Raw genomic sequence first — 144,179 nt, forward strand, 5'->3', positions numbered from 1 at the left:
AGCCTCAGCTTCTCTTCAGTCAGTCGAACTCCTCTCACCATGTTCCTGACATCTCAGAGTCCCCTGCCTCTCTCTCCCTCTCTCTCTCTCCCTCTATCTCTCTCCCTCTCTCTCTCTCTCCCCCTCCCTCTGTTCTCATACAAAAGCCTGAACCATCTCCCTTTACACAGAGTGAATTTTTTAGTTATCACTCTTGCCTTCCCTCCTACATTTTATTATCACTCCCCAGAGAAGTTATTATCACAAGATATACTCAGTAGTCTGTGGTAGAGAAGGAGTGTACATATATATACATATATATATATATATATGTATATTCTATGGACATGTGGCGATCAGAGGTCGGGTTGACTGAAGAGCAGCTCCATGGTGATTCACTGTCTCGCTCCATGACACAACAATCCATCCGTCTGTCAGCAGCGAGCTGCCAGCACCACCACGTCTACATCACATTGTCTTCACTACCTATACTGTACACAAACAAACACCCCCACACACACTCAGGCGCTGTAACACCCACAAGTACACACACACACACACACACACACACTCCCATTGATTGCACTTCTAAATAACAAGAAGCACCGGTTCTTTGTCTTCCGGGCCAATTACCGCTGTCCTCGCTCTCAAGTGGAGTGTAACGCTGTTGAGCACAATCACACCCACTCACACCTGACACTTCAGTAACGCATAGGTTAACTAGAATGGGCACTCGGTAGAGCGCATACCTTCGCATATCACAAGATTGGGCATTGAATTATGAACATTTTGGCATTAGTTGCATGCCAATTGGACAAAAATGTATCGTGCTATGGTAAAAAAAAAAGATGTTGACTTTTCCATGACCTTGACCTTGACCTTTGACCCGATTGATCCCAAAATCTAATCAAATGGTCCCCGGATAATAACCAATCATCCCACCAAATTTCATGCGATTCAAGAAGATTTTGACCTGTTCATGACCTTTGACCTTGACCTTTGACCCGATCGATCCCAAAATCTAATCAACTGGTCCCCGGATAATAAACAATCATCCCACCAAATTTCATGCGATTCGGTTCAATACTTTTTGAGTTTTGCGAATAACACGCATACAAATAAATAAATAAATACACGGCGATCAAAAAATAACCTTCTGCATTTTCAATGCGAAGGTAATAAAATCTCTACACTTAGCCGTGAAATGTTATTCTGATCCACCTGAGAGTCGTTCGTGTGAGACTTTTTCAAACCAACATCAGCAGACTCTGCTCAGCAACATGAAGCAACGTGTTGCTGAGCAGCGGTGCTCTTGTGTCCCTCAGAGCGTTATGTAGCCGAGCCAAAGAGTCACAATGAAGTAATTGGGGAGAAGCAACAGCATCATCTCAGTCTGGAGAGCACATTCATTTGAAGAACCTTTCCTCAGCAGCTTCTTAATGATTTTCTCCAATGCACCTACGTCCAAAAAGGTGGAGTAGAACTTGTCTTGAAGCCCCATGAAGCTCCTTTCTGAGGAAGACCCACTGACAGGGGCTCGGGGTACCGGGGCAGCATCCTTTGGATCTCAGTGAAGAAGCAAAAGGTAAAAGGACATCTGATGACATTCAATATTTTCAAATTGAAAAGCGGATTTCAGAAGGGAGGTGTCATTGTTAACATGTGAAATGAATAGTAGTTCAGACTTTGGTTTTATAGATCGGATAAAAACATAAATAGATGATTAGTTTCACGGAGAGAGGGGCGTGTGGTCAACAAGCTTGTTGTGAGGAATACCTGCAGATGGTATTCATATATTGCTGCGTTCTGAGCAACATGTTGAACCCCTCCCCCTCCGGGCTCATCATGCATGTAAGAGGTGAACACAATAATCCTTCAGCGAGTGTAAACGAGTACATAACTGTGTTATAGCTTTGTGCCACAGATCAGGGCAAACAGAAGTGATGGGAACACAATGTCACTCTGAAGGCATCCGATTGGATCGTCTGTCATCCGTCCTCCTCTCACGTTGTTATCAAGTCAGCACCATCTTGTGTTTCCCTTTATTCCCACACCGTTCTGGCTCCGACACGCCGGACCAAATCAAAATAGATGGTCTTTGTACAAAAACTATTGGATTGGACTAGTAACTATTTTGATGTCACACTTCATCATTTTTTTCCCAGTAAATCTTAGAATAATGTAGTTCAATATAAATATGGGACAAGAATGAACACTCCCCTGCAATCAGACACGTTTGAAATAATTCATTCTTTGCACACTCTCTAATGTTGGTTGAATAATTAAAATAAGTGTGTAGTTTTGTAGTCATATATATATATATATATGTATATATATATATGTATATCAGATGTTCAGCACACATTAATACAACATAACATGATAGAGTCAATACTGCATTTGATTTTGAGCTGACTGAATTGAAGCACTTTTCTGACATGTCAGCTTTTTATAGTTTTATATTTTTTATTACACCCCACAGCCTGATGTCCACATGTGTACAATATTCCACATCTTCCTACTAGCAGCTGATAGCCCAGTGCACAGCACATCACAGTTCAAAGAAAATCACCAACAAATCTTTACATGAGCAGAGAATACACATTTGGTGTCATGACCCTCACCAAATACAGTAAGCGGGCTTTTCTTCCCCACCTGGATTTGAGCAGAGTCTCAGCGGCTACTCGTACCACGAGGTGTTTAGCTTGAATCAGGTCGTGGCATCGTGGCGGTTGACCCCGACTGAGCCATCCGGTCACTGTACTGCTCTCTCTCGGCGATCCTCTTCCCCATCGTCAGGATCCCCGCCGCTTGGTTCCGGGAGCCTAGCAGCAGCCGGTCGAGGCGGCTCTGCAGGCTGCGCTCGTCTTCGTTGCGTTTGCCCAGCGCGAGGATGCCGGCGGAGGCGTCTCCACCAACGTTCGGCCTGTGAGAGCGGCACAGAACCACGGAGAGGCGACAGGAGCGAGCCGGCCGCCTGCAGCACTCAGACACGCCGTGAGCGTCACAGGCCAGTTGAGACAGCAGCAGCATCAGGACCAGCACCAGGACTTTCTGCTGGGCAACAGAGTCCAGTTACAAAGACATATTATACATGATCGAAAAATAAAAAAAGGCTGAGAAAGAATTCTTTAAGAATTCTTCATCCTTCGTTATGAGTTGTCTTTATGATCCAACAAGTTGCTGTTAGATATTATTGGATGGATAGACACACTTCTATGTATAATGAATGGGAATCACTGAATCTCCAATAAGATGATGCTGACATTTATTAAGAAATATACAAATAAAACCGGAACCTCCAGTCTAAAGACATATTGTAAATTATTATAATAAAATCCTGTGCACAATTATTCATCTCAGCATAAAGGATATGAATCAGTGAACCTCCAATAATATCATACTGACATGTATTCCACATATGCATGCTAAAGCCTTCATCTCTAGTCAAAAGGGATATCACATTAATTAAATCACAGCAATATAACATAATGTTGTGTTTCTTGTTAAGTTCATATCATCAATACTGATTAACCCTCATAATTATATGAGCTTAGTGCCTGAGGAATTTACAAATGTGTCTAGTTTTATAGAAACAGACTCAGAAGAACAATAAGGACCACGTAGCCGAGGCTCATAAAATAAATAACTTAGATTTGAAACAAAGCACAAACAATAGAGACAATAGATATTACTGCTGCAGACTGTTCTGCTTTTTAACTGTATTACAATGGAGGTGAAACTATAACACTGATGACATTACTATATGCACCTATATCACCTCGTCAACGTGTAGCTTCACACGACACCAGTGAATATGATAAGTAAGATTTTTAACAAATGCAACAACTGAATAATTTAATTTAAGTTATTTATTTATTTTGCACAATTAAACAATAAAACCAAATAAAAATCACAACAGAGATAAATAAATATCTCAGTGCAGGAAGAGACAAAAAGCCAACTAGGCTTATTCGTAGCCTCCACCTATATAATATTTAACATTTTACAAAATTACAAACATAAAATGAAAAGAAATGGAATACGCCAAATTGATATAGTCAGCTGCTTATGTCATGGTGAGGATATAAAAACAAATGAATGACCAAAAACAAGAAGCCCACCGTGCATGGCAACTTTAAACACCATGCATTTATGATCTCACTCATCTTTGTCATCATATTCATATCATAAAAACGAGGAGGCTGTTTTACCCGGTTCGACGTGTCCATCCCAGCAGCCTTCTGGAAGTTGGCGGGGAGCCACGGCATCTTCTGGCTTGTGTGAAGGGGAGTCATCTGATCCTCACACCGCCCCGGGGGAAAGATGGTGTCTTTTATATTGTTTGGTGGTGCCCACACCGATGGACGTCATTGGTCAAACGACGTGACCCGATGCCACTAATTCTGCCATTAATTAGCCTCCTGTGGCAGATCATCTCCAAGGCTCTGCTCTGGACCTTTGTTGAACTACAGGTATGTCTTTGTGGCCGCATGCCAAGGGTTTACGAAAACATACCATTATGAAGACGGCTGACGGACGGAAGTCAATTAGCTAATGTGTCCAACCAGGTCGAAAATATCAATATGGAAAAAGCCCTGGCCTTTTCTTCGTGCTAATGCGAGGCTTATTCAAAAGATATGCTAATTAGGTTCTGTCGAACAAAAGGTGCCATACTCACACATCAGGGGCAGTTACGGCTCGCTCCTTCGCTGAGGTATTACTCGTGGTTGATGAATCTGAGCTAAAAATGTTTGAATGGAAAAAAGAGCACACACCGCTGGTCCCAAATGATGCCTTATGGAGCATAAGTAACCATAACAGAATAACAAAATCACTTGAGAAGTATTATCTACTTTCAGATTGTTTTCCTTCTCGCGTCCTCATCTAATTGATATCTGTTGCCATCTCATGGACAACAGGAAGCCTTAAGCTCTAAATAGATAAACTCATTTGCGATGAAATAGTTGGCTTCCATCTCGTTTATTGATAAGAGCGTTTAAGAGAATTAAGATTGCATCATAGTGCATCAAGAGCGATCGATAAAGCTTTCTGAAAGCATTATCGATCGCTGTAGATTTTCTGCGAACGCCGCTTTTAAAACGCTCTAAAGCGTTAATGACGTGAGTCCGAACACGCACTCTCAGTCATCCTCAGAAATCATGTTCAGTAAAATATCCATCAAGGCCGGGATTGACACGTTGATGACAAGGAAGTCAGATGACACATTTAAAATTCTGGTAAATTCCATTTTCATGTATCGCTGTTTGAAAGTCGTGACAGAGAAATGACCACGAGGAGGCGGGATGAACAATGAAGCCGGTTTTAATGGACCACTTAAAGGAGCTCTTACAGAATCCACACTTCACTGGGCAGCGAGACACCTGTTGGGTTGTGGCCTGACCCTCGTGGTGCGGCGCTCACCAGGGATCCCTCGTCCCAGTCCCACATGCACTGGTTGATCTGCACCACGGTTCAACAGGTGCCAAATATCACTGTGTGTGTGGAAGTAATGCTAAAAAAAAAATCAAAATATCAATAGAACTAACAACAATGACTATAATATCAATCATTAATCTGTGTCTGAAGAATTATTATATCAATATATGTTCCCTTCGTACATTTTACATACACTTTACATCTATATTCACTTGAATGTGTGTTTTCGTTGACACGAGTACCGTGTTCCTGTTGACCTTTGACCTCTCAACAGGCAGGGCTGAATATTTGCAGTTGTGATTGGGTGGTGAGCTCCGTCACTAACTGACGTGGGCCAGCTCCACCCTGGGGACCAAAACACCGATTCACGTAACATCACACACACACACACACACACAGCCCCTCGGGGCGGGGGGGACAAGGAGACCCTGTGGGGAGAGTCCATGAACGCTGAAGAATTTAAATCCCGTGGAATGACACTGAAGATGTGTGAGGCTCCTAGTCCAGCTCAGCCTAATCCAGCTCAGCCTAGTCCAGCTCAGCCTAGTTGTGCTCATCCTAGTCCAGCTCAGCCTAGTTGTGCTCAGCCTAGTCCAGCTCAGCCTAATCCAGCTCAGCCTAGTCCAGCTCAGCCTAGTTGTGCTCATCCTAGTCCAGCTCAGCCTAGTCCAGCTCAGCCTAGTTGTGCTCATCCTAGTCGTGCTCAGCCTAGTCGTGCTCAGCCTAGTCCAGCTCAGCCTAGTTGTGCTCAGCCTAGTCGTGCTCAGCCTAGTCCAGCTCAGCCTAGTTGTGCTCAGCCTAGTCGTGCTCAGCCTAGTCCAGCCCAGCCTAGTCCAGCTCAGCCTAGTCGTGCTCAGCCTAGTCCAGCTCAGCCTAGTCCAGCTCAGCCTAGTCCAGCTCAGCCTAGTCCAGCTCAGCCTAGTTGTGCTCATCCTAGTTGTGCTCATCCTAGTCCAGCTCAGCCTAGTTGTGCTCATCCTAGTCCAGCTCAGCCTAGTTGTGCTCATCCTAGTCCAGCTCAGCCTAGTCCAGCTCAGCCTAGTTGTGCTCAGCCTAGTCCAGCTCAGCCTAGTTGTGCTCATCCTAGTCCAGCTCAGCCTAGTCCAGCTCAGCCTAGTTGTGCTCATCCTAGTCGTGCTCAGCCTAGTCCAGCTCAGCCTAGTTGTGCTCAGCCTAGTCGTGCTCAGCCTAGTCCAGCTCAGCCTAGTCCAGCTCAGCCTAGTCGTGCTCAGCCTAGTCCAGCTCAGCCTAGTCCAGCTCAGCCTAGTCCAGCTCAGCCTAGTTGTGCTCATCCTAGTCCAGCTCAGCCTAGTTGTGCTCATCCTAGTCCAGCTCAGCCTAGTTGTGCTCATCCTAGTCCAGCTCAGCCTAGTCCAGCTCAGCCTAGTTGTGCTCAGCCTAGTCCAGCTCAGCCTAATCCAGCTCAGCCTAGTCCAGCTCAGCCTAGTTGTGCTCATCCTAGTCCAGCTCAGCCTAGTTGTCCCTCAGCCTAGTCCAGCTCAGCCTAGTCCAGCTCAGCCTAGCTGTGCTCAGCCTAGTCCAGCTCAGCCTAGTTGTGCTCAGCCTAGTCCAGCTCAGCCTAGTCCAGCTCAGCCTAGTCCAGCTCAGCCTAGTCCAGCTGCTCTACGTTGTGCACTCAAAGTGAAAATGGCCGCCTCTTCGTCAAAAGGAGTGAGTGTTTGCGCTTTGCTTTTCATGGAAGATGGACGAAATGAAGAAGAACTTAAAAATCAAAGACATGCTGAGGAGTGTCTGGAAATGAAAAAGGCAAATTTGTGGCAGAAAATGCCGACGTGAGGTAAAGCCTGTACCCACAGAGCTAGAGTACATCATGGAGGGGCGTGTAACTAGCTCCTCCCAGAGAGAAACAGGGAGATCTAACGAGACACACCAGAGGGTTGTGACCAGCTGTTACCCGTGAGGCTTTTCACAGGAGAGAAGACAGAAGAGACCGACACTTCCCGGCTCAGGTGGAAGATTATCTTTAAAATGCACCGTGGAGCAAAGTAAACTCGCCTTTCCAGTTTTTCATCCCGTTTGGAAATGTGTGATTGAAGTGTGAGGCCTCTCTCTCTTCTCTCTCTCTTCTCCTTCAGCCCTGTGGCCAACTCAAACCTCTCGTCTCAGACTTGTGTCTCGCTTCTAACGCGGCGGGTCTTCCTCGACATCATCATTTCTCTAATCCTCTCAGCCAGTTCCTCCAACTGCTTTCCTTCGACACCTTTCTCCGTCTCTCCGTCTCTCTCTGGGTAGGTTTCTCTGTGGGCACAGGCTGTGGGTCAGCAGGATCCGGCGGGGTCGCCACCGACCGGCCCTTTCTCGGGGACGGCGTCCGGAGCTCCCGCCGCCCTCTGCTGCTGGCTCTGGAACTGGAGCTGGAGCTGGGTTAGGGCCGGGGGTTGGGTGTAGGCCGGGGGTTTTGAAACAGTTTGGACCAGAGGGAGAGCTGGTGGCTGAGGATGCTGCTGGGGAAGCGGATGGAGATAGGCCTGAGGTGCTGCCTGTGGGTGGGGCTGGGTTTGTGGCGGAGGCTGTGTGGCGGAGGCTGTGGGTGGGGCTTGGCCTGAGGCTGCTGCTGGATCTGGACCTGCTGCTGCGGCTGGTGATGAGGGTGGAGCGGTGGGGAAGCTGCTCCATTCTTACTGAGGCCAGAGGACTGAGCTGCACAGTGGATCTGACGCACGGTGTCCAGAGCCTCGCTCTTAGCGCGCTTCAGCAGGTCTGCCTGGCCCTGAGGTAGAGAGAGAGAGAGACAGAGCGAGAGAGAGAGAGACAGAGAGACAGAGAGAGAGAGACAGAGACAGGGAGAGAGAGAGAGGCAGAGAGCGAGAGAGACAGAGAGAGAGAGAGAGAGAGAGAGACAGAGAGACAGAGAGAGACAGAGAGAGAGAGAGAGGTCGCTTCGTTAACGCTGGGTGACAAAAACAGGAGGGCGCGTCTTTGATATCCTTTCCCTTAGGGCGGCTTCATCGTACTGTCTACCTGAGTTACATCTAGACCTGTGATACATTTTCTTTCTGGGTCTCTTTAGAAAAAGATATTTAAATATTTTAATTAAAATCCAATTAAAAAAGGGAGTACAGTTAGGTCAAAGTTGTATAGGAATACCTTTTCCTTCGTGCACTGACATAAAACATGCGCAGGGGGGCAGTATAGAGCCGTCAGCTGGTCGCCAGTCACACTGTTTCTCTCAGATGGTGAATCGTGCTGACATGTGGTAATAATGCTACATTGCATGTCTGCTCTTTATTTGAGAGCACCCCAGAGACAAATCCCTGCCATGTGTGGAGGAAGTGGTCAGGCCGGCTGCTTTACAGCACTGTCAAGCCAATCCGGGGCCACCGCCGCCGCCGGGGAAATGTGGTCCAGGCGGTTGTATGTGTGCGAGAGACAGAGGGGCTTCTTGTGAACTGGCACAAAAAAACAACACAGGACATCAGACCACATGTTTTTTTAAGAACTCGCTCCACATCTAGAGTATTTAAATCCTTGTCTCGTCCCCTCAGGCCTTGCAGCCTTGCCCCCCCCCCCGTCTCTTTGTTTACTCCACCTTCCCGCCAACATCTGTTTGCAAACAGGTTGAAAGCAGTTCTCACGGGTGATCGGTCTGTTTTCCTTCCCGCTGAACTTGTGTCTGACCCGATGTGACAGCTCGTTAACTTAACGTCCCTTTTAAGACGCACAGAATGACCCCTCTCTGCAGCGGTCTGCAGAGCACTGTAAATAGCAAAGGGCTCCTGTTCTGAAGGCATGCGGTCACCAACGCTTTACAGGTGATGATGATAGGCTGCAAGTGGGTTTTTACCTGAGCCGCTCCGGCACGCACAACGCGGGCATGAATAAGTCATATTTAAAAAAAAAAGGGGAAATGAAGAAAAACAATCTGGAGATTATGTAAATCGTGACTCACCATGCATAAAATATGACAGTGAGAAGACTGCTGTGTGCTGCCAGAGCTAAATCACGACGCCACTCGTATTCGGGTACATTCACCAGCTGGCCTGAAGCTGTCCACGGGGGGGCTGAGCCCGGACAAGGGCCGCCACCAAATCCCACCATTACACCCTCATTAGATTCTCTCCTAATCTCCGACTTGTTTTTCAAAATCAGTCCAAAGCCTTAATATACATTGGACACTCAATAACAGCATTTATTGTGTATCCTCTAATCCTGTATATGTATGCATGAATGCATGCATGTATGGATGTATGCATGTATGGATGTATGTATGCATGTATGCATGCATGCATGCATGTATGTATGAATGTGTGTATGCATGTATGCATGTATGGGTGTTTGCATGTATGTATGCATGTATGTGTGCATGTATGTATGTATGGATGGATGTATGTATGTATGCATGTATGGATGTATGCATGTATGGATGTATGCATGTATGGATGTATGTATGCATGTATGTATGCATGTATGGATCTATGCATGTATGTATGCATGTATGGATGTATGTATGCATGTATGGGTGTTTGCATGTATGTATGCATGTATGTATGCATGTGTGCATGTATGCATGTATGGATGTATGTATGCATGTATGCATGTATGCATGTATGGATGTATGCATGTATGCATGTATGGGTGGATGTATGCATGTATGGATGTATGCATGTCTGGATGTATGTATGCATGTGTGCATGCATGTACGTATGTATGCATGTATTTATGTATGTATGCATGTATATATGTATGCATGTATGTATGCAGTCATGTATGTATGCAGTCATGTATAAATGCATACATGCATGTATGCATTTATGTATGTATTTATGCATGCATGTATGTATTTTAAATACATGTTGTTACTGTTATTCTCTCTGGCATGTTTATCGTGTCTTTGAGTAACTTTTACATTGCTATACAAATTAAATGCATTACTATTGTTATTATTATTATTATAATATTGTCATAGGGTTGTTGACCTAGCTCGAGATAGCTATCTGACAGCGGAGCACAAGCAGGATTGAGAGCATCTCCACGTCATCTCTGGACTCTGAGTTCCCACTGGAACCATCGTGTATAGGACAAAACAAATCTGCGAGCCCAAGAGTGTAACCACATAAAACGAGTTCTGGCGAGACAAAAGGGGGCCGGAGCTTTGATGGAAGAGCTACTTTAGCAGGGAGTTGATTAGTTACGTAATACAATACCTCAAACAACAGTTAATTACATTAGAAACTACAATGGGGAGAGATTTGGTAGGCAACAAGAATCCACATGTTTTTGGAGCATGTGCCTTTCTTCTTCTTCTAAAAAAAATGTCTCTCTGGCTTTGCTTTGCTCGTGGCGTTGAGGTACGCCGAGTGACAGGGCGGTCTCCCTCGTCGGAAAAGGCAAATAGACTCATTCGCCGTGACACCTCTGATCTGAAAATCAAAGTCATGTTGAGCACGACTTCTTCCTCTCACAGCTTCCAGGCCAGCTGAGCATCAGCGTGTTTGCATAAGGGGCCCGTGGGGCTCGGCGCCACCAGAGGGCGCTGTTGTACAGGAGAAAGTTAGAGGCAACGCTATCGGCTAACTCAACGTTGTCAACTTCATACCATTTTTGCAATTCTTCATCATATTGTGAATTAAATGTTTGCGTAACTACAGTAGTGATGACTCGTGTGGATTATTTAACTATAATACGAACTGAAAATTAAAGGTTTAGGACCATATTGACCAGATAATTTAATCATATCTCAATAAAACAATTACAAGACAAATGTGGTTACCATTGCCACGCTGAACCCGATTTTAAGGGCATTCAGCAACTATTTAAAACTATCTTTCGGATCTCATGTTCAATGTTTACGAGGATGAGTTTGCTCAACAGATGACAAATGCACCGTCCGTTGCTGGTCGCGAGTCGGCTATTCGTTGTCCTTTGTTGGTCCTATATGTTGTCACGGTAACGCGTGTCATCAGATATTCATTGTGTGATTTTTAGAAGACACTTTTGGCTGGAATTATGTCATCACTGCTGTTGGTGATGCATTGGTCACAGCAATCGCAGCGTCTTCCCTTTCTCACTCGCACACATGCTGTGAGAGTATGGTTCCACGTGATGTGTCCGTGGAATATTTGGATTGCGTTATCGAAATTTGCTCGTGTGAATATTGTGTGGCCCCGATGAAAATGTCCATACCAACGCTGCTGAGGATCTGGAGAGGATGGCAGGTGAAAGAACTGGAATGGCTGCCAGCCTTGGCAAACATGCACCAGGCTCTCACCAAATGTTCAGTATGAGACACAGCTTACAACTGAAGAATAGGAGGAGGAGGAGGAGGAGGAGGAGGAGGAGGAGGAGGAGGAAGTGAGCACGCCAAGATGCTTTCACATTGAGAATGGGGCTCATGAAAGAAATGAGAGGACTGGGGAAGGACGGCGGAGGGAAGTGTGTGTTGGGAGAGACGAGAGGAGTTCAGGGTGTGCGGGAAAGAAATGGATAATGTTTGGCTGTCAACCTGTTCTGCTATTTAAGCACAAGAGTTTCCAAATTCCATGTGCCACGAAGCTTAATTCAGATTAATCTAGCTGTTGTACACACGGCTGCTGCATTCGAAAAATAACACAAATACGTTGAGCCCGGTGTATTACTGCTGCAGCGTTATTAAACGCTTTGTCGGATAAGCAATGAGTCAAAGCAGGAACAGTGTTGATAAAGAATTGATCATTGAGGTTATTTTACAACCCGGTTGTTTTCAGTGCTCTAAATGGGAGGTGTTGCTGCTTTTAATATTAACCATTTTATACCAGAGTACATTAAATCTGTTAAGAAAACAAATAATCTAAAGCTGTGGCATTCACTCCCGAGTACTCTTAATTCTTCCGTTTTCTCCCGTTTTTTAAACAAAACTATGAATAAGTTAATTGCTAAACTATTCATCGTTAGTGAAACTAATACTTAGTTACAATGTTACATTGCTATCTTCCGATCTGAGAAGGAAAAGAAGGAAAAGGAAAAGAAGAATCACGCAATCAAACATCGACCTAACCTGACACTCAGGCAAAAGGCTCAGCGGAGGGAGCTGCTTCACTCAATACTAAATGATTTCAGGGTGACGAGATGAGATAAAAATATCCCGGCTGCTCTGTCCTTTCCTTTGCTCAGCAGGCCCACTGTGCGGAGCGGCATGTGAGCAGCATGTGGTGCTTTATCAGCTCTGGAGTTATCATCACAGCCTCAAATAGAAGCCGTGAGACGAGGCCGCTGGGCCAGCGGATCTCCCGGGACACGAGGCCGGTGGAGACAAGAAGGCATCATCTTCAGGGCATGGCCAAGGGAGCCGATGCGCCCTTATGAGGAACACTTGTGTGTTGTGTGTGTGTGTGTGTGTCTACACACAAGTGTGAACAATCCTATCACGTCTTATCAAGATAGTTGCGTAAGCAAATACATAAAACGGTGTTTGGAATCAACCGCAGTTCATTAAGAGATGAGACGGGATTAGAGATTATCCCATTATCCCGGCAGCAGAATCTGGGATTGCCTTTCCAGCTAATTAAAGCCTCCTCGATAATCTCCCGTGTTGACATCGATCAAAGGTGTTGACTTGACTCAAACTGGAGGTGTGTATGAGTATTAGCACTATAAGGGTATTTGCTGTGCTCCGTCCATCTCACCTTGAGGACCGTGATGTTCCAGGCGTAGCTCTCCATGGCCTTCTGGAGTTTGCGGCCTTTCAGACCTTCCTTTGCTCCAATGCGGTGCAGATCCTCATGGAAGTCCAGACCTGCACACACACACACACACACACACACACACACACACACACACACATGACACGTGGATTAGAATATCAAATGAAAGTGTAAATCAATTTATATCATTAAAAGCCCAAAACAGAACTGCAATGCAAAAATGACTACTCAGAAAGTATCGTCTGTCTAAAGTCAGGACACTAAACACAAAACTTCAACCTAATTAAAGAATTTGGCTGAATTCGTCTCGCTCCGTTGAGAGTTGTTGACAGCTGCTGTGTGTTGTGTATCATATTTGTATGCAGGGACACACTGGGACTGAAAATTGGGACGAAGAGGCCTCTCATGCGACTGACCAGAGGGCGCTGGCCGGACACCTTCTGGCAGTACGCTTCAAACTCACTGTTATTGTGGTATGGAAAATATTCTGATGATGCTTCGGTTCAAATACATGCCGTATCTCCCAATGAATTATTGAAATTATTGCATAGGCCAAGTCAGGCAAGCTGAAAATAAGAAAACGTATGTCCGGTTCAGCCTGGCGAGGATGAGCCTAACTGTACCCGACTGTATGTACGCTGAAGTGTTCATGTGCACAATATGAACATGGATATCTCTACATGTACCTATATATACAGGAAGGGATGCGTCGATATGCATTTGCACATCTACTGTGTAACATGAGGAGGTAACCAGAGCACAACACTATTTAATGAGTATTGGAGCTACAGACGCATACGTCCGACAGAAGTGGCCATTCTCCAGATATTTATTAGATTTGAACATCAAAGTAACTTTTTGTACTTGTTCTTTTATTCACGTTTTCACGGTGAAAAAGCCTGCGGATCAAAAGTCAGCACATTAATGTCTGTACGGCCGTCGGCCAGACGCAGCGCTCCTGATCAGGGTCAAATGGAGGGATTCAGCCCACGCAGACCATCTCTAATCCTCTGGGCTTTAGGAACAAACTCCTCCCGAAGCTCAGCCGACGGACTCATGCCACTCCAGCTTTGATTAACTGATCAAAAGAAGCCCATCATCCCTCCTCCTTCATTCTTTAGTTCTCTGCCTCTGCAGTGGCGAGGAGCCAGAGACAACACCTCGACTGTTGGCAAGAGAAGTCTTGAACTAAAATGACTTTTTGTTGAAAGGCGGGGGAAATGACCTCAGCCCCCGTGGCAGCCTTACTGTTTGATGAAAAAAAGGTCTAGACATCGTGTCACCGAGGGAAAAGATAAACATAGCCATTGCATTTAGAATAAAAGAAGCTCAAGTGGAAGTTCAGTCAGAAAGACGCTCTCTACACTCCAGTTCATTTATAATAATAATCTCAGTCTCTAATTTTCCTTTTGATTACTCCATCAGTTGATTGGGGGCGTGTATTCTAAATGAACCAATCAGTTTCCTTAAGATAATCACATCGTTGTTGTCAAACACACAAGTGTCTCCTGATGTAATTGGTTTCATTAACACATGCTCCACTACAATATGCACGAGAAAAGTATCCAGTCATGAAGTTAAATTATCCTGATTTATGCATCAAGGCTAGAAATACACAAATATATCCCCGCCTCCTCGTCTGAGTCAACGCACCAAGGTCAGTTTGGAAAAAACATTTAAATATTTAACTGTACGACAAATCCCTGTCTTACAAACTCGTCTTTTAGGTTACGACTTTACTCGCGTCATCTGAACTAAATACTAAGTATTTATGTTTTTTCACCACACCAAACATATGCAAATGTAAATCCAGCATTTACATAATTGTATGTTTGACACAAAATAATCTGCAGCACCCTTAAAACAGATCAAGAGGTCAAGAGGTACAAGCAGACCACATGATCTCTGGCCTTCAGTGCACATCAGCTCTGGAGCCCTGTTGATCTTTAACTTCCATATAATTGGAGATGTAGAGCCTTTCCAGAATATCTCTTTCAAAGCCTGAGAGTTGTGTGAACAGGGTTTAGGGCTGATTGGATCTTCTAATCTGGTGTCGTTAACGGGCTGCTGCTGGTGCCGAGCCGAGCCGAGGAGATCGCAGGACTCGGGGAGAGACGCAGACAGGAAGCCCAATAAGAGACGCAATTAGCTGCAGGCGGCCCGTCGCAACACAGCCTCTTCGAGCATTTAATATCCCAATTATTAAGCATTTCCTTCCCCCAACAGTCACACAGAGGATGCTCCTTATTGTCACTTGAACTAATCACAATAAAGGAAATGTGGCCCCGTGGCGCACTCTGACGAGACGGGGATCTTCTGCTTCGCTTCTCGACTGGAAAGAGAAAGAGGGAAATCGGCGCTCCGCTCGACAGGAGGACCGAGGGGACGTATACACGTCTTCTCTGAGTCGACGAAGACACGCGGCTCGGCGAAGGCTTCCAGTCTCCGCAGGGAACAGAAAGTCTTGTTTTTGTTGCCTTTGTAATGGGGTACTGCAGCAGCAGCTCTTAATACACATGCACAGAGAGGGAGACAGCCTGAACAGAGAGAATACAATCACACAGAATGATAGAAAAAGGGGGTTATTGGGAGAAAAATAAAGACCGGTCCGGTTATTATAAATGTATCAAGTCACACTAACTGCAGAGGCCTGGCAGAATATCGTCATTGCAAATAGGGCAGGGGGAAACAATGACAGAACAAAGACAGGGGTGATGAAGGGAAGGAGGTGTCTTTATCCCTCGGATTTCTATGGCTATGGAGTCCACATGGAGTGAAACCATGCCAACACAATTGCAGCGGTCAGAGAGGAAAAAGTCTAAAAATAAAAATGCACGGTCAGCTTAAAAACTCACACTGCGAGTTTGCACCCGCTCAAGGCGGGATGTCGGGCTGCACTCATCGATTTACATATGTTATCGTGTTCTGGGCGACTCATAGAAAGGTACTCTAGCTTTAACCGATCGAATTGTGTTGAAATCAAATCCAAAAGTGATATAAAATATTCAGGCGTCTTGCTCTTGCTGCGAGACTGCATACGGTCGACATATCTGTCTCTGCTCTCTCGGAGTGCTGCGCTCTCAAACTGCTAGTCATCCAAACTGATCGAATCATATGGGCGGAGAATCCGGGAGAGCGGCTCGACCCATCGTGAGGAATAAAATGATCCTCTTATCAATCGTGCTGTTTCCTTGAGTTTGAACATTTCTCGGCGAGCTTGAAACGTGGTGATAATGTCCTTCCGGAAGCTGTGGAGCAGTGGCCATAGGAGAGTGTGAGTTGTTCCCGCCATACACAAACAGATTAGACATGCGTGCAGGCACATAAACCAGTAAACACACACACACACACACACACACACACACATACACACACAGGGGAGGTGGCAGAGTGTGCGTCCCAGCTGTCTATCTGGTACCCCATTAGCTGGGTGTGTGAGATGGCGAGCCATCAATAATGCCCTGGGGGGGCATCGTCCAGCGCCTCTCCATCCTCATCAACACGTCAGTTTCACAGCCCAAATTAAACTGATTATCTGCAATAATGACTGGGCATAAACTGAACGCAGGAAGGAGAGAGGAGAGGAGGGGAGGAGCGAAGGAGCGAAGGAAGAGCCATCGTAACCCAAGACTCAACGTTTCTCATCGCTTACTGGATGAGTGGGAAACGGCCGGCGTGAGACTCATTCCACGGTGCTTTAATATAAATTAAAAAAGCCAATTTAGGAGGTTAGAGGTTAGTTGAGGTCGCTCACTTCAGGCCGCAGCCTTGTGACTGAGGCTTTGTCGGGAAGCAATTTGCTGATGAGCAGAGCACACTTTTAATGGCCCGAGGGCAAACGTGTCAGATCCAATTAAAAGCCTTTCATTATTTTTAGGCACAGCCCGCACGCACACACACACACACACACACACACACACACACACACACACACACACACACACACACACACACACACACACACACACACACACACACACACACACACACACACACACACACACACACACACAGACCCACACACCCTAACCCAAATGATCTCCTCGATGCTCACGGCCTGTCCTGTTTTTCCACTCGGCACACAGCCGTGACGCCAACGTTGTGCCTCGGGGCTTCCGGATCGATCAAAAGGGACAAAAAAACACATCAACTCCAGGCTCATCCACCATTTGAAGCTCTTGGTATTCTCTGTTTTCAAGCTGCTGCTATTGTGGCGCTCAGTCGCTACCCGATCACATGGCTTGTGAGGCGGCTCCTGAAGGGACATCCAGTGGTGTGAGGCTATCAAAAGAGGTAGAGTCATGCTTTGCCAGTTATTACTATGCAGATGACGCATTTTGTTGGATTCATGAGTTCATCCAAATGTCCTCCGTGGTTCTTCTTTTGCTCTCTCTCTCTCTCTCTTTTTCTCTCTCTATAAAATGCTTATAATATATATATATATAACTGCGACACATGATAAACAAGAGAAAGATGACAGAAAGAGGGAGAACGTCCATTAATGGAGAATGTGTAGTACCAGGTGAGTCTAGGTGAGTCTAGGTGAGTACAGGTGAGTACATACAGGTGAGTACAGGTGAGTACATACAGGTTAGTACAGGTGAGTACATACAGGTTAGTACAGGTGAGTCTAGGTGAGTACAGGTGAGTACATACAGGTTAGTACAGATGAGTACATACAGGTTATTACAGGTGAGTCTAGGTGAGTACAGGTGAGTACATAGAGGTTAGTACAGATGAGTACATACAGGTTATTACAGGTGAGTCTAGGTGAGTACAGGTGAGTACATAGAGGTTAGTACAGATGAGTACATACAGGTTAGTACAGGTGAGTCTAGGTGAGTACAGGTGAGTACATAGAGGTTAGTACAGGTGAGTCTAGGTGAGTACAGGTGAGTACAGCATTTCATGAGATCCCCTGAAGATCAGAGAGAAGTCGCTCAGCCCTCTCAATGTGTCACATATTCAACACGATGAACGTTCAAACACATTTTAAAGCTGAAGCTCCTGCGTTATGTCGACGCAGTTAATTTACCGTTTGCACTAAACCGTAAACACAGTAGAATTGTCAGTGTCACTTTAACACTAAAAGAGGACATTTCAACACTCAGCCAGTGAACATATGGTCCCTTATCTTTAGAGTGTTAAAGTAAAACTGAACATAGTGTTAACATCTGGTGAGAGTTATTATTTTACTCTACACTGAGAAGTGTTTTTGATTCACACGAGTTACATTTCATTTAGCCGACACTTAAATCCAAATCGACTTACAATCATGTTACATTCATACACCGTAGACACAGTGATTCAGGGTTAAGTGTCTTGCTCAAGGACACATGGACTAGGGCAGGGATTGAACAGGCATGTGATGAAACTCAATTTGAAAGGAGAAGGAGGGGGCGGAGCTTTCCAGAGTAACAGTGAACGATGTCATCCTCACTGGGGGTTTTACTCTGGCTCTAGTTGTGATGGCTCTGACAGTAAATTCACTTTAACCCTCCTGTGACCTTCACATTTACTAACATATTTTACCCTCGGGGTCAATTTGATCCCAGCAATTAAAACCTCCAGAAAATTATTAGAATTAATATTGTTTCCCAAGTTTAAGTGTGAGGTACTTTATGTTTGTTTGTTGACTACCTAAATAGCCCTTTAAATATATAAAAAAGTTGATATTTCTTATATGTTTGACACAGTGAAAAACAGCCTGGGGTCAAATTGACCCCAAGGAACACCGACATTAAACATTGAATGGGGTCAAATTGACCCGAAAGGTAATAGGAGGGTTAACCCACTATATTTTACACAGACATATTTAATCTGAATATGTACACCAACGCTGTGCACTATTTATTCTTGCTAGTGTTGTAATAACTCTGAAACAGTCATTATACTCTAACACTGAATTTTTTACATTGGGGAATTTACCGTGAACCAGATTTCAAACTCGATGAACCATTATGAAAGAATTCTGCATATTCGTGACCAAAAGCAGCCGACAGACAGCCGACAGCGACCTGATGAGACAGGAAGCAGATTGAGGGGATAACGAGCTGAGGCTGCATTAATATCAGAGAGCAATTACTTTATTAACGAGCAGGGAGATTATTAAAGCAGATCTGAAAATGGTGACTTTAGTCGACAGTATCAAAAGTCATAATTTCCCCATCATGAATTTCTCTTATCTTGAATCTATTCAGTTCATTGCCAACACAGATCCCCATTGATATTTGCTTCTGTAATTATGAATGTACAACATGGTTCTGAATGACCTTACTGAACATTCCCGTAGGAAAACAAGGTTTGATTTTCATTAAAAGTTTAGAATAGTTATTCCTAACTTTTAATTAATAAAAAAAAGATATTATATATATATTTGTTTTCATTTTTTCATTTATTTTTTTAACACAAGAAGCTCAGTAATTGGATTCTTGGAAACCGTGCTGGTGCATCTTTTTCTCTGGCGGTCTGTTGGAGAACCACGGCATGCTAGAGAAAGAGCTGCTACATCGTGACACTCAGCCTCGCACATCGAAGCAGCAACTACGCCGCTCCTCTGTAAACAGGGACGAGCAGAAAGGGCCGTTACGAACATTTAAGATTGGTGGCGGTTTGGATTGAGGCGTGTGTGTGTGTGTGTGTGTGTGTGCGCGCTGGGGGCAGGGGAGTGGGCGATAGGGAAAGTGCTATGTTTAGCATGCAGCTGAGGCCCCTCCAACCCTCCGCCTCATTGTGTCGTTCTTGCATAATGCTGCACTTGCATTTAACAACCTTGTCACTCCAAATTTAAGAATTGCCCCATTTTCACTTCAATTTGATTTTTTTTAGGATTACATGCTCTTTGAGAAAATGCTTCAACCCCATTGGGCTTTTGAAGACCTTTGGAAAATGAATTTCTTTGAACAATCGTGTCTGCTAGGCACAAAAAAAGGTTGATTTTCTTCCCGTGGCTCTTAAAAATGTCTCATTTTTCTCCCGACGTGACTGCAGCAGTAAGCCGAGCGTCAGCCTCGTGCATCCAGCTCCTGCACTGCTGCTGTGAGAGAGAGGCTGCGGCTGTGTGGGGTTGAAGATCTGCTTAACTCTGCAGTCATCGCCTTTGAAGATGCTCGCAGCTCTGGGGGCTGGGGAGCCTCAGAGCCAGGGGAGAACTCTGCGATTGAAGCCCCAGCGTTCAACTTACATCTCTGGGTAATTGTGCCACACGGATATCGGCTCGGCGTGTTGTGGAAGGGGGAGAGCGAAGCATATGGCCTCCTCAGCGTGACACCTGGGAGTAATGCTGGGCATAGCGGGCTTCAATTGACTTATCAGCCTGAGGATATTGGGTTGGCATTAGCCAGTGAGTTAGCATTGCCTTCCTACTTTGTGTTCCTCTGACACAACAACACACAAACAACACGTGTTGACACCAGCCATTACAGAAACGACAACAAGCCAGAATCTGGAGGTTGCGTGTTAGTCACAGTTATGTCGTTGCCTACGGAAAAGAATGGGGAGGTATGAACATGCAAAGGGAAGACGTCAGTATTCAAACTATGCGCTCTGGTTCGAGGAGCTCCTCAGCAGAGGCACGGCCGCGTCGCAGAGAAGGAACGCAGATGAGGAACAATTAGTGCTGGAAGGGGAAGACGAGCCACGGGAGTTCTTGATTCGAAGCACATTCTCTCCTCACTCTCACTCGGCTGAATTGAATCCCTAACAGGGTGCTCTGCGTTGCAGTCCCTCTGACCTGACATCACCGACACGCTCCTGCTCTCCTCCCATGTGGACGTGCTCTGTCCTCTCTCCGCTGCAGCCTTTTGTTCGGCGGGCTGAGTGTTTTCACCGGCCCACCGACGTGACCCCGACTCGCCGCTGACTCGCCGACGACGGAGATGCCGCAGCAGCAGCCGGACGCACTACGCTCATTTTATTAGGCGGGAGGACACGACACACACGAAGCGTTCGAAGGATGCAGTTGCACCTTCTCACGGCGCACGGGCGGAAAAACATTCTTCTCCTCAAACGAACGTGTGTTGCTTTGTTTCTCTTATTAAAATTCAAAATACAGCGCACAGTGCGGTCATTTCATTCGTGTCTGAGAACAGCTCGGACTGCACATCCAGTCGTGCTCCGCGGTGCGGACGAGGTAGAGGACGGACCGGAGCGGTGAACTCCTCCCATAATGCAGCTCACCTGCCCGCTGTGCTTGTGTGAGCTTGGAGTGGACGACGTCGGCCGAGTCGATCAGCGTTCTGCTGGTTTGGATCATCTAGAAGACAAAGAAGACGTGCACTTAACATGCATCACATCGGCTGGGGGAAAACACTGGGAAAGAAAACACACCTGGTGTCATCTTGACAGGAAGTAATTGGGCTAAACACTTAGCTCCGATGTTTACAGGCACACTAAAGTTTCATTTTTAACCTAATTAGCGGAGTTTAACTGTCAGGTAACTCGTGTTATGTGTTCGGATCTCTCGTCCAAAAGTAAGCTCGAGACAATTCATGTGAATATCTGAGCTGTAAGCCGTCTAGTATTACCGCCGTGTAACCCCCGTGTTTAACGGTAAATAAAGAGCAAGAGGGCTTAAAGACTTGCTTTCCAAACACGCTTCTACTGTCGCCAATACAGTGGCTTATATAAATATATACTCTCACCTCTGTATGGAGGGTAACTTATTATTCATTAGTCGATTGATTGGTAAGTCCATCAAAAAGAAACTACATTAACAGCGACTCAGATTCACATTCCTTCTGCAGCACATGTCCACAGAGATGACGGCATGGATCGTGGAGGTTTCTTCCCTTTTTTCCTCATTCAGGTTTATTTGGGAGTCTTTCCTGATCCGATGTGAGGTTTTGGGACAGGGATGTCTATGTGTTCAGATGTTAAAGCACTCTGAGACTAATTGTAATTTGTGAAATCTGTCTGCATTTGAATCCACACGTGTTGGACCCACAATGATATCAAGGGTGGCAGAGATGGAGCTGCCTATCACCGCTTCTACTTTTTGCATCTGACCAGCGCTAGTTGGGGCTGAATCAGGTTCACCTGGTCCAGCCCCTTGATATGCTGCTATAGGCTTATAGCTGCCGGGGGACGTTTTAGGATGCACTGAGTACCTATCTCCTCTTTTTTCTCTCCTTAAGGATGAATTTTCATCTCTCAATCACACGTTACTAACTCTGCTTTCTCCCCGGAGTCCTTTTGACTTCACGTCTCATGGGGTCATCGGACCCTATGAGACGGCATAGATCCTATCTGCCTGATGGATCGTCTGGGTCGTGGAATTCCTGCTCCTGACTACGCCAGTCCTGTTGAGACTCCGCCCACTGTTGAGACTCCGCCCACTCCTCCTCCCCACCGCCATCTGCCTGATGGATCGTGGAGGTCTCCATCGTGGAATATGCCTACTATGAACTATTCATACACTCTGTCATATTCATTGAATGTATTTTAACTCTAAATGTGTCCTTCTGTACACATTACATCTATTGCATCTGTCCATCCTGGAGAGGGATCCTCCTCTGTTGCTCTCCTGAAGGTTTCTTCCCTTTTTTTCCCCCTGAAGGGTTATTTGGGAGTTTTTCCTGGTCCGATGTGAGGTTTTGGGGCAGGGATGTCTATGTGTACAGATTGTAAAGCACTCCGAGACAAATTTGTAATTTGTGAAATTGGGCTATACAAATAAACTGAATTGAATAGTTGGAGCCATAAAACATCATTCCACAGGCCGAGGAGGCGCAGCTGGAGCGGCGAGGAGGAAGCTCATGACGTTTCACACTCCTCGTCAGCGGGAAGACAGGAAGTGGACTCCCAGACTATGTGTGCATGTGTGTCTCCTTGTTCTGCTATCCTGATGAGAACCGGTATGAGTTAAAACAGTTTCATAACATGAGCTCATTGTGGATAGTTGCTTTCATCAAGGGGACGGTTTAAGATAAGAAACGAAAGGAAAATCCCTGGAAAACCCCCAAAAGTCTGCGTGATGTGTGAGATGTGTGCGGCTGTTGTGGATTTCTTTCTGTGTGACTGTAAGAGCTGCTGCACAGAACGGTGAGTCAAAACAAAAGCTGTGACCAGACAACTTCTCCCGCACTGCAAACACATCAACACAATGTTGCATTGTTCACATGCGGCCCATTTATCCACAAACTTGAATCAGCCCCTAATGGTTGGATGCCTCCGCCAGTTTATATCCAAAACGACAAATCATTCCAGCACTTTTTGTTGAATTTGTTATGGACAAAAACATGTTTTGTGAGGCAGGAGTGACCTTCGACCTCCAGATTCTTCTGTTTTCAATTTTCAACCTTGAGTCCAAATAGCTGAAGCCAAATTTGAGGATATTCCCTGCAGGCGGTAATCACCTACGAGTTTGCATGAACGTAATGCATCTGGGCACGGCGAGCGCTGGCGCAGAGGCAGAACTATAATGAAAAGACACCATCAGTATGAAGACAGAACTAATGTGAGTGCACAATGCTTGTGTTGTGCTCAAGGATCTTGGGTCATTTATTTGTTAATGGTGAGTGTAGTCAATGAAAGGGACTTATAAATAAACGTACAGCTGTGTGTGTGTGTGTGTGTGTGTGAGCCCTGAACAGAGCTCCAGTGTGCTGATGCTTTTGTTCAGCTGAGGGTGACGGAGCCACATGAGGGGGACTGAGGACGCGCACCGCACACTGATGTCCTACAGTTAATGGACGGGCTTTGGCAGCCGTGAAGTCACATGTATTTACACTCTCACACACACACACACACACACACACACACTCAGCTGACGAGACAAAAGTGTAATGTACGCACAACATTAGCTCCTCAGGCTATTACAGGAAATAAACTGCTAACCACTGTTTTAGAAATGCGGGTTCCAAACGGGTTCCAAACGGGTTCTTCCATTTACTTCTGTAAAAACTATTTTTTGAAGAGAGTGTTGTTTAAGGGTCGGGAATCTGAACCACGATTATTGTAGTTTGCACCGGATCAGCCACCAACCTTTGGGAACCTCAAGATCAGGCACGGGATGATGTTATGTCACGATTATCCAAAGATAATTGCAATTCATGATCATTAATGATCATCAAAATATGCAAACGACTCTTAAGGTCCACCTGCATAAATATAGGATGAATACGATTATTTGCTAATTCTAAGATTATAATTTCTGTATTTGAAATCTGAGTCTGGGGGATCTGGGTATAATGACTCTAGGTATAAGCATTGATGTTGAGTTCTATGTTTTATAAAGGATCCCAAAAGGTTTATTTTGTAGGAACAAGCCAAAGAACTGTTTGTATTAAAGGCCTGAAAATAAAAAGTCTCTAAACTGTGAAATACAGATTGTGGGTCTGTGTTCCTGCCTGTCCCCTGGAAGTTATGTATTCGTGTACTGGAGCGTGAGAGCTGCTCTGACGGTGCCGAACCCCCCCGCCGGGCGCGAGGCCTCATAAAAGTCCAAGCGGATTCTATTTGGAGTTGCTCGTCGGTGTCGGCGGGAGACCCGAGCGGCGTGGACGCGACAACCTCGTTCCTCGCTCGCGACCCACTTCACCAGCTCCCGCCAAGCCCGGCAGGAGGGGAGAGGAGGCAGCGGCTGATAACTAATTACAGACAGTCCTCATGCCAATGTCAAGTGGGGGAAAAATGCCGTGTTCTTGTAAGGAGAGGAGACGGGTATGGAGGACTCAAAATGACTTAAGTATAAATAAATAAATAAATAAATGCATGAATAAATATAGGAATAAATAAATAAATGTTTAAATAAATGTATAAATAAATAAATAAATGCTTAAATAAATGTATTAATAAATAAATGAATGTATAAATAAATAAATGCTTCAATAAATGTATAAATACAGGAATGAATAAATATAAGTTATGAATCAACAGGACATCATTAAATAAATATATTTCTACATTTCTGTATTTATACATTTATTCTTGTATTTATTTATTTATTTATACATTTATTTAAGCATTTTTTTCTTCTTCCTGTATTTATTTATTTATACATTTATTTAAGCATTTATTTATTTATTCTTGTATTTATTCATGCATTTATTTATTTATTTATTTATACTTAAGTCATTTTAAGTCCTCCAAAGACGGGATGGACAGGGACATGTTTAAATAGGTGGTGTTCGCCATGTTCAAAGGCTTCGTCAAACACAACCCGCTGTGGGGGCGCTGGGATCAAAGGATACGGAAGTACATATATATAAAGAGAGGTTATACACTGTAAAAAAGATTGTTATTGTCGAGCTAAATATGCGCATGTACTGAATTTGTAATTTAATAATATTTTTTACAATGAACATCAACGTTTGCACGAATGCGTAACACCCATAAGCATTTCAGTCTCCTGACAGCATCACGTCCACGTTTTATTTTTGTATTTTTTTACCATGTCATAGGCGGTGAGCACTTTGCGCAGCAGCTCCGGCACCGGGCCCTGAGCCTCCATGGTGGGGTAGGTCTCGCTCAGGTCCACGGTCAGCCTCAGCGCCCGCTCGCTGTTCATCAGCCAGGTGGAGACGGTCAGAATACACTGCTTCATGTTGGCCGCCGGGGTCAGGCCACACAGCTCCTTGAAGGACACCATGGCATTCTGGGATGAGAAAACAACCACAATGAAGGATTCGGGGTGTAAACACATAAAAACAAAACATAACTGAGAAAGAATCAACTCTGAATGATGCATTTGTGTCAATATCGTTTTTTTTTGTAATAGCCGTTCACTCATTTTAAGTTGGGAAGCAGAATTAATTAAAAGCACGTGTTAAAATCACCAGCGCTGAACCTCTTAGCTGTCCCCACAGCACCAAAGGAAATAAAGCAACTGAGACAAATTCATGTAGAGTTACTGTGCTTGGCAAACGAGGTGACTGTGATCCTGACGGAAAGACAAATATTGCAACGACTCTATGCGTATAACCTTGAGTGAGGATATTTAACGAGACGGATTGTGACACTTCCCTCCGGCCAGAAACGAGTTGAGATAGCAGAGTGTTTGTCTGAGTGTCAGTTAAACTATCAGGTTCCCATAACGTCAGTCCTCTCAGTCCGGAGGCTCCGGAGACAACGTCTGACCAGCCTGTAAATATTGTGTTGTTTTTTATTGTAAATAGTGTGTACTTGTTGCCCTTGCACATTCCTGCTGAGCATTGCCACTTTCATTTCACTGCACACCCTGTGTGTGTATGTGACAAATAAAACATCTTGAATCTTGAAGGAAACGTGCATTCATCACTCCTCCTTTCTACATTCCTTCTCCCCTTTTCTCACCCCTCTTCTTCACATATCTTTTGTGTTTATCATTCTCACTTAAAACAATCAAAAATGGAGGAATTACCAACGCATTTCTTCTCCTTATTCTCCTGTTTCTACTTGGGCTGCTGACTGTTTTAGCTCTCTGCTGCTAGATGAAGAAATAAATCCGTCTAAACATGTTCTGTTTATTTAATCTCGTCCTGATAGCAGATCTTGTTTTTCATCAGGGGCAGCTGGAGCTCAGTTAGCGCGGTTCTGCCATCAATCACAATCTGAATGGCCTGCTCCTCAAGCTCCTCCTCCCCACGTGTCCGTGAGCAAGACTCCGAACCCCACGTTGCTCCGATCTACCAAAAACTGACACCGTGAGCTGATATCACGGGTCAAACCTGTCAGAAGACTTCGGCTCGTACACCTTTAGTGATCTCCAAACAAAAAACAGAAGTTGTTTTTTGATTTAGCGTCTAGTTAGATTTCTATAGCCATCATTAGGGTCCATTGGACCTGGCTGGGTCTGATGCCGTGGCCCTGCTGATGCTCCGCCCACTCCTCCTCTTGACCTCCATCTGCCTGATGGGTCACGGAGGTCTGGATCGTGGTCCGTGCTTCCTACCAATTATTCATAAACTGTCATATTTGAATGTGTTGTAACTCTGTAATGATTCCTTCTGGTCACATGAGAACTATTATTCTGTCCATCCTGGAGAGGGATCCTCCTCTGTTGCTCTCCTGAAGGTTTCTTTTTTTCTATTTCTTGGGAGTTTTTCCTGATCCGATGTGAGGTCAAAGGTCAGGGATGTCTATGTGTACATATTGTAAAGCCCTCTGAGGCAAATTAGTAATTTGTGATAATGGGCTATACAAAATAAACTGAATTGAATTGAATCATTGACGCCTTCTATCAGCCTGAAACTGAAACTTGTTTATTTTTCCAATTTGATAATTTGTTGAAACTGCACAACTCTCACAGTAGAGCAACCAAACCAGGCCCAGTTCTGTTATACTTGGCTCGTTAACTTGGTTTGAACACGGCCAAAAGGCAGAGTGTGACGGAGCGAGGCGAGCGAGGAGAAAGGGACAATGAAAGAGAAGAGGTTCAAAAGAGCCGTCTCAAAGAACCGAATCAGAGCGAGGGTGATGAAAAATGATGATCTGCTTCTTTTATGTGAAACGTGTTATGCCTCCGTCTTGGCCAGAACTCCCTCGACCCCAAAAAAAAAAAAAGAGAACAGATTCTGAATATCGATGGTGGAATATTCCTTGTAAAATAATAACTGAAGAAATTAGGTGAATTGTTCAAAACACAAGGCAGGTAAAGAGAGCGCGAGAGGGAGAACAAGAGCGCCAGTGTTATGGTGCTCGGGGATCCGTCGACACACTCGGCACACTGCAGTGTGGGAACCAGCTGTCTCCCCGGGCTAGACCTCCAGAAGAACCCCCCCCCCCCCACCACAGAGGACATGCTGTCACTGTGGGGCCCGGCCTTTCTGTCGATGGTGAGGGGGGCCGGCGGGAGCAGTTGAAATCTGTATGCAGCGGCTCAGCCACAGTTAACACCTCTTGGGCCATTGAGCACGGCCATGGGAAGAACAGCTCCGGGATGCTGGATTAAACCTGGTGTGAGACCTACAAGCGTGAGTCTATGCTTCAGTGTGGTCTGAAGTCAGAGTTATTATAGCATTCATTATGCTTTGTACTGTTCCAAGCATGTGCGAATGTTTTGTGCAATAAAAGCTATACTGTTTCCAAGCCATGGTGCAAAAAAACAAAACACTAATGAGAGGCTGTGTTTTTAATTACTCCCTTCCCCCACTCTACTCCCCTTCTAACATTCCCCAAAGAGCTCCATGTCCGGTTACAACACTGCTTTTGTTTCTGTTTGCGCCCCTCCTCTCTCTCTCCTCTCTCTCTCTCTCTCTCTCTTTCTGCTTTAATCTGAGCATCGGTCCACTTCTCTTTGGTCCACAGAATTAAGTGGTGGTTATTGTGACACACACACACACACACTGTTCGGCAAATTCAAAGACACTCCCGGCTGGCAGCTCTCCTCCACCTCCACCAACACTTAATGCCGGAAATGACTTAATTCAAGTCTCTCACGGAAACAATTGATTTTCTGCCTAGATCCACGAACAAAACATGGCAACCTTATTATATCTGCCCACAAGTCAATGTTCATGGATCTCCTCAGTCAGTTTAATAGTCAAACACACTTTCGGTCATTATTCAAAGCGGCCCACCAGGAATTGGTGTGTGTGTGTGTGTGTGTTGTGAGTTCTGAAGTTATTTCTTTCTCACGTCAAGTCAGAGGTGGGGGTACCTGCAACACTGGTCTGGTTGTTGCATTGTGGGTCGTTGGCCGGAGCCCCCACTTCTGCCCTCCAGCTCCCTTCAGATTAAAAGCATCAGGCTTCACACAGCTGGCCTCTAAAGCTTTCACAACTGGGGTTCTTCCATTTAAAAGGCACCGGCCTTGTTCTTCATTTGCCCTCTTTAAAACCGTCCGCTCAACTTCACTTCTTTCATTTCTTTTATCTCCGCATTTCAAAAACGAAAATTTACATTTCAAACATGAGGATATTATGGCTCGGGCAGCGTCCGTGGTGCCTGTGTCGTTTGATCAGGTTAAAAGACACCGATTCACATCCAATCATGAACTGCCTTATGTATATATATATATATATATATGAAAAGCCATATGTTATGAAAGATAATTCAAAGCTCCAGAACAGAGTGGGTTGTGAAATGTGACATGCCTTTGATGATCAAATATGTACCATAAATGAGTTGATTGTAGCTTTAATACATGTTTTATAAGCCTGGGTTCGGCTCTGTGTTATTACTAATGTCTTGCTGACTCACACCTGGGCCAAATAATATAACCTTTTATACCTCGTAGGAAAACACTTTCTTCAGGATTTTCCATTATTTGTTTGTAATCGCAGTTATATTCCAAATGTTTTTCCTGAAATGACCTTCCTGAAATTATTATCCCATTCAGGCTCTGGCGTTACTGCCTCTGAAATGACACGGTCAATTCAATTCCCTCTGAAACAGAAACCAAACTCTAAGAAAAAAAAATAATGTCCTCTTTCACATCATTGCCTACTTCCACGACTGAAAAATTTATAAAACGCATGCCTCGGGATCTGTAATCACATCTCTGCTTATTCAGTTTGGTCTGTTTTTTTGTTTGCTGTGCCATTAGACCGAGGTTAATGCTTACTGAGACAGATGGAACGACCCTGGTATTTATGACCTGATAAATAAAAAGTTGTGTGCAACACTAGCTTCTGGAAGAATACACATGAGTCTGTCTAACTTTAAGTCTCATTATACAGAAATAGATATTTGGTTTTGCTGAATCCTTCCAGGACCGGCTACTCTTGCACAAAGACATTAGAAGAAAACAAAATAGCCTATACCTATCATCATATCTGTGAAGTGAGATTGTTTGGTTATATGATTGTGAAATCCCTATACATTTTAAGAAGCACAATAAAAGTGAATTGCATTAGATTTCTTATCAGTTTCTATCAATTTACATATTTTTCCCCAGGTTGTAAAAGCTTTGTTGATGGAGTCGTGTCAACAGTTAGAAGTGTACAGCACTGTCATGTCGTTAGCCCTCGAAACAAACACGTTTTGTACACAACCTTCAGTCACTACAAACACAATTACACTGGTCATCAGCCAAATATTATCATGGTTACTAATCTTCATCTGATCATCTGGAGGAGTTTTACAGAATTGCATCAAGTGGCCAGCAGCTCGTTCCTCGTTAATGATCACACTAGTCATAAACCTCGTAATGGTACAGCAATGTCAATTTATTACCATCCTCTCTGACAACATCAATAGAAAATAATTAGGGACAGGCCTCTCTCTCTACAACAGCAAATCAAATGAGTCCTACCAGAAAGACTTACACCAGTTTGAACCTGCTGAAGAAATTAAATGTTACACAGTTTTATTCAGTTGGAAAATCTTTTTCTGTCCTTTCATATCTTAAAACCCAATATGCAGATATGTATAAATGTTTGTGAATATCCTGTAACATAACATAAAATAATGTTCGGAATAACGTATGGATTTCTCAGCATAATCAGGGTCTGCAGAGCATAAACATTAAGGATGTTGATGCTCCTGCCAATGTAACTAAGTATGTGCGGAGACTTGGATATGTTGGAAATAGAGTTGTGAGTGTCTCCAGCAAAGTCGAAGCAATTAAAGATGCCATCCCTTTGGCAGCAAATCTACCTGGATCAAAAACTGATTTGTATATCAGTGTAGCTCGAAGAAACATTTTTAGTTTTTGCATCTATTGTATTATATCAACGTGATTAACATTGTGAACACTTTAAAAGACTGTAGCAAACAAAAACTCATTTTCTACACATGGTGTCACACATAATATTGCTAATGGTTTTGTGATTATATTTCATAATTTACTTAAGTATGTAGTTTCTTACCTGCATGTTTTCTCTGAGGTCCGTGGCCTCCCTGAGGGGCTGGGTGGAAGCTCTGAAGAGCTCGTCCACTACTTTGATCCCTGTGGTCTTGGTGGTTGTGTACTCTCGGGTCTTCCTACCCTTCATGACAGAAAGACCCCTCTTATGTGCCTTTCCTCCTCCCCGTCTGTTGGTGATGGCTACGTGGACAAACAGGGTGGTGTTGGGTAGGAACTCTCCCATCAGAGATTGGAGGGGGACATGTCTATAGCCTGGCTGTAGGCACTCAAATGGGATGGTGTACTGGCCAATGAACTCATCTCCAATGTAATCGTCATCCAGCACCACAAAGCGTAGCACTGCAAGTTCCGGTAAATTGATCTGGAAATCAAAACTCTCATCAAAAATTGGGTTGTCACCATTCTGGGACACAGTCTTAGTTCTTTGCTCAGCACAGTCTGCTGGGATGCCGTGGATCTCCACGTATATGTAGGGCTCCACCACGTCACCCTTGGCTGCAGAGCCGCGTGGCTTGGGCAGATTCTGCCCACTGATGATCTTGATGTGAAGAAGCTGAGCCGACACCCCTGGCAGCGAGTCCCGCGCATTAGCACTGAAGTAGGACACCTCCTCCCTCATGATGGCTGGCCGCATAACATACCCACAGTTGCCGTTCTGCCGGAACCAGCCTAGGTTGAGATCCATCATCAGGCCTGGTGTCTGGAAGTTCATGGCCACAATCTGGCAGCCGCACTTCCAGAAATCCTGGGGATTCATGTTGCTAGCATCAATTCTCATGGGTGTGGGATAAACCCTGGAGAGAAAGCGCTTGTTATAACAAACAGATTCCTCTGGGAACTCATTGGCAAACCTATTTGCATCTACCTCATTGAAGGAGCAAATCTCCCAGTATTTTTGGTCTCTCTTTGAGATCTCAAAGTCCCTAAACTGGATTGACTTGCAGAGAGATACAAGATCAGAGAGCTCCCTGCACAGTCTGAGTCTTCTGTAACCTAAGCCATTTAGCTGGTCGTTCCCATCAGCTCCCACTCGTCGAGACATTTCCAGACCCTCCTCCTCATCTGTCACATCCCCCTCAGCGTCAGTGCAGTTGGGCGGAAGCCTCTTTCCCTTAATCAGGATTTTACCTTTGAGTTTCTCAGGGGAGGGGAGGTAGTTTTCCTCCTTGTTGGGGGGTTCATTGAAAATCTTATCTCCAAGAATCTTCTTCATATGCTGTGCCATGACCCTTTGCTGGGGGATGCAGCAGTGGGTCACTAAGCAGATAATCAGGGGATACTCAGAGCACTCAAAAGCATACTGGTTTATGATATCCACGATTTTAGAAAAAGCTAGCTGTGAGGCTACAGAACTACCCACATACACCACTGGTTCATTATCAGGGCCGTCCCATACAATGACCTCAATGCTGCGACAGCCCATTCTTAGAGCTCGGATGTAGCTGCTGATGTCTGACGAACCCCAAAAAGTGTCTTCCAGAAGAGAGGCATTATGGGATGAGTTGATGTAGTAGTGGGACAGAGGCTGGGTCATATCCTGGCACACACGTTTGTGCTGGGGGTCAAAGATGTGGCATTCGGAGGAGAGGAGGTAGTGTGTCAAGCCATCAATGGAGAGGTAGGCCCTCTCCCTACCTTCAGCGGATGGCTCAAATTTCTGAACAATATCCCTGCACATGTCCTCTGTTACACTTTCCACACCTTGCTCCACATCCACAAAGAGCATCAGATCTTTACTGTCCAGATACTCCTTGTTACTTGAGAACTGTACCAGTAGGAAGAAGATCTCCGGTCGTGTGCAGAGCTCACAGTAGGCCTCCACAAAGGTGTCCATGTTAATTGCCTGACCGTATTGATCCTTAGCTTTTTGGAGTTCCTTGAACTTCAGCTCTATCCTTGACTCCTTCATTCCAGGGTTGAGGCCCTTGATTATCTGGGTGGCCCTGAAAAGGTCTATGTGTCCATCTTTTTCCATATCTGCAAGCTCAAACACTGAGCCAATCCAAGATGTTCGAAGACTCGGTTGGCTGGGTTCCACCATATTCACGGTATGCCGGCCATAAGACACCAGATATCTCAGGCCCATCACCCAAGTGCTGACAACATCTGCTGTACTGGCTACCAGATCTAAGGACTCGTAGTTATCCCCATAGATGATTGAGAAGGCACATTCATCAGGGAACTGATCCGAGAGACCATTGCTGCGGAGAACTGGGGTTTTCTTTCCCAAACGGACCTCCTTAATGCCCTTGATCTCCAGTTTCGCCTTCTCTGAATCCTTCTTGGATGGCTCCCAACGGAGCCAGTGCATGTCTGGATCGAGCAGGAAGTAACGATTGTACATGCGTGAGTTGGAGCGCACCTTCTTCATCTCACAACCCTCCATCATAAAGGCCATGCAAGCAGCTGTGCTGTTGATCTTGCGGTCACTTGGCATTGAGCTGAAGGAGACCGTTTTCTTCCTCACCTGCCTGTGTTTGGAACCATCCTGGAAAAAGAAAAAGGGGGAGGGTTGGGGTAGAGAAGGAGTTCTTGGTTACACATCATATCTGATCCGTATCTTTGTATCTTGTATCTAAACAGAGGTGATACTACAGTGATATTATAATTTATAGAAGAGGAGAAAAGGAGTTAGCCAATCTCTTCACCTTTACATTTAAACCTAAAAGAAAATTCCTGAATCTAAACAGAAGCAGTTATGATGCTAAAATGTTCAGAGACCTCATATACATTAATGCATTCAGCAGCTTAATAGCTTAATACAGTTTACTTATGGAAATAAGTAAATTCTATTGAGCCGCTGAATGCATAAACATGATAGATCATATTAATGCGTGGCCATGAAACACCCAGTTCTCAAAAGCTTAATGGAAATCTTCTTTTTCTTCCCAGCACTGATCAAACATGCTAGAGCCTATTTTATGGAGATGGGACACCGTGGTGGATGGGCATGATGAGGGGTCTTCTTTGACATTTTACTTTATCAAAATAAGTTTACTTAAAAAATGAAAATACTTTTTATAATATATTAATGACTGGCTAGCCTCAGAGATAATAATATGCTAATTTAATATACACATCTCCTCGTCTAATTATCCAGCTCAGTTTTAAATTGCAGAACTTCCTGTGAAGGCAGAGTAACTTCTGGGGTTTTCCCTTGAGACAGATCGTAATATACTGGAAGGCCTGAGGTCAGTTTCTTTTTTTTAAACAGGGCTGCTTGCTTTAATGATAGGGTACAAAACTGGACAAAAAAAACTTTTGGCTTGGCTCAACTCAACAATGGTTTCATCTCTCAAACAAATGTAAGGCCTTTCAAATCTGTTTCAAGTTACATTATAACTGCAAATGAAATGCGGTCAATTATTCATCCTGTGGGCAACCTCTTATAAATACATATTTTGCCAGCCAATTCCATAGATGTGAAATGTCTTTGGAAACTTGACAATAAAGGCAAAAGCCAAAGTAAAACGAATGCATCACACACCACCTGGTATGGCTGACGCTTTGCAGCTTTTAGGTTGTGAGCAGAAAGAAAACAGACAGCACAGCCACAAGGCTGTGGTCAGCTAGACAGGCTGCATGCAGATGGCCTGGTGAAGGGCTTGGAAAATAGGCGTGTTGAATAATGCATACCACATAGATATAACATAACAGTACATTACAATCAAAAGTAAACCAATCCACAAATTACTGTTACATATAAAAATAAACTTGGCTCAAAGCCTTTGAGACTCTCCTTGTTGAAACTCAGAAAGAGGACATCTTTTTTTTAAAGAACTTCGAGAACACGTCTATTCGCAGTCACGTGGTAATACTTGATTACTTGCAATACCTCAGATTTGAAAAATATTCAACCATAGTCACCTAATCTTAGTTTTCCTCTCGGTTAACATGACTGTTGGCTGTTGAATGCTTTTAGTTTGAAGAAAGAAAAGCTAGAAAGGACAGAGCACCCCGGGGCTACAGAGGAGTGAGTGTGTCTTCCCTCATGGACCGCGTCTGATGGATCTCCCTTTGGCATGGTTCAACTCTAGTCGCGGTGAAATCCCTCAGGACCATCAATCTTCTACCTGAGGGTCCGAAGCCAGATGACACCCGGCACCTCATTGCGGTTAATGAGCACCACTTGAGGCAAAGCCGAAGAAATGACATGATCATCGCTCTTGCTTTACGGCCTCCAGCTCTTTAACCTACGTTTAAGTACTCAATATCGTATTTTACAAATCTGTGATCTGTAATAGAGATTATTGAATCATTTTTTAACGTGGACCCAAATTCCTTTGGGACATTCTAGCCAGTGGCCCCCGCTGGTCTGACACCAGATGGTGTGCTGTGGCCCGATGATGCTGGGACCACCCAGGTCTTACGGTTTGATTATTAACACAGTTATTCAGGCATTAATCTCTCTCTCTATAAAGTATTTGCATGCATATGTTGTGAGAGCCGATGCCCAGACGCCCAGGCACATGGTATTGCATGTACCCTCGCCAAGACTGTGAAGGTAAGGAAGGGAATTGTTGGTTCAGCTGTAGGATCATAAAATGTCAACTCTTTCACTTGGAGTGTAAAGAACTTGTCAACCAATTATCATTTTAGAGTCAGACAGACTACCATATTGGTGCTAATCCTAGCTTTGTTTCATTTTGTCACGCTCTTGATTTCGCCAATAAATCATCCGCTCCAACACATCCTCCAGGGCTAGAGGAAGATAAATCTGGAGGCCGTAATCAACCTAAATGTCCCGATGTTTTATTTCACTCTCGGCTTTGTTGGCCTCACGAGAGAGAAAACTACAAGGTAACAACTCTTGTCGTTTTTTTAAAGCAGTGCCAAAACTCCAGTCGATCGCTCATCTGGTTTGCAAAAGTCCGTCACATGGACGACCACATTGAATGGGGAGTTGGGGGTGTGTGGCTCTGTGAGACAGAAAGCAAGTGGAAACAGGGGGAGATGCGTTCATTCTTGATTGTTTCCAGGCCTTCTTTCGGGAAGTGCCGTCGCCAAAGGGTCAAAGAGTGCACGGGCAATCTGGCGTCTCATGAACATGCTGTTCCAATTGGCTGGACAACGAGGTAGGATGACATACTGCTCAGCTCTAGCCTCTCAATCAAAACCAAGTAGACAAAATGTGTCTGTTAATGGCCATTGTACACGCAATGAAGATGTATTATATCTAGGGAATGTTATTTCTATATCATAAGGCTGGTGATCTAGAGGTACTTTACAAGTTACGTGTCTGTGTGTTGAGGAGCTACACCGATGCTTCAAAATGAAGAAAAAGATAAACAAAAAAACATTTAGTATAAATGTAAATCACCTTCGAACAGTTCTTTTATTTCTGCCTCTATACTTTCCTTCACGCAGACATCGTTATTCCCCTTGATTGGATGCACTTCTGTTGCTCCTTCTCACCCTTCACAGCCCCCGGGGTCTTTCCTGTTAAAGATGTCAGTATTTTGTCTGTGTGTGTGTGTGTGTGTGTGTGTGTGTCCGTCTGGCTTGTGGGTATTTCGGTCGTCCTCCACACCTCCCCCATCCCCTCTTCTGTGGTGACGCCGCTGGTCGCCCCGGGCTGGGTCAAACTCTCCCTGATGGAAGGGAGAAGCAGCCGGACAGGCTGTGAGACGAGCCCTCCGACATCATCTGAAGGGCAGCGGTGTGTCACACTCGCTTTACCTCCGGTCACTTGTGTCTCACCCTGATGCCCGGCATCTTTTGAGCTTCTCAACGTTTGAGAGACTAAAGCGGTGTGATACATTATAGTAGGTTATAAGCTGCCGTTAGTATGAGACCCACGGTTGTACTCCGTTATTTAAAAATAGGTTCTGAACTTGCAAAATAATAACCAGGAAGGCAATCAATGCAACATGAGCTCTCGGGTTGCCTGTTACTTGGCAGTGTCCCACTGAGTGGAGTATTCTAAACATAATAACTCTTTAAAATAACACAGCAGGGCACAATTGAAAAGATATTTAAAAACAGTGCTGGCTTCATCTCCGGAGGGTGTGTATGTTTGTACAACACAAGCGCCCCAACAAATACCCCCAAGGGCTTCTTCCTCTGTTGCCTGATCTCTTGTTATGTAAGAAAGCACAAGAATAACTAACGAGGAAGTTCTCCCCCTCGGACTGAAAAATACAATCTCGTACTGAGCTGCTCAACCTGTTTGTGAACACACGGAGGATTGATCTCACCACTAAAGGTCGTCCTGCGGGACGCTGGACATACGGCCTCTTTTCCTACCCGCTGGCCCACTTCCTCCCTCACCCACCAAACCTCACACCGTCCCGCCTCGTAGCCACGGCTCGGCTGGCCGCCTGCCACTCGCTGCTCCCATCAGGTCCTATCTCCTCTCCAAAAAGGGGTCTGCGGTCAGCAGTCAGGCATGGCTCAGTTCCTCTCACCCACAGAGCTACTCTGTCATTGTGTGTGCGTGTGTGTGTGTGCATTGTGAATCAGTGAATAAGGCAGAAGGGGAGCGTGGGTAATGGAGAATGTAGACAGAGGATGCAAAGCAGAGCCCTCTCGATGACGTGCTCTCCGAGATGTGAGTCACAGTATGCCTGTTGTGTGTGCCTGCATGTGTGATCATCAGATCAATGTCTATAGAACACCCTGGCAGACAAATAGTCACAGCTAGGCCACGTTACACATGAAATGCACAGATAAACAAGTCAAACACTAAGAAACGCAAATACACTCGCTCACTGCGTTTTGATGGGAAAGCGTTACCGCCTGTGTTCATCCGTGGAACTAATTACTTTTCCAATTTCTGATATTACAGTTAAGGACAAAATGTGTTCTTCCCTAATCATCAGATGAAAGATGTCCGTCCTAGTAGCTGTCCATCTGGTAGGTGTTGCCTGTCTGTGTGACAAATGAAGCAATAATGTCTGTGGGTTGAATTGTTTTCACTATTTAGAGCTCAACATCCAGGATTAAAGAAAGTTTTTTCAAGCCATCAGCTTTTCATTGCCTATAAACTGAAAACGTGGTTGCTATTTTAGTCAACTTATATTTCTAGTAATTAAGATAGTATGCAGTTATGTCAACTTAACCCTTGTGTTGCCTTCGGGTCATTTTGACCCGATTCAATGTTTCACCCTCCTGTTACCTTTATATTTACTAACATATTTTACCCTTTGGGTTCAATTTGACGCCAGCAATTAAAACCTCCAGAAAATTATTAGAATTAATATTGTTTTCCAAGTTTAAGTGTGAGGTACTTTATGTTTGTTTGTTGACTACCGAAAGAACACCGACATTAAACATTGAATGGGGTCAAATTAACCCGAAGGCGGCAGGAGGGTGTAATATTGATTCGGGTCAAAATGACCCGAAGGCAACACAAGGGTTAATCAAGGTTTTTTATTACACATTTGCTATACCTCCAGTAGGTGGCGTAGCATAGAAAAGCGAAGGCTAGCCAACTATGTTTTAACGTACGCGGTAAATGTTGGCTCCGCGAGTATTTCTGTCTCCAGGTAACATGTGTCATTATTACAGTGCTCATCCATGACTAGCTCCAAATCCACAAAGATAATCTGAAAATGAAGAAAATCTCTAGCGGGTCAGTTTGTCGGACCCTGGTCAGAGCTGGCCGACGCTACGCTGTGATTGGCCGGTCTGCGTTTAGCAAAGGGTCAATTAGTAGCCAAAAGAAACCTGGTAAGCGTAATTGTCGAGCATCGCTATCGACATGGTGATAGGAATATTGTGCCGTTTCATTATTCGGATATTTTCCCTGAAACCTCTCAAACATTTTGGTTTTCCAAAATGTTTCATGCAACCAGAGACAATGCAACAGGGGATGAATAATGAATTACTACACACACTAAATTGAAAGTTATGTGTATTTTCCAGTCAACACTGTTCCCTGCAGGAGAAAAATGTGTCCTTTTAGGCTGGAATGATGTCACAGCTCAGTGAGGCCCAGTGTGCTTGGCCGAGGTAGGTGGGAGGTCATCACCAGAGCCCCCCGCCCCCTTCCTCAAGTCAGGGCTGCCCACTACTACCCCAAGGCACCACACTTCCAACATCCAAGACGGTTACACAAACTGACATCTGAATCCTGCCACGGCTTAGGGCAGACACAATTCAGCCTCCAACAGACGTTACTCCCTAAATCTGAGAGGAAAGAGTCATCCGTAGAGAGAGAATGGAAGAGAGAGAGAGAGAGAGCGGAGAGGATGCATGCTAAGATTGTGTGTGCAAGAAAGAGAGATAAAAGGAGCCATTGACGTAAATTGAGAGCGACTTTAATGAGCTTAATGCTAACTTCATTTATTGAGATGTTTTTACGATGCCGTGCAACCTCAATGCCAATAAAGCTAATTAAATCAAATTGCAAAACTGCATTCTCATAAAGGGAAAAGAGAGAGAAGAGGGACCCGGAGATAAATACTATATTTTGCCTCTGCGACACGTCATTGTTTTGTCATGCTCACGAAGCGTCTCTGAATTGAATACAGATTTTGGAGCGGCGAGGGAGGGATGGAGAGAATAAAGAGGGAGAGATGAGGGAAAGCGAGTCAGGGGGAGAGAGGAGTGGTGCCTGTCACCGTTTGTCACTGTAATCTCGCGTGGGCGGCTGCTTTAATTCTCACAGCGGTACCCTCGGCCGCACGTCACGCAAACTCATCGCACCATCTTTGGGCGCTTTTTCGCCGAACGCGAACATAACGCGTGAACGGGCGAGAAAGAATCGAACGTCTGAGAGGGGAGGCGAGATTCCCGGCGCACGAACGACTGCACGCTTTAATGCGCTCGCTCCATTGTGAACGCTTACCTTGAATTTAAAGCGCCGGTTCTGTTGTTAAAACTCTTTCCCCAAGAGAACTCTGGACGAGCTGAAGAGCGCCGAGAAGCTTCGCTGACTACCGGCCCGCAGAGAGAGAGGCGGTCGATGCTATGGAGCTGCGGAACCGCAGGAACAAGCACCGGGTGCTGCAGTCCGGCTGATAATTCAGTCAAACGGCATTTGTCCTGAGACCACTCGATACATTTAGCGCGACACGTCTGCAAGATTTGTCATGAATCACATCGCACCTTTGGAGCTCATCGCACATGCGAACGCTCGCCGCCGCCGTTGAGCTCCTCCGTCACGCCGAGCTCCTTCTCCCCGGCTGCTCGCCATCGCCTGTCACCCCCCAACGGGGCCAATTATTTCCCCCAGAACCGATTTCATAAGCTCGGTTCAGGTGAGTTTGAGCGTGTTCATGTGCGCATGCTTGTTGCCATGGGGGAGAGGGAGGGAGGGAGAGAGAGAGAGAGAGAGAAGGAGAGACTCTTTTCTTTTACAGGGTCAAGCCAGATCAACTTCCTGTCTGTCTGTGGTCCTCCTCTTCCGTTGGCAAGGTGTCCGCAGTTAACCTCAGCTCCCAGTCCTTTTAGGAGATTGTGTGTCTGTCAGGTCATGTCAGTAATTCTGTAGAAGCTGTGTTAAATAAGAACAGAATAGTAATCCTTGATTATGGGGGTGGGGGGGCTTGTTTGTCCCAGGATTCCCTTTCAATCTCCGGCTGAATGCACTCTCCACTATTTTTCCCCGGTTTCGCATCACTTGCTTGAAGGTTGTTTTATCAGCTCGCATTAATGATTTATATCTCAAACCTGCTCTGTTGACTATGCACAGCCCTGCCCCCCCCCCCCCCCCACGTCAGATGACACGTGTGTCCCGGAAACCGAATCTGCCGAGATTACAGGAATCAATCCTCACCGGAGCCACACAGACATTTGTGTTTTGAGGCATGGATTAGTTACTTCCTATGCATGACAAAGACAATTCAAATAGCGTTATTTAATCCGGGGTAACAGAACTGTGTCGTCTGAGTGAGGAAGAGGACACTCGGCGACACAATGAACAAGTGGTTTGGGTGCATATACCACATGAGAAGGAGAAGGAGGAGGAGAGCAGCATGCTGACTAGAGAACCCAAGCTGCCGTTGCTGGCGAAGAAGTTTTAATCAAGAAAGAATGAATTAACATTTGAAGAGTGAGTTTTTATTATTATTGTTGTGTTACAAAAGTGGCGTCAGTTAGATTTGGTGAGGTCAAAGCTGTGGAATTTCAAATCGTCCATCTTTGCTCACTCCATCTTAGTCTTTCTTACCCTAAGGTGTGCATGAACAAAAATACTAAATCATCAGTTATCTCATTGCATCGGTTCATTATCGGTGATCATATCAGCAAAGAATTACTAATCAATATCATGCCTACTTAAAATAAAAGCATAAAAAAGCGAGATGCGCTCTTATCTCGTGCAGCTTTGATGAGGGAGTCCAGGTGTGTCCGTTTGAACATCATGCATGAGGCTTTGCTGATTTTCTACACGAGCCAAAGACTAATTGAATTTCATTGCACATGGACAAATGTGTATCCATCCCATCATTGGAACCGCTTGTCCTCTTTAGGGTTGCGGGTCCCAGCTGTTCATAGACAGGTTAGCAGTTTATCACAGGACACTCATATAGAGAGAAACTAAATGAATAAGAGTCGAGACATTGGAGATACAGTCTGTGAGCCAAGTGTCTCACAGCTCTACTGGAGGCACTCGTCGCCTCCTATCAGATACAACTATGTTTAATACTCCCTCGTGCTCTGCATCGCTTTAAATAAACTGTGGCGTCTGATCTCAGAGCATTCCTCTCATTACATTCATTACCACGGTGTTTTTCTCATTTCCCCAACGGATCTTCGGCCATGTTTGCCAAAGACGTGGAGGGTGTGGAAGTGTGACATGAAAGTGTGTTTGTCCAACACCCGATGATTAGCAATGAAAGGAGAGGCGTTACCACAGGAGCTTTGGCCATCAGTCCTCCTCTGTCTCTTTTCTCTTTATTGATTGTCCTTACACTCTCTCACTATGGTTTGCTCTTCCACTTTGTCTTTCTTACTGTCACTCAATCTTCGTGTTTCTTGGTTTCTGAATTGATTATTTTTTTCAGTCTTACTCTCTCTGTTTCTTTCTCATACTGTATATATATATATATAATATGTATATATATATATTTATATGTATATATATATACTGTGTATATATATATACTGTAAATATATATATACATATTATATATATATATATACTGTATATATATATAAATATATATATACAGTATATATATATACTGTATATATATAAACAGTATATATATACGTATATATATAAGGTCAGACTCACATCTCGCTCACATTGAAGGTTTCTTCCCTTTTTTTCCCCCTGAAGGGTTATTTGGGAGTTTTTCCTGGTCCGATGTGAGGTTTTGGGGCAGGGATGTCTATGTGTACAGATTGTAAAGCACTCCGAGACAAATTTGTAATTTGTGAAATTGGGCTATACAAATAAACTGAATTGAATTGAATTGAAACGTCTGTCTGAGCACAATAAAAGGGGAAGCCAGAGAAATTCTTATGGGTACATGCACGCACGCACACACTGGTTGTGAAAACTGTGCAGATTCTCCCGTCTCTCCTCCGTGTCTCTGTGAGACTGCAGCTCCCTTTGAACAGGAAGTGAGAGCGTCGCAGCGGTTCTTGTGTGCAACGCTACCAGATGTTTCGGCCTTCCTCTGATCCACTTCCGATGAAAGTTCGCACGGGACGTCTCTGAAACGCCGACTACATACAGTCTTCGTGTTGCGGGGTGGCTGAGACTGACATGTTCATCACAGCCAGACAGCGGGAGCTGAGGAGGAGCAGGAGGCTGATTAACAACAAATGTCACCCTGCCAGACCATGTGCCACACATCTCCGCAGCATTTACCCTCCATCTCGCACACAGTGCATGACAGCCTGCCAAAAGATGAAAGCCGGATGTGCAAGAAAGAGCAAAACAAAAATGTGTTTGTTTTTTTAGAGCCCCCGCAAACATCAAGTGTTATTGGAGGCGTCCACGTGGGATTTGCAGGTCTGAGCATGAAGGTTCCACGGCTATAAATAAAACCATTACGGGACAACGGGGCTCGGTCGTCGTCTCTCGAGCCCCGACACCCTGGCCGACAACGCGGCCGCACGGGCGTGACCTTGACGGCCGCCGCCGCCTGCAATGCAGCGAATGGCTAGGAGGGAGAAGAGCCCCCCGCCTGCTACCAGAGAGCTGTGCACAGGACACCTCTGATACCCACCCCCCCCCCCCACGCCTCATCTCTCTTTTCCTCCTCCCCTCTACTCTCTGAGCGGGGACCAAAGTGTGTGTGGGGGGGGGGGGAGATAAAGGGAGAGAAGCATCCTGCACTGTCCGCTGACAGATGTGCACATTGTGCTGTTCATGGTTCACCACACAAACCTATATATATACAGGACTGTCTCAGAAAATTAGAATATTGTGATAAAGTTCTTTATTTTCTGTAATGCAATTAAAAAAACAAAAATGTCATGCATTCTGGATTCATTACAAATCAACTGAAATATTGCAAGCCTTTTATTCTTTTAATATTGCTGATTATGGCTTACAGCTTAAGAAAACTCTAAAATCCTATCTCATAAAATTTTAATATTTCCTCAGACCAAGTAAAAAAAAGATTTATAACAGCTGAGTGTTTGTCAAGGCTCAGGAAACCCTTGCAGGTGTTTCGAGTTCATTAGACAATTCAAGTGATTTGTTTAATACCCTACTAGTATACTTTTTCATGATATTCTAATATTTAGAGATAGGATATTTGAGTTTTCTTAAGCTGTAAGCCATAATCAGCAATATTAAAAGAATAAAAGGCTTGCAATATTTCAGTTGATTTGTAATGAATCCAGAATGCATGACATTTTTGTTTTTTTAATTGCATTACAGAAAATAAAGAACTTCATCACAATATTCTAATTTTCTGAGACAGTCCTGTACACACACACACACACACACACACGCGCACTCGCACACTGCTGCTTGTAAAACCCACACATTTTTCGTGAAGGTACACACCTGCCCCCAGGTGCAGCGCGCTCGGCCTCCGAACGCCCTCCGCGTGTGTATTTTAAACTTCCAGAGCTGAGGAGCTATTTAGATGCCGGTGAAGAGAGAGGAGGGAGGCTCACATCGGCGAGTGTCGAGTGAAGTCCAGTCGCCTGAGTGTGGGTGGAGGAGCAGGCTTTACTATCGCGCTGCACACACGGAGGCTTTTGGTTTTGTTTGGTTCCAAAAGCCCCGTCTCTGCTCAGCGTTTGGCAGAAATAAAACTACGTCTCTGAGCAAGCTTTGATCAATGATACATTTCCTCTCTGACACGTTCCACGCCTGCGTCCCTGAAGCCCACTCAGGTCTATAAATAATCCCCGTGAGTCTGATCCTTGGCTGGGCTCCTTCTGTCTCGCAAAGAGGCTGGCAAGCCGACTCGTGGACTGTTCCAGTGAGGAAGAAACTACTCCGGTTTGGTATCAGCACCCGGAGGACGGGCCTTCTGCTGCAGCTCCTTCGCTGAGCTCCTCCGTTAGATAATCATGCTGCTTCGCACTTTATAGACTCAACTCTCAAATGTTCTCAAACTAGTTAGAGAAAGGTAACGGATTATATTCACTCTGCACACGTCATTCCACCTTCAGCTGCTCTCCCATCGCCTTTCACAGGGAAATGTAAGCTTTTTTTTGTTGTATATTTAAGATTTGAGTGAGTTTTTTTAAACAATATTTAAGATTTGAGTTTGAGGTTTTTTTAGAACATTATTTAAGATTTAAGTTTGGGTTTGAGTTTTTTTTAAACAATATTTAAGATTTGAGTTTGAGTTTTTTTTATAACATTATTTAAGATTTAAGTTTGAATTTTTCTATAACAATATTTAAGATTTGAGTTTGAGTTTTTTTATAACAATATTTATTTTTATAACAATATTTAAGATTTGAGTTTGAGTTTTTTTTCGATCATAAATATACAACCACCAGTTTTTTTTTTTTAAAGAAAGAAGAAAGATACATGTGGCTGACCGAAAGGGTTGAGGCTTAAGGGTTAAGATGCAAAATAAGTGTGCCTGTGAAACACGTTATCCAATAATATTAAATAATTAATAGTAGCTCCACTTCAACCCACCGCACTAGAATACTGCTTACACATTAACACATCAGTAATAAGAATCTAAATTTGTAATATGAAATAATACCGTTAACGCTGCCAACGGACATTCTGCACGATGAGTCATGCGAATGCAGGATTATGATAATGTACCAACGTGATGTGTAATTGCTTTTGCTTGGGTCAAAGATACTCGTTCCACCACTGCACTGGTTGAGGCACACTGGTAATAACTGCTAGGAGCTGGGAGGGCATCTCCATGAATAACGGGTTCATTATTTTCCTCCCAGTCGTGGAGATGAATGTAGGACACGCGAGGAAGTGGGTGTGATTGGAGTAAGTGCACAGTGGAGGGAGGGTGGAGGACACGGGGGGCAGAGTGGTTCAATGAGCCCACTTTGCAGACGAGCTCCGGGTGAAGGTGACCTTTGTGAACCGGACTGACAGGACGTCAGCGAGGACGCTCGGGACCACCATGAACGGACTGGCGTGGGATGGATTGATGCGAGATGGTGGATCGGCAGAAGATATGGACTCGTCCGGGAGAACAACGGTTCCTATTTTTAGGCCTGGCCTCCCTCCTCCACTGGGAAGAGGGGGAGCTAGGATTCCCTGGGAGAGAACTGAACCGCAGGAGGGGAGGTGAACGTGATGAGGATGCGTGAGGAAGCCACGGCCGATATCTAGGCCTCGATACGAGCTGACCCAGTTCCACTAAAAAAGCCCTGGCCGCCACATTAAACTGAACGTGTCTCTCCTGGGGAGGGCATGCTCCTGTTGCTGAAGGTCATGTGAAGGTGACGGAGAGGATAGTGCTGTCCCCTTTTGTGTTACTCCAAGAACAATTAACAAATTAAATGCGCAACATGATTCTCGAGAGTTCTTTGGTGTGATATACGACATTATGGGGAAAAAAGAATAAACTGGAAGAGTCTGGGACGTCTCTTTTTGGAGATTACGTGTGACCTCTTTGTTTTCGTATGGGTTCCAGTGACGTCAGCGAGTTTGCGGGATCGGCAATGAAACCCCATAGCAAGCTAGCGGACACCATCGTCCCCCGGTAAAGTTAGGGTCTTCCTAACCAAAGCCAAAAGGGTTGATCCATCCCATCCGTGAAGCTGTGAATGCCCGCCTATAACTGCCCGGGTCTATCCTTGTATCCGGCACATGCAGTGCAGCGCAGCGGCGGCGGGACTGAGGAGGCGGAAGGAGGAGAGGAGGGAGGGGTGAGACAGAGTGAATCACAGAGATGCAGCAGCGCGACACCAGGGCGGCTGGGTGGGGCTATGGACTATCTCAGACTACCAGAGCAGCACCCCAGCATGGCGTGATGCATCGCGCGCGCATCCCTAGCACCTGAACTCATTTTGAGGCTAGCAACAACAGCTAGCAACAGCGCTTCTGGCAACACCAAACAAATAACACCGTTAGCGTAGCGCCGAGGTGGGATTGACACACACACACTGTGACACCTGCACAGTGTGTGGTGTGGCTCTGCTTAGTGCAGGTGAACCAGGAAAGCTGCAGGTCCAGATCTGGGCGACTGGCATGACCTGCTGCTAGCTCAGACTAGTGCTCTAACCACAGCTCCCCAACCTCTCCATGGTCAAGTCTCCTGGCTGATCCGCTTCCTTCTGTCCCCAAGAGATCCTCCTGTGCCTAGCTGCCATGCTTCTCCAAGCATGTATGATCACCTCAGCCTCCCCTCGGATGGTCATGAAAATGCTTTGAGAGGCTGATAAAGGACTATCATCTGCGCCTCCTCCCCTTCCTCCCCATGCTGCCATGCAGATCCCTGAAGCCGCTCTCAATCAATCCACCACAAATGCTGTCTCCCACACACTGCACACCACACTCTCTCACCTGGACAGCCAGAGGGGGGCTAGAGACCTGTGTTCACATTTGGCAAACAGCTAGTCCCCTCCAGACTGGCCCCCCCCTGTGGCTGGGGAGCTGATGACCCTGGGATGACTTTGGACCCTGGGCCTCCTGACTGCCTCGCCAGGCCACAGGTGGTCAGAGGCCAGCCCCAGTCCTGAACACAGGATCTCCCCCTCCCTCCAGTCCCCCAGGGGGTTGTCCCTGTACCCCCATGTACCTGTAACCATGTGTGACTGTGACCATGGTCAAGTTCCAACCAACTCATCGGATGACCATCAAGGTGGGTGTGGTGGTGACAACCTCGAGCTGGCTGCCAGGACTGAAGCCACTCTGGGTCACTCTGAGGCTGTGGTGCCAGAATCTCACTTCATGAGAGGACACAAAACTAAGGATGTGATTGGACTAGGGAGGGACAACAGAGGACGGGAGGGAACTGGGGATTAACGGGACCTCTGTGACTAGGGTGGAGCTGGTATAACCACAGGTGGAGTCATCACCGAGGGATCTGGATGGTCTGACTCTACACTGACAGGGTGAACGGGGCACAACACAGTGCTTCTAAGGAGAATGGATCCTTCAGAAAAATTCAGTTTCCCAGAGGATCCTTCAGTCCATCTGGAGCAGGAAGCATCACAGCCTGGCCTCAGGACAGCCCTGCTCAGGACTTGTAGCTCGTTCAGCTGACAGGAAGGGGCTGTCACACTCCCACCCTGTGGCTGACCAGCCCTGTTGGTGAACACTTCCACCCCAGGAGGACCAAGGCAGAGGACACAGAAGGATCAAGACCCAGCCAGCTGCAGAGGATCACAGCCTTCCTCACAGACTGTTTCAGAACAGAGAGTCAGGCAGGCGCCCAGAGTTCAGGCTGACGAGAGGTGAGAACAGAGCAGGCCAGACGGAGTTTTCCCACACAACTGCCCTCACCAGGACCCCGACCACACCACACCACACACCACACACACACACACACACACACATATTATTGTACACACACACATTGTAACACACACTTTGTGTTTGAGCATTACATTGTTGCTTTTCACTGCACACCCTGTGTGTGTATGTGACAAATAAAACATCTTGATTCTTGATTCTTAATGCAGCCTGAAACCGTCTCGGGACGACTTCCCGAGCCTATGTAGATCTACTCTGATCCCAACCGCACACACACACTCCCAGAGACGCCGGATCAAATGGAGGAAGCAGCCAAATGAGTTTGATAAGTGAGTGAAGTGAAGTTATGTTGGTCCTCTGCTGTGCTGCCTCTTCATGTGGTGGACTCTGCAGCTCCCTGGAGAGCACAAATAACCGGGTCAGCTTTCAAGGAGCCACTACGGGAGCAGTACCGCATCAGGATTGAAAGGAGGAGCGTCCAGGAGCGTCCAGGAGCGTCCAGGAGCGGGCCCACAGCGCCTGTCTTTACCTCTCTCTGTGGGGAGCTGGGCCCAGTTCTTGAAGACACACCACCAGCTTCACTGCCCCCTTCTCCCATTCTCTAGTCCCAACAACCTTTGTGTGAAAAGTCCTGCAATCATATATATATAGTCATCATATTTCAGGAAATAAAATATAAAATAATCCATATGTCACCCTGCAAGACCATGTGCCACACATCTCCGCAGCATTTACCCTCCATCTCGCACACAGTGCATGACAGCCTGCCAAAAGATGAAAGCCGGATGTGCAAGAAAGAGCAAAACAAAAATGTGTTTGTTTTTTTAGAGCCCCCGCAAACATCAAGTGTTATTGGAGGCGTCCACGTGGGATTTGCAGGTCTGAGCATGAAGGTTCCACGGCTTTAAATAAAACCATTACGGGACAACGGGGCTCGGTCGTCGTCTCTCGAGCCCCGACACTCCGGCCCGACAATGCGGCCGCCGCCTGCAATGCAGCGAATGGCTAGGAGGGAGAAGAGCCCCCCGCCTGCTACCAGAGAGCTGTGCACAGGACACCTCTGATACCCCCCCCCCCCCCCCACGCCTCATCTCTCTTTTCCTCCTCCCCTCTACTCTCTGAGCGGGGACCAAAGTGTGTGTGTGGGGGGGGGGGGGGGGAGATAAAGGGAGAGAAGCATCCTGCACTGTTCGCTGACAGATGTGCATTGTGCTGTTCATGGATCACCACACAAACCTATATATATACACACACACACACACACACACGCACACTGCTGCTTCATTGTAAAACCCACACATTTTTCGTGAAGGTACACACCTGCCCCCAGGTGCAGCGCGCTCGGCCTCCGAACGCCCACCGCGTGTGTATTTTAAACTTCCAGAGCTGAGGAGCTATTTAGATGCCGGTGAAGAGAGAGGAGGGAGGCTCACATCGGCGAGTGTCGAGTGAAGTCCAGTCGCCTGAGTGTGGGTGGAGGAGCAGGCTTTACTATCGCGCTGCACACACGGAGGCTTTTGGTTTTGTTTGGTTCCAAAAGCCCCGTCTCTGCTCAGCGTTTGGCAGAAATAAAACTACGTCTCTGAGCAAGCTTTGATCAATGATACATTTCCTCTCTGACATGTTCCACGCCTGCGTCCCTGAAGCCCACTCAGGTCTATAAATAATCCCCGTGAGTCTGATCCTTGGCTGGGCTCCTTCTGTCTCGCAAAGAGGCTGGCAAGCCGACTCGTGGACTGTTCCAGTGAGGAAGAAACTACTCCGGTTTGGTATCAGCACCCGGAGGACGGGCCTTCTGCCGCAGCTCCTTCGCTGAGCTCCTCCGTTAGATAATCATGCTGCTTCGCACTTTATAGACTCAACTCTCAAATGTTCTCAAACTAGTTAGAGAAAGGTAACGGATTACATTCACTCTGCACACGTCATTCCACCTTCAGCTGCTCTCCCATCGCCTTTCACAGGGAAATTTACGTTTTTTATTTTTTATATTTAAGATTTGAGTTTGAGTTTTTTTATAACAATATTTAAGATTTGAGTTTGAGTTTTTTTATAACAATATTTAAGATTTGAGTTTGAGTTTTTTATAACATATTTAAGATTTGAGTTTTTTTTAAACATTATTTAAGATTTGAGTTTGAGTTTTTTTATAACAATATTTAAGATGAATTTGAGTTTTTTATAACAATATTTAAGATTTGAGTTTGAGTTTTTTTATAACAATATTTAAGATTTGAGTTTGAGTTTTTTATAACAATATTTAAGATTTGAGTTTTTTTATAACATTATTTGAGTTTGAGTTTTTTTATAACAATATTTCAGATTTGAGTTTGAGTTTTTTTCCGATCATAAATATACAACCACCAGTTATTTTTTTTTTAAAGAAAGATACATGTGGCTGACCGAAAGGGTTGAGGCTTAAGGGTTAAGATGCAAAATAAGTGTGCCTGTGAAACACGTTATCCAACAATATTAAATAATTAATAGTAGCTCCACTTCAACCCACCGCACTAGAATACTGCTTACACATTAACACATCAGTAATAGGAATCTAAATTTGTAATATGAAATAATACCGTGAACGCTGCCAACGGACATTCTGCACGATGAGTCATGCGAATGCAGGATTATGATAATGTACCAACGTGATGTGTAATTGCTTTTGCTTGGGTAAAAGATACTCGTTCCACCACTGCACTGGTTGAGGCACACTGGTAATAACTGCTGGGAGCTGGGAGGGCATCTCCATGAATAACGGGTTTATTATTTTCCTCCCAGTCGTGGAGATGAATGTAGGACACGGGAGGAAGTGGGTGTGATTGGAGTAAGTGCACAGTGGAGGGAGGGTGGAGGACACGGGGGGCAGAGTGGTTCAATGAGCCCACTTTGCAGACGAGCTCCGGGTGAAGGTGACCTTTGTGAACCGGACTGACAGGACGTCAGCGAGGACGCTCGGGACCACCATGAACGGACTGGCGTGGGATGGATTGATGCGAGATGGTGGATCGGCAGAAGATATGGACTCGTCCGGGAGAACAACGGTTCCTATTTTTAGGCCTGGCCTCCCTCCACTGGGAAGAGGGGGAGCTAGGATTCCCTGGGAGAGAACTGAACCGCAGGAGGGGAGGTGAACGTGATGAGGATGCGTGAGGAAGCCACGGCCGATATCTAGGCCTCGATACGAGCTGACCCAGTTCCACTAAAAAAGCCCTGGCCGCCACATTAAACTGAACGTGTCTCTCCTGGGGAGGGCATGCTCCTGTTGCTGAAGGTCATGTGAAGGTGACGGAGAGGATAGTGCTGTCTCCTTTTGTGTTACTCCAAGAACAATTAACAAATTAAATGCGCAACATGATTCCCGAGAGTTCTTTGGTGTGATATACGACATTATGGGGAAAAAAGAATAAACTGGAAGAGTCTGGGACGTCTCTTTTTGGAGATTACGTGTGACCTCTTTGTGTTCGTATGGGTTCTTTAATGCAGCCTGAAACCGTCTCGGGACGACTTCCCGAGCCTATGTAGATCTACTCTGATCCCAACCGCACACACACACTCCCAGAGACGCCGGATCAAATGGAGGAAGCAGCCAAATGAGTTTGATAAGTGAGTGAAGTGAAGTTATGTTGGTCCTCTGCTGTGCTGCCTCTTCATGTGGTGGACTCTGCAGCTCCCTGGAGAGCACAAATAACCGGGTCAGCTTTCAAGGAGCCACTACGGGAGCAGTACCGCATCAGGGTTGAAAGGAGGAGCGTCCAGGAGCGTCCAGGACCGTCCAGGACCGGGCCCACAGCGCCTGTCTTTACCTCTCTCTCTGTGGGGAGCTGGGCCCAGTTCTTGAAGACACACTACCAGCTTCACTGCCCCCTTCTCCCATTCTCTAGTCCCAACAACCTTTGTGTGAAAAGTCCTGCAATCATATATATATAGTCATCATATTTCAGGAAATAAAATATAAAATAATCCATTTGTTGATCAGGTAAAGTAATCCAGTTGGAGATTTGTGGTTGTCGAGTTTAACCCTTGGTCAATTTGACCCCTGTTACCTTTATATTTATGTTTGTTGACTCGAAAGAACACATTAAACATTGAATCTTAAACTATGCAAAACTACAGCGGTTGGCCCGCATTGTCATTATAATAGTTTTACAGTGATCTGTAAAACTAATATACAATGCGGACCAATCGCTGTTTTGTTATGAAATTTAATGATTTGGTTTATTATAAAATAATGCAGACACTATACAGAGCTAAAGCAAAGTCACTGTGGACTGTGTGTTGTTTTCAATACATGTGTATAAATATGATTTGAGAGATGTTTGTAAGTTTACTATACAAAAAGCTAAAAAAGGATTAAAAGAAGATGTATTTCTATTGTAGGAGTCCAATTCTGGAACAACGTTGAAATGGATGTAAGAATGTAAAGAATTCATTTTTGGTTTTCAAAAGGATTATTTAAAAAACTTTTTTTTAGGTTATAAGTGTGATTGAAACGTATGTATATGGAAGATTTATGTGTCTGTATATATTTTTTTCTTCTTCTTTTTCTTTATTTCATATTAATTATCTGATTTATTTGATGATAGTAATTTAGGATAGGAATATATAAGCATATTTGCTTCTACCTATAACTTTTCAGTCTTTCAGTTTTCTATATTATATAGAATAATATTGTATTGCAATGATTGACTGAATAAAAATACACAACAACAACAACAAATGATGTCCATAATGCTACCATGTGGTGAGAATAAAAGACAATAGCCACATGTCCATCAAGAGTTCTGCAAGAGGAATTAACCTTTCAAAACAAAACAAACTTCATCAACTAAAACCACCTCTCACGTGGTCACCGAGGCTCCTCAACCTCTCGTCACCAGGAAGAACAAACGCAGCAGCACAACAGGAAGTGACTAATTATAATGGTCTTAAAGGCCAAAATACTGAATCTATTTAGGATGACTACATAAAAGATGTGACTTAACGAAAGAAGAAATACCCGAGAGAGTCCGTACTGATGGTTTATGGGCTGTGGATTTCTCCGTGGATTGAGCGTAGAGAGGCTTTCACAGAATTTTTTATGTCACTAAGATGTGTTTTATAAGCAAAAAGAAATGGAAATTGCACCTTCTACAATATAGGACCTTCATCGCTCTTTAGAGATGGTACATTAAATCCTGAATCAGCGCACATCAATGGGGGCCTTATATCAATGGTACACACGATGCCCAAAGTCACAGCATTACTCATCTCTCCCAGGACAAAAAAGGCTTTTGTTGGGCATTTGCCGAATTATGGAGAGAGAGAGGGAGAGAGGGAGAGAGAGCACACCCCATCTCAGAGAGAGTTGCAGTAGAGGTGGTCAGCAGCTTCAAGTTGCCTGTATTTCCTTAGTTCTGTGAATATCTTATATATTGTATATATATATATATATATAATTCTATTACATTGTTTTATATATATATTTATTCTATACTTGTATAAAAGGGGATGTGACAATAAAAAACTTGAAACTTGAAACTTGAAACTCAATGTCCTCGAAATGGGGAAAATAAAAACCCCACTACAGAGTGGCTGCGTTGACATACCAGGCTGGAGTGTGTGGGTGTTACAAGGGCACGGAGGAAGAACCAGGGTCACAACAACTGTTGAAGTCTTTGGGGGTGTATGTGTATGTGTGTGTGTATGTGTGTGTGTGTGTGTGTGTGGGGGGGGGGATAAACAACCTTCTGCAGTTACAAATCCAGCTCAACCGTGGCTTACAATAAAGTAAACAATAGAATAACTAGTTATGTTCTACTCTGAGACAACACAAAAGTATATATATATAAATATATATATATATATATATATATTGATTGGTTGTATGCAAAAACAAGTCATGAAGTCGTCTACTATGTGCGCTTAAAAAACATCCCTCCTCCAAGTGGAAGCCCCTTTTGTCACTTCCTGTACAAAGAGCCTGTTGTGATGTAACGCGCAGCATCTGTGAGCATCCCGGCTGATTTACTCATGAAGGAGCGCAGCGCCACCAGCTCTGCTCCACCGTACGGCTCCGTGTGCAGGAGGGAGTCAACGGGGATGATGACATCACGGCTTCACCGCGAGGTTGCAGTGCATGTTGGGTAGAGGCGTGCGACGGCCTCTTGCATTGCTCTCATCTGCATATGTTGTGCTCTATGCATACATGCCAGTAACTTCCCTTTAGATCTCTGTTTGCATTGGGAGGGCACCTGAAGGACAGGAGGTGTCTCTCACACACACACACACACACACACACACAACTCAATGCACATTCTCAGCAGACAAGCAGATCAAACATAGAGGAGATGTTATAAACAGCCGGCTGCGTAATCCTTTGGGACTGTCATCAGCAAGCATAATGTTGTGTCCCTGAACGCCTCTTCTGGGACGACGTTTTGCTCGCTTTTTAAATATAAAGACAGGAAGCGTACACCGCATACATACATATACACATAAATAGAGGAGCAGAGGGGAACCGCTCATAAAACACCTCAACCAGAGCTCTGCCTCCTGAGCGTCGGCCTCATCTGCATGCCGTCCTCCACACACACACACACACACACACACACACACGTTCAGTACATCATGAGCGACGCAGTGTTGTCAATCAAAATGGAGTTGACTGTACGCGCCGACCGAGATTACGATCAACTGCCTATTTCTGGCGTACGAGTCATTAAAATGTATCAGCGGTGACCTTTTTAGGGGGAAACTAAGCAGCGTTTTTTTATTTTAATCACACACCTGTCTTTGACAGATAACAGTGACATCATCATGAGCAGGTAAAGTTAACACGACGAACCAACTAATAGAAATAGATACTGTTTATTTTGTGGACGTATTCTCAACGCATTAATTAAATGATAATTCCTGGGTGGATTCAGACATGATTTGCCAGTCGAATGGAGTTCACAGGCGGCGCGGCGGATAGCTTCGTTCCACATGGCGACACAGGCAGAGCTTTAAAATGGTTTACATCTAAATGCAAAGTGAGAACGCTGAGAGCATTTTAAACCACCCTTTGCCCGAAAGGGAAAGTTAATAAGAATACGCTGCGTCTGGGTGTGTTTCCTTCCCAAATGACATGGTCATGTAAACAGAGAGGGAGCTCCATTTGGGGAATCCCTCCATCCTGCTCCACCCCTCCAAGCCCAGATTCATCACGAGGGCTCGTCCGAAATACATGGCAACCTGCCAAGGACCCTTTTGAAGTTGTACAGAAGAACAGAAGTACATTTTCAAGATGAAATAAGGGGGTCAATAGAGCGCTAGAGTCGCCTGCTCTGCTTTCCCTCTGTCAGCAGAACAGAGAAGCCGTTTGAGATGAAGCGTGTTGTTGTTCTTGAAGAAGCTCAGCCTATTGACATTTATACCACGAGATTAAGAGCTGGCTAAGAAGCCTATTTTCCCCAAAATATTCAGACTAATACGTCAAACTGGACTTAAGTGCATTCTGTCTCACAGCATGCGAAACATACAACACGGATGAAGCTCTATGTCGACGTCCTCACACCTTCCTCACAGCAGATGTGTTGTCTTTTATAACATTCACGAGTAATAACGTTGAGTAACGGCTCTGCAAAGTGAAACGACAATCTGCCATATGTTATATTCAGCGGGCCCGTATTTGATTAGTCCACACGATGGATGCTTCTCGAGCAAAGTGACCCATGTCTGAAGCAGAGGAAGAACCTGTGATGCACTTTGCTGCAGAACAATCCTCAACGTGGAGAATCTGCTGGGAAGAACGACACACACTGATGAACACGGCGGGGACGCCGGCTTCCACCGCACACGCACTTGTTATCCAAGCTGACGGAAAAAACAAGTCACGGAGCGGCTCTGTGGGGGATGATTTACTAACTCGGGACACATGGGAAGTGGCCGCTCCTTGGAATTCGATTAAAATCGGATCTAATAGAGAAGAGAGACCAAGTTGCGTTGCTAATTTGAGCGCCCGCACTTGGGTCACGCCCATCTTCCACGTCGGGCCAGGTGGGCTGGAAATAATGACGTCACATTACTTGATGATGCTTTAGCCTCTGGGGGGCGCCGCTAATACCTTTGGGGTTCTGTAGAGGTCAGCTGATATCCAGGTGACGAACATGGCCGAGACTTTCTCTTCTGCGCGCTGGTCGTTGGCAACTTGAGACGTGAGAGGAGTTGGAAGTCGACGTCCGCGACCAGATTGTTTCACATAAAGTTCAAAAGCAAGTCGTCAGACCTCTGCCGACTGGTTCCGAGATTGCGTGTTTCGCTCAAACGTGATTGGTCGATACGACTCAGACGAAAAACAGATTACAAAAGGAAACCAGAACTTTACCGAGACCAAAAGTGTATCCCGCTGCCTACAGGGATATTTCTCGTTGCTGATCGATGCAGTCGGCCTTCAACTACAAATCTCCCCGTCGAGTCCAAGCGCCAAAGACTGAGACTTCATCATTGCACATCACATGTTAACAATAAACATCCTTTCTTCATCTAACTGGTCATTCCCTGATTGAAATGCATGTATGCAACCTTCATTCCACCAGGTGAAAGTAGCATTGCGTTAGAAATCTCTTCACGTAGCTTCAGTCAGCATTTCAGATTTGCCCCACCTTCTCCAGGAGGATTACGTTTCTAAGCATCACCTGATTCTACATGGAAATGAAAAGTATTCCATGGGGACATAGCTGTGGATGATTAATATCAACCAGGAAAAAAAGATGTGTTATGAGACAGCTAGAAGCCAAGTGTGTGTGTGTGGGGGGGGGGGAAAGCTGCTGAGCCCACTCACTGAGCCGAGTACATTCAGTCCCTGAGCTGAGCAGAGGAGGTCTCAAGGACACCAATCCAAGTATACCACCGGTGCATGAGGAAAACAATGGACGCGGCCAAATGAGTCATCCTGTTTTAACCCTCCTGTCGCCTTTGGGTCAATTTGACCCGATTCAATGTTTAATGTCGGTGTTCTTTCGGGAGTCAACAAACAAACATAAAGTACCTCACACTTAAACTTGGAAAACAATATTAATTCTAATAATTTTCTGGAGATTTTAATAGCTGTGGTCATATTGACCTCAAGGGTAAAATATGTTAGTAAATATAAAGGTAACAGGAGGGTTAAACATTGAATCGGGTCATATTGACCCGAAGGCGACAGGAGGGTGAAACATTGAATCGGGTCAAATTGACCCGAAGGCAACACAAGAGTTAACTCTGTCCAAACAGTGTGGAAGTGCGGGGGGGGGGGGGATCAATACACCGGTTGATGGACGTGTGAGGGAAGGTTGAGTGAAGCTGAGGGGGTCTGCTTGTGTGTGGTCCAGCACCGTGGCTCATTCTGACGGCGTCAGAGGACAGACTGCTGCAAAAAGCAATAAGGGGGCACGGACAGGAGGCAGAGGTACAAAGAAATAAGCCAACCGAAAAGAACAGAGAGAAAAAGAAAAAAAATCAAACTCACTCTCTGGACGTTCCCATCAACTAGCCAGGAGATTGATTGCCAATTGCACGAACAGTTATTTCACATCGAGTTGGATCACGGAGATTGGACGGGTGGAAGAGGTGATGGAAAGCTGTTTCAGTTCAACAGCAGCAAGGACATTAGTGCATGTAGCAGGCCCGAGGCCGCCACCCGTGGGTTTCCCCCCCCAGCACCAAGGATCCGCCAGACCGCAAGAGGTGTCGTTCAAAGACATATTTATTATCTGCACACACCACACAGCAGACCGTTCAGCAACGCGTCTGCTCACCTCTCCCCCTCCACTCTCTAGTGGGAGCATTTATAGGGGTGGCCTCGGCTGCTGACTAATTGCCAATCACCAGCAGCCGAGGCCAAATCAGTCACAGCTGCCACACTCCCCACCACTCGATTTAGGCCGGGGCTCCATCCGGCCTAGCCTACTCCCCCTCCCCCCCCCATGAGAGCTTGGGCGGAGGAGGGGCTCTGGGGGACCGGGACCGGGCTCGGGAGGAGGGGGCTCTGGGGGACCGGGCTCAGGGACGGGGGGGGGTCGACTGGGACGGGGGGTCGGGGAGCTGAAGCCAGCCGAGATGGGGACGGGCAGGGTAACAGGCGCCGCCGCGGCCCCCCAGGATCAGGGGCGGGTAAACAGCGCCCGCATCGGGTCCCGGGGAACCAGGGTTGGCCTTCCGCCGACGGGTCCCGGGGAACATGGGTCGTCGGCAGCTCCGTCGGATCCTGGACCTCAGGGTTCGGCAGCTCCGACGGGTCCTGGGGCTCTGGGATCGGCAGCTCCGGCGGGTCCTGGGGTTCTGGGGTCGGCAGCTCCGCACGGTCCTGGGGTTCTGGGGTCGGCAGCTCCGGCGGGTCCTGGGGTTCTGGGGTCGGCAGCTCCGACGGGTCCTGGGGTTCTGGGGTCGGCAGCTCCGACAGGTCCTGGGGTTCTGGGGTCAGCAGCTCCGACGGGTCCTGGGGTTCTGGGGTCGGCAGCTCCGACGGGTCCTGGGGCTCTGGGGTCGGCAGCTCCGACGGGTCCTGAGGCTCTGGGGTCGGCAGCTCCGACGGCTCCTGGACCTCGGGGGTCGGCAGCTCCGACGCGTGCTGGGTCTCGGGGTTCGGCCGCATAGCCGGCGGGTCCAGGAAGGCCTTGAGGAACCGGCGGTTCTCCTCCGCCTGTGCCCGCCCCATCTCCTCAATTCTGGCCAGCATTTGGCCCAAGCTGTCCATCAGCTCCACCTCCGGATCTGGCCGCATCCTTTCCAGGCGCTGGGTTCCCGGGGGCCCCACGTTGGGCTCCAGTGTAGCAAGGTTGTGGCCGTCACCAGTAGGTTTCCGCCCCCTAAGCACCAAGGAATGAGCAACCAGAGGAAATGTTGGTAACTGCTTTATTGGAGCGTTCTGACCGCCGACTGCGTCTCTGCTCATTCAAGATTCAAGATTCAAGATGTTTTATTTGTCACATACACACACAGGGTGTGCAGTGAAATGAAAGTGGCATGCTCAGCAGGAATGTGCAAGGGCAACAAGTACACGCTATTTACAAATAAAAAACAACACAATATTTACAGTAAGTGTGTGTGTGTGTGTGTGTGTGCCTAAGAGGGGCAGTTGTGTGGGTCTATGTGGGGGTCCTGGTGAGGTCGGAGTTCACAATCCTGATGGCCTGAGGAAAGAAACTCCGTCTCAGTCTCTCTGTTCTTGCAGCGTGACTACGGTGGCGCCTGCCTGACCGCAGCAGCTGAAACAGTCTGTTGTTGGGGTGGTGAGGATCCTTCATGATCCTGCCGGCTCTGGTTCTGCACCTCCTGGTGTACAAGTCCTGCAGGGTGGGAGTGTAGTTCCAATAGTGCGCTCAGTCTCTGCAGAGCCTTCCTGTCCTGAGCGGAGCAGTTGCCAAACCAGGCTGTGATGCTTCCTGTCAGGACGCTCTCTACAGCTCCAGAGTAGAAGGACTGAAGGATCCTCTGGGAAACTTTAAATTTCCTCAGCTGCCTGAGGTGGTAGGCGCTGCCTTGCCTTTCTCACCAGAGTGTCTGTGTTTGTTGACCATGTCAGATCCTCGGTGATGTGGACTCCCAGGTATTTATACCGCTCACCCTCTCCACAGTAGTCCCGTTAATCCCCAGTGGTGAGTCGTCCTCTGTTGTTGTACCCTCCTAAAGTCCACAATCAGCTCCTTAGTTTTGGTGACATTCATGATGAGGCTGTTGTCCTGGCACCAGGTGACAGATCAGCAACTTCCTCCAGGTAGGCCTTCGGAGATCAGGCCCAGCACCACTGTGTCATCCGCAAACTTGATGATGGTGTTGGAGCTGAACCTGGCCACACAGTCATGTGTGTACAGGGAGTACAGTAGGGGCTGAGGGCGCAACCCTGGGGATCCTGTGTTCAGGGTGAGGGATTTGGAGGTGTGTCTGCCCACCCTGTCCACCTGTGGCCTGGCGGTCAGGAAGTCCAGGATCCAAGCACACAGGGGGGTGATCAGTCCCAGCTCAATCAGCTTGCCGGCCAGTCTGGAGGACTATGGTGTTGAAAGCTGAACTATAATCAATGAACAGCAGTCTCACGTAGCCACCCCTCTGGCTGTCCAGATGAGAGAGTGTGGTGTGCAGTACCTGGGAGACAGCATCATCCGTGGATCTGTTTGGGCGATAAGCAAACTGCAGCGGGTCCATGGAGGAAGGAGGAAGGCGCAGATGTAGTCCTTTATCAGCCTCTCAAAGCATTTCATGACCACCGAGGTGAGGGCCACGGTCGGTAGTCATTCATACATGCTGGAGAAGCATTCTTGGGCACAGGGACAATAGTGGATCTCTTGAAGCAGGCGGGGACCACGGACTCAGCCAGGAGAGGTTGAATATTGTGGTGAACACTGGAGCTAGCTGGTTAGCACAGGTCTTCAGTACTCGCCCAGATATGCCATCTGGACCTGCAGCTTTCCTGGTGTTCACCCTCAACAGAGCCCTCCTCACACTGTGCTCGGTCACAGAGTGTGTTCATCCCCAGCGGTAGAACTCACCTCTGTTGTTGTTAGGCTGTTGTTGCTAGCCTCAAACCGTGCATAAAATGAGTTCAGGTCGTCCGCTAGGGATGCGTCGGCACTCACCATTGGTCTGCTCTGGTAGGGTGTGATAGTCCGTAGCCCCTGCCATAGGCGCCTGGTGTCGCGCTGCTCCATCTGTGATACCACACTGTCTCGGTACCTCCTTTGGCGTCCTTCACCGCCCTCCTCAGTCCATAGACCGCTGCCTTGTACTCGTCCATGTTGCGGATACAAGACCGGAGTTATAGGCAGCAATGCAGGCGTTCACAGCTTCACGGATGGATCTATCAACCCACGGCTTTTGGTTAGGAAAGACCCTAACTTTTACCGTGGAGCGATGGTGTCCGTTAAGCGTTGCTATGAGGCTCATTGCTACTTGCTGACGTCACTGGAACTGGATTGGATCATGTCCCAGTCGCGTCCTGTAGCTCAGCCTCTGATTGGTCAGACCACCGCTGATCCTTTGTTTATACTCCGGAAGCAGAAAAATGGCGGCATGGTCTGATTTCCCTAACGGAGGAGAGAGACAGCCTTGTAGCCTCTCTTGAATGGCGTATAGCAGTGGTCCAACGTTCTTTCCTCTGGTAGCACCGTAATGTGCTGGTGAAAGTTCGGCATGACTTTTTAGGTTTGCCTTGTTAAAGTCCCCAGCCACCACCACAGCGATACTTGTTCTGATGCCGACATAACACATCATGTAGGTCCGATAGTGCTACGTCGGTGTCCGCTTGTGGTGGAATGTGCTGTGGTGATGACCGAGCTGAACTCCGGGAAGGTAGAATGGACGGCATGAGATCGTCAGATGTTCCAGGTTAAGAGTCTTAATGTTCTTGGGGTCACACCACATGTTGTTTGTCATGAAGCAAACCCTCCACCCTTAGATTTACCAGACTCTTTCGTTCTGTCTGCACGGAAAACAGAGAAGGACTCGGTTGGGCATATGACTCGATCCGGCACCAGCGGTCAGCCAAGTTTCCGTCAGACAAAAGATGTTACAATCCCGCATGTCCCGTTGAATCTGATCCTTGCCTAAAATCATCCATCTTATTTTCCAGAGACTGGGCGTTAGCAAGAAGGATGCTGGGCAAAGGTGGACGGTGGGCTTGAACTCTCAGTCTGTTCCGTTTCCCTCGATGTTTGCTCCACTGTTGTTGTGGTTTCTCTGCCGCCACGCTGGATCGATGGAAAAAGTGGACAAAAACCCTTGTTTTAGTTTATGTCCAAAAGTGTATGTTGTTAGTGCCGATGTGTTTGTGGCAAAGAAAATATTAAAATAAACACAAAAACTGCCATATTGACCTCCCCTCTTCCTCCCCTCTTCCTCCTGTCCAGCTCCTTTATGGGGACAGAGCCTCGCAGATACACAAACCTAGATTGTCATCAGCTGGTCTGATTGTCCTCAGACCAGCTGATGACAATCAGACACCGTTCCCTGAACCACACCCCCGCTCCACCCACTCTGCAGCCGAGCTTAGACACACCCCGCTGCCACAGTGCACTTACAGGCTCTCTAACTCGGTGTTTCTTTCCCTTCGAGTGCTGAGTCAGCGCGGTGCGAGCACGCAGAGTCTCACCCGAGCCTGCACAATATCACAAAACAATATCCATCACCAGCCTCGGAACGTGCACATCGTGCACCTTCTTTGCCTTTTGGGTCCCCAGTGTGTCATTTGGACTCAGCTCCAGCTGTTTGGCTTTTTCTCTTTTTTCCAGCAGGCCCCGACCCCCACAACGTCCCCCCAAAACAAAGCCAGACACACAGAAAACCTTATGAGGCATTACCTCACAGATGTCTCTCTCTCTCTCTCTCTCACACACAAACATGCACGCACAAATACAGCCGACTCACCACTTTTTCCGGCTGATTGTTCAGCTTTCAACTTCTGCTTTCTTTTTTTTGTTCAAAGAAAAAACAACTTCCATCACATCCTCTTTCACTTTCTGTCATGCTCTTGAAACCAGACCACGCTGGAACGAGACCCGCATGGAAGAAAAAAAAAAACAAGCTCTCACGTCACGAATACAATGTGAAGAAGTTAAATGTAGTCATGGATGACTGCATGTCATGTAGACGTGATAACCTTGGTTTGCTCTTCAGTGGCGCCTGACTATCTTTAATCGAACAGGCTCTGGTCAGGAAGAGGAGGCGCTCCGCTCACATGACCGGCCGAGGCTCCACGAGGCTCACGGGTGTCGTCGCGGGCTGCTGGTTTCTCACCACCTCGCTGATGGTACCACAGCACACACACCGCAGCCTTGATGCAGATTCAAACTAGAATGGGCACTCGGTAGAGCGCATACCTTCCCATATCACAAGATTTGGCATTGAATTCTGAACATAAAAATTGACCGTGCTATGGTAAAAAGAAGATTTTGACCTTTTCATGACCTTGACCTTTGACCCGATCAATCCCAAAATCTAATCAAATGGTGCCCGGATAATAACCAATCATCCCACAAGATTTCATGCGATCAAGAAGATTTTGACCTTTTTATGACCTTGACCTTTGACCCGATCGATCCCAAAATCTAATCAAATGGTCCCCGGATAATAACCAATCATCCCACCAAATGTCATGCGATTCAAAGAAGATTTTGACCTTTTCGTGACCTTGACCTTGATCTTTGACTTGATCGATCCCAAAATTTCATCAAATGGTCCCCGGATAATAACCAATCATCCCACCAAATTTCATGCGATTCTGTTTAATACTTTTTGACTTATGCGAATAACACGCACGCACGCAGACAAATACACGGCGATCAAAACATTACCTTCCGCATTTTCAATGCGAAGGTAATCAACAGCAGAATTCATTTTGACGGATGACTAAAGTTGGAAATCGGCGATGGAGCCAGGTGCACTGCCGGTCTTCTGTCAAGGAACATTTTCGGGGGAGTGGATGAGAACCGTGACACGCGACGGATGTTTGGCCAGAGGCGTGAACATATATACGTCTCCTGCATTGAGGGAGTTTAGGAGAGATGTGTCTCAGCGATACGTGCTGTATCGCCTGATTTGCAGACCTTTGCCTGCGTCCAGCTGCTGCCACACCGTCATTGTGCAAGAGCCCTTTTACAAGATTCTCCTTTTAAAACGAGACAGCTGGAGACAATCTAACTGTAAGGAAAGGAAACGGCGTCTCTGCATGCCCATCGCATTTCTCCAGAGCGGTTCAGCCCGTCTCCTTCGCGCTCGGGGACCCACGTTGGTGCAATGTGGACAATATGTGGACAAACTTTGAATGAACAAAGCGAACAGGGGTCCGTGCAGCAGCGGGGGCGGGGCTGACCCAAACTAGTTTGAACGAACTCATGTCCCTCAAGCTGCCGATGGAATCTGCACCACAAGAGTTAGAAGAGTCATTCCAGCCCGCTAAGGCAACGTGGGCTCGTAGTGAGCGGCCTGCTCCAGGACCCAGAGCGTCAAGGAGTTCTACAAAGATGTAGTGGGCTGCTTATCGTTGCAAACTGCGTACCTTTTTTACTTTTTCTTATTCTATTTTATTGCTATTCATTAATATTAGTATTTTTGCACGGTCTCAATTTCTGCTGCAGGAACTGTGTCTGAAAGATTCTGGTCATAACAAAACATGCACTGAGAACTACACTGATCTATATCTATTAGTGCTGTGAAAAATAACGCGTTAACGCGTTATGATTAAATTACAGGATTAATTAGTTAATTTTTTTAACGCATTTAACGCATGCGCAGAATGAGCTTTCAATCCGTTTGTTGTTGGTCGTCTCTAACCAGCAGCATGTCATTCTGTCTCTACGTGTCGCGTTAAGACGACTCCGATCTCCGTCTCGCCGCCAGAGAGCTCGGATGCAGCGCAGCGCACATCGGGACGGAAAAAAGTCACTTGCACCCCCCCGTCAACAACTCTTCTCGGCCCGCGCGCGCACTGGTGAGCAAGTTATGTGCACCCCTGTGTATAAATGTATATATGTGATTAATCATGATTAATCCATAGAAACCTGTGATTAACCTGATTACAATTTTTAATCGTTTCACAGCCCTAATATCTATATGTATGTATTTATATATATATATAGATACATCTATATATATGTATATCTATATATAGATATATATATCTACATATATACTGTATATATGTATATATATCTATATATATATATATATATGTATATATACAGGACTGTCTCAGAAAATTAGAATTGATGTGATTTCTTTATTCTTGTAATGCAATTCAAAAAAACAAAAATGTCATGCATTCTGGATTCATTACAAATCAACTGAAATATTGCAAGCCTTTTATTCTTTAATATTGCTGATTATGGCTTACAGCTTAAGAAAACTCAAATATCCTGTCTCTAAATATTAGAATATCATGAAAAAGTATACTAGTAGGGTATTAAACAAATCACTTGAATTGTCTAATTAACTCGAAACACCTGCAAGGGTTTCCTGAGCCTTGACAAACACTCAGCTGTTATAAATCTTTTTTTTTACTTGGTCTGAGGAAATATTAAAATTTTATGAGATAGGATTTTAGAGTTTTCTTAAGCTGTAAGCCATAATCAGCAATATTAAAAGAATAAAAGGCTTGCAATATTTCAGTTGATTTGTAATGAATCCAGAATGCATGACATTTTTGTTTTTTTAATTGCATTACAGAAAATAAAGAACTTTATCACAATATTCTAATTTTCTGAGACAGTCCTGTATATATATATATATATATATAGTTATATATATATATACATTTATATATCTAGAGAGAGAGAGATATCTTTATCTCTAAATAAAGATATGTATAGGTATGTTCTTAGTGTGTTTGTTTAGCGAAAGGTGTACAAGATATTATGTATATAATTTGGTTACACAATAAATAATATATAATGGTATTGCTGAGAGCCGGCGGCCCTGTCGGCGTGCGCGGCCCCTCGGGCCCCTCGTCAATAACACATTTCCACAGCGCTCGTCTCTTTCTCACTTCATCCAGTCAAGAGCTCCATCAATAAGGGATGTAGCAATTGACCTGGTGCGACAAGCAAACTGCCGGCCCGACACACATGGCAGCCATAACATACAGGCCGGCGAACACAGTGCCACTTCCACGCTGTCGATCACACCGTCGGCCTGCAATCAATACTTGAGGTGGGGGAGGAGGTCTGCAAGGTGCTCGCCGTGGGCCGGGGCTGGAAGATGCTCGTGACTGAGAGCTGGCCGCGAGGTTCCTATATCACCGATGCAGCGTTGACTCTGGGATATGTGATCCTCCTTCCTCCCCACCTCGATCCCTCTATCTTGTCTCGCAGGGACACGGGAGGGAGGGAGGGAGGGAGGGGCTGACGGGAGAGTGAGGAGGAGTGGCACATCCTCTTACAAGGACACACTCTTGGGCGGACAGGAAAGCATTTAACAACATTAGCAAACAGTACACGTTTGTGTGTGTGTGTGTGTGTGCGTGTGTGTGTGTGCGTGTGTGTGGGCGTGTGTGTGTGTGTGCGTGTGTGTGTGTGTGCGTGTGTGTGTGTGGGCGTGTGTGTGTGTGTGGCGTGTGTGCATGTGTGTGGGCGTGTGTGTGTGTGCGTGTGTGTGGGCGTGTGTGTGTGTGTGTGCGTGGGCATGGGCATGTGTGTGCGTGTGTGTGTGTGTGGGCGTGCGTGTGGGTGTGTGTGTGGGCGTGTGTGTGTGTGTGTGTGTGCGTGTGTGTGTGTGTGTGTGTGTGTGTGTGTGTGTGGGCGTGTGTGGGCGTGTGTGTGCGTGTGTGTGGGCGTGTGTGGGCGCGTGTGTGTGCGTATGTTTGCGTGTGTGTGCGTGTGTGTGGGCGCGTGTGCGTGTGTGTGCGTATGTGTGCGTGTCTGTGGGTGTGTGTGTGTGTGTGTGCGTGTGTGTGGGCGTGTGTGTGTGCGTGTGTGTGCGTGTGTGTGCGTGTGTGTGTGTGTGCGTGTCTGTGGGTGTGTGTGTGGGCATGTGTGTGTGGGCGTGTGTGCGTGTGTGTGTGTGTGTGTGTGTGTGTGTGTGCTTGCAGCCTGATGTCGCCGTGGCAGCTGCAGCGTGGCCTTCACCTGTGTTCCTCTGCTAACATCACTGAGTGATAATTGGATCGCTGCGCAGTCGTCTGCTAATCTAACGGCACCTGGCCGGCCTCAAGATTTAGACGACCGTCAATCCTCCTCCTCCTCCTCCTCTTCCTCCTCCTCTCTGCCTCCTTCCGGACTGCTATCCAAACTGTATCGTTCTTGTAAACACCCCTGACACCCTTCAGCTTTCACCTTGATCTCCACATATTGATGTCAATTTGCTTTCCATCTTCGGTTTCACCTCCTTCCTCCAGTATTAGCTCTCTCTCTCCCCCCCCCTTTTTGTTCTTCGTTCCTCGTCGTTTCTAGAACGTGAAAATCCCATCAACCACCATTGTTTTTCTTTCCCTGCATCCTCCGCCAGACCTCCTTTTCGCATCCTTTCGTCTCCTCTCTTTTCCTCCCGTCCCTAAACTCTGTGAAAGCAAGCCGTGACACAAACACACACACACACACACAAACACACACACACACACTCTACCCTCCTTACCCTGTGATGTAAACAAATGAGGAAACACACACCTGTTCCCCACACTTACAGACACACGCACGTCTGCGCGGCCTGAGGGAGATGTACCCGTCGTAGCACGAGGCGTCTGTGAATACAGCGTGACGGCTAATGACCTGAGGTGCTACCGATGAATGACGTGAATTACATGTCTGCTTTTTTCTCGTTCACTAGATCCCGTCGCGACGTGAAGCTCCACGTTTCCTCCGTGCCTCTCCCTCCTGACCGCCAGCTAACCCCGTCACATGACCTCCCTCGCCCACCAGCACTCTTGTTCTCTTTCCTCCATTAGCCTTGCAGCGCATGTCCACGCCGGCTCATCCATTCTCATCCGGAGCCGGATTCCTGCATGCTTTGTGACCTTCTGCTCCTTTCCTTGATTCCTAACTGGATGAGTTTGCTGGTCAATTCCTTTCCTTGTCTGGTTTTGACTTAAAAACTGAACGTTTTAATTTTATCCACCCGGTCCTGAGCAGACCTGCCAACACTGAGCGATCACAGAGTCATCTGGGAACAACCGTTGTGATCTCAGCTCAGTTATCACATGGACATGAAGTGGAGCGTCTATTCTCTTAATCATTAATTATTTCACTGATTTAGGAGATGAGGACGCTCTGTTTGCCTTCATGGCCTACTTTGCTTACTTTGTCCAGTTCTCTGCCGATAATGACCTCAATGAGTCACTCAAGATTTAAAGCGTTATGTAAATGTAGGGAAACTACAAAATGAACTAGAATAAAACTACAAACTGAACTCCTAAATTATCTGTGAACCGAGGTTATGTGAAGCTCTACTCTGTGTCCGCTGAGAGAACGGGGGTTTCTCCTGATATGGCTCCTAATTGGTTGTGGAGGATATTCACTATGCATGTTTGGTAAACAATTAGCGTAAAGCGTATGACTTAGCTAAAAGTGTGAAAATGTAATTAGAACAACAACAAAAAAGGAAAGTGAAATTTGGCTGAGAATAAAGGTTCCGAATAGCATAAGCAGTTAACTGCCACCCGGTCCCTTCATCTGCGAGTCCTGCAGATATCAAAATAAGAAAAATAAAGATATAGCTTTAATCTCAAATATGTTTTTTTTTTTTTTTTTTGCATATTGGTAAACACTTCATTTACTGATAACTAGAAAATAATGAGCAACTATGTGATAATCAAATCATGTTTTCAAGCAAACATGTAAAACATTCTTCATCTTGGAACTCGTGACGGGGACAAAATAATTGAGCAGAATATTAAAACCCATTGTGCGACTCATACATTGTGCGGGTTGTCGCTCAATGAAAAAGACAAAATGCACTCACAATGGATCGAGTCATTCGGAACAGAGGATCCATAATCCCGCAAGATATACTAAATGAATGTCCCACGAATAGTTTCTACATTGAATTGAGAATCTGCTGGAAGCACACTTACTCTGTGTTGTTTGTCGAAATGGCGCCTAGCAACCAAAGAGCGCGCACGTGAGTGAGAAGCTGTGGAGGCAGCCGGGGTCGGCCCGGCGCTCCTCACACAGGACGCACTTTTCTGTGAGGAACAACTGGTGAGAAAGCCGCCTTTGTCTTCTGGTGAGAGACAAAGGCCCGCACTGTACTCGGGGTAGAGCGGGGGGGCGGGGCACAGGAGGGGCTTCACCGAAGCGCGCCCGTCCAAAATGCATGGCTTCGCACCTTCACTCCCTCCATCTGTGCCCCGCTTCCCCTTCTCCCTCCTCATCCTCCCGCTCCAGACGGCCGCGGTCCCCCCCCCCCCGCCGTTCAGGATTACTGAGAAATGAGCGGCGCTAATGGCCTCTAGCTGGAGAACTGGCAGTGCCCTTTCTCCACTTTCATCCCTCTACCTTTTATTACCTCCATGTCCTGACCGACTCTCCTCCTCCTCCTCCTCCTCCTCCTCCTTGCTCTCCATGAGCAGCATTCAACAGAGAAGTGTGCCCTTGGTTCTGCATGTTATTCCCTCACTGCCGATCTAGCGTAGGGCTCTAACATCAGTGTTACTTTTCTACAGTGTTTCCACCAAAGGGCATTTCCCAAAAATGTTGAAATATTCCTTTACAGATATTCTCCATACGTAATGTCTTTTGTTTACTTTTGTTCTTTAGAGGTACTTTAAAGTTGACTTCAGAATAGTCAATGAGATGCTCGATTGTGAATGAAGTCCGTAGCGGTCGCGCCCTTTCTAACCGTGATCCGTGGGTAACGCCGGCGTCTTGCAGCAGGAGACAGAACAATTACCTTTTTTTTTTTTGCAAAGCTCTGGCTTCATTCAAGGAGTTAAAACCACCGATCGACGCGCACGCCGCTGATTGCTGTCGTTATATAACACGCCGTCGTGAGACAGCAGCTATACGAGTGCATCAGGTGCGCCCCCGTTGACAGGATCAATGGTGAGCTCTTAATTAGTTAGCTTGAGATTCTGATGTTTATTCCTGGCGCATGCTGGGCGCCTCGCACACCGCTCGCCGCCCGCTGACCTTAATTCTCCCTGATTACCAAACAGACGTCCCTGTTGCATGAGTGGCTGACCTTTTCACACAATCATGCACTCCCAGTTCCACTTTGCTCATGTGTGTACATCCACACACACACACACACACAGAAAGGCTTCCATCTAAAAAAAGGCCCACCCTAGCGAGTGCTCCTCACACACACACACACACACATTGTGAGTCTGTTGACAAACAGGTCACCTTGTGCTGGGTGCTTGTACCCACTTGTCCCGACTGACCTGCTCTCTCCAGTCTAATTGGGATCTGACATCGCGCTCCGCGCCCTCGCACTGAAGGACACGAGGAACTTATTTCAGTTCCGTTGCTGCAAATTTGGCAAGTTTTTATCTATTAACTATAAATTGCATTTCAGTGTTTAGATTAACTCGCTTACAGTTTTTCTCCATTGCTTTGGCTCAATTCTTGAAACAGAAATGACATTCTCAAAACAACTCGTGCAAACCTCCAAACCACTGGGCACTTGTTCACAACAGATTTGAATTTCTCATTCCTTTCATCAAATTGCAATTGTTTTAGAAACTCCTTGCAAATGACAAGTACAATTGCCTAAAGCTTGCACACATTTCAAATGATTTAGCACATCTGTGCAAATGGTTCGGTACAATTGCCTTCAGTTAGCCCAATTACCAATTGAATACATCTGGCTGGTCTAAACTGACTGTTGCTTCTCAGTCAAGTGGTTGTTCTCTGCAAAACATCTTGGCATAATTTCCTTGTTTACATCATCACCTGCACAATAGTTCACTCCACTGTCAAAATCGTTCAGGCACATAATACCATGAAAAACATCATGGTATATACTGTAATATGGATCTCTTGGATCATCGGCTTCATTTTCAGGTGCAACTAGAACTTTACTAATCAAGGGGGAGTTTCTCACATCCGATCACCAATCACACAGTCATTTTAGTTAGCTGACAGGTGCTCTCCAGGAGTATAAATGCTTCCATCAAATATCTAGGGCTTGACAAAGTTCAGTACAGTTTACAGTATGAACATGGAAGCACCTGGCCAGGTAAACGAACAAGGGCAACTGCCTGCTCGAGGAAGAGGAGGAAGAAGAAGAGGAAGAGGAGCAAGGGTGCGTGGTGGTGGAGGGAGTATGAGCATTGGGCTCTAAACCAGAGGTCCCTTCTCCAGGCAATGGATGCTGCTTGTGCCGATGTCACGGCAGATCAGTGCAGGGGATGGTTGGGTCATGCGTGGCGATTCTTCCCCCGTTGCATAGCGAGGGAGAACATCAGATGCGATGTTGAGCAGGAGAGTGAGGATGAACTCCAGCTTTGAACTCCAGCTTTGCTTTACTTTCCTACTGTATGTTTTGTTACAGTCGTGTAGGCTATACTTAATTTTATTTTTTATGTGCTTTTTGTTTGACACTATTTTTTGCTGTACACATTTTCTGTTTCTGTTTTGCAATTACTGTAAGAATTTCCATGGCAAGATAAGTGCAACACAGTATGTGATGTGAAACCTTGTTGGCTCCTCTTGAATGAATCTTTTTTCTGTTTGATACACATAGTATTCTGGAAAGACAACATCTACTACAGTAACCATTCAGTGTCAAAGGACTAAGCCAAGATTAAATTGTGCACATGAGGGATATTTCTATGGTCCACTGCCATACTGACAAAACATCTAAACATTTTGACCTGCAGTGTTTAAACAATGACGAAGGGACTTTTCATTTTGGGGGCACAGACTATTTGTATGAGAAAAGGAATGAGTTTTGACTGATGAGTTGTCTGTTTTGGGAGAGATATGACCTTTTGCAGGTGTGCCAAAGTGTTTTGCTAAACCATCTAGGTTATTTTGGCAAATGTATTTAAAGCTTTGAGAATGTCCTTTTTTTCGAGAGAGAGATGAGCCACAGCAATCGAGAAGGAAGTTTTCATTTTGGGGGCACTGACTATTTTTATGAGAAAATGATTTGGGTTTGAAGCTTGAGTTAACTGTTTTGGGTGAGATATGACCTTTTGAATGTGATCTATGTCGTTGTGCTGAACCATATAGGCTATTTTACCAAATGCACTAAGAGCTTTGAGAATGTAATTTCTGTTTCAAGAATTGAGCCAAAGCAATGGAGAAAAACTGTAATGGCAGCAGTTTGTTTTCCCTCGCTGCCCTAGAGAATGAATAGATAGATAGATATAGAGAGAGAGCGAGAGATAGATAGATAGATATAGAGATGGATAGATAGATAGGTTGGTAGATAGATAGAGAGAGAGAGAGAGATATATAGAGATAGATAGATAGATATAGAGATAGATATAGAGATAGATAGAGAGATATAGAGATAGATAGATAGGTAGATAGATAGATAGATAGATAGGTAGATAGAGAGATATAGAGATAGATAGATAGATATAGAGAGAGAGAGAGATAGATAGATATAGAGATAGATAGATAGATATAGAGATGGATAGATAGATAGGTTGGTAGATAGATAGAGAGAGAGATAGATATAGAGATAGATAGATAGATATAGAGAGAGAGAGATAGATAGATAGATAGATGTATAGATAGATAGGTAGATAGAGAGATAGGTAGATAGATAGAGAGATATAGAGATAGATAGATAGATAGATATAGAGAGAGAGAGATAGATAGATAGGTAGATAGATAGATAGGTAGATAGATAGATATAGAGAGAGAGAGAGAGAGAGAGATAGGTAGATAGATAGATAGATGTATAGATAGATAGATAGATAGATAGGTAGATAGATAGAGAGATATAGAGATAGATAGATATAGAGAGAGAGAGAGAGAGAGATAGATAGATAGATAGGTAGATAGATAGATAGATAGATAGATAGATAGATAGATAGATAGATGTATAGATAGATAGGTAGATAGATTACCAGGGTTCATCTCTGAGGTTGTTGAGTTCTTTGGAGTAGGGGGGGGGGGGGGGGGTGATCCACAGGGATCCAACTGTTCTAAAAGCATTCTCACCACTGTTTCTTTGACTTCTATCGACCCTTCCATGACTAATTCTCCTCTTGCTGTGAGGGAAGAAACGCTGTTTGCTCCTCTCTAAGGAGGCGCAGCTGGAGCTGCTGCAGCCGGAGAAGCATAATTAAATAGGAGGTGGTGGGAATAATATTCCTTTTCAGTTTAGCATGTAGCCAGCGTCCACTGTCTCACTGTGTTGCACTTATGAGGATCGCAGGTTAGGGCTGAGTCCCACACTCGATTTGTTTTTCCACTTTACTTTGATACGCATCTGACATTCTGCAAATCCTCCCTGTTTTTAGAGGGACGTCCCCACAGTGCCACATGCGCCATCAACCAACCTCCTCTCTCTGTCATCACGGCCTCTTGCTCTGCTCCCCCCCTCTCTCTCTCAGTGTCACATGACACTGTAACAGGTGGATACATTTCTCTAAAGACACATGCGATGCAAAGAAGACATGAAATCCCTCAATCCAGAGAAACGGCAAAGCTCCGCCTCCTCACCGTTCACACTGTATATGTTCAGAGAAAACGTAAATATACAAGCTGATAGGCAGAACATTGGGGTCCACTGGACCGGAGCAGAAAGGAGACCACCTGCTTATAATCTCCAGGATGAGCCTCTGTTAGTAACCACCAACCACACAGTACGGCAACCATAAATAAAGATGAGAACACACGGACACACAGATCTCCTCGCTGAGCTGAACACACACCTGTAGAATGTGAAAAGAAGTGATTGACTGAATACATCGTGAATAATGTATGATCCGTTTAAACCACGGAGAACGCGACCCGATGCCGCAAAGGAAATGCGAGTCGCATCGGAAGGAATGTGCGAGCGACTTGCCCGCGCACGCACTGCAACCTGCGGGAAGACGCGAGGCCACAGTGTGCGTCCCTACGAGGAACAGCCGGTTCAACATCTATAAATCAAACCCGGCAGGAACATCTGTGCATAGCTCGGGATGAACAGTAATATCGGAGAAAAAAAGAAGACATGTCTCCGGTGGAAGAGGAAAGTCCAACTTGAGAGATTTGAGGTGCTGTCGGTTCCACCTCTTGTTCAGCTTGTTGCCATTTGAGAATCAATAAAAAAGGCGCCATAGATTTGTGTAACCCTCCTGTTACCTTTACATTTACTCACATATTTTACCCTCGGGGTCAATTTGACCCCAGCAATTAAAACCTCCAGAAAATTATTAGAATTAATATTGTTTCCCAAGTTTAAGTGTGAGGTACTTTATGTGTGTTTGTTGACTACCTAATAGCCCTTTAAATATATAAAAAAGTTGATATTTCTTATGTTTGACACAGTGAAAAACAGCTTGGGGTCAAATTGACCCCAAAGAACACCGACATTAAACATTGAATGGGGTCAAATTGACCCGAAAGATAACAGGAGGGTTAAATGTGCGGCGGGTAAATTAGAAAGAGCTCAACCTGAATTATTTTCGAGGGCAAATTCTGACCACACGGTGAGGTTGATTTCCATCAACACAGAATTCCTAAAAAGGGTCCATCATCGAAGCAAACGAGAGCCGTAAGTCGTCCCTTACGATCGCAAACACATTCGGCTCCTGCGAAGCCCAAAGTGTCCTCGTTTTACGCCATCTGTATCAGGGCAAAGAGAAAAAATGACACCATCTGTGAATCCCTGGCACGGCCTGTGTGCCAGTGGCTATGTTCAACCCCGGTGGTGAAAAGACTTCTCCACACACACTGGCCCACCAGGTTCATGAGCACCAGAACTCCCCACAGGGCCTGAACGCCACAAGATGCTTCTGAATTCTGAAGGTTAAAGGTTATTTTCATAGCGGTGTTACTCTATAAGGCTCTATAACGAAGGATTTCTGTGAGTTGTTTTCTCCGCGATGCAATATGCATCGTGTACTTTGCACAGCGTCGGTAATACAAGAGGGCAAAGGGCAAAACTTCCTCTTAGAAATATAATTTTCCCCCTGATATCACTGGGAGAGGGGCAAAAAATGCCCCATAATGTCCTCTAATAATTATAATAATTTAATAGCGTTTTATTTTTGTTATTTGTATGTGTGTCCTACCTTATTGCCTTTGCTAGGCAGGTACACACAAAAATCAATAAATATAATTTTGAATTATAAAAAAAAAGAAGAAATAAGTTGTTAATAGTTGTTGAAACAATGTAATAACTAATAAACTAATAAATAACCACAACGTTTTTTTTTTGTTCAAATAATCTAAGAAAACACTTTGATTACGTCGACTACTGCCTAATAGTGTTATTATTTCCATTTTTATGACAATTGCTCATAAACTGTAAGCCTAAATTAGTATATTTATTAATTTTGAACAACGGTTTAATGTTATTTCACAAGTTTCAAAAAGTGCCCCCGATTTCTTTTGAAATGCCCCTGGATTTCAGTCAGTGGGGGAAAAATTGCCCCCTAAAAAATATGTTCATTTCCCACCCTGACCTTGCATCCAGGAACCGTCCACAGCTGATCCAAGAGAAAACAATGAATACATCAATGAAGGAAATATTGAATTTAAAATAATAATAATAATAATAAAACAAGACTATAAATCCAACGAGACATTCAATGTCTGCTTTCAGTATTTAATGAGCTACATGACACATGTCAGTAGCAGATAGGTCTTGAGGTGTGCTGCTCCGTACGTGACTGAAAGCCTCACACTGATCCCTAGACGGCCTCGCCGTGATGAACAACACGAGACAAAGAAACACAGCGGGCTGCTCCGCTTTGTGGCGAACAGAAAGTGCTTCGGAAGATCTGGCACACCATCATGAAAGTCTAAGCGGAGGGCCTTGGTTGTCTGGGTCGCCGCACGGTGAAGAAAAGATGAAAGCAAAGCGGAGCCGACACGAGAACCCGGGAACAACGCCGGCCGAGGGAGGTCGATCGGCGCCAGAGTTATTTTGTTTTCTTTCAGCCGCTCAACGGGAGGTCAAACCTCCGCACACAAGCCGTACACTCTTGCATAACCGCAGCAGCGTTTTGGCCTGTGGCGAAACTACCGTGTGTGCTTTCAGTTAAAGGAGAGATAACTGTGGATACAGCGATCAATATTTACCTTTGCATTAAAAATGCGGAAGGAAATGTTTTGATCGCCGTGTATTTGTATGCGTGCGTGCATGTTAAGTCAAAAAGTATTAAACCGAATCGCAGGAAATTTGGTGGGACGATTGGTTATTATCCGGGGACCATTTTATTAGATTTTGGGATTGATCGGGTCAAAGGTCAAGGTCAAGGTCATGAAAAGGTCAACATCTTCTTGAATCGCATGGAATTTGGTGGGATGATTGGTGATTATCCGGGGACCATTTGATTAGATTTTAGGATCGATTGGGTTAAAGGTCAAGGTCATGAAAAGGTCAACATCTTCTTCCATTTTTATCCAATTGGCATGCAACTAATGCCAACATTTTCATAATTCAATTCCCAATCTTGTGATATGCGATGGTATGCACTCTACCGAGTGCCCGTTCTAGTTTGCATTTATTTTCTCCTGCAGTGGAACTTTTCGTCGGCCAGGATTCAGCCTGGAACTCCAAACACACACGCGCGTGTGTGTGTGTGTGTGTGTTTGTGTGTGTGTGTGTGTGTTTGTGTATGTCAAATAGCTGCAGTGTAGTGTAACACGTAATCCTACCTCCGCTGTCACGTCCCTCACATCTCACCCACTCTGGCATGCCTTCAAGCAGATCCACCCACAAGGTCACCAGGTCGAGTTGCATCACTTCCCTCTTTCCTGAGATTCTCCGGTCTTATCTAACATGACGAGTTCCCCCTCATCTTATCGTGTTTTCTCTCTCAGGAAGCAGGACTGCGGGGTTCGGGTCCTGACGGTCCGTTTTTCCTTCCGCTTCGATGAAAACAAAGCTGTGCAAGAATGCTGCGCCGTCGTCGGTGACGCATTCGCTGTCACTTCGGATATCGGGGCGACTGAAAACGAGCGCCTACGTGCACCAACGGCTCACGTTACACAATTCATCCATCACACCGCTCCTTAATCTTCTAATTGTTCCTCTCCGTAGAGATAGCCGCACCGTGGGGGGGAGGAGCGGGGGGACGGAACGGTGCGGACGTGACCGCGGTGCGTTCCCTCCGGCGGGCCGGCCCTATAACAGATGGGCTGTCTGAGCAAATAAAGCGAGGCCGGCGATGAGGACGCGCCGCCGGTCTCACCTGTTTTCCTGCTCCTGTTCATTAAGTGGCGATGGGGAAGGAAATTCAAAGACACGGAGCCAGCTCCATCTTCCTGTGTTTCCTTCCCAATCAGTGGGCTTACCTTCGGGAAAACCTGTGATTCGCACTTCGGTCTGCAGCACGGAGCAAATGAGGCGCCTGGACTCTCGTGAAGAGCCTTGAATGGTTAAAAAAAATAAAGTGGATCAAATCTTTGATCCACGATGCAGATTTTAATTTGCTTTTAAATGGGAAGTTAAAAAAACGAGCAGTCATTATTTTGGGGTGCTCTGTTTCGATGGTTGCAGATGGTTTCATCAGCCTCTGTCGCACGGTGCTGTGTGTGTGTTCGGGTACGTTCCCTTCCTGTCTCGCTGCACTCCAACAAGAAGAACTCGTGTCGGAGCAAAGCCAGGCGCTGCAGCTCCCGTAGACATGTTGTCCCATTCATCCATCCGACCGCCGCTCGGCCCAGATGGACCTGGGGAACTTCCAGCCTGACACATCGGAATATTACTCATCCTCACGTATGTGCTTTAAACAGGGAGGGAAAGTTACATTTTTTGTGGGGGGGGGGGGGGCACTTTTTGCCCCCACTGACTTATTTCCGGGGGCATTTAAAAATAAATTGGGGGCACTTGTGAAATAGAATTTAACCGTAATTCAAAAATAATAAATATACTTATTTAGGCTTACAGAATATCAGCAATTGTCATAAAAATGGCAATAATAAGACTATTAGGCAGTAATCTACAGATTCAAAGTGTTTTCTTAGATTTTTTGAACAAAAGAAAACAACAGAAAACATAAATCAGACAATCATATTCTATTTCATTCGTATTTCTTTGTGGTTATTTATTATTAATTGTTTTTAAATAACTATGAACAATTATAACTTATTTCTTAGTTTTTATATAATTCAAAATTATATTTATTGATTTTTTTATGTGTGGACCTTCTTCTACGGAGAGGACAGAAAAAACAAAGAAGAAAAACTAAACGCTATTAAATTATCGAAATTATGGGGGAATCTTTAGGGGCAACATTATATTTCTTCGGGGCAGTTTTGCCCTTTTGCCCTCCTGTGTTTTCCGATGCTGGCTTGAAATGACAAAAGCTATCCTGGGGAGACCCGTCTGGCATCTCCTGGTCAGACCAACGTCCTGCCCACACATGTTTCTCTCTTGTCACGACGACCACACACATCAAACCCACGGTGGCGTGTCATCCCCTTTGCACAGGTTCCATAAGGATCATATAGATAACCCCCCCCCCTCCCCCCACCAAACACGTCGTCCAATCAAATAGATGTGTTTTTGTTTGAGAGAGCGGTCTTTGTCTGGAGGGCCCTGTTTGACTCACGGGTAATTAAGGTTCCAGCTCTAGTCATTATCCCTTAAGGAAATAAAGGAGGAGGTAGGATTAGGAGGCAACTTTGTTAAATCCTTTTAAATCCTTAAAACTAAGCTTCCTAAACTCAGATATCGACCCTCCGTAGATATCACGTCTGAGTTGCTTCTGTCTGCCATGATGGGATCAGCTTCGAGTGATAGTTTGTGACATTATGGAGACGCAAGAGAAACACACAAGGTCAATGGAATAACCTTGAGGAGCCAAAGACAACCATCAGGCCAACTAGTTCACGGCTCCTTGTTCACTGCATGTTTTTCGGGGCTCTTGAGCTCATTTTTCTGTGTGGGTGAATGACCTTGATAGAAACCGTCGATGCTTTTTACTCCCCGCTTGATGCCGAGCTGTGCACCCAGACACAAAGAGGCCTGTTTGAGATGTTCGTATTTGTGCAGATTGTTGCGTTGAGAGAAGCAGCCAAGCGAGCGAGCGATGACTCAGCAGCCTCAGACGTCTGTAATCACCGCTTCGCATCTCCTGCCTCCTCCTTTACGACGCGGCTCGGATCTCTTGTTTTCCAAAAATATCCGAGCGTCCGGGTTCCGGTTGCGGCTGCAGGAGAAACGGGAATCACTTTCATAACGACCTTCGACGGAGACGTTTCACTCCAACTTTCTGGATCGCGTGGATTCATTTGTCAAAGGGAGCTCTTAATCTACAATTGTACGTAAAGCCCGTGATATGAGCAGTGAGGCGTGGATACGCTATTATTCCAATTCTGATCATCCTCGTCATCTCAGATGATCCCACTAAATGTAATCAGTGTTACAAGTTCAGGCTCGCACTGAGGTGTCCTCAGGCCTTCAGGGGATCAGCCGAATCTCACATGAGCTAAACAACAGCCATCAGACAGATCCCCTCCAGCTACGTGTCTACACGGCCTCTATATACACACAAGTTAACTCTTCATGTGTCACAGAGAGACACTGGGAATTACTTGTGTTACTTTCACCCAGAGGCTCTCTGAAAATACAATGGACTGTAGCTCAAGGCACATTTAAAAGTCAATTCCTATTGTGCAGGTTTTGGACTGTCACCGTCCTTATAGGACAATTCCTGTCTGCTAATAGTTTTGATGGGAATCAAATTGTTGTGCTGATGATTCAAGATACAGAATATCGGCAGTGACTTAATACAACTTACTGAACTATCTGTAAAGCTGATTTTGCTGAGCATAGATCATTCAATCAGTGACAAATACAGTTTGTTGCAAAACCTCCATCTGCCTGATGGGTCATGGAGGTCTGCATCGTGGTCCGTGCCTCCTACCAACTATTCATACACTCTGTCATACTCATTGAATGTGTTGTAACTCTGTAATGATTCCTTCTGGTCACATGACATCTATTGCATCTGTCCATCCTGGAGAGGGATGCTCCTCTGTTGCTCTCCTGAAGGTTTCTTTTTTTCTATTTCTTGGGAGTTTTTCCTGATCCGATGTGAGGTCAAAGGTCAAGGATGTCTATGTGTACAGATTGTAAAGCCCTCTGAGGCAAATTTGTAATTTGTGATAATGGGCTATACAAAATAAACTGAATTTAATTTAATTTAATTGTGTTCTTTATTGACTGAGTCGTCCTTAAAGGTCGGCGGCTGAACGCCAAGTTGCTCCCCGGGGGATTGTCAGTACCCCACTGCTCCTAAAAAGGCTAAGGTTGGGTTGAATGGAGAGGTCAGTTCATGCAAGAAATATATTATGTAACAATTGGAATACACATTTAAGTTCAAGTTATTTTCAGTGAACAACTTAACTGAGTTTTAAACTCTTTTGGGTATATTAATATACAAAATGAGGCCACGTTCTCTGGGTGTGTCGCAACTCATTCACATCACGGATCATTCTCTACATTCGTGCAGGGTTCAGGGACCGGTTCTTCTCACAGGTTCTATTAATACCTGCAAAATAAATGCCTTGATCCCAGTTCCAATACGACAATGTATCTTGTCACGGTGAAGAAAATCCTCCAGATTCCAGGAACATTCAGATAAAACCACCCGGCGACCATCGTTGATATCAATCTCGCTGAAACCCTGTGGGATGAACTCGAATGTACCATTTTAAAAAAGCACCGAGGCACTCGCGTCTGCACGGTCATCTTTACACACCTCCGTTGTGTGCGAGAGCCACAATCGAGGCCAGACGTGGTCAAACGCGGTAGTGTACCGCTTCGTCTTTCTGAATGGTCAACGGGTGGAGGAGGGTGACGACACCTCAAGTTTACTCTACTCAGAATCTTTTGTTTTGTCCTTTGAGAAACAAAAAACATGCCTTTTACAGAATTTTGTCGAATCGGTCATCTCTTAAACTGATTGATTATCACCTCCTCTTTGAGGTTGTTCGCTTTTTTCCTCATCTCAGTCGAAAGGTTTGACCCCTTCATCAGCCAATCAGAACTGTCCTTTGCTCATATCTATTATATGCGGTAGTGAATGAGAAGATGAAATAATGATATCGGTGTTTCCTTCTTCTAACCTAACCGTAGACTCTTTTTTTCTTGCAGATCTCTGAAAAATAAACGTGTGACCTTTAATCTGCTGCTAAGGTCAAGGAGGGCAGGCAAGTGGAGGAGGGGGGGAAAGGACGAAAAGGAAAGAAATGGCAAACGCTTGCTAGAGAGGCACTAATGATAATAATAAGATGGGTCATTCCTAAATTCTTGATCAAATCCTGCTCCTTCCTCACTCGTGCTATCTGTCAGCCGCCTCCACCCAGCAGCCAGGCTGGAGCCGGCCTTGCAGCTGTCCACAGTCCGGCGTTACATAACAAGGCTGCATCACAACCCCCCCCCCTCCCCCTCCCCCGAGCCACTTCGCAGCCTCTCCACCATGACACCGTCACCCCCGCTGAGGAAATGGCACGAGGACAAAGTTGCGCGCCCCGCTTCAGGGACACGGACGCGCACGCCGTCCTTCTCCTCCGAGAAGCGCCTGCTGAGGGTCAAGTTAATGAGGTAATGCAGTGCGGTAATTGCTCATTTGCTTCCCTATTCCCATGGAGCCGTGGCCCCCTTCACCTTTTAAACCTCCACTCAAACACACGTGCAGGAAAGTGAGACTGTGTGCTCGAGCTGTACCGGCCGACCCAGTTTCCCACCGCGAACGGCGCGTATCGTTTGGCGCGTATCGCTTGGCGCGTATCGTTTGGCGCGTATCGTTTGGCGCGTATCGCTTGGCCCGTCTCTCTGGAGGAGCTCCTGCCGAGACGTGCCGGCGGAACACGAGACCGCATCGGACGGTTCAAGACATATTTCATGTGTGACAGGAGCGTGTTTCACCTTCAACGCATGCAAAAGCTCAAACCTGTTCGACCAGGTCGGCGTGTGAACGGCACATAGCGAGAGCCGCTGAGGCGAGTCGGGCTGAGAAGACGTTGCACTGGCGACGTGTTTGGAAAACTGTACATTTAAATCTATTGAAATGATATTAAAAAGCAGCAGTTGGATAATATTTTGAAATCTGAAAATGTTTTTTAAACCTCCGGTTCTGCCGAAGTGTCGCGATAACCTGCATTCTCTCTACCGACCAGAGGGGGGCGACTCCTGTGGTTGGATTGTGTAGAAGGCTATGAAAAAATTACGCTAACTCTATGTTGATTTATTACCTCAGTGAACATTGTAAACATGGGTTTATGGTGTCAATCTTTAGTGTAAAATCTTCTTCAATACAACGAGATGTTCATTTCATAAATTCTGGTCCAGTTTAGAGTCAAATAGATCATAAAGCGGAGTACGCTCTAGGGCGCTGTAGCGTCTCTACGTCACTCCTCCGCATCCCAAATTTGCAAACTTCCGTTCATCGGTTGCAAAAAAACGACGTATCCAAGATGGAGGCTGCAAAATTGCCAAACGCGAGGCTTCAAAACGCCAATCCACAAACCAATGGGTGACGTCATAAAGACGACGTCCACTTCCTACACACCGTCTCTGGTTTAAAGTGCAACTGAAACACAACGGGGGAGAATTCCACCAGCTGTGCACAATTTCACAGCCTAAACTAATTCATTCTTTCACATCAGAGGAAGGAGAGCCTTGGTAATGCAAGTGCACTTCTCTGAGAGAGCGCAGAGGATCACGGTGGCCATTGAATGCATCTCGACTCGCACTCGAGTGACAAGAGTCCACCGACGGTTCGTGTCATTGAAGGCACTCAAAACCAAATATGCTGATTCTAGAAGTATCACACATGTTGTTTCCTATTGAAACTACACATCGATTTTTTGTGTGTGTTCATCGCCGATGACGAGCTGCTGAAGAGCTGTCCGTGGTTATTTTAGGAGACGACACATGAGGATTAGCTGTGCGTCGCTCAGCAGGATCACTTCCTGACATTAACGCCATATTAAGACAATCAGTCTTTGTTATCAAGCACATGCAGACAGCTCCGGCCCCTCCAGCTACCTTGTCATGTTTTGCTCATGAGGTGGACTGTACGTGTGTGTGTGTGTGTGTGTGTGTCGGGGGGGATTCAAGGCTTCGGAGACATGTGATACGTACGTTTTGAGGATGAAATGTGTTCGCTGTAAACACGAGCGGCGAGGCTGAGGGTGAAAACAGTGAGGGATTGTACGTGTGTTTAAAGCTCATTGTGCTCGGCAACAATCGAGCCTTCACTGCGTTCGCATGTTGTGTGTGAGAGGGCGCCCTGGGTTTCCCCGACGTCCAATGGGAATGTAATAATGGGGGCAACAAAGAATTAGCCAGTGTTTTGTGTCAGTTGCTAAGCAAACGGAGACTGATATGACAGAATGCGACTCTCCAGTGTGTCCCACCTACGCAATACCCATATATCCACCAAGGACCCCGTGATGCACTCAATGCAGTCTTGTGCACACAAAAAACAAATAGAACACACGACATGGGTATAGTGTCACGCAAACCCTCTGAGGGAACTGGCTTATGTCGCTGTGTGTGGAAGACCAGTTAATTAACCTCCAGTAATGGGAGCGCCAGGGGCCGGGACGCCATTAAAGATATTGCCATCACACCATCCATTACTGGGGGAGCTCTATGCAGAGAAGTGGCCCACAAATCAGCTTTATATGACACCAAAGTTTCAAAGCACGCCGAATTCTGTGCGCCATCTATTTCACATAAACCTGCTATTACTTCTACATCGTCAAGTGTTAAAACATTAACCCCGAGTGTACTGCAACTCCACTGAAAACTTCATTATTTAAGTCTTACATGTCCAACACGGACACCAGGAATGTTACCTTTACATCTGAACCTAAAAACATCTCTCTTCCTGTAACGGTGTGTCACTGTACCATCCTGTGTGTGTGTGGGGGGGGGGGGGGGGTCTATGTGTACGTTCAGGCTGTGTTGTAGCAACAACAAGGTAACTACAGCTGATTCGACAATAGGTTGTGTTTGAACTGACAATAAAGATGTAACCTGCAAATACATGAGGGGCTCAGGCTTCATGAGGGGCTCAGGCTTTATGAGGGGCTCAGGCTCCATACATGAGGGGCTCAGGCTTCATGAGGGGCTCAGGCTTTATGAGGGGCTCAGGCTCCATACATGAGGGGCTCAGGCTTCATGAGGGGCTCAGGCTTTATGAGGGGCTCAGGCTCCATACATGAGGGGCTCAGGCTTTATGAGGGGCTCAGGCTCCATACATGAGGGGCTCAGGCTTTATGAGGGGCTCAGGCTTCATGAGGGGCTCAGGCTTTATGAGGGGCTCAGGCTCCATACATGAGGGGCTCAGGCTTTATGAGGGGCTCAGGCTTCATGAGGGGCTCAGGCTTTATGAGGGGCTCAGGCTTCATGAGGGGCTCAGGCTTCATGAGGGGCTCAGGCTTTATGAGGGGCTCAGGCTTCATGAGGGGCTCCACGAGGGGCTCAGGCTTCATGAGGGGCTCAGGCTTCATGAGGCTCAGGCTTATGAGGGCTCAGGCTTACGAGGGCTCAGGCTTCATGAGGGCTCAGGCTTCATGAGGGGCTCAGGCTTTATGAGGGGCTCAGGCTTCATGAGGGGCTCAGGCTTTATGAGGGGCTCAGGCTTCATACATGAGGGGCTCAGGCTTCATGAGGGGCTCAGACTTTATGAGGGGCTCAGGCTTTATGAGGGGCTCAGACTTTATGAGGGGCTCAGGCTTCACGAGGGGCTCAGGCTTCATGAGGGGCTCAGGCTTCATACATAAGGGGCTCAGGCTTTATGAGGGGCTCAGGCTTTATGAGGGGCTCAGACTTTATGAGGGGCTCAGGCTTTATGAGGGGCTCAGGCTTCATGAGGGGCTCAGACTTTATGAGGGGCTCAGGCTTTATGAGGGGCTCAGACTTTATGAGGGGCTCAGGCTTTATGAGGGGCTCAGGCTTCATACATGAGGGGCTCAGGCTTTATGAGGGGCTCAGGCTTTATGAGGGGCTCAGGCTTCATACATGAGGGGCTCAGGCTTCATGAGGGGCTCAGACTTTATGAGGGGCTCAGGCTTTATGAGGGGCTCAGACTTTATGAGGGGCTCAGGCTTCACGAGGGGCTCAGGCTTCATGAGGGCTCAGGCTTCATATGAGGGGCCCAGGCTTTATGAGGGCTCAGGCTTCATGAGGGGCTCAGGCTTCATACATAAGGGGCTCAGGCTTTATGAGGGGCTCAGGCTTCATACATGAGGGGCTCAGGCTTCATGAGGGGCTCAGGCTCATGAGGGCTCAGGCTTTATGAGGGCTCAGGCTTTATGAGGGCTCAGGCTTCATGAGGGCTCAGGCTTTATGAGGGGCTCAGGCTTTATGAGGGCTCAGGCTCATGAGGGGCTCAGGCTTTATGAGGGGCTCAGGCTTTATGAGGGCTCAGGCTTCATGAGGGGCTCAGGCTTTATGAGGGGCTCAGGCTTCATACATGAGGGGCTCAGGCTTTATGAGGGGCTCAGGCTTCATACATAAGGAGCTCAGGCTTTATGAGGGGCTCAGGCTTCATACATGAGGGGCTCAGGCTTCATGAGGGGCTCAGGCTTCACGAGGGCTCAGACTTTATGAGGGGCTCAGGCTTCACGAGGGGCTCAGGCTTCATGAGGGGCTCAGGCTTCATGAGGGGCTCAGGCTTCATGAGGGGCTCAGGCTTTATGAGGGGCTCAGGCTTCATACATGAGGGGCTCAGGCTTTATGAGGGGCTCAGGCTTCATACATGAGGGGCTCAGGCTTCATGAGGGGCTCAGGCTTCATGAGGGGCTCAGGCTTCATGAGGGGCTCAGGCTTCATGAGGGGCTCAGGCTTCATACATGAGGGGCTCAGGCTTCATACATGAGGGGCTCAGGCTTCATGAGGGGCTCAGGCTTCATACATGAGGGGCTCAGGCTTCATGAGGGGCTCAGGCTTCATGAGGGGCTCATGCTCCATACATGAGGGACTCACACACATGTCAAAGATTCTTTCCTCTGTGTCTTCTCTGAGGGAGTTTACAGACTAACTCTAATCCCTTAATTCGTCTCTTGTTGTACAGAACTTGTCTGGGGGACCCATGAGCTCTAAGGACCCATGAGGAGTCTGGACCACGGTTAACGGAGGGCTCCCCACACACACACATGTGTCTACAGCCTTCTGTTGCGTCGTGACGTTATAAATGTGTCTCACTCCCCTCGTGTCACCTTGAGAATCTTTGAGAGTGTGCTGCTTGCGGTCCACTAACCTTCATGATGCCACACGGCGCGTTTCCAGCCCCGTGGCTGATCCTTTCCGCGGAGTGATCCCGACTGCCACTCCCGATCCGCGGGCTGCCGTGCTCCCTGTACCGTCCATTGGCGTAAACTCCTTCGGCTCCGTAGCCCTGGGCAGCGGCGGACACCTCCAAGTACGCCCGGGCACCGGTCAGAGTCAGCGCGGCCGCGTCGCCGGGGATTCCCGCGGTGTTGCTGGCGCCCTGGCCCGGCGGCGGCGGTGGCGGGGCGCCGATGGTGGGCTGCAGAAAATGTCCCGACAGCACGTCTGAAGCGTGAACCCCCGCCATGGTCCGGTCACAGCAATGCCCTCCGCTGCTCGGTGCGCACACAGCCCATGTTCTTCATAGCACGGCGGACTTGTTGACATCCGGGGCGGCTCGTCTCAGCAGCGGTCCATCACCGGGGCGCACGGCGGCGGCGGACGGATGGGCGGACCGCCGTCCCGGGTAGAGCACGAGCAGAGGCGGCGAAGCCCTCGGGCGCACACCGGGGGAGAGGAACTTATGCTGGGAGGGCTTTCCTTCTCTGCTGTCGCCTTTTCTGTTCACAGCTTCCACTCTCGCGTCCTCGTCCTCTGAGACGTGTCCCGATCCCCACGTCCGCTCCGGTGGGCTGTGCGCGCGGCGCTGCGCGGCGCGTCCTCTTCACTTTTGCAGAGCTCGCACGCGGCAGCGCTTCTCCTCTCTCTCGCGCATCCGCGGGACAAATTCAAGACTTGCGCGCGTGTGCAATTAAAAACCCAGCGTCTCGCGCGCGCAATGAGAGTTTGATTATCCGGTGCGGTGTGCGCGCGCACCGTCTCCCCAACAGCACGCGGACAACACAGAGGCAGAGCGTGTGTGTGTGTGTGTGTGTGTGTGTGTGTGTGTGTGTGTGTGTGTGTGTGTGTGTGTGTGTGTGTGTGTGTGTGTGTGTGTGTGTGTGTCCCACATGAGGACGTGTGTTACTGGGCTTCACTTGAGGCGCTTTGGTTTTATTTGACTAAATATCATCTTTATGTTTGAAGTGTAACTCACTCACGAACTCACTCTCTGTACTCCGCCCCCAGAGGAGGGCGCTAGAGAGGCCTCACTATTTAAAAAGGAGTGAAAACGGGATTTAAAATAGTTTATTATACATTTATATGAAAATACAATGTTACGCATTTTTTTGGTGTATATATTTCTGGAAGCCTTTCTGAGCTGTACTCATCTCAGGGTGAGCAGAAAACCAACCACTTTTTATTAAAAAAATGTAATTTAATTAAATAAGCATCTTTTTCAATCTTAATGTTGGGTCATTGAGACTAAAATATATACTACATGCAGTAACATGTCTCTAAACATCAATGACCCAACACTAAGATTGTGAAGGACATCAGAGAAGAGGTCACATGTCCACAGTCGTTATATCAATAAACAACACATTAATTAATACAATAACAGACAAGTTTATAGTTAGGATATTGTTATTGTTTATCTGGCCTCAGCACCCCGGTATTGTCCCTCATGTGAAACTAATTGAATTGTAAGAGTCAGCTGTTATTTTCTTTAATGAAGCCCACTGAAGAGAAACCACTGCATCCCACAGTCTCTCTCTCTCATCTCTCTCTCTCATTTCTCTCTCTCTCTCTCTCTCTATATATATATATATATATATCGCTCTCTCTCATCTATCTATATATATATACACTACCGTTCAAAAGTTTGGGATCACCCAGACAATTTCGTGTCTTCCATGAAAAATCACTTTTATTTATCAAATGAATATAAGATATAGTCAAGACATTGACAAGGTTAGAAATAATGATTAATATTTGAAATATTAATTTTGTTCAACAAACTTCAAGCTCAAAGGAAGGCCAGTTGTATAGCTTATATCACCAGCATAACTGTTTTCAACTGTGCTAACATAATTGCACGGGTTTTCTAATCAGACATTAGTCTTCTAAGGCGATTAGCAAACACAATGTACCATTAGAACACTGGAGTGATCGTTGATGGAAATGGGCCTCTATACACCTCTGGAGATATTTCATTAGAAACCAGACACTTCCACCTAGAATAGTCATCTACCACATTAACAATGTATAGAGTGTATTTCTGATTAATTTAATGTTATCTTTATTGAAAAAACAGTGCTTTTCTTTGAAAAATAAAGTCATTTCTAAGTGATCCCAAACTTTTGAACGGTAGTGTATATATATATACAGGACTGTCTCAGAAAATTAGAATATTGTGATGAAGTTCTTTATTTTCTGTAATGCAATTAAAAAAACAAAAATGTCATGCATTCTGGATTCATTACAAATCAACTGAAATATTGCAAGCCTTTTATTCTGATTTATTGCTGATTATGGCTTACAGCTTAAGAAAACTCAAATATCCTATCTCTAAATATTAGAATATCATGAAAAAGTATACTAGTAGGGTATTAAACAAATCACTTGAATTGTCTAATTAACTCGAAACACCTGCAAGGGTTTCCTGAGCCTTGACAAACACTCAGCTGTTATAAATCTTTTTTTACTTGGTCTGAGGAAATATTAAAATTTTATGAGATAGGATTTTAGAGTTTTAAGCAAGCTAGCATAATCAGCAATATTAAAAGAATAAAGGCTTGCAATATTTCAGTTGATTTGTAATTAATCCAGAATGCATGACATTTTGTTTTTAATTGCATTACAGAAAATAAAGAACTTTATCACAATATTCTAATTTTCTGAGACAGTCCTGTATATATATATATATATATATATATCCGTCGCTGTCGTTGGTTTACACTGTACACAACCAATCTATCTCATGTCCGTTCGTCCTGGGGTCCCTCCTCCTCTGTTCTTCCTCCCTTGTTTCCTCTTAAATGTTTTCTGGGTGGAGTTGCCCCTCCCTCTGACTCGAGGGTCAGAGCGTGTCCCCCGCTGTGCGGCAGGTAATTTGTGATACCGGGCCACATAAGTGAAGCCTGGCTTCAGGTGCGTGACATCGATGACACGCCGTGTCCTTGTTTTCAGGGCGACGTGCCTCGACGCGGGACGAGGCACATTATGTTTCCTCATTCTGCTGCCGCTGCAGCTTCAAAGACGGGTATCCTGCTCACGGCACTGTTTTCACCCAGCGGGCGGGCCGCGGAGAATAGTAACGGTTCACACGGGAACACTTGCGTTGACACTCTGCTGTAATTTCCCAGTATCACTCTTCATCAAAGATGCAGGGAGGCTCTTCCTCCTCCTCCTCCTCCTCCTCCTCCTCCTCCTCCCGTCTTCTTAGGAATCAATCAAGACAAACAACAGCGTGGAGACGGGACATGTTAGCGGTGCATTCGGTGTAAACTTGGAAAGACTGCAGTTGTGCCTCATCATCATCATCATCATCGCACGCAGTCTGACCTTGACCCCCCCCACACACACTCACACAAACACACACACACACACACACTGTTCGAGTCTTCTCGTGCCTCGGAGGCCAGGGCGGGAAAAAAAACCTACAACAATGGCGTCACATTCAACATGCGGGCCCGACCCCATATCCTCGGCCAGTAAGCCGGGATAATGCCCCCCCCCCCCCATTTGTAACCCACGGAGGAGGCCAAGAAAACCAGGGCCCATTTGTATCAAAGGAGTCGTGTGCGGCCAGAGAGAGAGTTTATCACGGCGTCGTTACATCGTAGACACACTTGATCCGAGTGAGATTTGTGTTTGATGCAACAACAAAAAATAGGGAGATGCTTTCTGGTAAACAGCAACGCCCGCATGACACGCAGCGGATCACCGCCCCCGGCTTGTCAGATGTTTTGTGGCGGTCTGAAGAAGTTCCGGGTCTTATCCAAGGGTGTTGCTCCGTGGATGTTTTCCCAGACCTCGGGGGCGACGAGTGGCTCAATCTGCAGCAGCCAAAACACAGCCTCTCTAATCACATTCGCGTCTATGCGATGGAGACGTGGAGGAGTGTGAGTCCTGGTGGAGCCGGGCTGCTTCTCAAGGACAGGAGAATATATGATGGGGCAGAAGGAGGGAGGGAAAAGGAGATGAAGGGAGGAAGGGAGGGAACGCTCGCCGGTACCGAGGCAGTAAGGAAGAAGAGGACCGGAGAGATGTCTCGTCTCCTTCTTTTCCTCACTCCCTCTCAACCCCCTTTCCCTCCTGATCTCCCCGGGTCATGTATTATGTATTCTCAGGAATTATTTAGCTAAAGTTCTGCTTCTGAAAGCCTCCTCCCACAGCCGTCTCCCTGTGAAAAGTCTCCGAACTTTAAACATCAGCTCTGCGAGGGTGGTTCACGTGAGTCCACAAGATGTGACCACAAGCAGGGGGCCTCCCGATGATCCACACACACACACACACACACACACACACACACACACACACACACACACACACACACACACACACACACACACACACACACTGCATGTTCAGCAGTGAAAACATCAGAGATCACGACTGGCAAAACATGCTTTTAGTCGGTCTCAGGCTAAAAGGAGAAACGTGAAGGACAGGCTGGAACACACAAATGGCGATGTCACTTTCTAAAAACACCCTTTTTTCTTTTTACAGTGAGGTTCGCTCCAGCTTCCTGTGGCAGGATGTCAGCCGTGCCCACGGCCGAGGCTCCCCTCCCTCCTGCTGCAGCAACAGATCTCTATCGCCATACCTTCAGGCCTCTAATGGCCCCCTCCTCCCTCCGGGGCCCATCAACAGTAGCCAGGTCATCTCATCGATGACAGCCGGATATTGATCACGACTCTTGATCCCAGCTGGCTGCGAGGGGTCGCCCGGTCAAATGTTGAGGATTTTTTACCACATACGGTTTTTGTAGAAAGCCACATGCGTCATCTTGTTCCCTAACACCTCGGTTTCACACGCACGGCGTCGACAGCGTCCGTCACGGCGCCCTTTCCCTCGATATCTTAAGAGGAAGATGGTCCCTTCTGTCGAAGAGGTGGATGAATGGCAACATGTTACCTGTAGGAACACTTACAGTGGTGGACGCCGCTACTCAGCCCAACGATGTGGGGGTCTCTTCACACCGAAGAAGATGAGGAAAGAGAAGAAGAATGGCTGATGAATAGTTTTAGTACCAATTTGGAAGACATTCGCTTCAACCCCTTCTCCCCTTTATCCAGTTTAAACCACTTCTTGGTCCTGACGCTTGTTGATCCTTGGCCGGCCTCCAGCTAGCTCATAGGGCCCGGGTCTGACCCTTGACCCCTGACCCTATAACTCCACAGCCCCAGGACAGCCTTGGGAGTCTTCAGTATGCTCCCCGGGCCCCCGGCTGGACCCCATGCTCCCTAACCCCTCACACATTCGCCCCTACAGCTCTGAGGGCCCACAACCCCTCAGCTCCGACACTTAGAGAGGGGGGGGGGGGGAATAAATCAGTCAGAGATTTCATGGTCCTGGTGCTCCCACATGGGTCAGTCCACAGGGCGCCCAGATAGAATTAGTGTGGGTTTTCCCCGGGCCACACTGCCCACAGTGAATCCACACCGACACACGGCGGGCCCACACGGGGGTGTTTGCTCGGGCCCTGGGATAATAATAAACCACACCAACACGGATCTACTCCTCACAGATACGAGGAGTGTGAGCCGTGTACATTTGAATGAATGATGTCTTCTAGAGGAAGGCCCCGCTGCTCACAATGAAATGTTTGTAACATATTTTGGTCAAAATACCACAAGAATCATTTCAAACAGCACCCTTTTTACCCTGTCAAAAACACCTCCCCACAGATTTACCTGTTTTGAGTGCCTGTTCCTTTACAGTTTTTCTCCATTGCTTTGGCTCAATTCTTGAAACAGAAATTACATTCTCAAAGCTCTTAGTGCATTTGGTAAAATAGCATATATGGTTCAGCACAACTACATAGATCCCCTTCAGAAGGTCATATCTCACCCAAAACTGTTAACTCAAGCTTCAAACCCAAATCATTTTCTCATAAAAATAGTCAGTGCCCCCAAAATGAAAACTTCCTTCTCGATTGCTGTGGCTCATCTCTCTCTTGAAAAAAAGGACATTCTCAAAGCTTTAAATACATTTGCCAAAATAACCAAGATGGTTGAGCAAAACACTATGGCACACCTGCAAAAGGTCATATCTCTCCCAAAACAGACAACTCATCAGTCAAAACTAATTCCTTTTCTCATACAAATAGTCAGTGCCCCCAAAATGAAAAGTCCCTTCGTCATTGTTTAAACACTGCAGGTCAAAATGGTTAGATGTTTTGTCAGTATGGCAGTGGACCATAGAAATATCCCTCATGTGCACATTTCAATCTTGGCTTAGTCCTTTGACACTGAATGGTTACTGTAGGAGATGTTTTCTTTCCAGAATACTATGTGTATCAAACAGAAAAAAGATTCATTCAAGAGGAGCCAACAAGGTTTCACATCACATACTGTAATGCACTTATACTGCCATGGAAATTGTTACAATAAGAATCGCCGTGCATGCCGCAACCATCCCCTGCACTGATCTGCTGTGACATCGGCACAAGCAGCATCCATTGCCTGGAGAAGGGACCTCTGGTTTAGAGCCCGATGCTCATACACCCTCCACCACCACGCACCCTTGCTCCTCTTCCTCTTCTTCTTCCTCCTCTTCCTCGAACAGGCAGTTGCCCTTGTTCGTTTACCTGGCCAGGTGCTTCCATGTTCATACTGTAAACTGTACTGAACTTTGTCAAGCCCTAGATATTTGATGGAAGCATTTATACTCCTGGATAGCACCTGTCAGCTAATTAAAATTACTGTGTGATCGGATGTGAGAAACTCCCCCTTGATTAGTAAAGTTCTAGTTGCACCTGAAAATGAAGCCGATGATCCAAGAGATCCATATTACAGAATATACCATGATGTTTTTCATGGTATTATGTGCTGTGGTGGGTAAAATGTTTCAAATTATGTGCTTCCACAACATATATACACAAGGTGTATTAAACTTTGACATTGTGTTATATTAGGCTTAAATGACATCTACAAAGATGATTGAGAGGGCACACACAGCTCTCTCCCTCAGACAAGGGTCAACAACGCCAGACAGAGACAGACCCAGCGGCCTTGTGCTGCTCCAGTCTTAACCGGTAGAGAGGAGACTGCAGAGAGGACCAGGAGGCTCAGACACAATAACGATAAGAGAAGAGACGAGGGGGGAGACGTCAGCAAGAAACCTCCACATTCCTTAAAGTAACCAGCTTGGACTGGGACAGGGGTCACACTGAGGTCACACTGAGTGACGAGAACTAATATGTAATGAGGGAGCGGACGGAGGCAGCACCTGCATTGAGGCTGATGTATAAATAATATGTTAATGTATTTGTTCGGGGCTTGGGAAAGACAGATGTGGAGGAGGTCGTTGTCTTTAATACCGGACCCAGACCAGGTTGTAGGCAATTTTCCTACACTTTCCCGGGTGTAGAATCACCTACACCTTCTGCAGGTGTGGGGGGGGATTCGGTTTGAGTCACCTCGTGTGTCTCTGCCATAAGAATCCCTCACACACCCCTCTGGTAGAGAGGTTTGGCGAGATTCACAGAATGGTTGATGGGATTTGTGAATATATATATATATATACACACATATATATATACATATATATACACATATATATATATAAACACAGCTGAATTCTAAAATGAAAAAAAGAAATAATATAAAACAAATGAAATGAATAAAAAACTAATTAAATACAGTATATATAGGCATATATGCATATGCCTATATATATATATATATATATATATATATATATATATATATATATATATATATATATATATATATATATATATAATATATATATATATGCATATACTGTATATCCACATATATATATATCCAACACAGCTGAAGTCTAAAATGAAAAAATAAAAAATATAAAACCAAAGAAATGAACATGTGAATCCCATATAAGTATATATGTACATGCATACATAATTATTACATTATTATACATATAATAAAACAACCATATATATACACATATATATAGACATATACATACATACACACATACATACACAAACACACACACACACACACACACACACACACACAGAGTAGTGTATTCAAAAACATATTTATAATATAAGTGCTGAAACAATCAGCAACATGACCTGGTTTTAGCTTCTCAAATGTCAGGATGGATACACATTTTATATATATTTACATTATTATATACAGCAATAATTGTATTTATTCTAGTAAAATATCGATATTTATTCCAAAACAATAATTATATACATTCTCATGTACTGGACATATATATTTGCAATCAATATCAATCCAATAATGCTGCTTATATTCGTCCAATAATTCTTATTGTATCATTTAATTAGTATTACTAATACTATGTATGTGTGTGGTCTCTTCTTCCTCTCTGTGACCCATCTGTCTCTCTCCGCCTCACAGAAAGCGGACTGTGTGAAGTCCCCCCAGGCCATCTCCTTCCCCATGCCCTGGTCCTTGTACAGGGAGAACACCCTGGAGGGGCAGTAGACGTACTTCCCCAACGCCCTGGGGAAGCAGCTGTGAACATGAGCTAGAAAGTGGCTCAATGAAACCGCCACCAAACGTATATTTTGACAGTCTAAATGACACGACAGCTGGACGCCGGGATCGTATTAACATTCCATTACTGTATGTAACATAAACGGTTAATTTTTATTGAAGAATATAGCCAAAATCGTTTTTCACTCAACTCACCCTCGGCAATATAAAACCATTGTGACGGAAAGACGGACTCAGGAGCAGGAAGTGGAACAGATGGAAAGCAATTTCCGCAGGAAACAGATTTTTAAAAATAACGCTAAATAAAAATAGCTCATTAAAATAAAATTCACAAACACTCAATAATATCGTTGAACAACAAACAAAAATAAAATACAATACATTGAAAACAAGAAATGACAGAGTGCATTTCTAACTGTTTGACAGAGTAGACCCACTATATGTAAAGAAAAGTAGCCACCTCTCTTTAAAGTGGTCAAACTTCTCAATAACTCTGGTTAAAGTCAATCATGTCTGTAACCAGCCTGTTTCCATTATTCTGGAGGAAATGTGTCTGTTTTTCAGAACTTCTTCGTTGTGTTTTTGATGCCAGTTCGGTCTGCAAACAGGGTTGGCTTCATGCTGTTAGCGAGTTAGCTCCATGCTCTTAGCTAGATAACTGCAGCAAGATTCGTGCTTTACACTTGTCTGAAGCTCTGTAGATCCCTCACCCCGTTGTAGTCCAGAGAGTTTCCGTCCCAGGACTTTGGAAAACAGACAGGGGAAACAAAAAACGAATTACTCATGGAGCATTCAGCTAATCAGCTCCGGTTAGCATATAGGCTTGAGGAGCACCTCCGGGTTTACGTCCTCCCACGGTCAGCGCTTTGCTGCAGAATTTTTAAATCCGGATGTTCGGGTCCCAACTCTTTCAGCCTCTTCTTATCAATATCTGACCGTCGATTGAAAGGTGTTTGGTGTAGAGATACCAGAGTTTTCAGTCGCCGACGCCATACTAACATAAAGCTTCTGCTAGCTATGTTGCTCGCGTACCTCCGTGGAGCTCTGGGCAGCAACCAGCCCAAAAACCAGCCCAATATCAGAACTCAAAATATGCCCGTGCCAAACCATATACACTGCTTTTAAAGTCCAACAGCATTGCTATCATTGCCAAATGTATTGTAATATCTACAAAGTAACAACATATGTTTAGTTTGCCAGCATTAAAAGCAGTTTTCCCTCAAGTTATTTCACCTAGGTCCTAAAATGGCCTTGTGTAATTATACAGTATATTATCATAAATAATATGTGTACGTGCTGATCTGGAGTCAGTTTGGTAGGATTTGGGTATGAATACATTATTTCATTTAAAATATGGATTTTTATTTAAAGATATTCATGTAATTTGCATGCAAAATAGGTCTACCCGAACCAAGGACAAAAAGCAGTGGCCCGATTCCGCAGGAAAACCGCGGACCTGGCAACACTGCTCTATGGGCTGAGGGAACATACGGGTCTCTGATCTGCCGAATAATCCAATCGCGTGCACACATTTGTGCGGTTTCATCCGCCAATGTGAAGCCGGTCATTGCCAAAACGACTGAAATGTTGTATCGATGCCATACACACACGTTAGACCAGCGCCTCGAAAAAGGGGAGGGGCTTCTCTCCGTGATAATGGCGATATATTATATTTTTTCACATTAACTTAAGTGGTTGTTGACAGGGGCTTACGGTCTCCCACACACATTTAGCGCGTCAACACGGTATATTTACTATTTAAATGATTTGGCATATAATGTTTTTTGACAGGATTTTTTTTTTCTGCTTCTTCTTTTTTTTTCATCTCCAAATTTTAAGAGGGGCGGCGCCCTAGCGCCCCCTATGGACGAACCGCCACTGATGCATATGTCTTAAAGATCTTGGTGGAGCAGTAGAAATCAGGTCTGCGGTTTTCCCGTGCAATTGGCAACACTGGGCGGGGGTAATGTTTTTACCTCCATTAATTAGCGTTTAAACCTTGTTTACTTATTAAATCGTTGTATTTGATGACTCATGTCTGTAATATGAACACAACTTTCAAATAATCTTTACCTGCAAAGTTGTGGTGGGGGGCGGTCCAAGGCCATGTAGCCAGACTCCCTACATGGGCGTGCTTCAAAATCTACGTAGACGTTGGTGGTGATCCCATTTGACGCACTCAAGCATATCGTTTCTGACATAGAGGAACCACAACAAGCCGCGTGAGTTGTTCTTTTCCAGCGTTTTTGTGTTGGGAGACATGCCAGATACCCAAATTAACGTATAGAAGCACTAAAAAAGTGGAATTTTCACAATATGTCCCCTTTAACGCGAGTTATTTTACGGGTTGGTGAAATATTGCAAAAAGTTCCATTTGACCAGAAAATAATATTTACAGACACTTGTATGACACCAGTATCAGTCGTGACATAGTCACTATCCTTATTTAGATTATTTTAGGAAGGCAGTCAGACTCATTGCATTAAAACTATTAAATACCGTGAGAGACAGGCCAGGCCAGATACGGACTTCATAAACATGGAGCAACATATTCATCCTGCATACATGTTATTATTAACAGGCAGAAACCCAGATAAAAGCTTGTGGTAATAATTTTGTTACCAAACACATCTCCAACACCACCGAGCAACTAAAGGAGCACATCAAGTAAACACACTGTTGCACGAGAAGTTTGCCTTCAGCGACTTCTGTTAGAAATCTCCTCAGGTTTAGGGAACAACCCTCCTTTAGTAAAAGGTCACGTTTGGGGTTCAAGTAAACCATTCCTGGCAGAACGGCCTGAAGGCCAACGTGTCCGTCTGTACCACGACTCCAGGAAGAGAAGTTCGTCTTCAGGGCTTTCTGCCAGAAAAGGTTTAATTAAACCCAGAACATGATCTTTCCCTTAGCCCAATTAAATATCATTGTTTCCTGAATCTAAGGAGATTTGTTAAATATGTGCATTATATTTGACATGTTGCCAAAACTATGGATTTACAATTTTTGTTTCCATCACGTGAAACCTGTTGGCCCAAAGAGAATTAATAAAAACAATGAGGTGAATGTTAACATTTAAGTAATGCCATGTTGATATAGACAGAAACTGATGAACCCACTCTATAAAGCCGATAAGCCTCTTATCACGTGAGGTGCGAGCCACAGGGCTCATGCTCTCTGACCACGGCTGCAGGGTTAGTGTCCGAGCCACAACCCACCACTGACCTCCAGGAGCCCGGCCTGGAAACCATTAACACAGTGGCCTGTAGATAATTTATGAATAATTAAAAACATTAGCCGTGCATAATCGACCATAAAATGTTAGTTATCTTCCAGAAGCAGCAAGTCACCAATTGAAGGTATGATAACCTGATAATGAAAACCACTGAAGCAATAATCATAATATTGTATTGACTTCCATGCAAATTAGTTTTTCTAATCTTTCCCAAGCTTCAGCTCAAATGCACACACGTGATCGAATGTGTTTTGTGTTTCTTATTTTCCTCCAGATGGCAGAATTGAGCTAATGTTCACCAGAACATTGGCGATCAAGTGAAGAATGCTGCGTTTGAGGGTCATAGGACAGAGAGAGGATATTAATAATGTGTCAAAGAGTATGGACATAATCTAACTGTATTATAATCTAATTGTATTATAATCTAACTGTATTCCTGTACTAAAACTCTCTTATGATGAGGTTGTGAGCTGGCACATTTAAAAGGACGTTACATTATTTTTAGGGCTGTGAAACGATTAACATTTTTAATCAGGTTAATCACAGGTTTCTGTGGATTAATCATGATCAATGGGCGGCCTCGACTGCACACGTAACAACAATGAAACAGCATTTATTTTGGTAGTGACATCAAAATCTTAAGATGATGTAAAATGTTGAGATGCTGCTATAAATTACATAGGAGTTCAAATTATTTATAAAACTTTTATTTTCTTCTTTTCAACTCGACAGCCGTTTCTCTGGGAAAACCTCCCAAGTGATAAACCCAAACCACAAACATGGTACACACATTTAACAGCACACAGCACCATCTACACCACCACCACCATCATCATCATCTTCATCATCATCAAAAACAACAACAACATGAGAACATGAGGAGGAGGTCATGAAGGACACATCACAGACAGCTCATCAGCCGGGGACTTCAAAATTAGCGGAAGTACAAAAAAAAGAAACGTTTGAAGGAGAAAATGACGAGGGAATATCTTAAATATGAATATGTCTGACAAACACAAAAGTACATCTTCATCTCTGCTCTCCAGTTGCGTGGTGTCCCTTTTCAACTGCATGGTACTTCTGGTGACGCAAGACTTGAAAAACATCTGCTCAGACCGAGGAGGCCATTTGTACAAACACCCTTAAACAGGCAAAGGGAGGGGGGGGGGAGAGCCAGCGAAACGATAATAAAATAGAATTATGATAGAGAAAATACATTCTGTCGACATTGATCCTTTTCTATTTGGCTTGTACATAAGCGAAGCAAAGCGATTCATTCCTGAGGTGCAAGGCTGTTGACACTTTCTCTTTAGCATTGTGTGTGCGTGTGTTTATGTGTGTGTGTGTGTGTTTGTGAGAGAGGAGGGGGAGATCGTCTCAACCTTTTCGAGTCGACAAATGTTTTCTTTTGCGTCGCCAAAAGGGGACGGACGCCGATAAAAAGTAATCTTGGCCGCCGTCGGTGTTCGTCACATGACGTAACACACGAAGCACGAGGTGCAGAGACAACGACGAGCGTCAGCAGGATAACGAGAGGTAGCATCGATGAGCGGGACCAGAGGGCGAGTGTGTGTGTGTGTGTGTGTGTGTGTGTGTGTGTTACAAACAGAGCACATGGTGAGCGCGTGAGGGGGAAAGAGCGTGAACGCACCGCCCCGCCCCTCCCGGGTTTCAGCTGGTGAGCCAATCGGAACAAATACATCGTACACTTCAGCGTCAGTTGCAGCGGGCTCAGAGGGTCACTCGGCCTTTTTAGTGTATATGGATTGAAAAAATAAACCAATGCAGAGCAATGACTCTTATGTCATCAAGAGCAAAAGCTAAACTCTTCATTAAAGTTTCTTTTCTTTGTCAAAGGGCAACGTGACGCTCAAAAATACTAAGAACCCATTTGCAGAGCAGAAAACATGTCAAAGAAAGAAACATTCAACTGTTAAAAGCATCTTCTCTTCTGAATCTTCCGTGGACATTACCTTTCCTTTTCGCTATAATGTAACGTTGCATGTTTCGCTTTACGCCGAGTCTGTTTTACAAACACCTACGAAGAGAAGTCACCGACATGCCGTCACGCCGAACAGAAGAACAAAATAAAAATCACAACCATTATGAACATTTCACATTATAGCTATCAGGAGGAGGGGAAAATAAAGAGAAATGAATGGAATCAAACCATGAGAAATGTCAATGCGGTTGGGAAGTTGGGAAGCGGGGTTTGTTTGGTGTCGTCACAGGTCAAAAGGTCAAGGGTCAGGACTGTTGGCCGCCCCACTGGCTCTCGACGGGCCGCCGCAGGAGCTCCTCCACGTGCCTCGCCACGTCCATGGTGTCGTCCAGGTCGAAGTCTCCGTCCAACATGGAGTCGCTCCTGCCACAGGACACAGAGCGGAGCCAGAGCACACTCAGACAAGCTGGCAGCACCCCCCCCCCCCCCCCCAAAAGACCCAGCGGGAGCAACAAGACACTCTTTATTCTACACAAAATGCACACGCACACCCGGAGCGGCTCATATGTTCAAAGGACTTTGTTGACTCACATCGGGGGGAATATGCCGTAGGTGTGAGCGTGACTGACGGGCGCCGGGGAGGCGCCGTGATCCATATAGGTCGGGTTTCCACACGCTGGGTCTGGATTGGCTGTAGTAAACCTGCACACACACACACACACACGCACATGATTAAAGCCTCGGAGTCTGTGTTCAGCAGTTGCCTAAGCAACTACCCCTCAGCGTGTTTTCCAGGCCTCGCCGCATCATTACGGCCGCTCGCCGTACTGCGGCTGCAGCGCCGCGCAGACGGGCAGCGGGCGCGCCTCGCTAACTAACGAGCCTAACTCCAATGATGAGCGGGGAGCAGGCCCGCTCAGGAACCGTGGCCGTCCTTAATTGGCCTCCTCCAACTGTTACAGCTGACTAATAGCTGATCTGAATGCAGGCTCCGATAGTTCGTGATTAACTCTAAATGTTGGCACGGAGGGGGGGGAGAAGATGGAGCGGGAGGCCGACGGGAAGCTTGATACTTACTCGGGCACCACTTGTTTGATTTGCGGCTTCACGTAGCCGTCCACTGCTTTGGCTTTCGGACAAACGAGCACATAGAGAGAGAGAGAGAGAGAGAGAGAGGGCTCAGTGCGGTCGTCGTGCAGCGATCAATACATTCGTTCACTGCGCTGGCTTTGAAGCGGCGGCGTTCAATTTTGGAAGTAACGGCAGCCTGTGCAAACAGACGGGTGCTTACACAGCGGAGGGGTGTAATATTTGGAGAAAACCTCGTCCTTGGGTCTGTCGGGGTAGAGGAACAGGAGGTGATTGAGATCGCTGATGCGGTCCGCCAGCGAGCGAATAGAGAAGTCTTTGGTTGTGTAGGGCATGAGGTTCCAGACCATCCTCTCACCTGGGGACACACAGCAGCTTCATCGGTGGAGTCACAGGTTTACGGTGTGGTTTTCAACTTAAATGATAACAAGAGTTGTAAGTATTCTATTAAAGATCCGAATCTAACTTAAAGATCCAATTGGCCGCTTTAAATCCGCAATAAATGATTTTTTATTGGCCATTCGATTGCAACATTGACGCGTGCCAGAAGCTGCACCGGTTCACTCCGTTTTCCTCTCTCTCTCTTTTTGTTTAAAGGTCGTCACCGTGAAAAGTTGTTTGTTTGGTTCAATTAAATTCAATTCAGTGTATTTTATATAGCCCAATATCACAAATTAAAAATTTGCCTCAGAGGGCTTTACAATCTGTACACATAGGACATCCCTGACCTTTGACCTCAGAGCGGATCAGGAAAAACTCCCAAGAAATAGAAAAAACCCTTTCAGGGTAAAAAAGGGAAGAAAACCTTCAGGAGAGCAACAGAGGAGGATCCCTCTCCAGGATGGTTATCAAGCTTCAAGAAAGTCTTTCCGAATATGAGGGTTTAGTTTCATCTATTTATCTAATATGAGGGTTTAGTTTCATCTATTTATCCAATATGAGGGTTTAGTTTCATCTATTTATCCAATATGAGGGTTTAGTTTCATCTATTTATCCAATATGAGGGTTTAGTTTCATCTATTTATCTAATATGAGGGTTTAGTTTCATCTATTTATCCAATATGAGGGTTTAGTTTCATCTATTTATCCAATATGAGGGTTTAGTTTCATCTATTTATCTAATATGAGGGTTTAGTTTCATCTATTTATCTAATATGAGGTTTAGTTTCATCTATTTATCCAATATGAGGGTTTAGTTTCATCTATTTATCTAATATGAGGGTTTAGTTTCATCTATTTATCCAATATGAGGGTTTAGTTTCATCTATTTATCCAATATGAGGGTTTAGTTTCATCTATTTATCTAATATGAGGGTTTAGTTTCATCTATTTATCCAATATGAGGGTTTAGTTTCATCTATTTATCTAATATGAGGGTTTAGTTTCATCTATTTATCCAATATGAGGGTTTAGTTTCATCGATTTATCCAATATGAGGGTTTAGTTTCATCTATTTATCTCATATGAGGGTTTAGTTTCATCTATTTATCTAATATGATGGTTTAGTTTCATCTATTTATCTAATATGAGGGTTTAGTTTCATCTATTTATCAATCTCAATAAACGTAAAAAAACAACGGTGAGCTCAGCGCACCGATAGCAACACGAGTTCAGCCGGACTACCGAGACGGAAAGCCAGTCCACGTGAGGCCTGCGTTCGGTCTTGAGGGTCAAAACGCTCAGCAACATTTGACTAAATACCGTCTGAGATGCGACGGAAACTGACGGCGACTCGTCGTACCTGCTTTGTTCGGGTTTTCTGCCACCCAGGCGATGGTAATCCCTCCGATCTCAGAGTCACTGAAGCGCAGAAGGAAAGTTCCGTTGGGTTTGGACATCAGCATGTCCTGAGCCTGCTGCTTGTTCACAAAGCCCAGGATGGCTCTGAGAGAGAGAAAAGAAGAGACAGAAAAAGAGACATTAATATTGTAAAATGCATTCCCACACCTCCTCTCCGAGTTGATGTCCGTTTGTTTTTCCCATTCGGCCGCATGTACAGCCAAAGATTGGAACTGCCAAAAAATAAAAAAGTAAATTGCCTTACCCGTCATTCCAGTGTGGTTTGAGATGCTTTTTTGTGAGTTCCATCACGCCATCAAACCACTGCCAGAAGGTGAAGTTCCTCCCTGGCAAGCTTTCCTGTGAGCAACACATGGGGGGGGGGGGGGGGAGAAAACAATCTATATTTAAAAAAGCACATCTTTTAAAAGGTTACCTCCACATTCCCTCATGTCCATAAATACATAGAACAACATGTCCTCGTCCCGGGCGTGTTTACCGTTGTGTACACGTGGAGCGAGGGAGGAGGAGAGCGAGAGTGTACGTGTGCAGCTCATACACAGGTCTGTAAACTTGATGTCCCTGTAATCGAATGAGGCTGATGGTGTGTGGCGAGTGTGAGTGCATTTTCTGCCATCGCCAGCTGCGTTGAGCCAGAAAATGAGGCCTCCAGCCGTTCACTGTGTGGACAAACAGGCCCATTAGGATGAGGACCTGGCCACCAATGAGACTCTCTCTCTCCACAGAATAGGGCTGCAGGAGCACTGCAAATGGAGCATGACATATTTCTGTGTGCGAATAACCAAAAGTAAATAACTCCATGCAGAGCAAGCATGCCGCGAAGATGGCTCACTGAAACTGGCCCGCGGGCATTTAAAAAAAAATCCAAAAGAGGAGAAAACCATCTCCAATTTGTTAGAAAGCAACACATTCAAGCTGAAACTCCAGCTGAAGATAACAGGGAGCGAGCATGTCCTCTATCTCAGAGTGCAGAGCGCTGACCCGGTTAAATTGTGACCACGTCATGGTCATGTTGCGGTAGTCTTCAGGGTTGTTGCTGGAGCTGCTGAAGGCCTTTTGAGCCAGGAAGACCAGGTTCTCCTCCGACAGGCCTCGGTTACTCTGCACCTCGGCCTTGTACTTCATGTTGATGGCCTCACACAGCTGGGGCCACAGCACCTTGTCTGGCACCAGGAAGGGCACCCGTCCCTGTGGAGGCAGTGGAGGATTTACACCAGCAGCAGAATGCATGGAATGTGCTAATGTGTGCACATGAATTCAAAAAAAGCTGAGTAGTTCAGATTTTATATTGCATCAAATTAAATATTGTAATAAATTGATCTAGATCAATAGAACATGCATTCAAATCGATATGAAAACCAGATAAAATGTACACCCCAGGTCTCTGCAGCATCTCTTTCCAGTTGCTTAAATGTGCTAAATTATTTAGTGTTCAAGGACATGCCGCCTTTATTGAATACGTTTGAATAAGTCGGCTAAACATGTGATAAATAAAAAGGTACACTTGATACACAAGCTACGTTTAGGTGTTTTTTAAGGGTTATTCATCTCTAAATATAATTTTGGAACACAGAAAAAAACCATTTACTCACCGGCTCTGCAAAAGCATTGTCCCACAACACAGTGGCCGTGGCGTTATTGTCTTGGCTGCCGTGAACTATCACCACCACAGGAAGTGATAACGTCTGTTTCAAAGAAAGAGGTTTAAGAGGTCTCAAGCACCACTGCACCACCATCACAGTCTTTCTATTGGGAAATAAAAGTGTTTCAAAAGCCCCGTGAAGCAGACGGATGAGGCGCGCTAGGCTTTAAAGTGTCGGAGCGAATGTTCAAGGTGTTGCGAGGCTTTGGAGGACGTAACAATGGCGGCCATCTTTTCTACTCGTTACCTTCACTTGAAAGACGAGCTCGTTGCCTCCGACGCTAAACTGCGACTCGAACAGAATGGTGAACTTCTCCTCGGTGACGGACTCCGCTCCTCGCCTGTCCGACCGCTTGATCCTCTTCAAAGACTACGAGGGAGAGAGAGGACTCGCGTGAGAACGAGCGGTACGGGCCGACAACGCACACTCACGAGACAATCCCCGAAGCTCTGCTCGGTTTAAATGTTATTTCAATAAACTCAATTTCTTCTAGAATTCCCAAAACTAATGGAGCTACACTAATGATAATAAAAAATAGCTATTTCACCCAAATGTAATGTTAATTCAAGAGTTGTCCAGCTAACATCGAGCCACTTTCGCGATAAACTCGTCTAATGAACGTACGGACACATCTGGCTTCAGGCGGAGCTGCACTCTACTAATTTATTATTTTTTAGATTAGATTAGATTAGATATTCCTTTATTAGTCCCACAGTGGCGACATTTCAGGATCACAGCAGCAGGTGCACATTAGAGAATTAACAGAAAATAAAAAACAATTACAATACTAAATGCTAAACGACAAAATATACAGAGGAAACTAAATATATACACAAGGCAGTGACCAAAGTGAATTTCCAGCAGGCTGAAGTGCAGAGTGTGCCAAGATATTCAACTCAGTGGAGTTTCCTTCAGGAACACTCACCATGTTCCTGAAGTGGGCGCTGAGAGTGCCCGTCGTCTGGTGGAACTCCATCACGCAGTTATTGTTGAGAATCTCTCCGCTGCTATCACTAAAGGAGAGAGACAATCACGGGTCGGTGTGCTGAGAATTACAGTCTTCCCAGAACAGTTTAAAACCAAATGCTGGACGACAGCCGCCGAGTGAAACACATGTCAGGTGCGGGAATGATGAATGATGTCCGTGCTCGTGTATAATTGGATGGCTTAACTACCTCCATCTTTTCTACATGGAAAAAAAAGCCCCGAGCGGAACGGGCTGCAGACCGGGTGCCATACCAACGGGCTCGGAGGAGCAGCGGCGGATGACGGCTGAGCGGTTGAATTGCTGATCCGTGTAACCGCTGGCTGATCTACGGTCTTGGACGGTTCCTGTTTGTCAGGAGGAATGTCGAACAAGCTAAATGTGGATTCTGCGCCATAGATTCCACTGTGGCATTGTTCAAGTGCCAGCCACGTCTCCGTGGTGAGGTACGCACACACATGAGGCCGGAGGTCATGTAGAAAACTAGGAATCCTTATTGCAGTGGCCATTTGTTGACCCATTTCAGACAGCCGGCCCTTTACTCTTTCCGTGAACTCCTAAAACAGTAATTTTTATTTAAACAACAATCATAATGTATTAAACTAAACTAAAACCATCATAAGAAAAAAACTTTAACAAATCAAAATATAACTTAAATAGGCAATGATTAATAATAATAATAATAATAATCATTTATTTTATATAGCGCTTCTCAAGGCACCCAAAGTCACTTTACAGAGTGCAGAGTCCAGTAGTCACACACACACAGTCATCCGGGTGGTGGTAAGCTACATCAGTAGCCACAGCTGCCCTGGGGCAGACTGACGGAAGCGTGGCAGCCAATCAGCGCCTACGGCCCCTCCGACCACCACCAACATTCATTCACATCCATACGAACCGGGGTGAGGCTGCGGTGCATGTCTTTATGATGGTGGGGAAACCGAGTACCGGAGTAAACCCACGCAGGCACGAGGAGAACATGCAAACTCCACACAGAAAGGACCTGGAACGATCGGGACGACCGGGATTCGAACCCAGGGCCTTCTTGCTGTGAGGCGACAGTGCTAACCAATGAGCCACCGTGTATTACTTTCCAATAAAACTAAATACAAATGTCAAAATAAATAGCTCCAACACTTATCTTATTGGTCCCGCTAAATGAAGCCGGAAGACTAACGCACGTATGTGTTGTTGCTTCAGTGTGAGAGCACCCATTTAAAAATGAACATATAATATATATATATATAATTACTATTAAAAAAATACATATATATATATATATATGTATTTTATATAATTACTATTAAAAAAAATACATATATATATATCTCTATATATGTATTTTTTTAATAGTAATTAGAAATATAGCTTTAATTGTTTTAGTTACAGAGTGTAGGGTTTAGGTGGATTTGCTAAGATTCGCTGTGTTTCTTTAAAGTGAGCCTGTCATATTCACATACCTGTTCGGTCAGTCCTGCATGTTGCACCACAATGTTTCTACAGTAGCCCAGAATGGACAAACCAAACAATGCCTCTAGAGAGCCTTTTGCATTTTTTGTTTTATTTAAAGCCCACCGCAGTTCTCGAACATGCTTGGAAAGAGAGAGTTTAATGCGACCTAATAAAGCTACTAAATCTTACACAGTGCTACTTCAAATCTGAACCTCCAGAAAAAAAGATGAGTTTTTTTCTGGTTTTAAATCTGCAGCGATATGATCGGGGCACTGGACTTACTTCCTCGTGCTCTCGTTCTTCAGCAGGGCCTTGGCTTGCTGCTCACTAATGATGGTGGCTTTCACCTGCGGAGGGTTCATGTGCACGTTCAACTTCCCACCCACGAGGAGGCGCACCGTGGCGGCGAACTTGGTTTGGGTTTTTAACACCTGTGGCGGCTGTTTCTCGATGATGAAGGTGCTGTGGAAACAAAAAGGGAGTTAGACTCGATGGATGGCAGAACAGATCCCCGTTGATCAGGCGGCTCCGTGCAATGCGTCCCCCTTTTGGCTCTGCTGAACATGATCTACTCCCCTATTCCCCTAAATGTAGCCACACATATGCCAAAAGGCTGCAAACTTGACACAGAAAGTAAACAATGCATGTTTTAAATATACATATAACCATGCAAATGTTTGTTGTAAAATTTAAGAACACATATGATGAGTTTGGTACTAAAGTGATGAATGAAAAATTGGTTTTCCCAGATCACTTGCCATAGTGCACTAATGGAAGGAAATGGAAGAAAATGGAAGTAAGGTGTGATTTTCTGTCTAGCTGACTTGTGATTTCCACATTTAACACAGAAACCGAGAGCAAGAAGTGAGACCGCAGCAGACCCAGCATGATCATTGCGCCTCCAGGTCCAGGGGCAGCTTGGAAACAAACACACACTGTTGTTATGAGCCTTCAAGCCCCGCCGGTCGGGAGCTGGTGAGTGGTGATGTGAAAACAACACTCGCCTATTCTCAGCCTGAAACCTCCAGGGGCTTCAGGGGAATATAGAGAGGATGTTGTTGAGCAAACATAACCTGTGTTTGTACTGTGCGTGAAAAACAGTACTTGGTTTTGTGGGCGCAGGCATGTCTGTGGCCAATCAGGAATCAGATATGGCCTTTCAATGTGCTATGGGTCTCTGCTGGGAAAAGCGACAAGAAAAGTGAGAGTTGATCCTGTCAAAGCCTTCAGATGACTTCCTGTTCAGAGATGCTGGCGGGCTAAAAGACCCTGGCAGATGTGGCTTTGGGTCCATAGAGTATGAACTGCAGTCGGTTGCCTTCCATCTCTTGGAAACTGCATTTTATTGTCTCTGCAGAACTATGTAGATCCCTTTAACTTCCATCCTTTGCCTTTGGACACATCTGCAACTTCGCGGTAGAAATTATGACTGAAAACCGATTTTGTCAGATTAGGTTCACTAACTGATTCTCAAAACTCTTCTTCTCTCTGTGGAACTCTGAGTTTTAAAGATCTGTTGGTTAAATCAACCAATCAATTTGTCGCATTGGCGTTGGTCGACTCAGAAGTGCTGTTCCCATGGCAATCGCACGACTCGCATCTTAAAGGGATAGTTCAGGTGATGAAGTGGGGGGTGTTTGAGGTACTACAGTAGATGGCGGTTGGCACGGCCCCCAGGAGGTGAAACAGGAGGTGATAGATACTCCGACTATGGAGAAGTATCTATCACAACCCCACTTCAAAACACCCCAACTATCCCCTTCAGCTCTGAAACTTTAACTCTACCTTTAAAAACTATAGATCTAAAGGGAAATATCCTCACTTACTGCAATAAGACAATGCAAACAAACATTCCCAACCACAGAATGCCACCGGAACAAAGCTTTCTTTAACACCATCGGATCAGTAGGGTCATGAATCTGTTTTTCTCTCTGGCAAACATCACTCTGCTTTGTAAACACACTCTTTGCACACACACTCTTGTGTAAGCAGCTATGAACAATATACTAAGGCTACTTACATGATGTATTAACAATATATTCTAACTTTCACTACCGTCAGTAACACTGGACAGATGGCCGAGTAAAGGAAGGCCGGTGCATGGTAACACACACACAGTGCATGGTAACACACGCACAGTGCATGGTAACACACACAGTGCATGGTAACACATACACAGTGCATGGTAACACACACACAGTGCATGGTAACACACACACAGTGCATGGTAACACACGCACAGTGCATGGTAACACACGCACAGTGCATGGTAACACACACACAGTGCATGGTAACACACGCACAGTGCATGGTAACACACGCACAGTGCATGGTAACACACACACAGTGCATGGTAACACACACACAGTGCATGGTAACACATACACAGTGCATGGTAACACATGCACAGTGCATGGTAACACACGCACAGTGCATGGTAACACACACACAGTGCATGGTAACACATACACAGTGCATGGTAACACACAAACAGTGCATGGTAACACACACACAGTGCATGGTAACACACACACAGTGCATGGTAACACACGCACAGTGCATGGTAACACATACACAGTGCATGGTAACACATACACAGTGCATGGTAACACACGCAGTGCATGGTAACACACACACAGTGCATGGTAACACATACACAGTGCATGGTAACACACAGTGCATGGTAACACACACACACAGTGCATGGTAACACACAGTGCATGGTAACACACACACAGTGCATGGTAACACATACACAGTGCATGGTAACACACAGTGCATGGTAACACACACACAGTGCATGGTAACACACACACAGTGCATGGTAACACATACACAGTGCATGGTAACACACACACACAGTGCATGGTAACACACACACAGTGCATGGTAACACACACACGCAGTGCATGGTAACACACACACAGTGCATGGTAACACACACACAGTGCATGGTAACACACAGTGCATGGTAACACACACACAGTGCATGGTAACACATACACAGTGCATGGTAACACACATACACAGTGCATGGTAACACACACACAGTGCATGGTAATTGGAGTAAAAGACAGTATCTCTCACTCTGCCGATGCCGCCGCCGCCCTCCCCCCCACACACACACACACACACACACACACACACACACCACCCCACCCCACCCCACACCCCGCCCCCCCCCGGGGCTGCTGTACTTGTATTGACGCTCTACTGACTGACATTCATCTCCTTGGAATGAGTTTTAAAGTTCCGAAGAGCCTAAACGACACACACACACCTGGTCACCAACGCTGAGATGATATCTGTGATAGTGCTGCTGAGATCGTTGAGGAGCTCTTCAATGGGTCCCGGGATGGGCAGCTGTTGTCTGAGGTGCTCCGCCCTCCGAATCTGCTGCCTGTTTTGCCAGATAGTTTCTGCGAGCTTCTCACACCTGACACACACACACACACACACACGTAAACACACACGTAAAAATGGATGCCTGTACCGCAGATGATTTGGACATTAGAAATTCAAACTTTAAAGGATTTTTTTTTTAAACTATGAAAGCCTTGACAGGATTCTCCAAAAACAGCAAAGAAAACACAGCCAGTCTGAAAAAAGGGATTAACATTCTCAAACATAGATGTGTCAGACTAGTTGTCCGATGTTATTAAGAGACAATGCATTTTGGAAGTAAACCCAGCGGTAGTCAACTGAAAGCTTGCAGACCGGTGACCCTTTGCCCTGAGAGGAAGCCTAGTGGCTGTGTTCCTGGTGGGAGGAGGAGGAGGAGGGCTCACCAGGACTGCAGGATGTCCAGGCCTCCCTCCGGCGGGCCCCCGTTGCCTGCCAGCTGCTGCCGTCTCTTCCACTGGATCAGCTCGTCATCCAGAATGATGGTCTGCTGCTTCCTCAACACCTGCAGGGTCTTCTGGTGCTTCTCTGCCAAGTCCTGGGCAGATAAACAGGAGAGAGGAGGCTTGACCTGCTGTACTATGGCACAGCGAGAGAGAGGGAGGGAGAGAGAGAGAGAGAGAGAGAGAGAGAGAGAGAGAGAGAGCACGTTCACGTCTTACCAGTCTGTATTTCTGTAGTGTGTTGGCCTCTCTGGTCAGCCATGCCTCCACAGTGGCTCTCTTGCTGAGGAGGGCGGGCTCCCGGAGCTGTCGGTCAGCAGGGGGCAGCGCAGACAGGCTGGTCAGCTGAGCTGTGGAGGAAGAGGAGGGGGAGGGTTGTTGCCATCCAAAGGGAGGGGGGGGACAAGAGAGAGGAGGTGAACATCTTTCACCTGTCCATGCATGTAGGCCATAGAGGGGGTAATGATTTACTCAGGAGGACCTCCGACTCGGTGCTGTTTTGTGAATGATGCAACAGAAATGCAAAGGTTTCCTCTCCTGGAAGCTCCAGGCTCCGGCTTTGAAGTGCATGTGTGGATTGATCGTCATTAGACGAGTTCACAACCCGATATTTTTAAAGCTAAGGTATGCACTTAATTCAAACCATTCTTTAAAAATAAACTAAAAACGGCACTGCGACATCACAATCGGAGATCACGAGACCACTTACAGTCCAAAACGTTCAACGCTTTATATTTAGAGTGAAAGAAAAAGAGCTTGAACCGGCAACGAGGAGAAGCAGGCGGGTCTCACCCTGGATGCGGAGGCTCTCCTGGTACTGGATGATGAAGTACTCCTGGTTGTGCTGGAGCTTGCGCAGATCATTCTCCGTGTCCTGGGTCAGCAGGCGGAGCTCCTCGAAAGCTTGGTTGATCTGTTGGTATTTCTGAGACATGCTGTCCATCATCCCGCCCACCGGAGAGCCCGACTGTCAAATACAAAGTGTGAGTGAGAGACGGCGGGAAAATGATATGGCTCCTCCCCCATTTGGTGAATTTATCAAACAAAACACGCAGAGTAGTAGACAAACTAGATCTGTGGAGAGAGGTGAGTGTATCATCCCATTTAGGAAGAGTTCCTGTAGCCAATCTGTATTCTCAGTGGAAGCAGGACACCTCTGGAATGCCTCTTCATATACTAGCGGAACATATCACTCTTTAAACACAAAGAACTGGCTTATTTGCAATCAGATGTGTGAGCATGAATCGTGACTCCCTCCTCAGTGATTGGGTGTATGTTTGTTGCTTTTTATGATTTATTTTTTATTTTGTAATGATTTTATGATGAGGCCTATATTTGATCATAACCTGTATGTTTATTTGCTTTTTATGAGTTTTTTTTTAATGTCATATTTTATTTTGTAATGATTTTATGATGAGGCCTTTATTTGATCGTAACCTGTATGTTTATTTGCTTTTTTGATGTTTTTGTGATAACCATTTTCTCCATTTGTGAAGGCTTATAATATCTGGCCACAGGGACTACGGTTGAAATGTAGCCTTATAGCTAAGACTGATACATTTACCTTTTACATTTTATTTTCCTGGGTTGATTGATGTGTACGGTCCCTGTTCAAATAAATAAATGAAATGAAATAGGCGGGTGTGTAAACGGTAATCGGTACGGTGTCATGGCCTGTGTATTGTCTGTCAGTGGTTTGTTTATGATAGCCGTGAGGGGGGGGGGGGGGGGGGGTGAGCGCTGGCCACTGGTGAGACGTGGGCTACGTGTGGGGGATGGTGCCTAAAGGTTCAGACCAAAAGACGGTGAGATTCAATCAGTCCAAATATGCATCCCACTGATAGAAAAGGCGTGTTGTGACTGGAAATCAATTCGCTGCAGGAGTTGCTGAGTCAAACGTTTTACGCACGACTGGCTTTTGGGTTTTATAACTCTTTATCGCGCTTTTTATATAAACCGGGAAAATATTTCCAATTTTGAATCCCCTCCGTGTTGCAGAGGAGAAACAAGACAAAGTGTTCTTTTACAAGTCTACTTCACAGCACGACTGAGCAGGTATTTAATAATAATGCGAAGGAATCTGAAGACCTTGGGAGGCGCGTGTGTGTGTATGTTTGTGTGTGTGTGTGTGGGGTGATATAAATGTAGGGAACAAGAGAGTGGTTACACAATTACCCAGCCTCTGAATCTGTCACCATTAAGTGGTCGAGCTTGTTTGTGCACAGGATATGTGATGAATAATGCACGAACACGCCACAGGTGTTTGTCACAGCAGGTTTACATGGCAGCCCCCCCCCCCCCGACTCACATTGGTGGCCTCCCGGACGAGCCTCTGCTCCGTGTAGAGGATGTGTTTGATGCACCGCACCAGCTCCAGCGGACAGCGGTCATACGTGCTCTGGGAGACGAGGAGCACATGTGCCGTGTTAAGGCCCATTAGCCCCTGACGAGCGGAGCGGCCGCCTCACACCGGACTCGCCAATTTAGGAGCAGCTCGCTAAGTTCTGGAGCCGAAGGCGGCAGACACACTCAAACCCATTAGGGGGGGCCTAACGAGACCCAACTCCAAAAGCACGGAGCACTTCATATACGACTCATTACACACGCTGTCACGCGCCCCCCCCCCCCCCCCCTGTTCTGATGAATTGTATAACAATAAGTGCAGTTTCCCTTTCTGACACTGTTGTGAGTCAGTTTGCGATATTCTTGTCGTTTTCTGCTTCAAGTCGGGGGATCGACGTTGCATTCAAAGTCCACGAGGACACAGACCGCACCGAGATAAATTATTATTATTCCCAGACAGGACACATTTCATATATTACACTTTCGTACACGTACGCTCACAATCAAGAGGGAAAACAGAGAAGTAGGAATTCGGGATTGCAGTTTGATGTTGCACAGCCAGCCCCCTTTACCCTGTTTCTCTACTGAAGGGGGGGGGGGGACAAACAGAGCGACGGGTCATAAATAGCAGCGCTGGCTGGCTACCGAGGCCCTCACTTGGGTTGTCCTCTTGTTTTCCTCATGGTAGATACAACCTGAACATATTCATATGATCCACTGTGTGCAAGGACACAAGCTAACAGTTACACATCCTAACCCCTCGCTGAGCATCTCTTCTCCCCTTAAATGTGAGAGTCTCAAGGTGCGTTCACACCAAAAGCGAAACTATTTTTTCGCGCGACCGAATCCCATGAAAAGTCAACGTACAGACGCGCGTGGCTGCGATAGACGCGATATTTGAAATTTGAAATATTTCAATTTTGAGGCGGTAATCTCGCAACTCGGGCCAATCAGCTCTCGAGTTGCTCCGCGCATTATCGCTGTCCCGCCGCTGTTGAATCAGAACAAGGAGGATAATAATGGTGTGAACACAATAACAGCGTTTAGATGTTCCGCTCTCGTAGCTGGAAGCGGAAGTCTTTCAGACGTAACAGTGATGGTGCGTCCACAACAAATATAAAGCAGAACTAGTGGTTAGTTATTCTGTGGTGGATGAAGGAAATGATAACGGTCTTTACGGAGACGAGACACAGAGATAAGCCCCGCCCCTCGCGGAGCGTCTCGATGCTTATGGCGAGAACACGGTGAATGGTCGAGCGAGTAAACTCACGCTTCGCTTTTGGTGTGAACGCACCTTTAGTATAATATCATTTGAATATTGTTTTAGGCCGAATTGATTTGACAGCTTCATGCTGAGTTGTTTGATCCCCAGGCTTTTGACTCCAGGTCTCCTTTATTGAAAAATCTGACAAATAATTGAAAGCCACAGTTGATACACACACACACTTGTTTTGGTATTTGTGTGTTCTCAAACTTTGGCTCCGCCCAGCACCGACCCCCCCAAGCCCCTCTATCAGACAGGAAATTAAACGGTATGCTCCCGGGTGTGCGGAGCTCTGCTTGTGATTGCTGAGACATATTTCCAAAAGACTCACCTTGAGCTGGCTGGCGTAGTGTCCCAGTTTGATTTTCAGCAGAAAGCCGTCCTCTCCCACCTGGTGCGCGGCCTTGTTCTGCAGCTCCTGGATCAGATTGTCCAGCAGCCGCTTGGCCTTGAACTCCTCCTGTGGGTTCTCTAGGTCTATGGCATCCCTAACAACACACACACACACACACACAGGCACACGCAAAACACACAAAAGATAAATGGATCTGTGCATAAACAAACACGCATGACTCATATATGAACTGTGCGATGCTGTAAATAGCAAACAGAGCGTCCTGATGTTCTTTCATGGACGTTCAGCGCGGACATGTGTGCAGGCGTTGGCGTGCGCTGCTCACCAGAGCTGGCCTTCGATCCACTGGGACAGGTAGTGCCGCACCTCGATGGGGAAGTGCTGCCCGTACAGGGACTGCATCTGGTGCAGAGCATCTCCCAGCAGCTGCTGGGCCTGGATCCACACGGCCATCGTCAACGCCCTGAGGGAGAGAAAAGGCACGGTGATGTGATATGATGACGTGCATGGGGAAGCAGTAAGAGGGATACTTGGTATCTAAAGAGTTTGGAGGGTTTGTCTTTTTTTAAATCCTTTTCAAAAGAGAAACAATTAAGCAAAAGGTAGTTTAACTGTGTGCATTTCTACCTGTGAGGCGAGACTTCTGACTACTTGGATCCTGGCGAACTATCTTCTTTAAATTAGTTTTATCTGCTAAGGCACTGTTGTATTTGCTGTTTGAAGCTGCTAGATAGTTAGTCTGTACTGTTTTAGGATAGCTGGATTAAAACACAGATTAGCACTTCAGTGGCACATACTTATGGTACTTCTGTAGTTCGACTTTCTTGAAGAGATGTAACTTTCTGTATTCTTGTTGTTCTGAGTTTGTACTCTTGGTTGATGCACTTATTGTAAGTCGCTTTGGATAAAAGCATCTGCTAAATGACATGTAATGTCACTGACTACGCTGGTTTCATTCAGGATATCAGGTCGCTGTTATCCAAGTTTAGGGTAACGTTAGCCCAGTTTAGGGTACCTGTTCTCCGAGTTCTATGAGATTGGGGTAGGTTTAGACTTCATCAGTCGAAGCAAACATTGCGCTACTTTACACACACTTTACAAACATGGGGATTGTTCATTGTTCTGACAAGTCATTATTAAAAAAAACACAATAATTTGAAACATTTTCAATCGGACCGAAAGCCAATGCGTCCGACATCCCGTTACCCCCCTAAAAAACAGCCACTGCTCCCCAAAGCTCACTCTCTCTATGCCCCACACAGAAGCACATGGCTAGTTATTAGGCAAAATGACATCATCAGATTTTGTTCTGCCACTGATTAGCTTACTCTGATACTCCTGCCCAAACCCAACCGACATCAGCCCTCCTGCCTAAACCCAACCTACAGAGGCAACGAGTACCAGCCAATCATAGGCAGAGTCGGGCATTGCCATAGTGGAAACATATATATATTGTGGCTGATGTCTGATGATATATATATATATATATATATAATATAAATATAAATATATATATATATATGTGTGACTGATGTCTGATGACATATATTGTGATTTATGATACATATATATTATGACTGATGATATCATTCTGCAGAATAATTACTCAGGTGCATCTGTTGAGTTTAGTTCATTTGGGACGTGTTTCTGGGGTCTGTTTGAGACGGGAAGTGTGATCTTTTAACCCTTGTGTTGCCTTCGGGTCATTTTGATCCGATTCAATATTTAACCCTCCTGTCGCCTTCGGGTCAATTTGACCCGATTCAATGTTTAATGTCGGTGTTCTTTCGGGAGTCAACAAACAAACATAAAGTACCTCACACTTAAACTTGGAAAACAATATTAATTCTAATAATTTTCTGGAGATTTTAATAGCTGGGGTCATATTGACCTCAAGGGTAAAATATGTTAGTAAATATAAAGGTAACAGGAGGGTTAAACATTTAATCGGGTCATATTGACCCAAAGGCGACAGGAGGGTGAAACATTGAATCGGGTCAAATTGACCCGAAGGCAACACAAGGGTTAAAGCCGTTTCAGAATAATTGGTTAACTACGGCATGGCACCACAAACACATCGGTCCGTGCACGCCACACCCTTTTCTCTTGTCAGCATGTTGAAAGTGAACATACAGTTTGAAAATATAGAGGAACAATGCTAAGTTACAAAGAAATACGTCTGATGTCGCATTTTAAAACGAGTCAGCTGGAAACCATAATAAGTGTTCAGCTGAATCACCGGGCTACAGCTGATAGAATTTGGCAGCAACGTCAAAATCAGCGCTTGCCAGCCAGAAAGACAAGTTGGAGTTTTCAAAGACCCATTGTCTGAAAAAATATAAAGTAGGCCTACAAGTGGTTTGCCATCTTTATCATTACGAACCGAAGAGCAAGAACGGAAAGCTTGACAATGGAGCGGCAATTAGCTAACGGGCAAATTGTCTGAGGCTTGTAGAAATGTCACGCAAAAAAAAAAGCACCTTTAAGAGAATTGACTAACTCCGCAATGAACCGAACCGAACTCCCCGAGCTCACGGGGCTCTGGGGAAACAAACCGACAGCACACATGTGTTTCTGGTTTCCCCCTCAGGCTCCAGACCGACGTGGCAGAGCCGGTCGTGTGTCTTTCCTGTGTTCCGAGTTATGTTTGGGGCTGAAACACTCCGGTGTGGAGCCAACAGCGCCACTGTGCCCGTGTCTCGATCTAGAGGTCTTTGAGTTGGATCACTGCTGCTTGTTTCCAGTCAACACACCCACTCACCCTTCTCAAAAGCGGCACAGTCACTGTCAGTAAAAGACTGAGTCATACGAGTATGCGGGAAGTTTGTGGTGCATGTATGTATTTGTAAGTTCTTGTGGCGTCGGTGCTTCTGCTCGACAGTGTGTCCATCTTTAGTGGACATTGAACTGAATTCACCACATATTATCTCCGTAATGCTGTTGCTAAACTCAGAGAACATTTCCTTCACTGTTGAAACTCGTCCGTAATTGAAGTTCACGGTAATTTTGCACGTCGCATGAAAAAACATAACAACTTCCGAGAAGACAGAAAGAGAAGAGAGGCTGCTTAACCCTCCTGTTGCCTTCGGGTCAATTTGACCCAATTCAATATTTAACCCTCCTGTCGCCTTCGAGGTCAATTTGACCCGATTCAATGTTTAATGTCGGTGTTCTTTCGGTAGTCAACAAACAAACATAAAGTACCTCACACTTAAACTTGGAAAACAATATTAATTCTAATAATTTTCTGGAGATTTTAATAGCTGGGGTCATATTGACCCCAAGGGTAAAATATGTCAGTAAATATAAAGGTAACAGGAGGGTTAAACATTGAATTGGGTCAAATTGACCCGAAGGCGGCAGGAGGGTTAAGAGTGCAAGAGGGTCTCATGACGTGCACAAGTGACCTTCAGTCATTCATCTGATGAGGCCATGACTGGGTAACAAATCAATTTGGATGAAAAACTCAAAGAACCTCGTCACAATCGTCTCATCTGACCACATCGTGCTGGCGTGCGTGTCGAAGGCCGTCCCAGCGTCCTGAGCGCAGGTTCAATATCAGGGGTCGAGGTGAGCGGAGCTCGGGAAGATAATTCCACTCCTTACGGCTTTTGAGCCTGCGGACAATAATCCTGTAAGCCTATGACAACGCTCCTGCTATCATATCGCTTGGAACGTGTCCTGACCTTTGACCTTCCAGCTTGTCCTTATCCACCGGAGACGACGTCAGGCTACGCAGACCTCGGAAAAAGGAGGCGCATTCGTGCCGCTGCTCTGGAAGAGCACAGCTGCTCGAGTGGCCGTGTGGGCGGCTCACCTCTCAGAGCTTCGATCCACAACTGTGAGCTGACATCACAACCGCCACGCTTGGCGGAAGATTTCAAAGGAAAATGTCCAGAGAACATGTTCCTGTCTTTATCAAATAAAACAAACAACTTGTATAAGTGGTAGGGGACAGGGAGCGGGTGGAGGTGTTATTACATCTTGATTATGTGCATATGTTACCAACAACAATAGCGACTGCATGATCTACCTTCAGATTGTGTGTGTGTTTGTGTGTGTACGTGCAATTTAAAAAGACAATGAAAGGCTTTTCAAATGAGTAACAACGTGCACATGTTTTTTATCTGCCCGGGCATCAGCAGCAGCACTATCAGCTGATTGGAGGAGGAACCGAACAGGAAGAGCGTGAAACTTTCTGTGACACCCAGAACTCTCTGAACCAGCCTGAGTTACACAAACAGCAACGACAGCTGAGAACTGAGTTTGCTGCGCCGCACAGAAGACAGTGAGACACACAGGTGTTTCCTAGTCAGGGACCGTTTGTCCACCATCAGCACCTCCGACAGGAGAAAGAGACGCTTCCCACTCCGACGACATCCAAATGCCCGGGCATGGACCCGAGATATGCCGTGAGAACCGAGACGTCTCTTCCTCTGTCTCCGTCGTCTCTTTACGAGAAACTCACAGCGGTGTCCCGTTACACAGGTTACAAATAAACAGAATACACCTTACCTCTTGCCTTCAGCTCCGTGTTACCATGTAACAGCAGGAAATTTGAACGAGGAGCACCAGAGACCTTAAACAGACAGAGAGAGGGAGAGAGAGAGAGAGAGAGAGAGAGAAAGAAAGCAAAAGGAGGAAGTGAGTCAACCTTGGGTGCTTCTAAGGAAGCTATCTTTTTTGACAAGGACGAGAGCATGAACAAGAAGCGTGAGAGGTGGAGAGACAAAGAGAAAGCTGAAAGGATAAAAAGGGAAAGTCCGCAGATTTGTCTTTATTTATTAAAAAACAGAACATTGCGTCATTTATGAAACTTCCCGATGCCGAAAAGGACCGAGGCTCTCCTCGTGATGCCGAATAGGGATGCTCCAATTACAACAGCCACTGTTAAAATTGGATTGTATGAGCAAATATTCCACCGACCGTATCTAACTACGGTTACAACATTTATTTTTGTAAGACTCTTATTTGTTGCAAGTTTATTTTCTTAACTAGCGGTTCTAGAATGTGTTTCGCTCGTAAAACATTGCAAAATCATTACCGGAGCAACCAAACAAACCAAGAGACAAGTTGACCATCGCACAGACGACAGGACGGCCGGAGGAACTTCTTCTTGTTTTAACGTGTCTCTCCGAACCCTCGCAGCGCAGGTACGACCTGCGTGTGCACAACTACAGCAGCTGCACAGTTCTTCCTGTCGGAGGTCAAAAAGGTCAACGGATTCGTCCACATCGGAGGGATGCAATTTCAAAACACAACATTTTCTCTCAGCCCTCGGCCTGAGCTTCTCCAGAGTGGACACCACTTGCGTCACACCATCTCGTCAATCCAACTCCCCTCACCTGCCTCTGATCACTCCCTCGTTAGTCCCTCATTACCTTCACCTGGTCCTCACGCCCTTCTCACCTGCAGCCCATCCCCTCATTAGTCCCTCACTATTTAGCTCCCTCACTTCCACTTGTCCTCTGCCAGATTGTCTTGTGTTTTTGTGCCAAGTTCTCCAGCGTTATTAGAGTATATTTGTGGCAGCGGGGGGTGTTTAAGCTCGGCTGCAGAGTGGGTGGAGCGGGGGTGTGGTTCAGGGAACGGTGTCTGATTGTCATCAGCTGGTCTGATTGTCATCAGACCAGCTGATGACAATCTGGGTTTGTGTATCTGCGAGGCTCTGTCCCCATAAAGGAGCTGGACAGGAGGAAGAGGGGAGCCATGAGCAGAGACACAGTCGGCGGTCAGAGCGCTCAAATAAAACACGTTACCAACGTTCCCTCTGGTTGCGCATTCCTTGGGGCTTAGGGGGGGGAAAACCTACCGGTGACGGCCACGAACCTGTCACACTGGAGCCAAACGTGGGACCCCTTTGAAAAATAGATTTTTTTTCTCGCCTCAAATGGAGAGCGTCGAACAAGACCCAGATCTGCCAACCCAGCATGTGATGTTGCTGGGGCAGATGCTGTGTCAGATGGCAGCAACGATGAAGGACCGGGCGGAGGCAGACCGGCAGATACTGGAGAGGCTCCTGGTCCAGGCAGAGGAGCAGACTCGGGCCCTGGAACTGCTCGCCGCCCAGACCGCGGCGGCTACACCTATCCCTTCCCCCTGGGCGGGGGTGGAGCTTAAGAAAATGACGGCGGAGGAAGACGCACAGTCATTTTGGAGACGCTCGAGACGGTGGCGGAGGCATGCGGCTGGCCAGCGGGAGTGGGCGGTGCGCCTCCTGCCCCTGCTCACCGGGGAGGCGCAGACTGCGGCCCTGGGCCTTCCCCCAGCTTCACGCCACAGTTACACGGACGTGCGGAAGGCGGTGATAGATCGGCTGGGGCTGACTCCTGAGGATCACCGGCGGCGGTTCCGCGAGACGACGATGGGGCCCGATGACCGCCATTCGCATACGCCAACGGCTGAGGGACGCCGCGACGAGGTGGCTGCAGCCCGGGAGCACAAGAGGGGCGCAGGCGGTGGCAGAACGGGCGATCCTGGAGCAGTTTGTTGGAGGGTTGCCGGCGGAAACGTCGACGTGGGTCTGCTGCCACCGCCCAACATCGCTGGAGGCCGCCGTCACGCTGGCGGAGGACCACCTGGCGGTGCACCCCGGCGGCCAGGCAGACAGCGACGGCGCACTGGCTCCGGCCAAGCCGATGCAGACCCTGACGCGACCCATACCGGCCCCAGTAAACAACGGCACCCTTCCCAACCCACAGGTAGTCCCTCAAACGCCAGGGCAGGAGTGTTGGAGGTGCAGGCAGCCCGGACACATCCGGCGGGAGTGTCCGCTGATGGAGGTGGGCCAGGTGATCCGGGTTGCCGGCTCTCCAACACCCTCCCCAGGTCCGGGAGCGACATACCGTGTACCGGTAAGAATCCAGGGGTATACATCAGGCAATGGTGGATTCCGGCTGTACATAGTCTATGATCCACCAGAGCCTGGTTCGACCAGGGGCATTGGTGGAGGCATTGTGGGTGAAGATAAGGTGTGTGCATGGGGACATTCACGAGTATCCCATCGTGTCAGTGGAAATTAGACATGGGGGTAAAAAGCATAACGTGAAGGTTGCGGTTAGCTCCGCCTTACGCACCCTTAATCTTGGGAACCGATTGGCGGGCTTTGATAAGTTAATGGGGAAGGCTGCGGGTGCGTTCACGGCAGACAGGGTCATGCGGTGTGTGCGCCGTGCTCAGCGGTGACGCGAGGTTGTCCGACACTGCAGACGGGAGGGGAACCGTGGAGCCTCCTATGGCGACTCCTCCGGCTCCCGAGTTTCACTCCATGGAAGATTTTCCACCGAGCAGTCTCGGACGATACTCTACGCTCAGCCTTTGACCAAGTGATACGAATTGATGGTCAGCTGGTGCGCCTGACGCAGCGCAGACATATCCGCACTTCACATTGATCAGGGACAGACTGTACAGAGTGAGCCGTGACACTCACACAGGGCAGGAAAGCACCCAGTTGTGGTGCAAGAGCCGCCGGGAAATGGTTTTCCAGGCGGCTCACTATAACCCGATGGCTGGTCACATGGGATATGATAAAACTCTGGACCGGATAATGAACCGATTTTATTGGCCGGGCATCCGGGCGGATGTGCGCCGTTGGTGTGCGTCCTGCCCGGAGTGTCAATTGGTAAACCCTCCGGCCATTCCGAGGGCACCTTTGCGCCCTCTGCCATTAATGGAGGTTCCATTTGAGCGAATCGCTATGGACCTCATCGGGCCATTTCACCGGAGTGCACGCGGATATCGCTTTGTGTTAGTCTTCGTGGATTACGCAACACGATACCCGGAGGCGGTGCCCTTGCGCAACATTTCTGCAAAGTGTCGCGCAGGCGCTGTTTCAGGTCATCTCCCGAGTCGGAATCCCGAAAGAGATTCTGACTGACCAGGGCACCCAGTTCATGTCAAGAACACTGAGAGAACTTTACGGGTTACTGGGCATCAAGTCTATTCGGACCAGTGTGTACCACCCACAGACCGACGGTCTGGTGGAGCGTCTGAATAAGACTTTGAAGTCCATGATCCGTAAATTTATTAATGACGATGAACGTAATTGGGATAAATGGCTTGACGCTCTGTTGTTTGCAGTACGGGAGGTTCCCCAGGCCTCCACGGGATTTTCGCCCTTTGAACTTTTGTTCGGCAGGACTCCACGGGGGGTGCTCGACCTCATTAAAGAAAACTGGGAGGAGGGGCCGAGCACCAGTAAGAACGAGATCCAACACGTCCTGGACCTGCGAGCAAAGCTCCACACACTGGGTCAGCTGTCACGTGAGAATTTGCTCCAGGCCCAGGAGCGTCAGCAGCGGCTGTACAACAGAGGTGCCAGGCTGAGACAATTCACACCGGGAGAGAAGGTACTTGTATTGCTTCCTTCTTCCAGCTCTAAACTCCTCGCCAAGTGGCAAGGGCCCTTTGTGGTCACACGGCGAGTGGGGGATGTCGACTATGAGGTGGTGCGTTCTGATAGGGGCGGCGCTACACAGACTTACCACCTCAACCTCCTAAAAGCATGGAGGGAGGCGGAGTCTGTTTCTCTGGTGTCCTCGGTATCTGAGAGAGAGGAGCTGGGGCCTGAGGTCCCAAAATCCACCAATCCGGCCTCGCTCCTTTGTGAAGACCGTCTCTCCGGGACCCAGAAAACAGACATTGCCCGGTTGCAAAAGCAGTTTGCTGATGTGTTCTCTCTCCTTCCAGGACGCACAAACCTCATAGAGCACCAGATTGAGACTCCTCCGGGCGTGACAGTGCGGTTACGACCCTACAGGTTACCTGAACACAAGAGAAAGGTGGTTCAGCGGGAATTGGCTGCAATGCTGGAGATGTGGGTAATAGAAGAGTCCCACAGTGCCTGGTGTAGTCCCATTGTTCTTGTGGTCAAGAAGGATGGGTCTATTCGGTTCTGCGTGGACTATCGCAGGGTGAACGATGTGTCACGGTTCGATGCTTACCCAATGCCCCGGGTCGACGAGCTCCTGGACCGACTGGGCACTGCGTGTTTCTTTACGACACTGGATTTAACCAAGGGCTACTGGCAGATTCCTCTGTCGCCAGAGTCTAAGGAAAAAACGGCCTTCTCCACTCCGTTTGGGTTATACCAATTCACCACGCTTCCTTTTGGGTTGTTCGGGGCCCCAGCCACCTTTCAACGCCTCATGGACCGGGTGCTGCGGCCGCACGCTGCATATGCTGCCGCCTACCTGGATGATGTGATCATACACAGCACCACCTGGGCGGAGCATGTGCAGCGGGTGGGCGCGGTGCTGGAGTCCCTGAGGCAGGCGGGGCTTACGGCCAACCCGGGGAAGTGTGCAGTTGGACGGAGGGAGGCACGGTATCTGGGGTACCACTTGGGCGCCGGGCAGGTGCGGCCTCAGGTGGACAAGACCGCCGCCATCGCAGCCTGCCCGCGGCCCAAGACGAAAAAAGAGGTGAGGCAGTTTTTGGGGCTGGCGGGCTATTACAGGCGGTTCATCCCGAACTTTGCGGAGCTGACCAGCCCCATGACTGACCTGACCCGGAAAGGTGCCTCAGATCCGGTCCAGTGGACGGAGCGGTGCCAGTTGGCGTTTGAGGAGGTAAAGCAAGCTCTCTGTGGGGAACCACTCCTCCACACACCTAACTTCTCTCTCCCTTTTACTCTGCAGACTGATGCGTCGAACAGAGGGCTGGGGGCCGTTTTGTCCCAGCAGGTAGAGGGGTTTGACCGCCCCGTGCTGTACATCAGCCGCAAGCTGTCGGAGAGGGAGGGCAGGTACAGCACGGTGGAGAAGGAGTGCCTCGCCATCCGGTGGGCGGTCGACTCCCGCGCTACTACCTCCTGGGACGCTCATTCACCCTCTGGTCGGACCACGCCCGCTCAATGGCTCCACCGCATGAAAGATACCAACGCCCGAATCACTGGTGGTATCTGGCTTTACAGCCTTTAATTTCAAGGTGATCCATAGGCCGGGGACACAGATGGTCATGGCCGACTTCCTCTCCCGCTCTCATGGGGGGGAGGGGGAGTAGGTTAGGCCGGATGTTGGCCCGGCCTAAGTCGGGCGGTGGAGGTATGTGGCAGCGGGGGGTGTTTAAGCTCGGCTGCAGAGTGGGTGGAGCGGGGTGTGGTTCAGGAACGGTGTCTGATTGTCATCAGCTGGTCTGATTGTCATCAGACCAGCTGATGACAATCTGGGTTTGTGTATCTGCGAGGCTCTGTCCCCATAAAGGAGCTGGACAGGAGGAAGAGGGGAGCCATGAGCAGAGACACAGTCGGCGGTCAGAGCGCTCAAATAAAACACGTTACCAACGTTCCCTCTGGTTGCGCATTCCTTGGGGCTTAGGGGGGGGAAAACCTACCGGTGACGGCCACGAACCTGTCACAATATTCCTAACCTGCCTGCCCTGACCTCTGACTCTCTGCCCCGCCCCTTTTTGGACTCGTTTGCTTCTTCGACTGATCTCCCGGTTTTTGACCCAGCCTGTTTCCAACCAAAGACAGTCATCTTTGTTACTCCTGTCTGAGTCGTGCTTTTGGGTCCACTCTAATAGCGCCGTGACAGAAATATCACCGATGAACTTGCGGCGCCGTCACAACCGGAAGACGTCTCGTCCGCTAAAGACGGGTTGCTCTGTCTTTGTCTCATTCTCATTAAATGGTGCGCTCGCTTTGTCCCATTGCGACGTGAGACCGTCTCACGGGATCAGCATTGAGCTCTGTGCTGACAGTCTGTCACCCTGCAGCACACGGAGCCTCTGAAGAGCTCGTCCCTCCTGGCTGAACCCTGGAGCCGGAGCCCAGATGTTGCCTCCAGTCTCCAGTCGAATATGCCAGCATCTGTATTTCTCTGTCTGGTCCCATCTACCTTTGGCTCGATCCCGATCCTCCCTCGCTCCTCTGCCATCCAGCTGGTTTCTTGGATTTAACCCTCTATTTCCTAATCAAATGCTCTTCCAGTGGAGAACGATGGGTAATGTAATGGCCTGACCTACGACCTCTTCGGCAGGTCTGCAGGCTCTGCTCACACCGAGCCGCCCGTTTTAATCCTCCCTCGATCAGCGATCCATAAATCACGTTTGTCGATGCCAGCAAGGAGAGTAAACATCTATAAATTAGCCGATTATACACACACACACGCACACACAGTTCAATGCCACCGAATAGCCAAAGGTGCAGATTCATGCTCACGGCCAGTGTTGCCTCCTCCCAGAACAGTAAACGATGAAGTACTGTTGGCTCTGTTTTCTGGCATCAGAGCGACGCGACTCGAGGCCTCTGACTCACCACATGAGGTTATTGTGTCTGCTGGTCAGATCTCACGTCTCACTTGCTCTCCAATTAACAGACACGCAATAAACAAGTTCATAGAGAGCTTTTAATTCACCATGTATCTTAGACCTTAGTTTTAAGGTGTTATAATTTGATTACACCGTAGGTGTTCCTTTTAAGGTTCACTACCTGTATGTATGAGCGCACTGACACACACACCACACTTTTACATTGGCTCACCCTTCAAAGATAAGCGTTTTGAGCTCTCGTTTATCTTTATTAGCATTCTTCTCCGACAGAGGGAGAAAGCGCATGGCTCCATCTCCAAAGACGTTCTGCAACTCACGCAAGCTTTTTCTTTATTTACTGCCAGATGATTTTCTTCTCATCGCTCCGTAATCTCCGGCTTTACTGCCACGAAAGCTTCAAGAACAGAATACAAAAGTACACGATTGCGGTAATATGAATAATAACACATTACGATTGTGTGTGTGTGTGTGTGTGTGTCACAACCCGGCTCAGGGATGTAAACAAAAAGGGGACACAGATGCCAATCAACGGTAAACAGTACTCCAGTTTATTAAGAATAATAAATATAAAGCCTAAAGCCAGCCAAACCGGCAACATCGAGGGTGGGATGGGAAGGTCAGCGTGAGTGCAAGGTGTTGTATGTAATGTATGTGCAACATGAGTGTTGAAGGGTGTAAACATGAACAAACCAAACCAAGTGTTGGGCTGGCCAACGGAGGAGAGGGCAAAACCCAAGCCCTCCAGCACAATGGGCAGCCACCATCTTATAGACCCTGGGACACACCACTGGCAGGTGTGCCCCATGGGCTTAATTGATGGTCCGGCCCCGCCTCTTAAAGGGGAGTGGCGTCACACCCCCTCCCTTAAGACAGGGACCGTAGGTCACTGAGGCTCACACTCCACGATCTCCTAATCTATCCCACCCCACAACAACAACCTACTCTGAACCTAACCTCCCAGCATCCCAGTGGAAGATAAACATAATCATACAGTTCCTATACTAAATGCTTATGGCGGACATCTAACTGATAGGGTTGGAGGAACAAACACCATCTCATCAGACGCTGGTTTGGGTTACTGCATTCACTTTCCTGTAACCTGTACCTGGTCTGAAGGTGTTGTCTGGTTTCTTTACCAACAAACAGGGTGAAGCCCAACTCTAAGCATACCATCGTCTGGTGAGGTCAGCTCCTCCTCGACCCCCCCTACCACCAGGGCTGGAGGAGGAACCGAACCCCCCACTCCAGCAGCCATCGCGACTGGCTTCACCTCTGATTCGGCAGCTAGAACAGGAGAACGGACATAGTATGGTTTTAACAGGTTGATGTGACAACTGGGTGGACCTTCTTCGGTCAGGAGTAGCAATCACATAATTCAGGTCAGAAGCTTTATGAACTACCGAGTAGGGTCCACTAAACTTTGCCTGAAAGGGAGACCCCACGACCGGCATTAGCGCAAGGACCGGGTCTCCCGGGCTAAACTCTCTGCGTTCAGCTCGACGGTCAAACAGACGTTTCATCTTCTTTTGAGAAGTCTCCAACTTCTCTTTAGCCATCTTTCCTGCTTCATACAACCTACGTCTAAAACCATTTACATAATCCAACAGGTTGACTGGGGGCGCCTGGGCCTTCCAGTCATCCTGCAACACGGCCAGGGGGCCCCGGACGGTGTGTGCAAACACTAAATCATTTGGACTGAAACCAGTACTTTCCTGGATCACCTCTCTAGCTGCTAACATTAACCATGGCAACCCCTCCTCCCAGTCTCTGTCTAGCTCAGTGCAGTAGGCCCGCAACAAGGACTTCAGAGTAGAATGAAAACGCTCTAGGGCTCCCTGGCTTTCTGGATGGTAAGCGCTAGACATCACACGTTTCACCTTGAGTTGCTTCATGATCTCTGCAAACATGTTGGACGTGAAGTTGGTACCCCTATCACTCTGTATCACTTTTGGAATACCGAAAACGGACATGAACTGCGACAACGCTTTCACTACAGCCTTGGTTGTGATGTTCCTCAGTGGATACGCAGCAGGGTATCGTACAGACTGACACATTACTGTCAACAAATAATTACTGCCAGATTTGGAGCGGGGAAGTGGTCCAACACAATCTATTATCAGATGTTGAAAAGGCTCACTGACTGCAGGGATTGGATAGAGGGGGGCAGGCTTGATAGTCTGGTTTGGCTTACCAGCCAGTTGGCATGTATGACAGGTTTTGATGTAGGCCGCAATGGTCTTCTTCAGGCCTGGCCAGTAGAAATACTTCAACACCCTGCCCCAAGTCTTCCTTACCCCTAGGTGTCCCGCAATCCCACCATGAGCAGTCTGCAACACCATCTCTCTACGCTTCAGAGGCATCACTATCTGATACAGAGCCTCCTCAGTGAACTGGTTCCCCTGCGGCAACCCGTTTCTCACCAACAGACCCTCCTGAATGAAATACCCCTGAGCAGTGCTCTCCATCTGGTCAGCAGGGAGCACCTGCTCAAAGAGCCCCTGCAAGGTGGGATCATCCTTCTGTTCCTTCCCCAGCTCACTGCGGGAAACAGACAAAGGAAAATCAGGTACAGGGAACTCCACCCCTTCGGTCTCGGTACTCACAGGCTTTTCAGTCATGAATTGGGCCCTAGCGCGTCTCACAGCACACACTGGATACACCTCTGGATTGCTCTCCACCCCGGTGGGCTCCCCCCCCAACGGCGAGGAGGTCACCCTTAGTGAAGGTGGTACATCAGGACAGATAACCTTATCAGCCAGGTTGTTACCCAAGATCACGTCCACACCCTCCACTGGCAACGAGGGGCGAACTCCCATGCTGACTACGCCTTGTACCACATTTGAGGAGAACCATAGGTTATGAAGGGGAACGGACATGACTGATAACTCCATCCCCCGAGTCAACACACTACGCCCCGGTTTCAGATTTTTTGGAGAAGGGCAGCACAGACTCAGAAATAAAGGATTCCAAAGCCCCGGTATCCCGCAGGATTCGTACGGGTACTTTGACATCGTCTCCCACCAACAATACATGCCCCTCTGTAATATATCTTAGATACCCAGGATCAGGTTCAGAACACGGCCCAGCCTGCGCCGGCACCGCCACGGTATTGACGGCCAGCTGAGCAGCCACGGCCGCCGGTTTGGTAACGTCACGTACCGCAGCAATCACATCTGCTCTAACATCGCTAATGGACACGGTCAACAAAGTAGGCCTCACCTGCCGAGAACCTGACTGGCCCTTAAATTTCGATTTGAGTACTGGACACTCATTCTTCCAATGACCAGTCTGCAAACAATAGTGACAAACCCCACTACTGTCAGAACCACCTCGTGAGGCAGACTCTCCCTCTGACCCCTTAAACTGGCGATTAGGTCTACTGAAAGGAGTCTCCTGTTGGCGAGTACCGAATGATACCTCACCCCGTGCCCGCTCACCAAACGGACCCGTATTGTGGTTCAGCACATACTCGTCTGCCTTCACTGTAGCTGTAGCAATAGTCTTCACACCCTGATCAGTGAGATGTGTGGCTATACACTCATGAAGGGTGTTTTTGAATTGCTCCAACATTATTAGTTCACGCAAATTCTCCAGTGTATCCACATGAGCTGCTGTACACCAGCGATTGAACTGGGTAACCAGCCCCCTCCCAAATTCAACATGGTTTTGCTGGTCCTTCCTTCTCATCGAACGAAACCGTTGACGGTACGCCTCGGGTATAAGCTCATATGCCCTCAACACTGCATCTTTAACAGTAACGTAATCTCGGCACTGTGTGAAACTTAATGCAGAGATGGCTTCTTGACCCTTTCCTGTTAACACACATTGTAACAGCAATGTGCGGTCTGCATCAGACCAGTTACGAATCTCGGCTACCCGTTCAAACACTAAGAAAAAGGAATCTGGATCGGATTCATTGAATTTAGGACATAACCGTAAACTGTGACTGATGTCAACCGAAGCAGGTGAAGACACCGGAGGGGCGGCAGTAATCTTCCCCTCTTTAATCAAATCAAGCCGGTAGACTTCTACCTTCAGTCGTTCCTGCTCTAGTTCCTTCTGTTGTTCTAGCTTTTCTTGCTCCATCCTCTCCTGAAGCTTCAGCTTTTCAATCTCCATCTCCGCCTTCCATTTATCCCGCTGCATTTGCAACTCCAACAATTCCTTTTGCTGTTCGAAAGTCAATACCGCCACAGCACCAGTCGTGGCGGGGTCCGCTTTCTCCTCGTCCTGGAGAACGCCTGACTCAATTAGTGCAACCCTCACCACCGATTTAACAGTTACTTTACTCCTACCACTGGCAACAACGATTTTATAATGTTTAGCCAGCTCTAACAATTGGTCTTTAGTAAAGCCATCTAACAGCTCATCAAAAGGCTGTTTCACAAAATCCTCAATGCTAGCCATTTCATTCAATGTATCAACTCAAAATATCAACTTGTAACTCAATTTAAACAAACAGGGATGTCCGAGAAAATAACAAACTTTTCGCACTTGCCCCCCTCCTACTGGCGAACACACCAGACCAGGTATGTGGGCCCCAACAAACACAGCAGCAACAAGGAAGGGAATAATTGAGCAGTGGAGCAGTTCCCACCTGGCTAACTGCCTGTCCAATCTCTAACTGTCTTACTATCTTCGTGTGATATTGAGGGCGGGACCAATTAAGCACCAAACTCCAGAGCCCGGTTAACCCCCAGCAAGCTGATTGCTACCTAGACAGCCCTGGAACGTGTGCCCGAGCTAGGCTCTAACCCCCTCACACACAAAAACAACAAACTAAAACAATAAACACCTGAACCGTGGGAAAATGTTGCTCCACGTACTCACCCCTCCCGGTGCACCCTAGAGAACAGACCACCTTCCCCGGCCTGATGAGCCACCAGCAAGCCACAATCAAGCATGCAGATGCACCAACAAAATTGGTAACTCAGGTGCAGCCCCAAGCTTTCCCCTCTCCACTAAAAGCAAGAAAAGGAAATGTTAACGACATGAAACAATTCACAACAATCAAAGTCAACTAACTGCATCTGTATCCCCAAAGGTAACCAATTAACCAACCAATCAAAATTATCCTTTACACAAAAGATCCCGGACGAGCCCCCACTTGTCACAACCCGGCTCAGGGATGTAAACAAAAAGGGGACACAGATGCCAATCAACGGTAAACAGTACTCCAGTTTATTAAGAATAATAAATATAAAGCCTAAAGCCAGCCAAACCGGCAACATCGAGGGTGGGATGGGAAGGTCAGCGTGAGTGCAAGGTGTTGTATGTAATGTATGTGCAACATGAGTGTTGAAGGGTGTAAACATGAACAAACCAAACCAAGTGTTGGGCTGGCCAACGGAGGAGAGGGCAAAACCCAAGCCCTCCAGCACAATGGGCAGCCACCATCTTATAGACCCTGGGACACACCACTGGCAGGTGTGCCCCATGGGCTTAATTGATGGTCCGGCCCCGCCTCTTAAAGGGGAGTGGCGTCACAGTGTGTCATTCCCTGACCCTCAGGTTGTGGCATAGTGATACATATTATAAGAGTATTAATTGTGAGACGTCATAAAGCTCTTTGAAACAAGAGTTAAACTTTTTAATTTTATTAAATGATTTACACTGGAAGTTGATTTCTCTCTCGAACAGCGTTAAACATATATTGGGTTTTCGTGTGTGTGTGTGTATGTGTGCCGACACGCACAACATCCAGTAAAAAGGAAAGTCGGCCTTTTCCCTCGGCCCCTCCACACATTGGCCGCGAGGCCGGGAACGACTGCAGCGGTTTTCATTTTCACCCACTGTGCAGAAATCGAGGCGCATTTATGAGCCGAGAAGGGCTGGATGAGAAATCAGAAGGATGGGTTCCAGCTGGCGTTACACAACTGCTAAAAACAAACAAATCCTCCCCCGGCTGGAACGGGTTCTCCATAAAGAAGAGAGGAGCGCTTCATTCTGACGAGCTGAGTCTCCGTCTGTCTTCGGACGTGCCGCCGCAGTCACAAACTCGGCGTCCACCTCGAGGTGGAAACTCGCTGATGTTGTTGTTCCTGACATCCTCGCACAGCTTGAGAGAATTGATTGAAATGACATTTAAAATTGTTTTTTTAATTGTTTTATTCATTAAAGTGTTTTGAAGACTTGAGGCTGTGCGTTAATTCAATATGACAATTTACCGTCCTTTTAATGGAATAGCAGTGTGATGACATCACACAACTCCATCACCTAAATTGATAAGAACAAGCACATACCAACTCTAATTAGCTCCAGCTCTACAGTCAGCTACCCTGCACAGAGAGATGCTACGAGTTGTTTGCAGACACACACTTGTTCAGTACATGCAGTGAATGGAATAGAAAACCCTTTTCCCTTTCCCGAGTCAATCAATGGAAAATAAAGAAACGTCCCTCTTCCTCTTCGGGAGGAGACGTCAACGAAAAGAAATGTGCTCGTTCAGCCAAACCCTCGCCGGTCTGTTCTGCCAAAGACGATCTGGGACACCGAGAGCTTCAAAACGGGGAGAGAGAGGTGAAGGGAGCCCAAACTATCTCAGGAGCAGACATCCTCCTCCTCCTCCTCCTCAACTTCAACTTACAACTTTAGCCGTGCAGGCGGCAGCAAGAGCACTACAATCCCTCGTGGCCCTTAATCCTCCTCCTCATCATCATCATTTCATTCAGCTTGTAACAAGCCCAGTGCGTCATTCGCCGTGTGTTTCTCCGTGGTTCCCCGGTGGCTCTCAGAACACGTCTGCGTGTTCGTTGAGCTCCGACGTCAACGAAGAGAAGTTAAACACAAACTGGAAGAACCGCCATTCATCAGCGCACGCACTTCCTGTTAGGAAACTGAAGTGCCACCCGCCATTCAACGCAACCTCAGCGCTCTCCTTCACGCCAAAGCCCCGTGAGCACAGGAACAGGCGGTTCACACACAGGAACAGGCGGCGCACACACAGGAACAGGCGGTTCACACACAGGAACAGGCGGCGCACACACAGGAACAGGCGGTTCACACACAGGAACAGGCGGCGCACACACAGGAACAGGCGGTTCACACACAGGAACAGGCGGCACACACACAGGAACAGGCGGTTCACACACAGGAACAGGCGGCACACACAAGGGAACAGGCGGCTCACACACAGGAACAGGTGGTTCACACACAGGAACAGGCGGCGCACACACAGGAACAGGCGGCTCACACACAGGAACAGACGGCGCACACACAGGAACAGGCGGCGCACACACAGGAACAGGCGGCTCACACACAGGAACAGGCGGCTCACACACAGGAACAGGTGGTTCACACACGGGAACAGGCGGCGCACACACGGGAACAGGCGGCACACACACAGGAACAGGTGGCTCACACACAGGAACAGGCGGCTCACACACAGGAACAGGCGGCTCACACACGGGAACAGACGGCACACACACGGGAACAGACAGCTCACACACGGGAACAGGCGGCACACACACGGGAACAGGCGGCGCACACACATGAACAGGCGGCTCACACACAGGAACAGGCGGCTCACACACAGGAACAGGCGGCACACACAGGAACAGGCGGCTCACACACAGGAACAGGCGGCGCGCACACAGGAACAGGCGGCGCACACACAGGAACAGGTGGTTCACACACAGGAACAGGCGGCGCACACACAGGAACAGGCGGCTCACACACAGGAACAGGCGGCGCACACACAGGAACAGGCGGCGCACACACAGGAACAGGCGCACACACAGGAACAGGCGGCACACACATGAACAGGCGGCTCACACACAGGAACAGGCGGCTCACACACAGGAACAGGCGGCGCACACAGGAACAGGCGGCACACACACAGGAACAGGCGGCACACACACAGGAACAGGCGGCTCACACACAGGAACAGGCGGCGCACACACAGGAACAGGCGGCGCACACACAGGAACAGGCGGCGCACACACAGGAACAGGCGGCTCACACACAGGAACAGACGGCGCACACACAGGAACAGGCGGCGCACACACAGGAACAGGCGGCGCGCACACAGGAACAGGCGGCGCGCACACAGGAACAGGCGGCACACACAGGAACAGGCGGCACACACACAGGAACAGGCGGCACACACAGGAACAGGCGGCTCACACACAGGAACAGGTGGTTCACACACAGGAACAGGCGGCTCACACACAGGAACAGGCGGCGCACACACAGGAACAGGCGGCACACACACAGGAACAGGCGGCGCACACACAGGAACAGACGGCGCACACACAGGAACAGGCGGTTCACACACAGGAACAGGCGGCGCACACACAGGAACAGGCGGTTCACACACAGGAACAGGCGGCGCACACACAGGAACAGACGGCTCACACACAGGAACAGGCGGCGCACACAGGCAGCCATGCTGCATACCATGCTGCAGCCCGTCCCGTGGGGTGGTGTAAAGGACCCCTCTGGGGCCCGTCCCGTGGTAATGGATGTTTGTAAATTCTCATTTCCATAAGGATAGACCTGTAACTTGTTTACTTTTGTTTGTTTACAGCCTTGAGAACCACCTGTTTCCTAACAGCGGTTGCTTTCATGAGGAGTTGAAAATGAAATTGTGATTATCATCTGTATTTACCACCAGTAAAGGACCACTGTGGTGCTTCTGCACATCTTCTGAATTCCTCCACCCTTTACTGACTATTTGCCAACGCAGCATTTTGGGCCGATGGATTCATAGTTCAGTTTATTCCAACACAGTAAATTAACGTGTTTTTATTCTATGGTTAACAGGTATGCAACACTTGTAGATTTAAAGACTATGAAATACAGACTAAAAGCAGGATCAAACCTAAACATAACGTCATGCTGAAATATAGTACCGTCATGTTATGGGAACATGGAGCCACGGTGATCAGGAGCTTTAGAGCTGATTTAGTGTAGTGGGAAAACACGGCGCACACCAGCCTGCTCCCGTAAAAACAATGGCTTTCCACAAGGTGGGGGGGGGGGGACAAGGTCTCAGGGTCTTAATCAAGATAAGGAGCTGACCCTTCCGGATGAAGGAGAGAGGACTTCTTCTTTGAAGTTCTCGTACAAACCAGACTCACTTGTTTGCCCGGGGCTTGGGGGCCGGATGTCGCGCGAGGACGGCCGTGACGCGCTCAGAGCTTCCTGAGAAGCTGTGTCACAACCTTCCTCATTACAAGGAATAAAACAGATAAAAGTCATTTTGAGTCAGAGTATTAATTTCTCCTTTTCCAGATTGACAGATAACATCTTCCACTACAATCAGCTTGATATAAAACCAGTTTAGTTTAGCGTGCATGTACTAAGGATGTCTCTCTCTCTAAAAAACAAATGGTTTAAATCCTTTGATTTAATTCCTACTAATGAAGGAATGCTTTGATGCCTTCACAAACAGATTCAAAGAGACGATCCACCCCGTGCCCTCTGCTGCCGGATTACCAAAGTATTACTCCGCGGCGTTTGACAGTATAAACAGGCCGACACGAAAAATGGCAATAAAAGAATCGACCACTCACGTGATCCGTGACACGGCGTCCATGTTCACGTAGCGGTTCTGGGTTTAACGTGACGTGGACACATTTACACACGACATTAGTTGTAATTCTTTCTGTGCCGACATTAGGTGAAGCCAGCGTCTATTATTCTGTCGTTGCATAAATTATTATTAGGTTTTATTTGGGACACTACAGCGTAGTGGGCCTGGGGGTCTATTCTACATGGTCTTGACAGTCAAGAGACAATGTATCCACCTCCCAGTCGTTCGCCCGAAAATGAATATTAAATAAAAAGAGAACGGCAATTTGAGATACAGAAATAGTCCAGTGGGCTGATTTTAAGAATATCACGTCAAAATCCAGTTTACTCAGGTTTCATCAGCAAAAAGTTCACCGACCTCCAGAGTTTACTGTCCTCGACTACATCGCCATTTCACCCAGATCGGTCTCACACACACACACACACACACACACTTTTCCATGAATCGCCCGATACATAAAGAAGGCAAACTGCCAGTGGATGGATGGCTGCTTCTGCTGTACTACAGGCCGTCTCATTGGCTGGCGACATGATTCTCTGCGGAGGATAATCTTGATTTCTCTTTGGTGTCCATTGCATCTACTCACTTATGAAATAGGTTGATAAGTGGAGGGATCTGGTCGTCATATGTGTCAGTAACCTGTATGTTAATCATAGCTTCAGTGGTGTCATCAGTACAAAGGCAACAATTCATGCATGATGAAACGTAAACACTAGCAATTACAGGCCATGCACGGTAAACATGCTTTAAACGAGACAAAGAGCAGATACATCTGCATCATGTGGTTGGTCAAGAACAAATAAATCCATTCTAAGATCAAGTCTGTATTAGTGACTTTATTATGTTACCGACGCGTGTGTGTTTATCCGGAAGCCAAATGAAACCCGTTGTGAACTCGAAGGTGTTCTGATCTCGACCCCGGCGATCGGAGTTTGCGGTGAAAGGAAAAGATTGAACCAAACGGGAGTCGGGGCCAGACGTGGCTGATAATCACAGAACTCTATTTGACGAGTAAAGCGGCTCCCTTGTTTGCTCTCGGCCTGCTCCCTCCCTCCCTCCATCTCTTCCACAGCCCAGCCGCTCCAGGACAGAAGCTGTGCCTTACCCCCCTCCCCCCCCCCGGGCCGGTGGTTATAAGTGACATCTTAGTGTTGCCCTGCAGTGTGTGAATGAAGCGCACAACTTACTGCAACGGCGGCCCATTCATTGATATGTTTTAAATAAAGAGACCCAGATTTAGAAGCTGGTCAACATTACGGGCCGTCCAAGTGACGTCTGAAAAGATCAACTAGAGCGTTATGACGATATGTTTGCGTGTAATCTTGAATGTCAATACATTTCAATGATCTACAGACGTTTTTACAGCAATATAAAATAGGTGTAAAATCGACCAGTCACTCGCTGCAGCCACACGTTACGCTGCATTGTGTGCCATCTGGATTGCACTTAAATCACTTGGCCATTTCCACACACACACACACACACACACACACACTTTGGGCTGATTTAGTCATGTAAACGTTGCATTGATCTATCCCCAATCGAATCAAATCGATTCTGTACATCCGCGGCAATAAACCAGACCCACGGTTCACACTTGATTAAAATGTCGAATCGATTTTACAGCTGCTACTCAGAACAAAACAAAGGTGGTCTGTATGAAGCAACATGGATCATCAACAAATGGCAATTGTTATCGGCGGGCACAAAAACCCCGAAACGGGGAGATCCTGATCACGAGTTTGACCTGCACCTCCAGGTGCGGAGGAGAGGAAAAAGGCATCAAACATATCAAACTGGTGACGGAGGGTCAAACAAGTGTCACTGGATTCCCGTTGACCGCAATAAGAAAAAACAACAATCAAAGAAGAAGAAGTCGAAATGGGAGACTTGTTGTGACGGAGGAGCACATGACCAGCAGCACAAAGGACAGACGACTATAAAAGGGTCTTTGTGCGGTGCAACCTGCCCCGAGGTCCTGTTGCTCCACCCACATCCCATCACGCCGTCATCATCAGGAAGCTCGCTCATTAGCGCAGGAAAGTGCTGTGTGTGTGTCTCTGTGTGTGTGTGTGTGTCGGTGGTGTGACATATGGTACTTTCTCACATTTTAATGTGAAAAGACATAAACTATAGCTCACAAGACTGAACTCGATGGGCAAATCAAATTGTGCCTCGACATCGTTTCCCTGCGAGTGTTTCCCACCAGACGAGGCTGAAGGAGGGTCGTGGCCGTCATCGTGACGTCCTCGCGTGAGCACCACGCACTAATTGTTGAGCCGTCAGTGGCGTGACGGTCAAAGTGGAGAGATAGAAGAAGCCCTTCTCTTGTATTGTGCCCTGACACTCAGACACGACTCATGCAGCGCGACCGGCCGACTGTAATCGTGTAGCGAGGAGAGACGAGCCTCCACAAGCCCCCCGGTAGTCCGATACCCACAGGATGCTCTGGCTGCGATGATGAGACCCCACGAATAGGTCAAGTCTGTGATAGACACCTGTAAGTTTCAACACACTCGCTAACTACCGAGTACTTCCTGTAAAAAAGTACTCTGTGCAAGATCTGGCCAGAATATTTCACTTAAACATTCAAATAACTCAGGAGATTATAATTGTATTATACCACAAGAGGCGCTAGTGAGTCACTGCAGCGTCCAGCCTGCCCTCAGCCCAATGGATGAAGAAGTGGAGCTGCACTGAGCCGGGCTTTGAAGATTATTTTACTTTGTGGTCAAATACTGGAAGTACATAATTCGCACAACTAAAACCCGGCTGTGTGCCGTACGATTCAAAGGGTCGTTCTTACATCATTTTATCCAGTTAGACATCTGTGTGAAACTGTCATCATGAGCGTATGAATTCCTGAGCATAGGCCAGAAACAGTGACCTTTGACCTTTTATCTTTGAGTCCTAAGTGGACGTTACATTCCCTCCAAGCATTCCTAAGATATATGGATGCACAATCTGAAAACAACAACATGTCGCCGGCACAGAGGCATAGTTAAAAAAACTTAAAATTGTGATGACTGTTAAATTCTGAAATATTCAATTACATTTTAATGAATTCGATTCAATTCTTGATTTCTGAACATCGTGTGTGTGTTGGTTGTGTACTCACCACGGTATGAAAGCCTCTGCTCTAGAGTAACAATGAGTACAGTTTACGGTAAACACACACACATTATCATTATTCTCACAGACTGCACAAATACATATTTCCAAAGCTAGCAGCCTGTTGCTGAGAGAAAATGAAGTTATTACTCATAAGCTCACAGCGGTCGCCTCTGGGAACGTGAGACTTACGCATCCTCATGGTGTGATTGCTAACGAACCTCCTGGGGGGGGCAGAGCAGACGAAGAAAGAAACACGGACTCAGAGGTGAAATCCTGCTTCAATAGATTTTCTTTTATGAAACAATGAGACAAAAAGGAGACAAAGCATCTGCATGTCGCTGCATGTGAGATACACAGTGGGCGTCCATTAATCTGCGGTGTTGTCTGTATTGGACTCGTGAAAAGTCATCAGTCGCGGCCCAAGTACTGTAATAATGCAAAAGTCCGCTTCTCGCCAAGCGTGATCCAAATGCAATCCAATTTGACCCGGGATGCATCGGGGGTGATCTGTGCGTGCTATGGACAGCCGATATCCCAGAATGCATTTCGCACTAGCATGAGGGAACAACGACAGGAAGTTGACATTTCTAAATACTGCTGTTGTTGAGTCTGTAATATTGGGATGTTTTCAGGCCAGAAGTTAGTAGTTTAAGCATCAAAACTGTGGTCTGTTTGTTGAGATTCAGCACTTAAATATATACGCCGACGATGACGGAGATTTGAGGTTCTGTTCGCTAGACCGGAGAGACTCGCAGCACCGGGGGGGGTCAGCGCTCGGTGTGGCCACCGAGAGCAGCCTAATCAGTCCAAACTCCAAAAGTACATAATTATTAGCGTGTCTTGTGCAGCAATGTCTGTTCTTCTGTATATTTGTTTGTGTTGTTACCTGGGCAGGTACGGCACAGTTATGAACTTTAGCACCAGATGGGCAAAGATAGAATATGTCAGCAGCTCCAGAAGAGGAAAAGAAGACAAGTTGGATTGAAATGAAGAGATACAGGTCAAATGAAACAGTGCTGTGAAAAATAACACGTTAACTCAGTTAATAAAATTACAGGTTTAACTAGTTGTTGTTTTTTTACGCATTTAACGCATGCGCAGAATTACAGGGTGACGGGTGGAGATTCCCCCTGTTATAATAGTAGGGGAAACACTGGAGTTGATAAGCGTGTCTTCTTGTCTGATCAATACGCAACTGTGAGGTGCGCGAATGGACCGAGTGGCCAGCTGCTGATCACTCACTCAACGAACAGACGGTGGGAGCACCGAAGACCCATTTTGACCCAGGAAAAACCCTTAATGTATATATGGGATTAATCCACAGAAACCTGTGATTAACCTGATAAAAAATTTTTATCGTTTCACAGCCCTAATACATACACATATGTATATATATATATACATACATACACATATATATATATCCATATATCCATATATACACACACTTACATATACATATAAATACATATATACACATACATACATATATTTATATATACACATATATACACTACCGTTCAAAAGTTTGGGATCACTTAGAAATGACCTTATTTTTCAAAGAAAAGCATTGTTTTTTTCAATGAAGATAACATTAAATCAATCAGAAATACACTCTATACATTGTTAATGTGGTAAATGACTATTCTAGGTGGAAACGTCTGGTTTCTAATGAAATATCTCCAGAGGTGTATAGAGGCCCATTTCCAGCAACTATCACTCCAGTGTTCTAATGGTACATTGTGTTTGCTAATCGCCTTAGAAGACTAATATCTGATTAGAAAACCCTTGTGCAATTATGTTAGCACAGCTGAAAACAGTTATGCTGGTGATATAAGCTATACAACTGGCTTTCCTTTGAGCTAGTTGATTATCTGGAGCATCACATTTGTGGGTTCGATAAGACTCTCAAAATGGCCAGAAAAAAAGAACTTTCATGTGAAACTCGCCAGTCTATTCTTGTTCTTAGAAATGAAGGCTATTCCATGCGAGAAATTGCAAAGAAACTGAAAATTTCCTACAGTGGTGTGTACTACTCCCTTCAGAGAACAGCACAAACGGGCTCTAACCAGAGCAGAAAGAGAAGTGGGAGGCCCCGGTGCACAACTCGGCAAGAAGACAAGTACATTAGAGTCTCTAGTTTGAGAAATAGATGCCTCACAGGCAGTGGCGGCTGGTGAAATTTTTTTTGGGGGGGGGCGCAGTTTAAATAGCACTCAACAATGAGAAAAGAGGTTTTGATTAGTGGAATATTGTAAAAAAAAGCTTTATTTTCAAGAACACAGCTCAACACAACACAATAAATACTATCAACACAACACACTGTAACTTGAGAGGTTCAGAGCAGCTTTAGAAACATTGGTTTGTCAGGGGTCAGAGGTAAAAAAATAAATTCACACCACCCTCACATGAAAGAGAACGCTCAAGAGATAGTCAGAAATTGATCACATGTTACATTGGGTGTTTGAGAGAGAAAACTCACTCAAAGAAAAGAAAAGCTCTCCTCTTTAAAAAGTTGGCAAACTTCAATAACTCTGGTTAAAGTCAATCATGTATGTCTGTAACCAGCCTGTTTATCTATTTCTGTGTGTCTGTTTTCAGAACTTCTTCGTTCTTTGCTGCCCTTCTGAGTTCCTCTCTGCTCTGCTGCTCAAACAGGGTTAGCTTCATGCTGTTAGCATGTTAGCTCCATGCCTCAGCTAGAGCTAGATAACAACTGTCCTGCTCTAACATTTTTACGCAGCAGTCCCATCCTCCCCCCCCTCCTGTAGTTTCCAGAGTCAACAGACATGGGGAAAGGAGAACAACAGACAGGGGAAATTTAACAGCGACAGCCACTACAGCTCTGGCTGAGGAGCACCCGCTAGCAACCTGCTCCTCAGCTCGTGGCTGAGCTGGCTGAGGAACATCCGCCTCTGATTGGCCAATCAATCCAAATATCAAAATTCATATCATTGGCCAACCAATGAGATTTAATTTTGTGCCCCATTCACGTTTCACAACGAACATCGTCCAATGAGAAGCTGAACGACTGGCTCGTTTGTATGCGCCTGCACACACACCGGGCCACACATATTAAGGGCTTTTTGATAATGAGTGGCGAGCGTGAATATTTTATATTTTTTTATATTTTTATATTTGCTTACAAGTTGTTGACAGGCATTTAAATGATTTGTCATACAACATATTTTTTTTAATATTTTTTTTTTTTAATTTTTTTTTTTTCATTATTTTTTTTTTTTCGCTGCTCACAGGTCCTCAACTGGCAGCTTCTTTAAATGGTACCAAAACGCCAGTGTCAACGCCGACAGTGAAGAGGCGACTCCGGGATGCTGGCCTTCTAGGCAGAGTGGCAAAGAAAAAGCCATATCTGAGACTGGCCAATAAAAAGAAAAGATTGGTATGGGCAAAAGAACACAGGCATTGGACAGAGGAAGATTGGAAAAAGGTGTTCTGGACAGATGAATCCAAGTTTGAGGTGTTTGGATGACACAGAAGAACATTTGTGAGACGCAGAACAGGTGAAAAGATGCTGGAAGAGTGCCTGACACCATCTGTCAAGCATGGTGGAGGTCATGTGATGGTCTGGGGCTGCTTTGGTGCTGGTAAAGTGGGAGATTTGTACCAGGTAAAAGGGATTTTAAATAAGGAAGGCTATCACTCCATTTTGCAACGCCATGCCATATCCTGTGGGCAGCGCTTGATTGGAGCCAATTTCCTCCTCCAACAGGACAATGACCCAAAGCACACCTCCAAATTGTGCAAGAACTATTGAGGGAAGAAGCAGGCAGCTGGTATGCTGTCTGTAATGGAGTGGCCAGCACAGTCACCAGATCTCAACCCCATTGAGCTGTTGTGGGAGCAGCTTGACCGTATGGTCCGCAAGAAGTGCCCATCAAGCCAATCCAACTTGTGGCAGGTGCTTCAGGAAGCGTGGGGTGACATTTCAACAGATTACCTCAACAAATTAACAGCTAGAATGCCAAAGGTCTGCAATGCTGTAATTGCTGCAAAAGGAGCATTCTTTGACGAAAGCAAAGTTTGAAGAAAAAAATTAATACTTCAAATACAAATCATTATTTCTAACCTTGTCAATGTCTTGACTATATTTTCTATACATTTTGCAACTCATTTGATAAATAAAAGTGTGAGTTTTCTTGGAAAACACGAAATTGTCTGGGTGATCCCAAACTTTTGAACGGTAGTGTATATATACACATACATACATGCAAACCGATCTCTCAGTCGGTGAGCAGTGGGATCAGTCGGGGGTCCACATTGCCGCCTGGAATCCGATACGACACGCCCCCCCCCCCCCCCCCCCCCCCCGAGTGTGGCAGGTGAAGCTTCTCAGCACGCGGGACGTCTCTTTGTGCAACTTCATGCACAAGTTTTCGGTAACACGCGCGCCTCGCTTCGCCAGTGATGACATGTTGCAATGGTGGCCTTTTGCAACCTGGTGAGAGCGACAGACTATTTAAAGGAGCCGGCTTGGTACAGAAAAGGCTGCGATATCTTTTTCACTCTATTGTGATCATCAGTTTGACATCCACAGAGAAACTCAGAGTGTCCCTATCCATTTATGAAAACTAAGATGTCACTTTCTACACTTGCATTCACCAGTTCTCCTGTGATTAAAACAGTGAAATATGAATAGCGACAATAAAAAAAAGTATCGCGAGTATTCCACAACGAGTTGCACTTAATGAAATGCTGAACAAAGCAAGATGCACACGCACCACATGGCGTCACTCGGTGCTTCGTGGAGGGATTGAGTGGCTCTGACACATCTGTAGTGGTGTTCTCTCTCCTCCCCGTCAGCGGGACCTCATTGTGCTCAGCTGGCCTCAGACACCCCGCCCTAAACCCCTTCCACTGCAGCCAGAGCTCCAGCAGCCAATGATCTGCTTTGTTTGCCCGGCTCACGCTCTCCAACCATCTGGACACAGAAAAAAAAACCCGTCTGAGAGCAAGTCGAGGTATTTGAGGTGAGCGAGGCAGCAGCAGCCCGAATGTGAAAAGGAAACCTGTGCTTTGGCTTTGAAGTTATTTTCACGTGCAAGAACTTGATCTGTTGTTGGTTCACGAGCCTCTCGGGCTTCGTCTCGGACGCTTCGGTGCAGAGCAGGTCACTTGTGCCGTGGCCAAAATAAACCGCCGGGACGATATTCATCCGCCAGAATGAACGACTTCGAACCCACAGAACCTTTCAGTCCACCTCCATGTCTCGTATGTAAAGTATGAACCTCGCCACCGGGGCTGTCCTACTCTCGGTCAACTGACCCTCGTAACAGTTTGTCCACGAATCGATCAGTTACGTAAAAGAAAAGAGAAAGAAGACAAATCAACTCGAGAAACCGGAGTCTAAGGAGACCAAATCGTCCGATTAGTCAAGCGATCTCCTGAGAGGGAGGCTGCCCTATTTGTAACCTGCATTCTGTGGACAGTGCACTATAAATAGATATCTGTTAAGGTACTGAAATAAACGCAGAGCACACAGAGGTGAAACAGCAACCGCGTACTGTTTGCTCATGGGCATGAAGCAACAGATGCAAACCGGGGACACGAGCGAACAGCTGAGCTCCGTTGGGTCGTCTGCAGTCGAGGCGATCCGCCGCACTGATATCCCCAAATGCATGTTATGTTTTGTTTTGCCCAAGGAACTACAGATAGTTTGCCGATAAATTATTGCTGACCATACATAAATCATAGGGATGATTTCCTGCCTCACAGACATCCTTTGCAGTCAACTGATGTATACAGTCGCTGAGTTGTAAAGCATGCTGGAGATAAGTAGATTTTTCTCGTAAATTGTTATCGTTAAAATAAAAAGGGGCGCCCTTGAAGGCACCACAAAAAGAGGTTTTGAACAGTACCTGCTTGTAAATGCATTACCTTATAAGCATGTTGTAACACCTGTTTAAGGTCACAGAGTACGAACAGTATCTCCAACTTATAGCCAAGCGTATAAAGTTCACAGGATTCTCTCCCTCGGGGGGTCGACTTCCTGCTTCCTGTGATTTCCTCCCAATTGGAGCTACACAACAACAAAGCTGCAGGGAATGGTCTGTCATTATCTTCAAAATGTCACACAGACGGTCGACAGTCGCTTCTAACACCTCACAGTCACTTTCTATATTATACGGTAGTGTCACGCGTCTCAGTATTTAAAGCAGTTCCTTCTTATCGGCTTTGTCTGCAACGCTAAAAAAAAACACTGAGCTTCGCTTTTTACTTCTGGATGTTAAATTTGACATTTGATGCACGTACGGAGGACGTCTCGGTGTGAATTTATTCGGCTGCACGTATGAGTGCATCCGCAGTGTCGCCTATGGCGAGCCAGTGGGTGACATTATATAAACCGAGCCCCACAGGGTGTCAGATGTGGACCTGGCCTGCAGCTGAATTATGTGGCAGCAGGAATGCCAGCGACAGCCAGAAAACCCTGCGAGGACAGCCGGACATCAGAGACCAC

At 46.4% G+C, this 144,179-nt stretch overlaps 3 protein-coding genes across 5 annotated transcripts in view; all 3 read right to left on the bottom strand.

Annotated features, from left to right (window-relative positions):
* Positions 1–2,679: 2,679 nt before the first annotated feature.
* Positions 2,680–4,277, bottom strand: hcrt (hypocretin (orexin) neuropeptide precursor). The gene is made up of 2 exons (XM_056406352.1): positions 4,194–4,277; positions 2,680–3,033 (listed from the first exon to the last, which is right to left on the bottom strand). The coding sequence occupies exons 1-2, from the start codon at positions 4,275–4,277 to the stop codon at positions 2,680–2,682; spliced, it is 438 nt and encodes a 145-aa protein (XP_056262327.1).
* Positions 4,278–6,648: 2,371 nt separating this feature from the next.
* plcl5 (phospholipase C like 5) lies at positions 6,649–86,051 on the bottom strand. The gene is given in 7 exon segments (XM_056406348.1): positions 6,649–7,954; positions 7,957–8,149; positions 13,041–13,150; positions 21,237–21,312; positions 25,450–25,653; positions 30,788–33,274; positions 85,314–86,051. Coding segments are annotated over 7 exon segments (3,645 nt in total). The 5' UTR covers positions 85,632–86,051; the 3' UTR covers positions 6,649–7,697.
* Positions 86,052–97,757: 11,706 nt separating this feature from the next.
* Positions 97,758–144,179, bottom strand: part of stat5a (signal transducer and activator of transcription 5a) — a 67,031-nt gene continuing 20,609 nt past the window's right edge. Inside the window, exons 2-20 of one of the 3 annotated variants that reach the window (XM_056406483.1) lie at positions 118,300–118,363; positions 114,110–114,247; positions 113,761–113,917; positions 112,131–112,220; positions 110,615–110,789; positions 110,042–110,172; positions 109,766–109,917; positions 109,258–109,413; positions 106,260–106,439; positions 104,466–104,553; positions 103,787–103,909; positions 103,490–103,582; positions 102,879–103,085; positions 102,142–102,236; positions 101,839–101,981; positions 100,300–100,455; positions 100,086–100,137; positions 99,600–99,710; positions 97,758–99,431 (exon numbers count right to left, since the gene is read on the bottom strand). In XM_056406483.1, coding sequence (XP_056262458.1) covers positions 99,314–99,431; positions 99,600–99,710; positions 100,086–100,137; positions 100,300–100,455; positions 101,839–101,981; positions 102,142–102,236; positions 102,879–103,085; positions 103,490–103,582; positions 103,787–103,909; positions 104,466–104,553; positions 106,260–106,439; positions 109,258–109,413; positions 109,766–109,917; positions 110,042–110,172; positions 110,615–110,789; positions 112,131–112,220; positions 113,761–113,917; positions 114,110–114,237 — 2,355 coding nt within the window. In that variant the 5' untranslated portion in view covers positions 114,238–114,247; positions 118,300–118,363 and the 3' untranslated portion in view covers positions 97,758–99,313. Of the gene's footprint in view, positions 99,432–99,599; positions 99,711–100,085; positions 100,138–100,299; positions 100,456–101,838; positions 101,982–102,141; positions 102,237–102,878; positions 103,086–103,489; positions 103,583–103,786; positions 103,910–104,465; positions 104,554–106,259; positions 106,440–109,257; positions 109,414–109,765; positions 109,918–110,041; positions 110,173–110,614; positions 110,790–112,130; positions 112,221–113,760; positions 113,918–114,109; positions 114,248–117,259; positions 117,277–118,299; positions 118,364–144,179 lie in introns of those variants that run through there. The other 2 variants (XM_056406482.1, XM_056406481.1) reach the window with 2 other exon arrangements.

Source organism: Pseudoliparis swirei, chromosome 23 (genome assembly GCF_029220125.1).
Source record: "Pseudoliparis swirei isolate HS2019 ecotype Mariana Trench chromosome 23, NWPU_hadal_v1, whole genome shotgun sequence".
In the NCBI taxonomy this organism is placed as follows: Eukaryota; Metazoa; Chordata; class Actinopteri; order Perciformes; family Liparidae; genus Pseudoliparis; species Pseudoliparis swirei.

Excerpts from the sequence above, each read along its gene's own strand:
- hcrt (XM_056406352.1), bottom strand. The coding sequence starts at position 4,277 with ATGACTCCCCTTCACACAAGCCAGAAGATGCCGTGGCTCCCCGCCAAC. Across the intron at positions 3,034-4,193 it reads GGATGGACACGTCGAACCGG|AAAGTCCTGGTGCTGGTCCT; the intron begins GTAAAACAGCCT and ends GTTGCCCAGCAG.